The sequence below is a fragment of the Mobula hypostoma genome, chromosome 3 (genome assembly GCF_963921235.1).
Source record: "Mobula hypostoma chromosome 3, sMobHyp1.1, whole genome shotgun sequence".
NCBI lineage: Eukaryota > Metazoa > Chordata > Chondrichthyes > Myliobatiformes > Myliobatidae > Mobula > Mobula hypostoma.
In genome coordinates, this window is record NC_086099.1 from 19,143,731 (window position 1) to 19,287,909 (window position 144,179).

The 144,179-nt window shown below is 40.7% G+C and overlaps 2 protein-coding genes and 2 non-coding genes across 16 annotated transcripts in view; 3 read left to right on the forward strand and 1 right to left on the reverse strand.

The window, feature by feature from the left end:
* Nucleotides 1-1,256: 1,256 nt before the first annotated feature.
* ubap2a (ubiquitin associated protein 2a) lies at nt 1,257-91,605 on the forward strand. 10 transcript variants are annotated; one of them, XM_063042752.1, is made up of 28 exons: nt 1,257-1,372; nt 9,858-9,980; nt 13,976-14,053; nt 15,585-15,695; nt 24,949-25,099; nt 25,186-25,263; nt 28,573-28,630; nt 30,439-30,524; nt 30,625-30,677; nt 34,760-34,833; nt 36,081-36,264; nt 41,210-41,390; nt 41,680-41,927; nt 48,120-48,286; nt 48,670-48,826; nt 51,207-51,246; nt 54,138-54,207; nt 55,189-55,261; nt 60,251-60,437; nt 69,047-69,138; nt 69,299-69,346; nt 71,606-71,687; nt 72,094-72,308; nt 77,564-77,660; nt 81,319-81,429; nt 83,255-83,319; nt 87,750-87,938; nt 90,704-91,605. In XM_063042752.1, the coding sequence occupies exons 2-28, from the start codon at nt 9,891-9,893 to the stop codon at nt 90,797-90,799; spliced, it is 3,081 nt and encodes a 1,026-aa protein (XP_062898822.1). In that variant the 5' UTR covers nt 1,257-1,372; nt 9,858-9,890; the 3' UTR covers nt 90,800-91,605. The 10 variants fall into 10 exon arrangements, with proteins under 10 accessions (XP_062898822.1, XP_062898824.1, XP_062898818.1 ...); XM_063042754.1 differs by having other exon boundaries at nt 41,210-41,333; nt 55,186-55,261; XM_063042748.1 differs by having other exon boundaries at nt 55,186-55,261; nt 90,704-91,604.
* LOC134344642 (small nucleolar RNA SNORD121A) lies at nt 42,400-42,480 on the forward strand. Its single transcript, XR_010017488.1, has one exon. It is a non-coding gene; the product is annotated as a small nucleolar RNA SNORD121A (small nucleolar RNA).
* Nucleotides 53,826-53,906, forward strand: LOC134344643 (small nucleolar RNA SNORD121A). Its single transcript, XR_010017489.1, has one exon. It is a non-coding gene; the product is annotated as a small nucleolar RNA SNORD121A (small nucleolar RNA).
* Nucleotides 91,606-99,083: 7,478 nt separating the features above from the next.
* ube2r2 (ubiquitin-conjugating enzyme E2R 2) overlaps nt 99,084-144,179 on the reverse strand; it is a 107,432-nt gene continuing 62,336 nt past the window's right edge. Inside the window, exons 1-6 of one of the 4 annotated variants that reach the window (XM_063042763.1) lie at nt 141,479-141,688; nt 140,476-140,616; nt 121,985-122,071; nt 111,530-111,627; nt 106,217-106,351; nt 99,084-100,308 (exon numbers count right to left, since the gene is read on the reverse strand). In XM_063042763.1, the coding sequence (XP_062898833.1) occupies nt 100,092-100,308; nt 106,217-106,351; nt 111,530-111,627; nt 121,985-122,071; nt 140,476-140,565 (627 nt within the window). In that variant the 5' untranslated portion in view covers nt 140,566-140,616; nt 141,479-141,688 and the 3' untranslated portion in view covers nt 99,084-100,091. Of the gene's footprint in view, nt 100,309-106,216; nt 106,352-111,529; nt 111,628-121,984; nt 122,072-140,475; nt 140,617-141,478; nt 141,689-144,179 lie in introns of those variants that run through there. The other 3 variants (XM_063042762.1, XM_063042761.1, XM_063042760.1) reach the window with 3 other exon arrangements.

Below are 144,179 nucleotides of genomic sequence, written 5' to 3' on the forward strand. Positions count from 1 at the left end.
GCTTCTTCCCCTCTCCCATAGCATTCCTAAATGGATATTAAACCCATGAAAACTACCAAACCTTTTAATATTATTTCTATTTTGGACTTTTTAGTCTGAATCTTAATATACATATACTTACCGTAATTCATTTACTTTTCTTTCTATATTATCATGTAATGCATTGTACTGCTGCTTCTAACAAATTTCATATGTGCCAGTGATAATAAACGTGATTCTGATTCTTCCTGACCAACTGGGTACTTCCAGCATTTCCTATTTATTTCAGACTTCAGTAACTATATAAAATATGTATTTGTATATGCATATGTGCAAATACATATGTAGAGTATGTGTGTATGTTCATATAAACATGAGGAATTCTGCAGATGCTGGAAATCAAAGCAACACAAAATGTTGAAGAGCAGCATCTATGCAAAAGAGTGAACAATCAATGGTTTGGGCCGAGACCCTTTTTCAGTACTGGAAAGGAAGGGGAAAGATGCCAGAATAAAAAGGTGGGGAGAGAGGGGATAGCTAGAAAGTTACACACATCAAAGTTGCTGGTAAGAGATTTCTTACTAGCTCTTCCTGACGAAGGGTTTCGGCCTGAAACATCGACTGTACTTCTTCCTAGAGATGCTGCCTGGCCTGCTGCGTTCACCAGCAACTTTGATGTGTGTTGCTTGAATTTCCAGCATCTGCAGAATTCCTTGTGTTTGCATAGCTAGCAAGTTGATAGGTGAAGCTAGGTGGGTAGGAAGTGTGTGTGTGTCAGTCACACTAAGTAAATTGTTTTTGTTGATGGAACGTTTGAGATGTTCTCCACTTCAAATATCCAGTGGAAAAATACTTTTTCATATGCTGTTTCTTGAAGTGCCAAATTAATACAACCATGCAATAATTATAAATACAAGTAGCTACCTTTGTAACAATACACGGTATACAATTCACAACATCTCACCATTGTTTGTGCTAATTTTGAAATGTTTCCTTCAATTTGTCTGTTGTATCTGTGAACTGCGGTCATAAGCTGTCCGAACAACTCCCGCCGTTCACTGACCAATGCAAAATCACCATTGGCAACGCGCGCGAAAATGCCCGCGGTGACATTTAATATGGGGGAAGAGGGAAAAAAACATATTTTGTTTAGCTGCGGTTTCTTTGGAGGGGAAAGCCACACATGGAGTTATTGTTAATACTAATCACTGGAAAAAAAATGAATCGCCCGTTTATGCTAATGAGGCCTGTGACGTCAGGCGGGTTAAATGGCGGCCGGGGTCACGTGAGCCGCCGGGCTTTGTGAGCACATTGGCAGGTGCGCGAGCGGTGGCCGCCACTCGGCTCCTTCCCCTGCAGATCGTGTGTGCGCGGCTGCCCCTCCACAGCTCAGGTGAGCATTCCGCACCGTCGACCATAACCTTCGCTTTTAAACATATGTCTGTATACACGAGCAGGACGCCGGTGGTCGTGATTGAAGCTTTTAATGGCGAGCGAGTGGTCGCCGGTGGGATTGGGCGGGATCGGACACTTGGATTGACTCATCGAAGCGGCCTGTTCTCCGGCCCGGGCTCTGGCGCTTGGAGACTCGGCCGCTCTTTCGTTCACTCTGCCCTCGTTGTGCTTCTGTCACACGACTAAAACTCGCATGGCCTCATGTTGCTGGTATGAGAGGCCTCGGGGGGCGGTCAGCCAGGCCAGCAGCGGCTGCGATGCGGCGCCGCGATTATCCTCGCGTGGTTATTACCACATAACTTAATTCCTAGATCAAGTGTCGGTATGCCATCCCCTCCCCCACTGTCACAAAACAACAAATTTCCCAATGTATTCGAATGATGATAACCCCGATTCTGAACCCATCCAGTGTATGGAATAGATTAGACTTGCAGTAACTACAGAAACGCTCTGGAAATTGGAACAGAACACGCGTGAAATCAGCACGTTTATCTAGAAAGAAAGGTTAACGTCCGGGTGTATGACCTTTCACCCGAATATTATGGACCGTTCTGAAGTTAACGAAGGGGTGTTTTTTTTAAGCGATTACGGCGAGTTGGCAGAATTCTGTGACTTGAAGTAATGAAACCATTTGCCTGGAGGAATTTAGCGGGTCGTGCAACATTGGGGGCGGTGGGGGGTGGCAGAAATTATCGATTCTTCGGGTCTTAATCCGGCATCTGGACTCAGAAACCTTAACTGTTGCATCCACAAATACCACATAAGGTCCTGAACATTTCTAGTATTTCTATTTTTAAACCAATCTTACGTTGAAAGGTTTATTTACCAGTTTTATGTCTTTAATTTTAATATTTATCTAGTATAAAACTTGAAAGAAATCAGAGTAAAATTTGACAGCTGTTTGATATGGCTTTCATTGAAAATTTTCATCCTGACCAGAAAACCAGTTTTGAGGTAATGGTGAATTTGATACTGTTTGCAAAATATCAGGGCTGCTTCTTAAAAAAAACTAGCTTTTGGAATTATGTAGTTTTGAAGAAAAAATTGTAATGTGCTTTTAAAAAGTTCCAATTATATTTATTACATACATACACACACATGAGTTTAGTAGGAAGAAACTGAAAACTATTTGTGTAGCTTCTTGTTGGTGATTGTAGAGATACTCTATGTTTGGTCCCAGGTTAGATTGAGGAAGAAATAGATCAACTAGCAATCCTATTCCAATATACGATGATTGTAAAGTTCTTCATGAATTTGTGATTGTGAAAATCTGGAGGAATGCACTTTTCCAGGGCTGGGTGATTGCATAATCTCTTGCTTGAGACACTGGGGGTTTATAAATAGACATAGTACACAAATATCCAACTGGGTGTTGCAAATAACTTTCTAAATCTAGTAAACCTATCAAGCCCAGGTTTCCAAACTGGAAATGGGGCCTCCAGTTTGTGCTCAGTTCTGTGCCACACTATAGGGATGACGTGAACACGAGGAAATCTGCAGATACTGGAAATTCAAGCAACACACATCAAAGTTGCTGGTGAACACGGCAGGCCAGGCAGCATCTCTAGGAAGAGGTACAGACGACGTTTCGGGCCGAGACCCTTCGTCAGGACTAACTGAAAGAAGAGCTAGTAAGAGATTTGAAAGTGGGAGGGGGAGATGCAAAATGATAGGAGAAGACAGGAGGGGGAAAGGGATGGAGGCAAGAGCTGGACAGTTGATTGGCAAAAGGGATATGAGAGGATCATGGGGCAGGAGGCCCAGGGAGAAAGAAAAGGGGGAGGGGGGGAACCTAGAGGATGGGCAAGGGGTATAGTGAGAGGGACAGAGGGAGAAAAAGGGAGGGAGAGAAAGAGAGGAAGAATGTGTGTATATAAATAAATAATGGACGGGGTACGATTATTTCTATACACATTCTATATAGTCGGCCTGAAACGTCGACTGTACCTCTTGCTAGAGATGCTGCCTGGCCTGCTGCGTTCACCAGCAACTTTGTGTGTTGCTGGGGATGATGTGACTGCATTAGAAAGGTTACAAAAGAAATTCACCAGGATGCTGCCTGGATTGGAGAGCTTTACTTGAAAGAAGAGATTGGTTAGAGAGAGTCATACAACACAAAAACTGGTAGATGCTGACCAAGATGTCAGGTTAATTTCACTGCACACAGGAGAGGTTCAAAACTAATTTTATTATAAAAGTGTATATATATGTCACCATATACAACCTGAGATTCATTTTCTTGTGGGCATATTCAGTAAATCTATAGAATAATAACAATCTTCTGGAGATTCTGGTGACCTTCTGGAGGTGTTTAACATTGTGAAGGTCACAGGTTAGATAAACCTTTTTCCCTAGGATAGGAGTCTAGAAGTAGTGGGTGTGGGTTTAAAGTGAAAGGGGAGAAATTTAAAGATCTGTGGGATAAATTTTTTTTTTACATGGAGGGTGATAAATATGAGGAATAAGCTGCAAGAGGAAGTGGTAGAGATGTGTTTAAAAGGTGCAGGCAGGTACATGGCTAGGAAAGAAATAGAGCAATATTGTCCTAATGTGGGCAGGAGGGTTCAGCCTAGACGTGTATCAAGATTGTCATAGGCAAATTGGTCTGAGAGCCTATCGCGGTACTGTCAGCGATCAATTGGATAATGTTTGAACTCTTTACTCATAGAGCTCCCAACTGTACCTCTACTTTCCACCGTCCAATCTAATCAAGCCTCGCTCCGCCATAGCAGAGATAAAATACTTGTCTTTGCTTTCCACTCCATTAACATCTACATGTAATATAGTTTGCTCCATAATTTCACGATCTGATGCATCTTTCCTCTCATCGTCTGATAGGATTGTTTCTAGACAACTCTTTGATTTGGTATCCCATCTGCATCACCCACTCCCTTTGAGATGTTCCCATGCAAGAAAGGTAAACCTACCCTTCTGCCTCATCTCTTTTAACCATCCATGGACCCTAAGTGGTAATTCCATTGAACCTCTTCACGCCCACCATATTACCTTCCCTACTTTAGAGAAATGATTTGTAGATTGGGTGACCCTGAGCTTCAAGTTACTCTGTTCCACAGATTTTCTGTTTAAGCATGAGGTAACCTTGACAGCTCATGTTGAAATCACCAGGTTCAGGTTACCGGCCTTTTCTCTGTGTTACAAATGATCAGTTCCAAATTAAGGTCACCCACTTAACTCAGTTTTTCTCTCTCCACAGATGTTGTTTTATCTGGGTAACTTCAGCATTCTCTTTTGTTTTGAACTGTCAACAACTGATGTGTTCTGCCTTTCAATCATGTTGTTTTGTCCTAACCACCCTCATTATCTAGATGGCTCTGAAGTTACACAGAATGCTGGAGGAACTCAGCAGGTCAGGTAGCATCTATGGAAATGAATAAATAGTGGATGTTTTGGGCTAATGCCCTTCATCAGGAGTGGAAAGGAAGGAGAAACACCGGAATAAGAAGTTTGGATGACTTGGATAATTGGGGAATAGAATTCATTTGCCATTTAGTGCATTGTATTAGTAAGGTTAATGGTGTCATTGAGGGTATTTGCCACTCTGGCTTCCCCTTTTTTCAAAAGAAGATACATGTGCTTGAAAGTCAAAATGACGAGACTTAAGAATTTTCCCATTGCTGTCATATTTCAGAACAAATGGCCTCCTTACATCCCCTTCCCAGTATTACTGCTGCAATGTCTTGAACCTTTAATTCTACCTCTCGTGAGTTCATAGTCTATTACGCTGTGTTCATCACTACATTTATTGTTGTGCTTTATATTACCATGTTCATTCTGAGGTTCACGCAAGCATAGAATATCATTGCACTCTGGCAAGTTTAGGTCTGTAAAGTTTCAACAATATTGCTTTCAGGGGTCTGGAGAATATACCTGACAGTTAACTGCTGTATTTATACTTGTCACCAAAGACTTTGTAGGCTTGGAGCTGGAATATGGAAGTTATTGAGTCAGGATTCTTCACTCCCTAAACCTGGTATTTGATTTTGTACCCTGTAAATATTCTTGTACTTCTAAAATTGCTGGAAAGAATTTTGGTTCATCACTTGTATCAGTCACAAATGATACTTCTGCCAAAATGTTCTAATTCAACCCCGGATTGTCCTTATTTTTTTGTGTATCTTTTTATCCCATCTTTACTTTTTCCTTTGATCTACTATTCCCAAGTTAGGCGAATTTTTTTTGTTAATTTTGGTCCACTGAGCTCCAGCTCTTAGCAACAGAGAGAGCAGGACTAACTTCATTCTTTGTAAATTTATACTTTACTTGGGAAATATTTATCCAGTTCCTTTTTGAAATCAACTACACTCATCACACCTGGAATCCAAATCATAAATCATTTTTTAAACTAATAATGTTTTGCAAATCTTGGCTCTAATTTTGAGTTACATAAGTTATTGGTGAGATCACATTCGGAGCATACATTGTTTTGGTTGCTCCAAAGGCATTGTCAAGTTGGAGATGGTACAGAAGACTGGGATGCTGTCTGGACTAGAGGTCCTAAGTAAAAGCGTGAGGTTGGCCAAACCAAATCTTTGCTTTTGGGGGCTTAGGGGAATGAGGGGTGACCTCAAAAAAAGTTAATGAAGTCATGAGGGGAATGCATAAGGTGGCTCTTGGGAGTCCTTGTGCAGGATACCCTAAAGGCTAAGTCCAAAATGAAAGGGCACTGATACAAGATAAGAGGATAAGAGGGGAGAGATTTAAAGCTACCTGAGAGGTGACTTCTTTACACAGAGGGTGGTGAGTACCTAAAATGAGCTGTCAGAGGAACTGTACATTTGAAACATTTAAGAGGCATAATAATAATAGGCATCCATTAGTCTCGTGAGACCATGGATTTGCGCCTTGGAAGGTTTCCAGGGTGCAGGCCTGGGCAAGGTTGTATGGAAGACCGGCAGTTGCCCATGCTGCAAGTCTCCCATCTCCACGTCACCGATGTTGTCCAAGGGAAGGGCACTAGGGCCGATACAGCTTGGCACCAGTGTCGTCGCAGAGCAATGTGTGGATAAGTGCCTTGCTCAAGGACACAACATGCTGCCTCAGCTGAGGTTCGAGCTAGCGACCTTCAGATCACTAGACTGATGCCTTAACCACTTGGCCATGCGTCAATACATTTAAGAGGCATACGAGTAGGTAAATGGAAGGAAAGGGCTTGGAGGGCTGTGGGCTGAACGTGGGCAACTGGAACTAGTAGAGAAGATGCTGTAGTCAGCATGGACCTATTGGGCCAAAGATCCTGTTTCTGTACTGTATTACTCTATGACTCACTAGATAGGAACATTGAATGTCTTTAGCTGTTAATCATTCAACCAGTGGAAGCATTTCCCCCTCATTGATTTTATTTCTTTATATATCAAATTAGCTTAGTCTTTTCTCCAGTCATTCATGCAACCATAATCTCTCGTACTTGGAAGCGAACTTGGTCTGTGCTTCTAAGAAGTCTGCAGGGATTGTTCATATAACTACTTGCCTATAGCACCTTGTATAACCTTGGAACATCATGTACAAAGGTCTTAATTACCACCGAAATCCTTTTCAAACTACTATTTAGTTATAGCTTTAACTTCCTTTTAACAAAACAAATCTTTGTAATTTTCAAAACCAGCATTTAAAATTTATTTATTTGTTTCCATCTAAAGCTAAGGAATTTAATACATATAGTAGGGAGATTTAAAATGCAGTGTCTATGGATTGTCAGTTCTGAAATTCCTGATTTTTTTCTCTTAAGGATTATTACTAAACTTTTCATGGAAGCAATTTAGAAATTTCTAAGGTCGGATTTTAACACGGAAATAATGTGGATATATTATCTTTGTTTTGTTTTTCTTGTAGGCTAATGCTTAACTTAATTATATGGATGTTCATCTGTTCAGCAACAGAAGTAGGTTATTGAGCCCATTGAGTCTAAATTTGCACTAAATTAATATGTGTACATCTTTAGACAGTCTAGTTACCCTGATAGAATTCTTGGAGAAAAGTTTCAGATAGCCAGTAGCGTATGAATAGGGAAGGCGCCTCTTGGTTTCATTCCTGAATCCCCTAGCTCTAACTTCAACATTGTACTGTCTGTACACTATCATTTATCATTTGAGACCTCAGTTAGGTTCTGCTGTATAGTGAAATTCCAAAAATATACAGCTAAGCTTACATATGCTGTCATAATTTCCCCTTCCACATATGGGTGTCATGTTGATGATTCTCAAAACCAAACACGTTCCAAAACTGGTTCCTTCATTTTCAGCTGTTCTGTCAAAACTCTTGATGACCATAAGACAGGAGCAGAATTAGGCCCAACCAATCTGTTTTGCCAGTCCATCATGGCTGATTTTGTTAACCTTCTCAACCTCATTCTCCTGTTTCTATTACCATTTTATGATTATGAAGACACATAGTCCTCTTTTATTGTCATTTAGTAATGCATGCATTAAGAAATGATACATTATTTCCTCCGGTGTGATATCACAAAATACAGGACAAACCAAGACTGAAAAAACTGACAAAACCACATAATTATAACATATAGTTACAACGGTACAACAATACCATAACTTGATGAAGAAGTCCGTGAGCACAGTAAAGATCAAATGTCCCACATCTCACGCAGACGGGAGAAGGAAGCAAAACTCCCTGCCATGCTGACCACAATCCGACTCTGAGTCATCCGAAAACTTCGAGTTCTGATCAGCTCTCCGACACCGAGTACTGAGCGCCATCTGTCCAAATGATTCGACCTCCTTCTTGGTTGCCAAAGGCAGGCAAGGCCGGGGATTTTGAGGCCTACCCTCCAAAAGGTTCACGACCACACAGTAACGACAGCAGCGAACGGGCATTTCAGAAATCTTTCCAGATGTTCCTCTGTGCTTTCACGTCCATTCTCCATCAAATCAGAATTGTCTACGGCCCTTATTTAACAGATACGATATCATTTTCACCAGAGAGCTGCGCACGCGCGGTGCACCGCCATCTTCTCCTCCCGCCAAAGTTTGTATCCTGTTCTTTAGTACCTAAATCCTTAGTTCCTCTTACACAGATTGTGTTCTCTATAATTTGAAGCAGGTGTCATGGACAACTTATATACCCTTGGAACTTTGCTTCCCATTTTGTCAGCTAGCTGCTATTTTAAGTATGTAATTTATCATTAGATATTTTGTCAAGTGCAAATTCAGCACTTAGAAAAGTATCACTTAAAAAAAAATTCTCAATCTGCATTAATGGCATTGAGAACTGCATCTGATTCTGGTTTCTCCTTGTTCCTTAAGTCTTTTACCTTCAATTTTTTGCTTGCTGTAATACCCTAATCAGTCCAGTTGTAGTCTCTCTGTAATTCATCCAGATGGAGACTTTGTTACGTGAACCCACCAGAATCATCTTGTGTAGTTTCGCCTCTTTTGTGGTGACGTGTGAGAATCTCCTCTTAGCTGAGGAGGACACGCAACATTGGTTTTACACATTGATTGTTTTATTTGCAGTTGTGCAAAAATTTCTGAATATTTTGCTTAAGTCCTGCCTCTGACATTGTTCCTAGCTGCTATCACGGAATTACTGATGTATGTCTAAGTCAGGATAGTGTTCAATTTGTAATATTCTCATGTAATGGCTGTTCTTGTACTCTCTTTGCAATTCCCTTCTATTTTAGGGAAAACCAGCCCAACTTCTCCAGACTCTCCATATACGTAACTGAAGTCCTCCTTTTTTCTGTAGCCTCTCCAGAGATTTCATCTCTTTCCTCGAGTGTGGTACATAGAACAGGGTACTTAGCTCCAGATAACTTGGTCTGTAATGTAGATACTACATCTAGAGTTTCTGTGGATAACTCTATGTTCTTGCTATCTTTTGTGCTGTTTCATTATAATGTTCAGAAGGGTGAAGTACTGATCACTCTGCTGAAAGAAGGTAGGTTTTTAGCCATTGATTATTCTGATACATTTTCATGGGGCCATTATTTGTCCATTGACAACATTTATTTCTTTTGCATTTTCTATAAGAATGAATTTTATTCTATGTCTAATTTTTGGCTGGTGATATGTGTTCTGTAAGGGTGAATTTTTGTAACTGAAATAGCCATAATGCAGAGGTCACCCATAGTGCCTTTCGATAATGTGGTGGCATTCAAAATGCAATATGAACCTTTTTACTTCACATCACTGTTGCAACTAGCACAATGACACGTCCTTCCAAAAACTAGCAAAAATTCAGGTTTTAATATTAGCCACATGATTGGTGGCTATGTAGCTTGATGGGATTTGCATCCAACTTGGGAAAGCTTTGCTGAAGTAAGAACAGATGTATCTTAATCCATAGTTTGTTGTTTCTGGGTATCAGTCTTGTCTGTTGAAAGTACCCAGAAATTGAGATCTGTTGTGTTAAAATTTTATACGCTCTAAAATGGACAGTTTCTTTTTCAGATTTTCTATTTTGTACATTTGTATATACTGTATATGATGACTTCGGTGGGCAGTGACCGTTCTCGGGGAACTCGGGATAAGACACAAGCTCAAACACAAGCACAGATACAGAAACCAGTACAGGTGAGTGGTTGAAAACTCCAGTAGCTGCCAATGCAGATATTGTCTGGAATATTAAATGGGTTGCATGTCTTTGTATTTGCAGGTATTGTTTTTTAATAGCATGTACACTCAGTGGCCACTTTATTAGGTAAACTGGTACACCTGCTCATTAATGCACTTATTTAATCAGCCAATCGTGTGGCAGCAACTCAATACAAAATGCATGCAGATACGGTCAAGAGGTTCAGTTGTGTTTCAGACCAAATATCAGAATGGGGAAGAAATGTAATCTCAGTGATTTGATTAGAATGATTGGTGCAGATAGGATGGTTGGAGTATCTCAAAAACTGCTGATCTCCTGGGACTTACACACACACACCATTGTCTCTAGAGCAGGGGTTCCGAGCCTGAGGCCCATGGGCTCCTCGGTTAATGGTGGGGGGGGGGGGCGGTCCCTGCTCTAGAGATTAAAAGAATGGTGTAGAAAACAATAATACATTCAGTTCCATGAGTGAAAATATCTCGTTAATGGGAGAGGTTAGAGGAGAATGGCCAGACTAGTTCAAGCTGACAGGAAGGTGATAGTAACTCAAATAATCACCCTTTACAACAGTGGTGTGCAGAAGAGCATCTCTGAATACACAATATGTTGAACCTTGAAGTGGATGAGCCAGAGCAGCAGAGGGTCACACCAGGTTCTATTCCGGTGCCCAATAAAGAGGCCATTGACTGTATGCTTGCTTTTATTTTAAAATGCCCCACCCAAAGGAGGGGTTGGGGAAAAATAGGGGAAGTTATCAGCTTATTTGGTTGGATGTCTTGAAATGAGCATAATTGTGTCTTATTCAGCATAAAATAATTATAAGAAAATGCTTGTGTATTTTTCATAAACGAGCCCTACGGCCCACCTCATCCATGCCTTCCAAGATGCTTTCTTCCTAGGCTAGTCTGATTTGGCTCATATCCTTATGCTCCTTTCCTATCATGTACCTGTCTAAATTAATTGTCCCTGTTTCTACTACTGGCTGGCAGATTTTTCCTTATGACCACCATATGTGTGGAAAAGAGCACCCCTCAGACCCGAGAAAATCTGCAGATGCTGGAATTTCAAGCAACACACATAAAAGTTGCTGGTGAACGCAGCAGGCCAGGCAGCATCTGTAGGAAGAGGTACAGTCGACGTTTCGGGCTGAGACCCTTCATCAGAACTAACTGAAAGAAGAGCTAGTAAGAGATTTGAGAGGGGGAGGGGGAGATCCGAAATGATAGAAGAAGACAGGCGGGGGAGGGATGGAGCCAAGAGCTGGACAGTTCCGTCTGGGTCAACACCTTATATTCCGTCTGGGTAGCCTCCAACCTGATGGCATGAACATTGACTTCTCAAACTTCCGCTAATGCCCCACCTCCCCGTCGTACCCCATCCATTATTTATTTATATACAAACATCTTTTTCTCTCTCTGTCCTTGTTCTCCCTCTGTCCCCCTCACTATACCCCTTGCCCATCCTCTGGGCTTTCCCCCCCTCCCTTTTCTTTCTCCCTAGGCCTCCTGTCCCATGATCCTCTCATATCCCTTTTGCCAATCAACTTTCAAGCTCTTGGCTCCATCCCTCCCCTTCCTGTCTTCTCCTATTATTTTGGATCTCCCCCTACTTCCAAATCTCTTACTAGCTGTTCTTTCAGTTTGTCCTGACGAAAGGTCTCGGCCTGAAACGTCGACTGTACCTCTTCCTAGAGATACTGCCTGGCCTGCTGCATTCACCAGCAACTTTTACGTGTGTCACCCCTCAGACCTCCTTTAAATGTTCTCTAGGCATGTTAAACCTATGCTCTGGTTTTAAACTCCTGCAGAAAAGTCTAACATGGAAAAGATTGTGACTGGCTACCTTATCTATGCCCTCATAATTTTATAAGCCTCTCTAAGGTCACCGTGGCCTCTTTTTTCTCCTGACAGGAAGAACAGTTGGAGCCTATCCAGTCTCCTTGTAAGTAAAGCCCCCCCCCCGCCCAGAACAGCAACATTCCTGTGAATATTTTCTTCACCCTCTAGCTTTATCACAACCTTCCTCTAACATGGCAACCAGAATTCTAAGGCAGCCAAACAATTGATTTATAATATATCTCAACTCATGTTCTCACTGCTGTGGCTAATGAAGGCAAGTAGACTATATGTCTTCACAACTCTGCTTACCCTTTGTTGCCCAGGGAAGCTGTGTAATTATACCTGCAGATCTCTGTTCTACAACACTCTTCAGGGCTCTGTATATCGTCTGGTCTGATTTGACTTCCCAAAGTGCACCATCTTGCACTAGCCAGAGTCAAGTTTCATCTGTCATTCCCTGTCCGCTCTCCCAGTTAATTTACATACTGTTCTAAGGTTAGAAAATCTTCTTTAATGTCCACGATATCACCAGTTTTGTTGTCCACACTTAGTAATTATGCCACCTACATGCTCATCCAAATTATTAATATACAGGAAAACAATGAACCAAGCACAGAATTTATAACAGGTCACCACTGCCACCAGCTGCCTTCTACCACCAAGGCAATTTTATATCTTGCCCCGAATACCCATGAATACAGCCAAGTGAAACTGTGCTCTTTTGGGGACAAAGTACAAAACAGTATCGACAGTCTCATATAGCACATATAGATAGCAGTAGAAATACAATCACACAAAAAAATAATCATAATATAGCCCACGTCTATCCTGTAGATTGATGGTGCATGGCTGTTTTCAGCAAGAACAAGTCCACAGCAGTCCAATCATACACTAATGCAGCTGCAGAAGAATGCAATCCAGCATTTCTTTCTCTGAGCAAACTGGATGGCAGTCCCGAGGGGAGGGGGTACTCCCAACCTAGTGTGGAATCCAGTGCATCAGCTGCATCTCTGCTCTTTCCCATACCACCCCTAGCACCCCTCCCCTGGGCAGCTGCAACAGGCAACCCCACAACATGAAGCCCTGGTCCATGCTCCAGTTGAGGCCACCTGCATCCCCTGCCATTGATCTTTCCAGTGAAGCGGAATTGCAGTGTTTTACATTACCAATATCCAACAGGATCCGCGATCACAAGAAAAACATAGAGGACAATCACTCGCTTTGTTAGACTACACACCGCCTCCATGTACTGACTCTGACACCTTCCTTTAGCAGGTGGCAACACGGTCTCCACCAAGTCAGGCTCCTCCACTATCGAGCAACTCACTAGTGGGGTAGACCTGCTGTACTTGATGTTCTTGATAACTAGCGGTGTTCTGCAGTCGTAAAATTTATGTAAAGGATGAACGATTACGCTCTTGATTGGGCCCAGAGTGCCTGCTGGTGAGCATGCCTGCTGCCATCTTACTGTATTAATTGTTTCTTCTGGACCATCCTGTCATATGGGACCTTGTCATAGGATTTGATGAAATCCATGTAGACAACATCCACTGTCCTACCCTCATCAGTCCTCTTAGTCACCTCAAAATAAGCCCAATGAAATTTGTGAGGTGGAGATGAATACTTGAAAGATGGTGTTATGGAAAATAATAATGGCGACTGACTCCTGTTTTCTCGTGGGTAATAGACAGAGCTTCTCTAGCTGTGGGACTTCCACGATTTCTACACGTTTAACCCTAGAGTCCCATAAAATCACTCCTTGGTTTCTCCAATGTGTTGTATCTTGTCAAATTAATTCACTAAAGCAGGGATTTGATCATTGTTGCCCTTTTGTTCCTTTATTAACATACCTCTGAATCTCTAGAGTCAGAAGTTGTGTGATGTTTCATATTTCTATTAAACAAGCCAATTTTTCCCTACATTTTTATTTTTATTTTTATTTCTCGGTCTTATTCAGTTCTGTTTAAAAGCATCAGAATTTTCTCTTTGTGCACTTGTTATAATAGCACCTTCATATGTATTCTGTTTCTTCTGCTGAAATTCAGTTTTTGCTTTTATATTAAGTCAGTACTATAGAAATAAGTTTCAGTACAAGTTGTTCTTAAAAAGCTAACATCGAACATAATTACTTTTAGGCTACAGCAGAACAGATTCGACTTGCCCAAATGATCTACGATAAGAATGATGTAGATTTTGAAGAGAAAGTCAAACAAGTAAGAACCCAATCATCAGGAAATGTTTGGGTGTATTTTGTGACAAGCTAATGCTTTCTCCTTTTCTGTTTCTGCCCGATCGCTTCGTCAACCTGACTTTCAGTTGACGTATCAAATGCAAGCCATCCCTAGGTTATGAATTCCTGACTTTTGCATATTCAGCATACAACTGAGCTTCTATACATAATTAAATTCAAAACTCTTATGTGTATGTATAAATTTGTTCCTAAGAACAGAACTTGTTTCCTATGTCTGTTCACTTTGAGTAATTGTTCTCATCAGTCTTATTTTTATGTCATTCATTATAATACTCTGGAGGCATGGATACTTGTATTGAGTGATTTTTATTTGCCATGCTCACCCCATCTTCCTCTTGTCCTTGCCTACCATCCCATGAGCCTCTGCATCCAACACATCATTCTTCACAACTTCTGCCATCTCTAAAGGGAACTTGCCAAACATAGCTTCATCTTCTCCCTCCTCCCCCACCCTCTTTCCACAGGGATTGCACTCTCTGTGATTCCCTTGTCTATTTGTCCCTCTCCACTTATCTCCTTCCTGGTATTTATCCCTGCAAGCGGCCAAAGTGCTACACCTGCCCATTCACCTGCTCCCTCACCTCCCAAATAGTCCTTCCACGTGAGGCAACACTTCACCTGTAAATCTGCTGGGGTCGTCCATTGTGTCCCGTACTCCCGGTGCGGCCTCTGCATTGGTGAAACCCATCATAAATTGGGGGCTGCTTCATTGAGCACCCCTGCTCCGTTAGCCTTCCTTCCTAGCGTGTGGCGCCAGTCAGTCAGGCATTCTTGTCTGGCGCACAGTGTCAGGATTGGTCTCCTTTCGGATTAACTGGGTCACGATATGAATGTTCCTGACTCGACCCTTGTTTTTTTTCTGGTGCTGAAAGGATGGTTTGAGTATCTCAAAAATTGCTGATCTCCTGGGATTTACACACACCATTGTCTCTAGAGCAGGGGTTCCTTTCTCTGGAGCCTTTACCTTTCCTACCCACCTGACTTCTATCACCTTCTGGCTATCCTTCCCCTCTCCCCACCTTTTTATTCCCCTTTCTTTTCAAGCCCTGAAGAAGGTTCTTGGCTTGCACCGTTGACTGTTTAATTTCTATAGATGCTGCCTGAGTTCCTCCAACATTTTGTGTGTGTTGCTTGAGTGTTTTCTGCGCATTCTTCAACTTGTGAATAAAATTGACTAAAGGACTTTTTTGCAATTGGAACTTGTTCATTACCCGTGGATGGCCTGTAACTAAATCAGTTTGGGGGTGGTTTAACCTGTTGATCTTAGCGTGTGTGAGCTGTATTTTATGATTTGCATGTATTATGTGATAAGTGGATTGTATGTATGAGCTCTGAACTACTGTATGTAAAATCTTTCTTTAACTTGAGTTTGGAATAAATGGGTGATGTTGATTGGGAATGATTAGAAGCAGTGTGTCAGTCTTTATGAAAGTTTTGTATGCTTGTAATATTTTTATAAAATGTTAGCTTTATTTGATGGCATTTTATTTTAGTTGATGGAAGTCACTGGAAAGAACCCAGATGAGTGTATAGTTGCACTTCATGATTGCAATGGCGATGTAAACAGAGCTATCAACATACTACTAGAAGGAAATTCAGATACGGTATGATATGTTTGCTGTTCATTTGTGTTGATGTCATTATTCTCTTTTGGGGAAAGAATTACGTTTTAAAATTTTTAATGTTTAAAGGAATTTGAAAGCACCTAAATAAGTTAATGCAGTGTGTGCAAGTCATGTCGGAAAAAGGATAATGAGACAAATGTTAAAGTTATTTCCCCAAAGAACAAAACTAGTTGCTATTCCAGATTCATTTGTCTGTTTCATGAGCACTCTGGCAACTGTAGAACACTACGCAAAATCGTAGAACACTAGGTCACAGGAACAGAAACACCCATCCCTGTGGCACGCTGCTAGTCACAGACCTCCAGTCAGTGAGGCAACCATCTGCTGCCACTTCCTGACTTCTCCTGCGAAGTCAATGTCGAAACTTCTTTACTCCCACGCAGGACCTTGTCAAAGGCCTTGCTAAAGTCCATTTGGACTACATCCATTGCATTATCTTCATCAACTTCCTTGTAAAACTAAAAGACTGGTTGGACACTAAGGGCTAAAGACTTTTAAAATGTGTGTTAGGTACCGTGCAATTTGGATGACGTTCAATTGTGTGCGTTCGTCTGCGGACTGCCTAGAACTGAACCATCAATTTGTAGGACATGTCACTCAGGGCCTTGGGCTATACTGTGGTGCTAGAAAGTTTGTAAACCTGTAGAACTATCTCTATTTCTGCATAAATACGACCTAAACTGTGATCAGATCTTCACGCAAGTCCTAAAACTAGATAGAGAGAATCCAATTAAATATATGACACAAAAAACATACTTGTTCATTTATTTATTTATTGAGAAAAATGATTCAGTATTTGTTGGAAAGAGTATTGACCCTCTGGGGGTAATGACATAGACATAGAAAACCTACAGAACGATACAGACCCTTCGGCCCACAAAGCTGTGCCGAACACGTCCTTACTTATTCTTTACCCATAGCCCTCGATTTTCCTAAGCTCCATGTAGCCATCCAGGATTCTCTTAAAAGACCCTATCATTTCCGCTTCCACCGCCGCCGCCGGCAGCCAATTCCACACACTCACCACTCTCTGCGTTTTAAAAAAAAGTTATCCCTAGCATCTCCTCTGTACCTACTTCCAAGCACCTTAAAACTATGCCCTCTCATGCTAGCCAATTCATCCCTGGGGAAACGCCTCTGACTATCCACCCAAACATTGCCTCTCAATATCTTGTACACCTCTTATCAGGTCACCTCTCATCCTCAGTCGCTCCAAGGAGAAAAGGCCGAGTTCAGTCAACCTGTTCTCATAAGGCATGCTCCCCAGTCCAGGCAACATCCTTGTAAGTCTCCTCTGTACTCTTTCTGTGGTTTCCACGTCCTTCCTGTAGTGAGGCGACCAGAATTGAGCAGGGTACTCTAAGTGGGGTCTGACCAGGGTCCTGTATAGCTGCAACATTACTTCTCAATCCCATGATTGATGAAGGCCAATACATTGTATGCCTTCTTAACCACAGAGTCAATCTGTACAGCAGCTTTGAGTGTCCTATGGACTAAGACCCCCTGATCCTCCACACTGCCAAGAGTCTTACCATTAATGCTATATTCTGCAATCATATTTGACCTAGCAAAATGAACCACCTCACACTTATCTGGGTTGAACTCCATCTGCCACTTCTCAGCCCAGTTTTGCATCCTATCAATGTCCTGCTGTAATCTCTGACAGCCCTCCACACTATTCACAACACCCGCAACCTTTGTGTCATCAGCAAACTTAATAACCCATCCCTCCACTTCCTCATCCAGGCCATTTATAAAAATCACAAAGAGTAGGGGTCCCAGCACAGATCCCTGAAGCGCACCACTGATCACTGGCCTCCATGCAGAATATGACCCATCTACAATCACTCTTTGCCTTCTGTGAGCAAGCCAGTTCTGGATCCACAAAGCAATGTCCCCTTGGATCCCATGCCTCCTTACTTTTTCAATAAGCCTTGCATGGGGTACCTTATCAAATGCCTTGCTGAAATTCATATACACTACATCTACAGCTCTACCTTCATCAATGTGTTTAGTCACATCCTCAAAAAAAAATTCAATCAGCCTCGTAAGGCACGACCTGCCTTTGACAAAGCTATGCTGACTATTCCTAATCGTTTTATACCTCTCCAAATGTTCACAAATCCTGCCCCTCAGGATCTTCTCCATCAACTTACCAACCACTGAAGAAAGACCCACTGGCCTATAATTTCCTCGGCTATCCCTACTTCCTTTCTTGAATAAGGGAATAACATCTGCAACCCTCCAATCTTCCGGAACCTCTCCTGTTTTCATTGATGATGCAAAGATCATTGCCAGAGGCTCAGCCATCTCCTCCCTCACTTCCCACAGTAGCCTGGGGTACATCCCATCCGGTCCCAGTAACTTATCCAACTTGATGCTTTCCAAAACCTCCAGCACATCCTCTTCCTTAATATCTACATGCTCAAGTTTTTCAGTCCACTGCAAGTCATCCCTACAATCGCCAAGATCCTTTTCTGTAGTGAAAACTGAAGCAAAGTATTCATTAAGTACCTCCATTATTTCCTCCAGTTCCAAATACACTTTTCCACTGTCACACCTGATTGCTCCTATTCTCTCATGTTTTATCCTCTTGCTCTTCACATACTTGTGGAATGTCTTGGAGTTTTCCTTAATTCAGTCTGACAAGGCCTTCTCATGGCCCCTTCTGGCTCTCCTAGTTTCATTCTTAAGTTCCTTCCTCCTTACTGCCTTCTACAAAAGTTATTTGGTGTCAGATGTTCCAACCATGGTTGAGATTGGAGGTGTGGGTTGTAGAGGTTCTCAAACTTCTGCTAATACCCCACCTCCCCTGTTATTTATTTATATACACACATTCTTTCTCTCTCTCTCCTTTTTCTCCCTCTGTCCCTCTGACTATACCACTTGCCCATCCTCTTGGTTTTTCCCCCCCCTCCCCCTTTCCTTTCTCCCTGGGCCTCCTGTCCCATGATCCTCTCATATCCCTTTTGCCAATCAACTGTCCAGCTCTTGGCTCCATCCCTCCCCCTCCTGTCTTCTATCATTTTGGATCTCCCCCTCCCCCTCCCACTTTCGAATCTCTTACCAGCTCTTCTTTCAGTTAGTCCTGACGAAGAGTCTCGGCCCAAAACGTCAACTGTACCTCTTCCTAGAGATGCTGCCTGGCCTGCTGTGTTCATCAGCAACTTTGATGTGTGTGGCTTGAATTTCTAGTATCTGCAGAATTCCTCGTGTTTACATATCATATTGGATTATTTTCTCAATAAATAAATGAACAAGTATTTTTTTTGTGTTATTTATTTAATTGGGTTCTCTTTTTGTAGTTTTAGCACTTGCGTGAAGATCTGATCACATTTTAGGGTCACATTTATGCAGAAATAGAGAAAATTCTACAGGGTTCACAAACTTTCTAGCACCACTCTGTATTGCTTGCTTGCTATCTTCAGTGTGCTCTTTGTGCCTTGTGCTGTGTATGTTTCACACTTTGGCCCTGGAGGAATGCTGTTTTTGTTCGGCTGTATTCATGTGTGGTTGAATGATAATTAAGCTGAACTTGTGTAAGGCGCTGACAGTTTAAAATACCTTAACAGTTCACTTCTGGCCCCATTTTACTATCTGGTCCATCCCCCAAAAGATTGGAAGTGAGTGATTATCCATGACGAGAGCACTACTTCTGATTACAAGCAGATATTAAGTTACAGTATTGCTTTGGAATTCGACTTTAAAGATGTTCAATCCTTAAGTAGTAAGCAGCAAGCAAGTATGCACATGTGTAAGGCTGAATCACTATGACTAGAACATCGCAAGAGGAGATAGCTTTGAACTGTTAGCAGCTTTGCTTTCCCTTACACAATTTGATTTCTTGCACACAAGTCTTCAGAAGAAGAAAATGCTATCATAGTTGGGAAACTATTGTACATTAAAAAGATGTAATAACTTGGTAATTTAGACATTAAAAGAATGTTGGAAAAACTTAACGGCTCAAACAGCATTTATGGAGGCAAAGATGAGATTAGGTGCACATGTAGAGACAGGCTTATCATTTTGGATGAACAGATAATATTTCAATGCTTAATTTTATTTAGGTTTTGATATTCTTCTCTACTGAATGTTTCTTTTGGGTACTATAATAATTGAATTCTACAGTACGGGTGTTCCCCGCTTTTCGAATGTTTGCTTTACGAAACCTCACTGTTACGAAAGACCTACATTAGTACCCTGTTTTCGCTTTCAGAAGGTGTTTTCACTGTTATGAAGAAAGGCAGCGCGCGATAAAAAATCAGTGCGCGATAAAAGGCAGCGGGCACACTGAGCAGCCGCTCTCCCCCAGATTTGGAACGGCATTGCTTAACCACATTGCATTGAGCAGCCGTTAGCGAGATGAGTTCTAAGGTGTCGGAAAAGCCTGAAAGAGCTCGTAAGGGTGTTACACTTAGCGTAAAACTAGACATAATTAAGCGTTTCGATCGTGGTGAACGAAGCAAGGACAAAGTGAGTTTGGCTTGTGGAAGCTGACGAAGATGATGTTGAAGAGGGTTTGGCATCCCATGACTAAGTACTGATAGATGAAGAGCTGATGCAATTGGAAGAGGAAAGGATAACAATCGAAACCGAATGCAGTAGCGAAAGTGAAGTCATCCAGGAACTGAACGTGAAGCAACTGCGTGAGATTTTCGCTGCAGTGATAAAGTCCTACTAATTTTGAAAGGGTACGTAGGTTTAGGGGATACTTGCAAGATGGTTTGATTCCTACAAAGAACTGTGTGATATAAAAATGCTTGAGGCTCAGCAGTCAAGCAAGCCTTCCACATCAGCCACAGCAGACGACGAACCTCGACCTTCGACATCGAAGCAGGCAGTCATAGGAGAAGATGAGCTGCCTGCCCTGATCGATGATGAGATGACACCCCCGTGTCCCACCACCCCAACCCCCGGGCCCCGGACAGATACTGTACCGATTCGCGGAGAATGCAGTGGTAGCTGGGAGGCACACAACACATCTTTAAGAAACAAGCCGAAGTAAACATGCTAATTAATTAGGTGCCGCCTAGCACGTAATTGTCGGCCCAGATCAGTGCCTATGCAATCGGCAATCGCCTCTGATCTGCGCCGATGTTTATGTGCTAGGCGGCACCTATTTAATTAGCATGTTTATTTCAGCTTTTTTCTTAAAGATGTGCTGTGTGCCTCCTGGCTACCCCTACGTGCTTCGTGGCAATGTATCAGTTGGCGGCCTGGAGGGTGGGGGCCACTGCACCATCCCAACCTGCGACGACTCAGTCTAACACACCATCATCAGTGTGCTCGATGTCTTCCCAATTCCCGTAAGTGATACTACACTGTACGTACATTATTTCTACTTTATATAGGCTGTGTATTTTTACATGTTATTTGGTATGATTTGGCAGCTTCATAGTTTAAAGGTTACTGGAGAGCGAGTTTATGCCAACAGCGCTTGCGTGAGATTTTCGCTACGGTGATCTGTGCAGGCAATCGTTGTAGAGAAGTATTTCTACTTTATATAGGCTGTGTATTTATCATATCATTCCTGCTTTTACTGTATGTTACTGTTATTTTAGGTTTTATGTGTTATTTGGCATGATTTGGTAGGTTATTTTTGGGTCTGCGAACGCTCACAAAATTTTCCCATATAAATAAATGGTAATTGCTTCTTCGCTTTACGACATTTCGGCTTACGAACCGTTTCAAAGGAACGCTCTACCTTCAGATGGCGGGGGAAACATGTACTTTAGTATCAGGTAGTTTTAACAAGTACAGGGCCTATAAAAAGTATTCGCCCCGTTTGGAAGTTTTCATGTTTTACAACACTGAATCACAGTTTATTTACTTAGGTTTTTTTTTGACACTGATCAACAGAGAAGGACTCTTTCGTGTCAAAAGACAAATATCTACAAATTTGTCTGACACAAAGTAATTGATTGCATAATTGCTTATCCCCTTAAGGTCAGTATTTACTAGATGTACAATTGTTGGCAGCAATTACAGCCTTGAGTGTGTGGATAGCTTTCTATCAGCTGCACATCTGGACACTGCAGTTTTTCCCCATTCTTTACAAAACAGTTCAAGCTCTGTCAGGTTGCATGGGAAACGTGAATGAACAGCCCGTTTCAAGTCCAGCCACAAATTCTTATTGGATTGTGGTCTAGACTTGGCCAGTAACTTTGTTTTTAAGCCATTTCTGTGTAGCTTTGTCTTTATGCTTGGGGTCATTGTCTTGTTGAAAAACAAATCTTCTCCCAAGTTGCTGTTCTCTTGCAGATTGCATCAGGTTTTCCTCTAGGATTTCCTTGCCTTTTTCTGCATTCATTTTACACTTTATCTTCACAAGCCTTCCACGGCCTGCTGCGGTGAAGCATCCTCACAGCATGATGCAGCCAGCACCATGCTTCACGATAGGGATGGTGTGTTTCTGATACATAGTGTTTAGTCTGATGGCCAAAATGCTCAATTTTGGCTTCGTCAGACCATAGAAGCTTCTTCCATCTAACTTCAGAGTCTCCCACATGCCTTCTGGAAAACTCTAGCTGAGATTTCTTGTGAGTTTTTTCCACCAATGGCTTTCTCTTTGACATTCTCCCTTCAAGCTGCGATTAATGAAGCACCGGGGCTACAGTTGTTGTATGCGCAGTCTCTCCCATCTCAGCCACTGAAGCTTGTAACTCCTCCAGAGTCGTCATAAGTTTCTTGGCAGCCTCTCTCATTAGTCCCCTTCGTGCATGGTCACTCAGTTTTTGAGGATGGTCTGTCTGCTTTAGGCACATTTACAGCTGTGCCATATTCTTACAATTTCTTGATGTTTGACTTAACAGTACTCCAAGAAATATTCAGTGACTTGGAAATTTTCTTGTATCCATCTCTTGACTTGTGCTTTTCAACAACCTTTTCACGGAGTTCTTCATGGTGTAGTTTTTGCCAGGATACTGATTCACCAGCAGTTGGATCTTCCAGATACAGGTGTACTTTACTATGATCAATTGAAACACCTTGTCTACACACAAGTGATCTCCATTTAATTAATTATGTGACTTATAAAACCAATTGGCTGCACCAGTAATGATCTGGTGTGTCATATTAAAGAGGGTGAATATTTATGCAATCAATTATTTTGTGTTTTATATTTGTAATTTATTTAGATCACTTTGTAGAGATCTGTTTTTACTGACACAAGTCTTTCTGCTGATCAGTATCAAAAAAGCCAAATTAAATCCACTATGATTCAATGTTGTAAAACAATAAAACATGAAAACTTCCAAGAGGGGTGAATACTTCTCATAGGCACTGTGTATTCCACCAACAATTAGACAATGAATGTTAAGGTCCTGGATTATTGAGGATCAGAGGATGTGACCCACTGGACCTTAAATGTGGCGTCACGGGATCAAGAACAAAAGAGAACCTTGGTTTAGGACAAGGAATTTAGACAGGAGTAGTGTACCATCTTGAGGGTAGTTGGAGTTTGGATTGCCCTGAGAGGGTGGTGGAGGTAGAGACACTCCCCAGCACTTAAGGCATAGAAGAATAGTGTTAGGCAATGAGATTAGAGGTCAGCATGCTCATGGTGGGCTGAAGGACCTGTTTCTATGCCATGTGCCTCTCTCATTGTTTCTGTTTGGTTTAAAGTTTTGAGGTTGGGAGTGTTTAATTTGCATGTGATTCAACATAACTCGATAAAGTATGTTGTAGTACAAAGAGGATCTCTACTCCATCATGCAAGTCGAGCCTGACTTTTATAATGGGATAACAAAACTCAAATAAGCAACACACTCAGCTAGTTTATGTGGCAAAGGGGAACACTGGATCCAAATAACATTTTCAAAAAGTCAGCAAGACTGTTTCTATGGTAACCATCAACTTGAATTAAGGCAAGGATTTAACATGTGGTACATAATTACAATTACTTAGTAACTATATATTGAAGGTGATATCAGAAGTCCTCTGAAGGGCCATGTAATTGGAAATAATGGACATGGATCCCTGTATTACTGTCACCATGGTAACAATGGCCTTAACTGAGCAAAGATATTCTTGGAATGGGCATAAGCACAAGAGGATCCTTCAGGGAAAGTGATTTCAGAAGACACTAGTCTTCTTTGGTTTGGAGGTATCAGCTGAATATGTATGCATTGTTGAAACTGTTTTATCATTTCTTTATGCATTTAAAAAAAAAAGCCATCCTTGTACAATTGGCGTTAAGAGTGTATGGACCACACCAGTAATGTGATTGGCATTTCTCTCTTGCCTTCTACTGTTCTTAGATCAAACAAGTAAAGTACTTCATTTGATCTTGTAACAGTAATTCTCTTGCTCTGCAATCTGCCGACTGTAAATTAGTTTAGTTCTGTATTACGGACTGTTCAAATAATATATTGTGACAGGTACAATGGCACTTTTTTGAGAAATTTGAGTACCTTCCACTGCGCTCTTCACCACCAATCCCTGCACTGACACCAGCTCCTCTAAGTTGGTTCCCAAACTAATCGTGAAATAAAAGGATGGTTGTTGAAGTAGTAGAGTTATTTGAAGCAGTTTAAGTATTAAATGTTTATGACTGTTTGAACTGATATATTAGAAATATGATTTTGGGGCTTTGTTTGGCTGTATCTGATCAATTTTAAGAGATGCAACAATTATTTTTTCTGATTACTTTGGCTGCATTCTTGGAAAAATACATGGGATAACGTTGAGGGAATGGTAATCAGGTTTATTATCGCTGTCTTATATAATGGAAAACTTGTTGTTTTGGTGCAGCGGTTCAATACAAAGACATAAAATTACCATAAATTACAAAAATAAATGCAAGCAAACAGATAATGAGATATTGTTCTGGACAATTCAGAAGTCTGATAACAGAGGGTAAATAGCTGTTTCTGAATCATTCAGGCTCCTGTACCACCTTCCTGATGGTAGTAATGGGAAGAAAGCATGTCCCTGATGGTAATGGCTGCTGCTCTCTGGAGGCACATCCTCTTGAAGATGTATTTGAAAGCAGGGAAGGCTGTATCATGAAGGAGCTGGCTATGAATGATGAATGTTATTTGATTGACTAATTGACTCCTTGTAATGAAATAATGAATTCAAGTGGGCTGGTGAAAACTTCTGGGGCTTCGCATGCACTTGTATTTTGATACTAATAATATATCCACTCTAGTATTCTCTTCATGTAAATTCACTTTTTTAAAATCTAAAACGAATTGTTACACAAGTAACTTGCAGGTATGTTTTCATGCAGAACTCATGGGAGACTGTAGGTAAAAAGAAGAGTCTTGGAACTGTAAAGGATAATCTGGAAAATAAGGAAAAAAATAAGCGTGGAGATAAAGAAACCAGTCAGGTTCGTGGGAGCTCTACTAGACGGGGAAAAGCAAGTCGCGGGAGGGAATGTAAGTATAGCACAGAAGATGTAAAAGTAATCCAGTTGATAAATGTGTCTTTACTGTTGTTGAAATTTCTAATTTTCAAATTGCAGACAGGCTTGAAGAAAATGGTGTGGACATCAGCCCTGGTGATCGGCACTCAGAACGAAGTAGGCGTGCACGTGGCAGAGGTGAGAATACTTTAGAACTCCTGTTTAGTTATCTTTTATTTTGTAATGACATGCTGCCACAAGTGTCAATAAGGTATTAATATGTGCAAAAGAGCCATTGGCTCAAAGTCTCATAATAACTTGCGGAAATCACCGTGTGAACCTTCCCATCCAAAACTTGTACAATTTCTGGGGTAAAGCAAAATCAGTTGAGGAATTCACCTTGAGTAATCAAATGTGGAGCACAAAGTATCTGCTCCCTTTCTTAGCTGATCTGCCAAGCTAGTGTTAGAATCCATTTTGCCAGCTTGCTGTGGCTCCCGTTTGTCTCCCTTTGTCAAAAGCCTAACCAAAGTCCCTGTTGACTACATTATCCATGTCACTTGCATCAAATCAGTACACTTTGTTTGCACTTAAGAGATGTTCAGTTGATTAGATTAGGTCTTCCCCTACAAAAATCATGCTGATTATATTTTGATTAATCACTGATTTTGACTTTCCAACTGTAGATTTATCCTGTCTCTCAACTTTAGCCAACAGCTTCCTTTTAACTTATTAGATTCTCAGGCCTGTAATTACCTGGTTTGTCTGTGCTGCTTTCTGGAATAAAAGTAGCGCAGTTATTGATTATAAATCATCTAGTTCCTCACCTGTGGTTAACAAAGATTTAAAAATTTCTGCTGGAGCCCCAGCAATATCTTCCTGTAACTTATTGCAGCCTTAGAAATCTCATCAGGCCCTGGTGGGGTGGGGGGGGGGGGGGAAGAAAAGCCTGCTTTTAATGGTAACGTTTCAGAAGTTCTGCTGCTTCCTGTAAAATTTCCAGCCACAATGTCCTTGAGGAATATGAATAAAACGTATTTATTTAGCACCCATGTTCTACAGTCTCTGTCTCCAAGCGCAATTACTCCTTTAGTATCTAATGGTGTCTGCTCTTTCCCTGGTAATCCTTCATCCTATAATATACTTTAAAACATATGTTGAATGTAAGCTGTTTATTCAGATATTGGAAATCCAAGCAAAATACACAAAATGCTGGAGGAATTCAGCAGCCCAGTCAGCATCTATGGAAAAGAGTACAGTCGGAATTTCGGGCCGAGACTCTTCATCAAGACTGGAGAAAAAATATGAGGAATCAGGATAAGAAAGTTGGGGGAGGGGAGGAAGAAATGCAAGGTGATAGGTGAAATCGGAGGGGCGGGGGAGTAAAGAGCTAGGAAGTTGATTGGTAAAAGAGATACAGGGCTGGAGAAGGGATAATCTGATAGGAGAGAACAGAAGGCCATGGAAGAAAGAAAAGGGGGAGGAACACCAGAAGGAGGTGATGGGCAGATAAGGAGATATGGTGAGAGAGGGGAGTGGCGATGGTGGGAGTGTGTGTGGAGAGATAACCGGAAGTTCGAGAAATCTGTGTTCACACCATCAGGTTGGAGGCTACCCAGAGGGAATACAAGGTGTTGCTCCTCCAAACTGAGTGTGACCTCATCGTGACAGTAGAGGAGGCCATGGACTGACATATGGGAATGGGAAGTGGAATTAAAATGGTTGGCCACTGGGAGATTCTGCTTTTTCTGGCGGACAGAGAAGTGGTGCTCAGCAAAGTGGTCTTCCAATTTATGTCGGGTCTCAACGATATGCCAGAGGCCACGCTGGGAGTACCGGATACTGTAAGTGACCCCAACAGACTCATAGGTGAAGTGTCGCCTCACATGGAAGGACTGTTTGGGGCCCTGAATGGTAGTGAGGGAGGAGGTGTAGGGGCAGCTGTAGTACTTGTACCATTTGCAAGGATAAATGCCAGGAGGGAGGTCAGTGGGGAGGGACAAATGGGCAAGGGAGTTATGTAGGGAGTGATCCCTGTGGAAAGCTGAAAGTGGGGGTGAGACACAAAGATGTGCTTTGTGATGGGATCCGTTGGAGATGGCAGAAGTTATGAAGAATTATGGCTGGGGTGATTGATGAAGATAAGTTGAACCCTATCCCTAATGGGGTGGTGAGGGCGGATGTGCACAAAATGAAGGAGATTGCAGTTGAGGACAGCGTTAATGGTGGAGGAAGGGTAGCCCCTTTCTTTGAAGGAGGAGGACATCTCCTTAGTTCTGGAATGCTCCTTCCACCAGAAAAAGCAGGATCTTCCAGTGGCCGCCCATTTTAATTCCACTTCCCATTCTCATTCCAACGTGTCATCCCATGGCCGTCTCTGTTGTCGTGATGAGGCTGCACTTGGGTTGGAGGAGCAACAGTTATTATTGCATGATGGCATGAACATAAATTCCTTGAATGACCCCCCTCCCCTTTCACCATTCCCCATTCTCATTTCCTTATTTCACCATATCTTCTTACCTGCCCATCACCTCCCTTTGGTGTTCCTCGCCCTTTTCTTTCTTCTATGGCCTTCTGTCCTCTCTTACCAGATTCCTCCTTCTCCAGCTCTCTCTTTCTCAAATCAATCTCCCAGCTCTTCACCCCTTTCCACACCCCATCCCCGTCTGACCTATCATCCTGTGTTTCTACTTCCCCCCCCCCCACCTTTTTATTCTGACTCCTCATTGTTTTTTTTCCTCAGATCTGATGAAGGGACTTGGCCTGAAAAGTTGACTGTACTCTTTTTCCATAGATGCTGCCTAACCTGCTGAGCTCCTCCAGCATTTTCTGTGTGTTGCTTGTTTATTAATCCTTTTTAGAGATTAATTATCCATACAAATCGTTTTGGTTTCTTCTGTCCTTCCCAAAGCTTGAATTTGCAGTTTATTGTGAAATAGAATGGTCAACTTTCCTGTAAAGTTCTTGACTTTTGTGATATATTTGCATCACTTTGCCTTCAGCTACTACTGCACATTGAATTTGATTTTTAAATATTGACAACCATCTTCAGCATTTAAATTAAATGGTGACGTTGGTAGTTTAGCCACTGCTTGTGTAGTTATTTTTATTCTGATCAATTCTGAAATTTTTCTGATAAACCTGCCTGATCTTCATGAAGTCTTGTGAGGGGGTGCAAGGACAATGAGTCTTTTAATTAGGAATTCTGTGCACTGATACACTTAAATGGTTGGTGATGCACTCTGAAATGCAGACTGCTGTTCAAGCACTGATAGAATCCTGGCATCCTGGTGGTTTACATCCAAAAATGTTTTATCCTGTTAATAATGGTTATTTCTTAGGACCCTAACATCTCCCAATCAAGGATAAAGTTTGCCAGTTAGCTGCTGCCTCTTAATTCTGTGTTTTCCATCGAGTAAAGTCAGTGTTGATGTTGGATTACAGTTTGAGAACCTGGAGCCACAAGTTAATTTTGTACATTTAATTACCATTTTGTTAAATTTACAGGATATAGTGGGCGTAGTAGAGGTAGGGGAGCAGCAAGATTTTCAGCGCAAGGAATGGGGTAAGCATATCAAACTGAAGTCTGATTCTGAATTGTTTAAAACTTGGATTACTAAAATTGCTTATTCCATTAAATGTTAGATTTTCACAACAGAATTTACTTCATACTTTTCAAATTTTCTTGTCAAATTTAGTGTAATTCATTATAATTCACTCTTACTGATTATATTGAGAAAGGAATGGGTGCTTCATTGCACATTGGTGCAGAAAGATGTAAATGATGAAGACAATATAAAGGGACTCTGAGGGAAAAACTAGAAAATTGTATTCAGAGTTTTGTTTCTTTTTCCTAAAGCTCTTTGTCCTTTGGTGCTGTGATTCTCTTTCTGTTTACGTTATTAAATGCGAATTAAATTATGTTAGTTTTTGACTGGTTATTGTTGAGGAGGTGATGTATTGAACTGCATCAACTTTAATGTAGCATATGACTTGATTCATTTTTCATGCCATGATGTGCAAAGCAATATCTAATTTGTACTGAAATGCTAATCATTATGTGAAATTATATCTGGACCAAGCAGAGAACTCCTGTGCTAGCATCAGAGCAGTTATCTCCTGTTTAAAATGCTATTGAAATTATTAAGTTTGTTTTTGATGGCTGGAGAACTATGTCAATGGGTGTTTGAATCATTTTGTTTACAAAACGCGTGAGGAGAAGATGGCACCGCGCCGCAGCTCGCAGTGGCCACTCTGGTGGTGATGTCTGTTATTTGTCAAGTAGGGTGCCATGCACAGTAGTGATTTGATGGAGACGGACATGAGAGCACGGAGGAACATCTGGAGAAACTTCTGAAATGCCTGCTTCGTTGCTGCTGCTACTGTGTGGTCCAGAATCTCCGGAGGAGAAGGCCCGGAGTCCTCGGCTTTGCTTGTTGCTCGTCTGCCGGGGCGGGGTCGAAGCGCTCGGCAGAGGATGATGCTTGGAGAAGCTGTATTGGAGGGGCTGGTCAGAGGCTCAAAGTTTTCGGACGGACTCAGTCAGCTGCGGTTGGGTACTTCCAATGCATCGGCAAGTTGTCGGCGCTTGGAGGTTCATGGCAGGGAGAGTTTCTTCCTTCTGCTGCCTGTGTTCGATGATGAGTCGATCAGGAGTTTGAGGATTTTTTTTTACCATGCCCATGGTCTGCTCTTTATCAAATTACGGTATTGCTTTGTATTGTTGTAACTAAATGTTATAATTATGTGGTTTTGTCAGTTTTAGTCTTGGTTTGTCCTTTTATGATATCATTCTGGAGGAACATTGTATCATTTTTTAATGCATGCATTTCTAAATGACAGTAAATGAGGACTGAGTGTCCTCATAATCTAAAACAAGCAAATGGTATGGGGGAATAGAGTGAAAAAGATTTCACAATTGCATATTTTAAAACATGGTTGTATTTTCTCCTTGAAATATGCATTCAATTCCACAGAGAACATTCTGGTTCTGTATAAACCTGTACTTTATAAATAAATTTTATTAACTTTTACACTGTGTACTTTCAGGACAAGCACATTAATTTGAGCGATGGATATTCAGCTATGCTCACTGAACTGCTAAAATGGATATATTGATTAAAAGATGAGACTTTTACAATAATGACCAAGGAATAAATTCTACAACTTCAGTATAATTTTTGAGGCCATCAATTTATATTAGTTTGTCTATGTATTTAAATAGTAAAATATCTATCTGTATCTTCAGGTAAATGCTAATTTATTAAACAATTAAATGGTAACTAATAGTGAATAGCTTCTTTAAAAATGATTGGAGAATGTTTAAATTATCAAACAGTTGATTTCAATTAGTGGTTTTTTTCAAATGTACAGAACCTTCAACCCTGCAGACTACCCAGATTCTACAGCAACTGATGAGACAGCTGAAATTTGGGAATCAGGTCAAAACAATGGAACGGGTAGGAATATATTTGTTTAAAACATTTTTTTATTTTGAACGTTGCAAAATTTCAGTTTGTTTTGCTGAATTGTGTACATGTGTATATATTTGTTTTTCAGGTACCTGGCAAAATTCCATGGAGGACTGGGTCAGTGATGACTGGAATGAAGATGTAAGTATGAGTCATATTTATAAATAAAAATAATTTTAATCTACTTTTTTGCTACTTCAAGATTGTTGGAATGATACAGTTTGTTTATTGCATTTTGCACAGTCAGTAAAAGGGTTAGTTATACTAAGCAATGATTCATAGTTTTTGAGTGAATCATTTAGATTCAATTACATCACGGTTTAGTTTTTCTCATGTATCCAGGAAAATGCTTAAGTTCCACATGAATGCAATTCAATCTTTTAGCCAATTTAGTATACTGTAGTAAATTTAGTTAAGTTGAAAATTGTCTTTTGATTAATAACAGCTGTTGCAAATATCTTGTGATTTGACATTGACGCTAATATAATCCATACAGGGAGAGCAAAAGGAACACTATCTCTAATCTAGGTATTAAATAACTACATTACACATGCTATTCTGCTAGTGCATTAGTGATCTGTGACAGAGCTGTCGTTTCCAGGGGAATGGTAAAAGTAATTGCATATTTTGTGATCTTTTGAGTTCCTGCAGAGTCATAACTTGTTGAGTTTGTTTGATATTTTTACACAAAAGAATCCAATTTAACTCTAGACTTGCCAATAATTTTGCTGTGTTTTTTTTACTGCATGAATTTTTAAAGCACTCCCTCAGGTATATTCCCCATTAGATAGACACATCAATAGGGATGCTGTGAGGAATATGTGCCAAGCATGAGCAAGTGGTATTAGTTTAGGTGGTCACCTTTATCTGCATGGACGAGTTGGGCTGAAGTGCCTGTTTCCGCACTGGATTACCCTGTGACTCAATCAATACATTGTAGGTCCAGGTTAGATTGGCAGTTATGTGCACACAAGGAACTTTATGCTCTCCATGACAGAGCCATTGTGCAATGGAGAGTGGTTAGCCTGTGCCTTCCTGAAGTCCATAATCATGTTTTTGTCCACATTGATACTTGGGTTGTTCTCACAGCATTTGACAAGTATTTCTACCTCCTCTATGTGTTGACTCATCATTGTTGCTTATGAGGCCAACCACTGTTGTATCATCAGTGAACTTAATGATACCATTGTAGTTGGATCTGGCAATTTGGTCGTGTGTCAGTAGTATGAACAGCAGTGGGCTGAATACAGTCGTGGATGGGCACCAGTTGTCAGTGTGATAGAGGTTGAGATGTTGCTGCCAACTCAAACTCATTGGGGGCATTGTTAATCAGGAATAGTATCATGGCTACAGAAAAGAAGGAAGTCATGGAAGGATGGTCTACTGAGTCATTGTGGGTAAAAGTCAGAAACAGAAGCAGTATTTCTACTGGGTGTTTTTTAGAGACCCCCCCCCTCGGAATAGTAACAGACATCGAGGAACAGTTAGGGAGGCAGATTCTGGAACGATGCAATAATAATAGGGTTGTTGTGATGGCTGATTTTTAACTTTCCTGATATTAACTGACATCTCTTTAGAGCAAGGGGTTTAGATTGGGTGGAGTTTGTTAAGTGTGTTCAGGAAGGTTTCCTGATGCAATTATGTAGATAAGCCAACTAGAGGAGAGGCTGTACTTGATCTGGTATTGGGAAATGAACCTGGATGGGTGTCAGATCTTTCGGAAGGAGAGCATTTTGGAGGTAGTGATCACAGCTCTTATCTCCTTTACCATAGCACTGGAGAGGAATAGGAGCAGAAAATTTGGGAAAACAATTAATTGGGGAGGGGAAATGTGATGCTATTATGCAGGAACTTGGGAGCAGATGTTCTCAGGAAAGCGCACGGCAGGAATGTGGCAAATGTTCAGGGAACATTTGCAGGGCCTTCTGCGTAGGTATGTTTATTGAGGCAGGGAAAGGATGGTAGGGTAAAAGTGCCATGGTGTACAAAGGATGTAGAAAATCTAGTTAAGAAGGAAACAAAAGCTTATTAAAGGTTCAAGAAACTAGATACTATGAGAGCTCTAGAAAATTGCAAGGGTGTCAGAAGTGAGCTCTAGAATGAAAATTGGAGAGCTAGAAGGGGCCATGAGAAGGGCTTGGTGAGCAAGGTTCAGCAAAACCCCAAGGCATTCTACAAGTATGTGAAGAACAAGAGGTTGAGAATAAGACCATTCAGGAGTGCGAGTGGAAAAGTGCATGGAGCTGGAGGAGATAGTGCAGGTACTTAATGAATACTTTGCTTCAGTATTCACCAGTGAATAGGACTTTGGCAATTGAGGGGATGACTTACAGCGAACTGAAATGCCTGAGTGCATACACATTAAGAAAGAGGATGTGCTGGAGCTTTTAAAAGGTATTAAATTAGATAAATTGCCAGAACCAGATGAGATATACCCCTGGCTACTGTAGGGAGGAGATTGCTGAACCTCTGGCAATGATCTTTGAATCATCAGTAGGGACGGGAGAAGTACCAGAGGATTGGAAGGTTGCAAACGGTCCCTTGTTCAAGAAAGGGAGTAGAGATAACCCAGGAATTTATAGACCAGTGAGTCTTAATTCAGTGGTGGGCAAGTTGTTGGAAAAGATACTGAGAGGCAGAATTTATGAACATTTGGAGAGATAATCTGAATAGGGATAGTCAGCATGACTTTGTCAAGGGCAAGTCATGCCTTACGAACCTGATTGAATTCTTTGAGGATGTAACAAAAAACATTGAAGGTAGAGCAATGGATGTAGTGTACGGATTTCAGTAAGACATTTGATAAGGTTCCCTATGTGAGGCTCATTCAGAAAGTAATGAGGTATGGGATCCAAAGATACCTTGCTTTGTGGATCTAAAATTGGCTTGACCACAGAAGGCAAAGTGTGGTTGTTGATAGTTTGTATTCTGCATGGAGGACGTGACCAGTGGTGTTCTGCATTCATCTATTCTGGGACCCCTCCTCCTTATGATTTTTATAAATGACCTGGATGAGGAAGTAGAAGGGCAGGTTTGCGGATGACACTAAAGTTGAGGGTTGTTAGAGGTTACAGCGGGGCATCGATAGGATGCAGAACTGGGCTGAGAAGTGGCAGGTGGAGTTCAACCTACATAAGTGTGAAGTGGTTCATTTTGGTAGGTCAAATTTGAAGACAGAATGTAATATTAATGGTAAGATTATTGGCAGTGTGGAGGATCAGTGAGATTTTGGGATCCACGTCCATAGGACACTCAGAGCTGCTCTGCAGGCTGACAGTGTTAAGAAGGCGCATGGTGTGTTGGCCTTCATCAGCTGTGGGATTGAGCTCAAGAGCCGTGAGGTAATGTTAAGGCTACTTAAGACCTTGGTTAGATCCCACTTGGAGTACTGTGTTCAGTTCTGGTCACTTCATTTCAGGAAGGATGTGGATACAATAGAGAGAGTGCAGGGAAGATTTATAAGGATGTTGCCTGGATTGGAGAGCATGCCTTATGAGAACAGATTGAGTGAACTTGGCCTTTTCTGTTTGGAGCGATGGAGGATGAGAGGTGACCTGGTATAGGTGTATAAAATGATGAGAGGCATCGACTGTGTGGAAAGCCAAAGGCTTTTTCCCAGTGCTGAAATGGCTAACACAAGGGGGCATAGTTTTAAAGTGCTTGGAAGTAGGTACAGGGGGAATGTCAGAGGTAAGTTTTTCACACGGAGAGTGGTGGGTGCGTGGATGCACTGCTGGTGACGGTGGTACAGGCAGATGCAATAGATTCTTTCAAGAGACTATTAGATAGGTACATGGAGCTCAGAAAAATAGAGAGCTATGCGATAGGGAATTCTAGGCAGTTTTTGGAGTAGGTTACATGGTCGGCACAACATTGTGGGCTGAAAGGCCTGTAATGTGCTGTTGATTTTTCAAATGTTTTTTGACAACCAGAATAAAATCTACTTATGTCCATTTTTGACTACTTTTTGAAAACTTTTTGAAAGATCTTGAAAATAGTGATTTGCAGATAGATAGCTCTGCTTTCGCCCTTAGCAGATGGTAGTGAAATCAACTTATTCCAAATAAAGATCTGAATCATAGGCTTTCCCAACAAGTGATCAGTTAAGTGGTTAGTTCAGTTGTCCTTTAGGGGAACTTAATGGTGTGTGTTTAGAAGCTAGTACTGTCTTAAAAGTGGGTTTGTGGGCATGAATAATCCTTTTACATGTGAATTTTTTTAAGCAGCTTACAGAAACAAAAGTATTTACAGCCTCCACTGCTGCAGGAATGGACAGCCAAACCATACCTGGATCAAGGTATGAAATGTAGTCTTTCTTTTGCATTGATTAACCACTAAATATGCATATTATTCTGAAATGTCTGGATTGTGCAAGATACTGACATATATATTTTAAAACGACCATTAAAATTTGGAATGGCAGTATGATAATCAATTGTGAATTGATTATTGTGATTATATATTAATAGTTATTTTGAATGACCTTCTGAATATGATTTGAAACGCACTAGAAAGGCAATTAAATTCTGATTTTTTAGCTAACAATTTTCCTTTAACTTCATACATTTATTGCTTTTACTTGAAATAGCTTTTGAAATAATTTAAAATAAAACCAAGGTTCAAGTTAAAGATTTTCATTTTTCAGTTGCAGCAGTATTTTGCTGATGGCTAATTTGGGCTAAGTTGATTGCATTATGTCCAAGATGTAACCTTTTCACATAACTCACTGCATCTACTAAATTACTCTTTAATTTTTTTAAATGATACTTCAGAAATTATTTTTGTTTATTTTGTTTAAATAATCTGCATTTTGCAGGTTTAGTTAAAATACATCGTTAATGCTTGTTTGGCTGCAGCAGCTATGATCAAGAGCATTTATAGAAAATGATCTGCATTGTGCTCCTGAATGGGTTGATAAATATTAAATTAAAAAGCATCTTTAAGAAAATCGGACGAACACAATAGTAAATCAATAAAAACATTTGTATTCCAATTATTGCTTGCTTTTGGGATAGAATACTTTTTAGTCTTGTTTCTGTACCAATATAAAAGTAATCGCAGACAGCGTGTAGTTCTACATGTTAACCTCCCTCCACCGAATATTCTGTTTGTAAGGTTTCAACATACTTTACTTTAAAGACGATGACTTAATTTTGTGTGTCTGTGTGCCTTCGCTGCTTCTGTTTTACTCAACGGCTAATATTTTGACAACAGAATCAAACAACCTTGAAGAATGCCCACTATCCTCTAGCTTTTCCTTGCTTGGACTTTTATGTAATACCATGCTGATTAGCATGTGATTTAATAAGATATTACACTGAACTTGCTGGTTGCAAATCTTTTTCATTTATTAAAATTATTTCCCTAATTTAAAAAAAATGCACAGTTTTTCATTTTGGATAGCTATGTCAGGATTATAAGACCAGGCTTTTAAACAAAAAAAAATTATCTTGAACCTAAAATGTTACTAGTGCCTCCTGAATCCATTTGCAGTCCTTACAGAACCTGTTAAAAGGTCTGAAAATAAATTTATCTTTTTTTAAGCACTGATCTAGCAACATTGCTTCAAAAGCCTTCAACTGGTACTGTAACAGAAAACAACTCGAGTGAAGCACCCCAACAGGCAAACCTCTCTCAGTCACTGGTGTTCACTAATTCCCAACATGATGATCCAATTTCATCGGTGGAAGGAAACTCCAATGCTGTGAATTCCTACTCTCAGAATCTGGTAAACCAAAAGAAAAGGCAAAATTGCTATATTTTGATATTTATTTTCTGTATAAATTAGAACGACTTCTAAAATGGCATGATAGACTTTTCTATGTTCTGTTGGAGTTGTTTTCTCGTTCAGAACAGGTCTTCTGCAGCACTTGGGTTTGACCTTCTATTTTCTTCTAATCAGAAAATCAAGTTAAGCATATTCCCTCGTTTGGAATCTGCAAATTTCCCCCACCCCCTTACATCTGGAGCAAAATGCTGCTTTGCTTTTTTTTGTTTATCATTGTCTTCCTAATTGTAGGAAGCTTTGACCCCATTAGTTTTATGTTTTAAGGTTTGTATTTCTGTAGCAGAAACATTTCTTTGTTTTTATTTTGTGTGACTAAGAAGCTAAGGATGCAAGTGTCGGTGACACTGTGTTGCTAATTTTCCACTGACGGACTTACAGCAATGACTTTGTCCAGGATAAACTCAGAGCTTAATGAATAGAAGTGGGCCTTGGACCAAAGGAGAGTTTGTCCTTGAGGGACACTTCCTTACTATCAGCTGCTCCATTCTCAGTAAAGTAAACTCGAAGCTTCATCATTTTGTCCTTTCATTTAAGGATCTCCCAAAGCATTTGGGAAGGGGTGGTTGTTTTGACTCATTGAACATACATATGGACTAAGCTTCTGAGCAAAAAGATAATCGATTTATTATTCATGTGAGTACCATTCCAGGTGCTGTAAGCATGATTTTATTGCTTTTATTTTAGTTGCTGCTGTTAGTCAGTCAATTCCTTGATTAAATCTGCCTCAGAAAGAAATTGAGTTCAACCGTGTTCATAAATTTTGAAAGAAGACAATCTGAAGCTAAGCTGCATAACCAACGCTTGTTTTTAGTAGTTACATACTCAGTTTGGCTGTTTAGCATAAGCTCAGACTTCCAGTAAGTTGCTCTGAGTTTAATGAACTCTTTTAATAAATGTATTTGCATATTTCAAATAGCTATGCACAGTGGGTGAACAAAGTGGTGACTAGTTTTGTGCGCAACATAAATTTAATGAGCAAGTTTAAATATTAAAATTATATTGATTTTAAGAAAAATATTCTACTTGCCAATCAGATTGAAGCAATGGTGACAATGATAAAATTTTATTCTCTCTTCCAAACTACTCTGCTTTGAAATTTACTAAAATATTAAACTTGATTGTTAATATTGTATTTTATATTGATTATTTAGTTTTCTTTTCAGAAAAACAAATTCTAAGATGGCAGAAACTCAGTTTGAAAAGTTTTAAAAATTTAGTCATTATGAACCAGAAAGTTGCAACGCAGGCTGGATAAATAAAACGGAGGGTAGAAGTTGTTTCTGTCACTGAGAGGGCCAAACTACTGAATAGCTAATGGTTACATAGGCTGTGTGATAGCATATACATAAATTTAAAAGATTAGCTTTATTTTTGTCAGATGCAGATTGAAAATTGCAGTGAAATGTCATTTGCATCAATAACCAGCACAGGCCAAGTATTTGCTGGGGACAGTCCGCAAGTGTCACCATACTTCCAGTGCCAACATTCATACCCGCAACTTCCTTACCCTAACCCACATGTCTTTGGAATGTGGGAGGAAACTAGAGGACCAGGAGGAACCCATGTGGTCACAGGGAGAAATTACAATCTCCTCACAGAAGTCATGCTGCCTGTTACGTTGTTGCTATTATTATTATTTTATAGATATCCATAGAGTAATATAAGCAATAGAATAGAGTTAGTCTTAATTTTCTTTTGCTGAAAGGCTTACAATTTTGCCATGTATTCATTTCTAATTTGTTATTTAGTGCATATGTTAGGTTAGTAATTGATTGTGGTTATACCTATAACTTCTTACTCAGTGGGCAAGAATTAGTCTTTAGGTGTCTACACTAATCACTTCATATTCTTTTGTTAGTAAATTCTCTTGTAAAAGAGTGGTGCTTCATTTAGCAGAGAATGCTGATACATTATTGCAAGGGTCCATTCTGAAATGGAGAAGTTTCTCACGTTACCTTTTGTAGCTACGTTTTCTTGTTATTCTATAAAAATCAAAAAGTACTAAACTATGGTGATGATTTTAAGCTTTTTGGCACAATACAGTAGGGGGCGGTTTAATATTAATTAAACAGTTTATTTCTGCCACACTATGTAGTGTTTAGAAAATCTTCAGTCTGATCTAAATACAGAATATTTGTAGCTTTACTGAAACAAGTCTAACCAGCAGTTATATTTGACTTTTGAATAATAACTTGTATCTATGATAAGTTCTAGCCATCAAGATATAGACTTATTCTTTTGTAAATACACAATTATCCATAAGAATAGGTCTCCATATTTATAAGGCTTTCAGACTAGGAAGCCTAAGCCTAACTATGTAATGCAATAAATATGAGTATTTTGCTTGCTTTGAGTATATCTGCAATAATTGATGTAGTTAAAGTAAATATGTTCATAGTGACATATTGGCTTGCTATTAAAGCTGGCCTGTTACAAGTTTTCACACAAGCAATATTTGCAGTGCATGAGAATGGCAGAATTATATGCTTTTGATACTTTTATCACTGCAATTTCCCTAAAACATTAATGTTATTCTGTGGTATATATTTATTTGTGATAGCAATTAAATTGATGCATAACTAATTGGTCTTCTCGGGGTAGTCATTGCAGTATCTTTATAATTACAGAAACAAGTTTTAATTTAACTGTTCATCCTGTAACTTTGTCCCCTAAATGCACTTTAAGTTAAATTTTTTTCAGAAAGAAATGATTGTCCCTTTAGAAGGTTAGATCATTCGGATGTTTTTAACTATCTGAAATAGCAACAGAGTACATTGGTGCAGTTCATATTAATACAGAGAAAATAAAAATTGTTGGTATAATAAGCTATTAAAGTATTTGATGATAAAGCTAGTCATTACTACTTAAATTCATGGTGCTTATTTTATCAGGAACTCTTAATAGTACTTGGTCCTTATTTTTTTCAGGAGGGAATATTTTCTTTGCATGTGCAATTAAATTTTGGCTAACTTTGGGTGATTAGGCCTGGTATGATGTGCCATATCGTCTGCCAAATATATGAATGCTATATTGTAGGCTTCTGGATAGAACTACCTGTTACTTGATTATTCAGGGTGTCTAATAATTTCTTTTGAATACTTGTGACGTGAAGACTTTTGAAACTCCTTTTCCAATTTTTTTCAGGAAAGAAACTTTATTTCATTGCAGCAGATTACTAAAGATTAAAATAATTTGCAGTTGAGATAGAGTAGGACATTTCCCAATGAAATTGTGCATGTATGTTCTCTTTTTCTCTTTGCGCTTTCAATCTCATGGCTCAGTGTGTTGATACTCATAACTCACTGCTTTACTTTTATAATTTTAATGTAAGAGTGCTATTCTATGTACATTTTTTTTTAAAAATCTGGTCATTTGGCAGGTATGAAGAAGAAAAAATGATTAACCACTGGAGGCTCAGTAAATGAAGCTTAGTTGAACTGTAAGTCTTTTTAGTTGAACAGTAATTCCATAACAGACTCCATTGTAGTTCTGTTTCCTGAAAAATTCCATCCACCAGCTTGCCTGATGGTTCCTTATTTTGCTTTTACCCCTTTTTCTTTCTACCTCCCCAAATGGAAAATGATTTAAGGCCTTCCTATGACAGTGAAAATAAGCAACCCAGAGCAAACTAATTTACCTTTCAAAACAATGAACTTTCTTTCCTGAGCAGATCCTAATAATGGATTTCATTTACTGAGAGTACTAACTTAAATGAATAGGAAGTAGGCGCTTCAAATTTGTGCTATTATGAATTGTAGCTTCAACCTCAATGTGAAAGGAAAAGGAATTGCAATCTCTATTTTCTATCAACTTGTAAGTCTTGAGTAAGGTAAACAGTTGTTGTACTTAGTACGCATCTTGGGAATCAATTGTCTTAATACTTTCAGTGAGTCCATGGGAAATTTTTTTGTTACAATTTTAACTGCAAAATTCAAGTTTGGGGAAAAAAGAAAAATGAAAACGTGCTTAAATTTTGACTAGATCATTAGATTTGTGAATTGTTTTGTGGTTGATGCATTTTTAGAACTCATTTGCAAATTAAACTATTTTCTGGTGGTTAGGTTAAATTTGAATATTATTTGAATGCCATTTTTGGCTTATCAAATTTCTTGTTGATTTTTTTCAACTGAACATGCAGTTTTGGGCCCCAGCCAGTTTTTGTAATATATCAGTTAGAAATTCGTTCTACCTCTAAGAGTATTGATTGGATTTTCTGACATTTGAGGACTTTAGTACACCAGCACAATGTACCATTTAAACAGAGTTGAGTGCTATTTATTATGGGTAGCTAGTTTCTGGGCAACTCTGAAGGGATGAGAAATAATTTCTCTGTGAGGTCAAATCCAAGTGCATTTGAAGTACCTTTCTGGGAGTGGAAACATAATTCCTTTGAATTTTAGCATTGATGTGGGCTTATTTTTTTTGTGCGATGAAATTTGTATGGGATAAACTTTCTAATTAGATATTTATCCAGGCTTATGTGTTTTGTTGTTAAGCAGTAACTAAACTAGTCTGAGCCAATATTATTTCATGATTTGCATTTATCCTGACATTGTGGAGGCTTTTGTTTCATGGATACTTTGTGGAAATATCCATTATGAATTTGAATGCTTAACCTATTTAAGTGTTCAATTTTCTCTCCAGTGTAAAACATCTGCATATGACTACTGTATTTAAATAACTGAAAAAGTTTTTCTGTTAAATAAGAACAAAGTTGAATGAACTAAAAATAAAATTAATTGTTGCAAAAAAAATCTTTGGAATAGCTTGTAAAGAAAGTTCTTGTTGCCTTAAATATCCAGCAAAAATTGAAAATTGCATGCGCAGACTACTGATACTCTTTGTATTTTATGCTGCTTGAAAGGTTTCACATTTTTTTAAATAGACACCCAAGTTTGGCGAGCTTACTTCTACAAAGATTGGTAACTCTTCAGGATTGCAATTAGTCGATCAGTTGAAGCCCGCTGGTTTGGTGGAGGTGCCTCCACCGAGCACGGAACAAAATAACAGTAAGCATTCTTGGGAAGCAAAATCAGCATCGCAGTCAGCAGTCCTAAATAATTTCGGTCAGTATTCCTAATTATTATCAAATGATAGTTGTGTATTTTTAACATTTTAGTGAGTCCCTGTGTTTTAAATTTCTTTTAAATTCCAGACTACATTTGTAAGTAAAATTTAATTTCCTTGTGACCATACATACTAATACAACTTTAATACAACAGAAATTTTATCATTTTGAAGAAAGGATGATCTGAGAATTATGCGATTTTGCATTTGAAGAAGTTAGCAATTAAAGCAAAGCTAGCATCTTTATAAATTCCTGAAATTTACTTTGATATTTTGGACATCTTTCAGATTTCAAGATTCAACCTGATCCTTCACCTGTTTTGCGCCAGATAACCCAACAACAGCAGCAATCCTCTGTTCAGCCAGTATTGGATTCCTTCTCTTCCCAAATCAAGTTAAGAGAACCATTGGTTGATGGCTCTGCTACTAAAGTGATGCAGTTGTTACCAAGCTCCACAGACAATCAGATAGCCAATGTACAACAGACACAGCAAAAACAACTTAAGACACAAAAGCGGAAGATACCACCTTCTAAAGTAAGTTGAGAACCATGCCTACATTTAGCTGGATTGGCTCAGAAAAAATAATCGTCTAAATCATCTTATGCAAAAATAAAGATTTTGTGCGAAAGCAATGATGTAGCGTGCTTTCAGTAATAGTATAGGAGGATATTAATAACTATATTCTGTATTTCAATGTTCTATATCATTGTCTTGGAAAGAACACAAGGCTGTTTGCAACATATCTTCCTTTCTCTGGCCTGGTTATCTACCTTGAGATCTTTTAAGTAGCTCTAGCAAAAAAGAGAATAGTGTTTGCTTAGGCTGAAGGGTTTTTAAAAGAAGTGAGAGATACTGAATCTTTTGTCCCTGCACAGTTCTTGTATTAATTAGCTGCCTTGAGGGAACTGTATTTCTGTGCTGAGTGCTATCACCTGATCAGTCTCTCAGACACGGGAAACAAGAGTATCTGCAAATGCATATTTTGTAAACTTTGCACTAAATGAGGAACCAAGAAACAATGATGTTTAGTTCAAGCACATAGCTGAACATACTGATGTGAAGTACCATGTTTCTGAGTTTCTTGGTTACCTCAGGAGTCACTTAGCATTGTGTCAGCTGTGACTCAGCCTATAACACTAACTTTGACATCAGATAGTTGAAACTTTGAGTCATTTCTGATGAACTTGACACTTGTATTTATTTATGTGAATAGTCAGGAGTAATACCTGTTGATTAGTTAGAATTTGGCATGGTATAGAAGAGTACAGTCTCAATAAGGTCTACATTCTCCCCTGTGATCATGTGGATTTCCTCTGGGTGCTCCGGTTTTCTCCCACATTCTAAAGATGTACAGATTAGTTCTGATGCTGTGCTTTGTCTCTAAATACAAATAAATCAGAATCGGAATCAATAGATGAGACTAGTGTAGATCAGCCTTTCTCAACTTTTTTGCCCTGGAAGAAACCTTGAAATAATTTTCAGGTCTCGGGGAACCCCTGCGTAAAAATTGTATCTACAATTTACGAGACGTTAGCATTATCAGTGAAGTTTTAGATATAATTGTCAATGCTCTTTTGAGTAGAGAATGAATTTTTAGCCAACCTTTCTTGAAAAAAGAATAGTTAAGCTTAGCTTACCTTTTTAGAAATTAATCTTTCTTTCTCTTTCATAAATTTTTAAAAACTCATAAGGAAAAAATAAATTTCTGTTAAATAACTGGCTTACGCCAAAATGGGATTTAATTTTTCTAAAGGTGGGCTTGGTAGATTTAATTTAAAAGAAAGTTATAAATTGATTTTAGTTAAAAGCTTTACTGCTTTTTTTGAGATTCCAACAGCCGTTTAAAATAATCAGCACTTTTACATGTCATATGATTGATTTGTAGTTAAGTGTCTTCAATTTTGCTGGAGCTAATGCTGCATTTGTAAGTTGTTTGCCACAGACTAGGCGCAATGGAATAGGGGTTAATAAAATATAAAAGAGATTAGCATCATAAATAACTAAACGAGAAACCTGCTAAAAATACAAACACTTTACAATACAATTCACTTACCACCAACACAATCCACCTATTGCAACGTTTACAGAGCAAAGCAGCAGGCCAGCAGCTTAGTCACAGCGCGTAAAAATTCCTTCTTTAGAATGAAAATTTCTCCAATTTTCTACTACACCGGTAGAGTTTGTCACTCCCATAAGGCAGTTGACGATGCATAAGGGGAAGCTGGGAGAGATAATTTAGGAGGGAGAACCTGACGTCAAGACCCATTCAATGCTGGGAAAAATCATTGTGCTCATCATCAGTCTACCATCCTCCCCTCTGTGCAATATAGCACTTACCGTCAGACTACAGGTTTCCCCCGCCATCCGAAGGTAGAGCGTTCCTTTGAAACAGTTCGTAAGCCGGAATGTCATAAAGTGAAGAAGCAATTACCATTTATTTATATGGGAAAAATCTGTGAGCGTTCGCAGACCCAAAAAATAACCTACCAAATCATGCAAAATAACACATAAAACCTAAAATAACAGTAACATATAGTAAAAGCAGGAATGATATGATAAATACACAACCTATATAAAGTAGAAATTCTTTTCTGCGATCATTGCATTGTCCACCGTAGCAATAATCTCACGCAAGCGCTCTCGGCAGAAACACCCTCTCCAGTAACCTTTAAGCTATGAAGCTGCCAAATCATACCAAATAACACATGAAAATACACAGCCCACATAAAGTAGAAATAATGTATGTACAGTGTAGTATCACTTAACAGAATTGGGAAGATGGTGAGCACACTGATGATGGTGTGTTAGGCTGAGTCGTCGGAGGTTGGGGTGGTAGGACACTGGGGTGTCATCTCATCGTCGTCTGTTTCCATCAGGGCAGGCAGGTCATCTTCTATGTCTGCCTGCCTCGATGTCCAAGGTCGAGGTTTGTCTGCTGTGGCTGATGTGGAAGGCTTGAAAAACGACAGTATGCTTGACTGCTAGCCTCGCGCATTTTTCTATCATGCAGTTCTTTGTAAGCACTCAAACCATCCTGCAAATATGCCTTAAACCTACGTACCCTTTCAAAATTAAAGTCGTACTTTTCTGCAATCATTGCAGCGAAAATTTCACGCAGTTGCTTCATGTTCAGTTCCTGGATGACTTCACTTTCGGTCTGTTCGCTACTGCATTCAGTTTTGATTGTTATCCTTTCCTCTTGCAATTGCATCAGCTCTTCATCTATCAGTTCTTGGTCAAGGGATGCCAAAACCTCTTCAACATCATCTTTGTCAACTTCCAGAAGCCAAACTCACCAATTTGTCCAGCTGCAGAAAGGTAAAGATAGACAGATTAGTTCAGACTAGACTGTCTATTTGGTGCTGTCTCATTGGAAGAGAACAGAAAGAATAGGAAGAAAATGAGTTTTCGAAACAGGATTTAACTCCTTTTTGAACTCTGGGCCAGCATGAGAACCCAGGACTGACACTCAAAAGGAGGAACAACAAACCTAAGCTGCTTACTACAAGTCCCTTACTCACTCTTCCTTCAGTTAGTCCAGACGAAGGGTCTCGGCCTGAAACGTCGACTGCGCCTCTTCCTATAGATGCTGCTTGGCCTGCTGCGTTCACCAGCAACTTTGATGTATGTTGCTTGAATTTCCAGCATCTGCAGAATTCCTGTTGTTTGCTTACTACAAGTCCTTGATAGGTAGTACACTGTACAAGTCATGATTACTTTTGTTTTATTTTTGTGGCCAGGAGTTTGAATAAAGCAAAGTATGTTATTTTTGCCAGTTGGTAGTGCTGTGTCTCCAATAGGAGTGATGTTGGCACAACAGTAGGGCAGTCCATCCTTAACTACAAACTTCCAGCTCCAGCATAAATTGAATTGATGGACAACATTTTAGAAATGAGATATGTGTGGTTGGGGGAGTGCATGGCATGGTGGAGTGAATTGGGAGTTGCAAGCAGCAGTACTTTGGGTAGGGTGTTCGTTTGTATAGGAATGCTGCCGCCTGGAGATTCCCAGTAAGTCAACACACCATGACTTGGAAATGGATCTCTGTAACAAAAAATATATTAAAATTTGTGCAACACACACAAAATGTGGTGGAACACAGCAGGACAGGCAGCATCAATAGGAAGAAGTACAGTCCATGTTTCAGGTCGAGACCCTTCGTCAGGACTAACGGAAAAAAGAGGTAGTAAGAGATTTGAAAGGGGGAGGGGGAGACCCGAAATGATAGGAGAAGACAGGAGGGGGGAAGGATGAAGCCAAGAGCTGGGAAGTTGATTGGTAAAAGGGATACAAGGCCGGAGAAGGGGGAGTATCATAGGACGGAAGGCCTTGGAAGAAAGAAAGGGGGAGGGAACCACCAAAGGAAGATGGAGAACAGGCAAGGAGTTATTGTGAGAGGGAAAAAAAATAATAATCAGGGATGGGGTAAGAAGGGAAGGAGGGGCATTAACAGAAGTTAGAGAAATCAATGTTCATGCCATCAGGTTGGAGGCTACCCAGACGGAACATAAGGTGTTGTTCCTCCAACCTGAGTGTGGCTTCCTCTTGACAGTAGAGGAGGCCATGGATTGACATATCAGAATGGGAATGGGACGTGGAATTGAAATGTGTGGCCACTGGGAGATCCTGCTTCTTCTGGCGGACAGAGCGTAGGTGTTCAGCGAAGCGGTCTCCCAGTCTGCGTTGGGTTAAAATTTGTTCCGTGTTCTTTTGATTCAGCAAATGGCATTCACAAATGTATTTACAAAGGAGTCACTATACATATGTTAAACCACAAGAAATCACTTTATTAGAGTTAAATAAAACATGCAATACAGAGAGGAAAAGAAATGGTACAAAATAAACTAATACATCCATTAAATGAGCTGATCTACATAACGCCAGAGGGAATGGTAGATCCGAATCTTTTCACTCCACCCCCTCAATCTTTGTCTCACCCTCTCAACGTACTTGTACCTATCTTCACCAGCTCTTTACACTGTCACTAGTTGTGACCTAACCCAAGAGAAGATTCCTCCATTGCACAATGATAGTGTCCCTTTCAGTTCCCTTCAAGATCTCCTCAAAACTCTTAACATAATTCTTACCTCAGTACTTCCTCGTGATGAGGCACCATTTGATACCTATACCTGCACAATGATCTCTGCTTCCCCAAACAACCATGTATTTATCATTGTCTACTCTTAAGGCTTTAGATATGTACTCCTATAACTTTCTCAAAACAACCCCACTTTCAGGCTAATGTAATTTTGTTGTACAGATTTCCATTTTATTTTAGCATATACCAAAGAAGAATCACATTAACTGTTTCCTTACAATCATTCCATATCCATTCCTTTGGTTCGAATCCTGTAACTTCCAGAATCAATTGCTTTGCAAGAGTTCCTCCAGAAGGATTGCAGATATTCAAGGGAACCCTTCTTAAGGGAAATTTGGGATATGTCATAGATGCTGACCTCATCAGCTATGCCCAGATGGTATAAAAGAATGCAAATTGAATCACATCTCTCTATTTTCCAATAATCTAGAGAGAATTTTGTTCACGTGAGACCAGACTGTAGGGCTGATGTGTTTTGAAGGAAGGAGTTGATTTCTCCATTAGCATTTGACCAAATAAGAATTTCATGGAATCATACTGCATGGAAGCAGGCTACTTGGCCAAACTCATCCATGGTTCGGTCAAGTTACTGAGCTAGCGCACAAATTTGATCCTGAGGTACCAGTTTGAGCTCAGCCATGACACAAGGCAATCTAAATTTACTTTTTAAAAAAAAACTTGTATTTCAACAAATTTCATGATATATGCCAGTGATATTAAACCTGATTCTGATATTTTATATCTATCTGCTAGATTCCATAATAATGAACACTAAACTATTGGATTGTCATAAAAGCATTCATTCGTCAAGGAAATTTTGCCTTCCTTGACTTAAAGGCAACTCCTGGTCCACCAATGTTGGTGTTTTTGCTTTCTTAATTAGGAATGGGAAGTAATTTGTCAGAAGTATCAATATCCTGTGAATGAATACATCCTTTTAAAAAATTAAGCTGAAAGTAATTTGCATAAATTAGTTCGCTAGCTACATTTGAAAGTTAATTGTTATCATGTGTTATAAATTTTTTGGCCCATTTGGTAACTTGCTAATTAACTGATTACTATTTATCAATGACAGTGTAATAAAACCTTCCTTTGAATATATCTGATTTTTTTAGGACTGAACGAAGAACCTCTTACTGGTTATGTAGTGATGTTCAATGCTTTTGGCGAAGTTGCTGTTTTCTGTTCAAAGCAGTTTGAATACATTCAGTGTTCAAAGGAGTGGAGTATATCTTGGATTTTAAGTGGTCTTAACAGTGTTTATGTTCTTTGATAGCATGAAAGAATACCATTTAAGTGTTTAGATTCTCATTTACGACAGTTATGTGTGTCGGTCTTAAAATAGGCAACTTTCCTTTTTTGAAACGTGCTTAGATCTTGAATAATAACAATTTTAACATCTTCATTTGTTATGTTCTGATTTTTTTTTGAATGTGACTTAGTTATGAAGGTTTTTCATTAAAGCAAATAGTTTCAACAAACTGTGAGAGTAGGATGATTGAGGTACAATTATATATAGAATGTGAAGGAAAAATGCACCATGGGGTGACAAATCTTCACTTTATGTTGCATGTGCTCACCCAGGCATTTCCCATTTCTGGTTCAAAAATGCACTCTTGTTTGTTTAGATTCCTGCATCTGCTGTTGAAATGCCAGGATCCACTGATGTCTCTGGGTTGAATGTTCAGTTTGGAGCCTTGGAGTTTGGATCAGAACCATCTCTCACTGAATTTCAAACAGGAAGTACAGAGACCATCAGTCAAACACAAAACCACTTGTTTTCAAATTCTGTAAGGTAAACTCGCATCCTCTTCTTCACCAACTTCCACTCAGTTTTGCTGGTTTTGAAAGCATCACTTGTATGTTTCAGTGTAAAGAAAATTGGATTAAAGTCATCTTTCTGTTGTTTTCTATGCACTGAGAAACAATGTTCTTAATTAGCATTGTCTTAAGACTGGGGACGTCAGAGAAATTTCAATATGTGGAGGAAAAGCATTGTTGGAATAAGATAAAGGATAAAGTTCTAAAATTATAGTAGTTGCATATTCTGTATGTACACTGTTAGCACTGAATGGGAACAGTTCACTTTCTGAAACAGATATGTTTATAAAAATTAAAATTGCCATGTTATATTGTTGTTTGTAGTGATTCAGTGTCACAGTTTTTATTAATATCCAGTGCAGTTGAAGAATCATCAAATCCATCTGCCATCACCTCTTCCAGTTCAGCGGTTTCCCAGAACACAACGGTGACTTCAACGATGGATCAGAATTCTGTGCATGGAATGCCGTATCAAAACTCTGTGGATACATCTCCAAAAGAAGCTTCTTTGCAAGTGAGTATCAAAATAGTGTTGAAATACAAATTTGAATTAATCTTTTTAGGGCTGTGAAGTTTTTGCCGAAGAAAATTGTGTGTAAGCAAGATTTTGGACAAATGAGAGTGAAGGGAATTGAAAGCTGAGGCGGAAGTTAATTCAGGGAAGATAGGAGCTTGAGTGGAACTTTTAAACTCCAGTGTGGACTGATTGGGGTGAAAATATATCCAAAATTATAGTGGACTAGTGCATTATAGTAGGCTTCTGTTTGATGCCCCAAACCAACTGTTGAAGGCAAGGTTAACACAAGGTGCAATGCTCTATCAAGAGGTTACCTTAAGGGAGCTTAATTATAGAGGAAATAAAGCTTAGGTAAATGAGCATAACATATAATTTGGGTTCAAAACATTCACTTGGAGGAATAATGTTCCTGGAGATAATGCAAATAAATGTGTTTTACATTCGTAAGGCCAGTGATGTTGTGGGGTTGGAACTGGACTCTCTCACGGTGGTGTCTGAAAAGAGGATGCTGTCTAAGTTGCATGCTATCTTGGTCAATGTCTCCCATCCACTACATAATGTACTGGGTGGGCACAGGAGTACATTCAGCCAGAGACTCATTCCACCAAGATGCAGCACGGAGTGTCATAGGAAGTCATTCTTGCCTGTGGCCATCAAACTTTACAACTCCTCCCTTGGAGGGTCAGACATTCTGAGCCAATAGGCTGGTCCTGGACTTATTTCATAATTTAGTGGCATAATTTACATATTACTATTTAACTATTTATGGTTTTATTACTATTTATTATTTATGGAGCAACTGTAACGAAAACCAATTTCCCCCGGGATTAATAAAGTATGACTATGACTATTATGGATGACTTGCTATATGTCAGATGCCAAATATATTTAAGAATCAAGCAAAATTCGGAATGTGGCCTTAAATTGGAAAAAGTTCAAAGAATATGAGAAATTATTGGCTAACATAACAAGGGGAACCTGTTTTTTAGTGTGGGAGAATGTTGAATGTATAAATAGTTTTAAGGCATTCAAGATTGTTTATTGTCATCTTTGTCAACACAGTGTGCATAAAGAACTTTTTAAAAAAGCTATAAATATAAAAGCAATCCTATAAAACACAATGTACAAGTAACTGAGTGTGAATGATAGGCTGATTAAAGGCATTTAATCACTCATATCAGACTGAGGGACTTGCATCTCTATAAAGAAGATCAAATTAACACTGCATTTAAGGTGGTAAGATGTTTGATATGACAAAGGAAAATGGTGATGCTTGCCTATTCAGCATCTTATTTCAAGGTTAACTAATCATTTGATCAAAATGAGCAGTATCAACATTGAGGGAAGATGTGCTGCACCGTCAATCAGTTCTATGCCCTTGTGTGCACTTCTATCCAGAGTATCAGTGACTGAATTCCTAACAACGTGTGACTGGAAAATTTGTAGGATTTAAAATATACCTGAAAATTAGTGGTTTTGAAAATTTCATCTTTGAAATTTTAATCCCTAGATTAGGCATGAGGGGTACCTTTGTGTGAGCAGACTATTTGGACCTTACAGTTGCATTGCAAACATGTGTTTGTACTTGAGCACGACATCTTGCTTCCATTCCAGGTAAAAGGGGTGCAGAATAAACATTTAAACACTTCTTAATTCTTCGGTTATCTGTGATGTTAGGTGAGCAAATATTCAATTTTTCTGTAACCTTAAATTTGTTTCAATAAAATAGATTAGATAGCTATAACAGGAAAGGTGAATTAAAAATGCTGATTAAGTCAGATAGCCAGTGGCATCTGCATGAAAAATACTGATTGGATGGGATAAATGATATAGGGAGACCCCAGGGTAGTAACTTGGAACAGTTTGTAAGTCAGTAATATATGGAAGAGAAGTAGCTGTGGTGGAAGAGCAAGCAGGGGTGGGATGAGTGGTTGACACTCAGCCTCACTGACTGAGTGCGTGGCAGAGACTGTTTGGCTTGACCTAGCTCCAATTGTTGCAGGTCTGGGAGAGAAGGCACGGAGAAATGTACCTTCTTCCCTCATTACCTTTTCCCATCTGGCATCTCCCATGGCCACTAGCAAATTTATCCCTATCTGCTGTGCCTTTCTCCCAAACACTCATTCATTAAACATGAGATGTCCATTAGTCGGGCATTTATAACCTGGGAAGGACCTATATACGATGAACCAGGGTGGCAGCGGGACAGGTAAGAAACTGATTCTGCCCAAACCTGAGTGCATTCTACCTTCTGTTTTAATTTCAGAATGCCATCATCTGCAGCTCTTTGCTTTTGTTTTAGATGAACAGCAGATAGTTTATTCCATGACTAAGAGATCCTTAACAGCAGTCAGACATTTCTATCTTGCATTTACAGAACAGCCACAATGGTCTTGGGGCACAACAGGCACTTGAAGGTGAGTCATATATAACTGAACATTATTAGCTTATGTTTATGATGTGACTACAGTGTTAACATCGTTCTTTCGACTGAAGTGAGAGTTGGGTATATGGTATTTGATCAAGCAGTATGGATTTACAATCTGTATTAATGTTCAAAATTCTGTCCTGCATTCTTTTTTTTTCACTCAAGCTTGTTTCACTATCCTGGTTATGCTACTTGTTTTGCATATGTAAATTAAGGATTTAAATATGAGGCAGAAGTAATTTGGCTATTAGTGTATGCTTATGCAGATTATTGTTATAATAGATGTTGTAATGGTCTATTATAACAATAATCTACACAAGGATACACTGATAACTAGATATTGTACTTAATATTATTAACAGCAGCACTGCTCCAAAATACCATCTTTGTTTATCATCTTTGAGACCATTTCAGTTTCATTGCCGATGTCCGAGAGCATTTGCCCTAGAATTTGCGATGAAAATAATGACATGCTTTCAGCACTGGTTGTCACACTGCAGAAAGTCTTGACAACTAACTTCTGAAGTATGAAGTATATAAATTGTGAAACACTGTCAGTGATTCACCAAAGCATTTGATGTGAACTGCACCATATGACTTGGTCACTGCCTGAAAATACAGTAAATTTGATCTTGTTTCACAGCTTTAATGGTATACTAAGTTTTTTTTTCTAAATAACCTTTCTGTTCGTTAAGTTTATTCCAATTTATACCAGAATGATTATTTCTAAATTGCAATGATTATAATTTTTTTAAGCTTGATTTTGTGGCATCAATAATAAGCCTGACTGAGTCACTAATTTTGCACTTGATTAATGTTGTTAATTCTTCATGTAATTTGATCAGTATACTAGAATTCTGAGGCCTGTTCAATATTTTGTTTTATTTATGGCCCTCAACCATTGTGATCTAACATCACATTCCCTTTCTGTTTAACTACAACTGAATTTCATTTTCACAACCATATTTAATGTATACTTTTGTGATGATTGTACCAAGGAAAATAATTCTGCCACTACCTTTGCTTGGATAATCATGTCATGATCCTAAGTCTGTTGTATATCGAGACTTGCCTGATAAGATAGGCAATTCTTCAGTTTTACATTCTGAACAATGAAGCTCTTGAGTGAGGGTAAAACGGAATGTTAAAGAGTGTGTATATTGCTGCCGATTTTAATAAGCCTAATAATGAAGATTTCTGCAGTAAATCATATTCTTTAGAGTATGTCCTTTTGTATTTCAATAATTAAACATTTTTCAATCAGCATTGAAGGATATGAAGAATCTTCCACTTGCAAATCTAACTGCCTTGGAGTGGAAAGATTTGGGAGATTAAGAATGCGGCAGCATTAACACACCCCATCATTGTCACAGCTATTTGGGACTCCCATTCTAGATCCTACCCTGTGTGTCAGCATCTGTAAATATTGCTAGCAGTGTGATATATCTCTGTTACATCATACTAGATTAAGCCCAGTAAAGATATTGAGGGCATGAGCTCTACGCCATGCTGTATGTAGTGTACTTTATGAAATTCTTATTATGTGCTCTGTGAAGTAGAGTCAAGAATAGCTTAGTAACCAGTGTCTCTGCAGCATTTATTCTGCATGATGTGTCATGGTTAATCAAAACTTTTGATGTGTGATATTTAAAATGTCTTGATTGGTCTTGATATTTGCATGAATGGGGCTTTGCATTTTTATTGTGTTGTTCCTACTGGACCATTTGTAGCTGTGGAGTATTTGCATAATTTTGTCTTGCACATGTTTAAGACCAAAGTCTTTTATATTGCTTGACTTCCAGTGTCTCTGCCAGGAATTCTTTAACTATTACCTACATTGCATTACCTCCCAAGCAGCTAAAGGTGTTCAGTGTTGCCCTTACAATACTCCTTTTTTGACTTTTACTGATTTTGCTCTAACTGTTGTTCTTAGGTTCCAAGATTAAATCAACTTTTTTATGAAATTGCCTCAGTGGGATAAGCATCATCTTAAAACTTTTTGTTTAAATCTCCAGAGAGAGAGAGAGGAGTATGTATTGCTTGTTACCAATCTCCACAGACAATCATATAGCCAATGTGCAACAGACACACCTAAAACAGCATAAACACAAAAGTAGAAGATACCACTTTCTGAATTAAGTTGAGGACCATGCTATACTTATGAGTGCTCAATTAATTGGCTCGAAAATTTCATCTCAGTCATTTTATGCAAAAACAACGGTTTTTGTGTGGAAACAAGTTAATAACGTAGTGTGCTTTTAGTAATAGTACACAGGAACTATATTCCCCATGTTCTATATCATTGCCTTGGGAAGAGCAGAGCAGAAGGCAGGTTGTAGCAAATTTTCCTTTCTTTGTCTTGGTTATCTACCCAAAGATGCTTTTGAGTGGTCCAGCAAAATGGAAGGTTCAGCTGGTAAGGTTTTTAGAAGAAGCGGCAGGTACTAGAATCTTTTGTCCTACCGTGAGGGAACTGTATGATTTCTTTCTCTGTGCTGACTGCCTGATAGACTCTTAGACATGGGGAACAAAAAATGTATATTTTGTATACCCTTGTGCTAAATGAGGAACCGAGCAACAATGATGTCTAAGTTCAAGCACATAGCTGAACATACTGATGTGAAGTACCATTTTCTGAGTTCCTTGGTTACCTCCAGGGTCATGTGTTAGCAATTATTAGACTATACAGAATAGATTTGAAACTTGTTAAGTTTGCTCTCTAAGTTATCACTGATCAAAAGTTGTTGGTCCTAGTATCGCTAAAGTAAATCAAAATTACAAATGAAATTATTCTTATGAAGGCTTTATTCAGCAGAGTCGGTTTTTACCAAATTATTTTATCAACCATTGATGTCATCGATGTTTCATTTCTGCTTTCAGTGCCACAACATTCTTCTAACTTGAACCAGACCATTGAATTGCCCAGCAGTTCTCTATCACAACATAGCAGGTATGGACCTGTGTGTCACCTACTCATTCTTTCTTGAAAGGTACCAATTTAATATAAAATAATGAAAGGAGTGTAAGGAAACGGTTTTGAGGGTGGAAGGTAACAAGGTATTGAATTAAAAGGTGGTTGTGCTTGCAAGCTTGATTACAAGTGAATCTTAAGACAACTATTACAAATGAAAGACATATCATTTTAGTTTTGTGCTAGTTCTGGCATAGCATAGCGGTTAGCACAGCGCTCTACACTACCGGCAATCCGGGTTCAATTCTTTCCTCCATCTGTAAGGAGTTTGTACGTTTTCCCCGAGACTGCATGGGTTTCTTCTGGGTGCTCTGGTTTCCTCTCTCAGTCCAAAGAGGTACCGGTTGGTATGTTAATTGTCCCATGATTAGGCAAGGGTTAAATCGGGGATTGCTGAGTGGTGCAACTGGAAGGGCCTATTTTGCGCTGTATCTCAATAAAATAAATGAAAACTTTAATCTTTCCTATAATAAGTTCAGCAGAAATGAACACAGTACTCATAAATGCCACCTTGCCAGAGTTTTATAAGCTACAACATTATCTCGTGGCTCTTGAACTCAATCCCCTATTCTCATGAAAGGTCACAGACCTGCAGAGTTCCCTGTGTCTCTTTGTACAGGTGACACTTGGCTCGGCGTGTTTTTGCTCTTATCTCGATTTCCAACATTTGTAGTTTTATTTTTAGTACGTGTTTTTTTTGTAGTAAGCTCTATAAATTAAAATTTACAAGTTTTATATAGGGATAAGAGAAACCCCAGATAACATCTTGGTGAGTAGTCTCTCATTCCCATCAGCTCCAGAATTTCCATTAGTTCGTAAACTAGCAAACTGATTTAATAGGGTGGTGAGACTCTATTTTTTAATGACTTTTTCCACTATTTAGTTTTTTAAGATCCATATTTAAGTTCGCTGTCGTGTACTTAAGTTCAGTCAAATTTATCCTTTTAATTTTTTAAGCAGTTCCATGCCAAACCATCAAACCAGCAGCCTGGTTTCAACTGTCTCTTCACTGACCACGAGCTCATCGCATGCAGTAAGTATGCAAAATGTTTTGTTGCCTTTGAGCACAAGTCAAAAATCTTCTATTACTGGCATGCGAGATGTGGGGGTAGCTTAACCAAGCCCACAGTTCTGTCCTTCAGGATTTTCAGGAGTAATGTTGAGTGAGCTCGTTCTTGACTTTAGACTTAGAAATAATGAAAGATCAGGAGTGTGCTTCCAAGTCAGAGTGGAGACCATGCCCAGCCACAGATTGGGAATTTAATATCCAGCAATACAGGTAATACGGAAGGATAGGCAGGAAGCTAAGGGAGGTGGGGTGGCACTCTTAATTAAGGATGAGATCAGGGCTATCTAAGGAGCCGAATGTTGAATCCATCTGGGTAGAGATTAGGAATAGTAAAGGGAAAAAGTCACTGATGGGAGTGGTCTATAAATAAAATAAAGGCATCCATTAGTCTTGCGAGACCATGGATCTGCACCTGGAAAGTCTTCACTCTCCAGGGCACAGGCCTGGGCAAGGTTGTATGGAAGACTGGCAGTTGCCCATGCTGCACGTCTCCCCTCTCCACGACACCGATGTTGTCTAAGGGAAGGGCAAGGGCCGATACAGCTTGGCACCAGTGTCGTTGCACTGTGTGGTTAAGTGCCTTGCTCAAGGACACAACGCGCTGCCTCGGCTGGGGCTCAAACTCATGACCTTCAGATCACTAGTCAAATGCCTTAACCACTTGGCCACGTGCCCATATGGAGTGGTCTATAGGCCACTGAATAATAACATTACAGTAGCACAGGCAATAAACGGAAATATTTGAGGCATGTAAGAATGGAACAGTATTTATCGTGGGGGGCTTTAACTTGCACGTAGATTGGGTGAATCAGGTTGGTCAAAGTAGTCTTGAGGAGAACTTCATAGAGTGCATATGTGATAGCTTTCTTGAACAGCATGTTACTGAACCTACAACAGAACATGCTTTCTTGGATCTGGGCCTGTGCAATGAGACAGGTAAAATTAGCAATCTTGTAGTTAGGGATCCTCTTGGAAAGACTGATCACAGTGTGATTGAGTTTCTTATACAAATGGAGGGTGCAGTAGTTCAATTTCAAACCATTGTATTATGCCTAAACAAGGGAGACGACAATGGGATGAGCCCTCTCGTTTTTATTCAGATTTTTCTCCGTACTGTAATAGGTGTAATGTCGAAGAGGCCTCTCTAATTCGTATGTTTTGGTCCTGCCCGCGGCTTGATAAATTTTGGAAAGAAGTATTTCAAACTTTTTCGGAGCTTTTTAAAGTAAACTTTAAACCCAACCCTCTGACTGCCTTGTTTGGCATTGTTGGAGGAATGATTTGCATATTTTGGCTTTTATTTCTCTTTTAGCCAGAAGAGTTTTGTTGCTTAAATGGAAAAATGCCGCTCCACCTACTCATGCCCATTGGTTGATTGATCTTACATTATATTTAAATCTAGAGAAGATTAGGTGTTCTATTCCTATACCTAGACAAGGTTTTTCCACATGGGGACGTTTTTGGAATTACTCTCACAATTTTCGATTTGGTCAGCAATGATGATGGCTATTATATGTTTGAATTTATGATTATATGTCAGATTTTTTTTTCTTTTCACCAAATGGCTTTTTTTCTGTTTTGTTGTGGGGTTTTGATTTTGCTTTAGATTGGAATAAAATACACCTTTTCAATATTATGGTTAATTTACAATACATAGTTATGGGGAAATTCAATTTTTCTTTCTTTATTAATCTTTTTATTGATTTTTTTAAAAAAGCATACAGTCAAGAGGAGAATTAGTTCAAATATATATATCAGTAACAATATAAACCAAGATTAAGACAAACGTCAAAATCATAAGATATTGTTAAACTAGTATAAAATATATAATAATAAAAAAAATGAAAATAGCAACTCTCCTCTTACCAGTTTATGAAGAGAAAGGAAAAGAAAAAACCACTACACTAAATAAAACAAAAAAAAAGGGACTGGGCAGTCCATTTTGAAGATACGACCAAAAAAAGAAAGAAAGACTTTCTGATCAAATCTAAAACTTCCGAAAAAAAAAGATTGAAAGAGTAATAAATCAAATTAAATGAAAATATTGTTTGAAAGGTTGCCATATTTGCTCAAATTTAAAGGATGTATCAAATGTCCGACTTCTTATTTTTTCTAAACTTAAACAGGACATAATGGAGGAGAGCGAGTAAAAGACCGTAGGTGGATTAGAATCCTTCCACTTCAATAAAATAGCTGTCCTAGCCAGTAAGGTCGAAAAGGCTATCATACGTTGAGTGGAAACAGGAATATTTCCTGCTTCTGATGAGATAATCCCAAAAATTGCCATAAGCAAGTGAGGTTGTATATCCAGATCCAAAACTCTTGATAGTGTTTTAAAAATATCTCTCCAAAAGTTATCTAGCTTTATACAAGACCAATACATATGAGTTAAAGTGGCCAACTCAGTATTACATCTGTCACAAATAGGATTAATATTGGGGAAAATACGCGCTAGTTTATCCTTTGACATGTGGGCCCAATACCTTGAACTGTATCAAGGAATGACGGGCACAAATAGATGAGTTGTTAACCAAATGAAAAATTTTACTCCATTGATTATCTGAAAATGACTCTTGAAGTTCCAATTCCTAAGCGCGTTTAATTTGATCGTTAGATATCATTCGTAAACTCAATAACTGTTTATAGATTATAGCTATCAACCCTTTTTGAAATGGTTTAAACTGAAGGAGAACATCCATCATATTAGGTGGATAAGCAGAAGGGTAATTTGGTAACAAACCACATAAAAAGTTCCTAATTTGTAAATACCTAAAAAAGTGTACATTAGATAAATCATATTTATCTGCTAACTGAGAAAAAGACATTAAATAGTCCCCTAAAAATAAATCTGAAAAAGTTATTATTCCCTTGGTTTTCCAAATTAAAAAGGCCTTATCCAAAGTTGATGGTTTAAAAAAGTAATTGAGATAAATATTACTAGAAGGAATAAAATTATTAAACTCAAAAAATTTGTGAAACTGGAACCAAATTCTTAATGTATGTTTAATAATGGGATTAAATTCTTGCCTGCTAATCTTAGAAAGCAAAAAATTCAATCTTGTTTCTGTTTCCATAATACCATAATGTATTTTGTATTCGTCTATGCAAGTAATTAATAAAAATATTGAAAAAGCCAATGGGATGAGGGAGGAGTTAGATAGGGTAGACTGGGAACACAGGCTATATGGTGGGATGGTTGAGGAACAGTGGAAAACTTGCAATGAAATTTTTCACCGTGCTCAACTAAAGTATATTCCAGTTAAAAGCAAGAACAGTAAGGGTGGGGAGAACCAGGCTTGGATAACTAAGAAAACAAAGAAAGGTATCAAACTTTGTACTCTTGTGTACAAAGTTGCCAAGAGTAGTGGAAAACTTTAAAAAGCAACAAAGAACCACTAAGCGAGCGATAAAGAAAGGGAAGATAGATTATGAAAATAAACTAGTGTAAAATATAAAAACAGATAGTAAAAGTTTTTATAATTATATAAAGCTTAAAAGGGTGGCTGAAGTGAAAGTAGGTCCCTTGGAGGACAGGAGGGGGAATTGATATTAGGTAATGAAGAAATGGGAGAGGTTATAGTTGAGACTTTGGTGATAGTTTACCAAAATTTTCTGGACTCTGGGCCGGTCCTGACAGATTGGAAGAAAGTGAATGCCACGCCACTGTTCAAAATGGATATAGGCAAAAGGCAGGTAACTATAGACTGGTTAGTTTAACATTTATAGTTGGGGAAAATGCTTGAAGCTATCACTAAAGAAGAAATAGCGAGGCATCTGGAAAGAAGTGAATCCATCAGATAGACGCAGCATGGATTCAGCAAAGGCGGGTCCTGTTTGACAAACTTACTGGAGTTCTTTGAGGATATAATAAGCACAGTGGATAGAGTGGAACAAATGGGCGTTATTTACTTGGATTTCCAGAAGGTGTTTAATAAGGTGCCACATAAAAGACTTGGTTTGATAGATTTTTGCATATTAGGGGAATTAAGGGTAACGGGGAAAAGGCAGTAGGTGGAGATGTGTCTGTGGTCAGATCAGCCATGATCTTATTGAATGGCGGAGCTGGCTCGATGGGCCAAATGGCCTACACCTGCTGCTATTTCTTATGTTCTTATGATTCAAATATCCTCAACACCCACAAATTTGCAATGTAGTGCTAGGTTTTCTGGCCTTAATTAAAATTCTATAGGTTTGAAGTTTGAGAGAGAGCAGAATATGGTAATTTAGCAGTTCACTGATTTGATTCAATAATAATATTACCCAATGTCAAGAGGCAAAAACTCATACTTAACACCACATTTACAAAGTGTGTTAGCTTTTGACGACAGGTTTGTTGACAAAGTTTCATTTCCTTAACAGAAGGGAACGATACACTCAATGGCCACTTTATTAGGTACACCTGTATTTGTTCATTAATGCAAATATCTAATCAGCCAATCATGTGGCAGCAATTCAATGCCTAAAGCATGCAGATATGGTAAAGAGGTTCCCAGTGTCCCTTATGAGAAGTCTCTATATGTCCCTATACGTCCTCTCTATGTAACATAGGTTTCCTCCAGGTCGTCTGGTTTCCTCCCACGGTCCAAAGACATATAGGGTTGGTCATTGTAAATTGTCCTGTGATTAGATTAGATTATGCGGACACTCAGTCCTCATTTATTGTCATTAGAAATGCATGCATTAAGAAATGATACAATGTTCCTCCAGAGTGATATCCCAAAAAAAAGGACAAACCAAAGTCTTAACACTGACAAGACCACATAATTATAACATATGGGTACAGCAGTGCAAAGCAATACCGTAATTTGATAAAGAGCAGATCATGGGCACGGGATTAGGAAGGTTAAATCAGGATTGTTGGGGTTTGCTGGGCAGTGCGGCTGAAAGGGCCTATTCTGCGCAGTATTGCTAAATGAATAATGATGTGCCACTTATACTCTTTATTCTCTTCAGCATACAAATGTTGACAGCAGTTTGCAGACTTCTACAACCTTCCCCACCTCTTTGACGTTTGCAACAATTACTACATCATCAGTTAATGTCTCCAGCAGCTTAAGTGCAACCACCAGTCTTGGACTGAATGTCAGTAGTCCATCTATGGCAGCTGCTGTCACAAGAGCAGTTCCTTCTGTATCTTCAGGTAGAAAGCTTTTTTGTTTATAAATATCTACTCGAGATTAAAATACTGAAACAATTAATTAAAATGTTATTGTTGTACTATAGCAAATGGATTAGTTAATGTGCAGTTTTTAGAAATTTGTGGTAATGGTTAGAATTGTTTTTTATGTTTATTGGATTAGTATTGGAAAGGACACTAAAGGGCCCACCGTTAGCACCTTTTAATGCCCTCTCAGGAACTCTGATCAACATCTCATCTGAAACACTACCCTTACAACAATGAGGCACTCCCTCACTTGTCACTGTCTTTCACGTTGTTTATTGTAGATGTACACCAGCTCCCCATGACTCCTTGCAACTTTTATCTTCATCCACAGGAGCTGAAGAAGATTGTCCCTTCAGAAATTGAAATACATTCCTTGGAATGTGGTAAATGAGCGGACCTTGATCATAAAGGCAGACATTAAATGGGTCTAATTATAAGATATGTCAAATTTATCTCATCCCTGGTGGTCACAGAGAAGAAATGTGATAAAGACCATAAGATATAGGAGGTCAATTAGGCCATTGAGTATTGCTGCTGTTCCATCCTGGCTGATTATTATCCCTTTCCACCCCATTCCTCCTGCCTTTTCCCCATGACCTTTGACACCCTTGCTAATCATGAACCTGTCAATCTCTGCTTTAAATATACCCACTGACTTGGCCTCCGCAGCCGCCTGTGGAAATGAATTACACAGATTAATCACCCTATGGCTAAATAAATTCCTTCCCTTCTCTGCTGTAAAGGTACATCCCTCTATCCTAAGACTATGCCCTCTGAACCTAGATTACCCTACAAAAAGATGACAAGCTTCTGATTGAGCAAATTAGGTAAGGTAAGACCGTGAGATGTAGGAGCAGAATTAAGCTATTTGAGTCTACTTAGTCATTTCATCATGGCTACTCCATTATTTCTCGGCCCTAAACTCCTGCCTCCACAACCCCCCCGACCCCACCCTGACCAAACAAGAATCTATCAATCTCTGTCTCAAATGTTCGTAAAGGCTTGGCCTCCACAGCTGCCTCTGGCAACGAATTCCACAGATTTACTGCTCTCTGGCTGAAGAAATTCTTCCTCATCTATGTTCTAAAAGGACGCCCTTCCATTCTGAGGCTGTGTCCTCTGGTCTTAGGCACTCTCACCAGAGGAAGCATCCTCTCTACATCCACTCCATCAAGGCCTTTTACCATTTGATAGGTTTCAATGAGGTCACTCCTCATTCTTCTGAATTCCAGTGAATTCAGGCCCAGAACCATCAAACACTCGTGACTAGCTGTTTTAAACTAGAATCATTTTTGTGAACCTCCTTAAACCTTCTCCAGTTTTGGCACATCCTTTCTAAGCTGGGACCCAAAAGTACTCACAACTACTCCAAGTGAGGCCTCACCAGTGCTTTACAAAGTCTCAACATTGCATCCTTGCTTTTATATTCTAGGCCTCTTGAAATGAATGCTAACATTGCATTTGCCTTTCTCACCACAGACTGAACTTGTAAGTTAGCATTTAGAGAATCCTGCACAAGGACCAAATCCCTTTGCACCTCAGATTTTTGTATTTTCTCTCTATTTAGAACATATTCAACCCTTTCATTTCTTCTACTAAAGTGTATGACTATATACTTCCGACACTGTATGCCATCTGCCACTTCTTTGACCATTCGCATAATCTAAGTCCTTCCGCAGTCTCTACTTCCTCAAAACTACCTGCTCCTCCACCTGTCTTTATATCGTCTGCAAACTTTTACAACAATGCTATCAATTCCATCATCCAAATCATTAACATATAATGTAAAAAGTATCGTCCCCACACAGACCCCTGTGAAACTCCACTAGTCACTGGGAGCCAGCCAGAAAAGGCTCCCTTTATTCCCACTCTTTGTCTCCTGCCAATCAACCACTGCTTTATCCATGCTCGAATCTTTCCTGTAAAACGCATGGGCTTATAACTTGTTAAGTAGCTTTATGTATGGCACCTTGTCAAAGGCCTTCTGAAAATCCAAGTACACAGCTTCAGCTGCTTCCCCTTTCCCCTATCCTGCTTGTTATTTCTTCAAAGAATTCCAACGGATTTGTTCAAAGGTCCAATTTAATGTCAAAGAAATGTATACAATATACATTCTGAAATGCTTTTTCTTTGCAAACATCCATGAAAACAGAGAAGTGCCCCAAGGAATGAACGACAGATAAATGTGAGAACCTCAAAGTACCCCGTGCGGAAGCGACAGCGAGCATCAACCCCCCCTCCCCCCACCGACAAAAAAAAAAGCAGTCATCAGCACCATCACCAAGCACTCAAGCGTGGGCAGAACAATAGCAAAGACACAGACTTGCAGTTACCCCAAAGACTTTGTGTGACACACAGCATTTGATATACTGTAGATTCTCTCCTAATAAGGGAGGAAAGGGGTGTCAACGTTTTCCCAGCGAGTGGGGAGACAGAACAAACAGCTCGCTGGTTTACGATGTTAAAAAGTCCGTTACGTTGTTTTTTTTTCAAGCTCTGTGCCTGAAGATCACGAAGATCCCAGGTCTTCAGGCCCACAGCAGATATCCTGACTCCCCCGATGACACACGGGTCTCCTGTCGTGACAGTGACCCTCAAATCGCCCATCTCCAGAGCCCCGAGATCTTAGGCTTCCGAATTTGAGCTGGGCTCTCAGGCCTAACCCTTGGCGTGCCAAACAACGGCCAGTCCTGAAACCCCAAGAACAAGTCCCATTCCTGGAAAGATTTGTAGTGTGTAACTCCAGGTTAGGGTCTTGAAAAGAACCCTGAAAGGGGAAAAGTAAAGATATTAAAGATGGAAATAGAGCTGTTTTCGAAGATGCAAGCAAAGGAGTCGTCGTTTAGCCCCATCTTCTCCGCCTCCATCTCCTCATGCAAGATTTTCCCTTGAGGAAACCATGCTGACTATAGCCTATTTTATCAAGTGCCTCCCAAGTACCCCAAAACTTCCACCATATTGCTAGTGTCTTCCACAGTGAAGACTGATGCAAAATACCTAGTCAGTTCGTCTACCATTGCTTTGTCCCCCATTACTACTTCTCTAGCATCATTTTTCAGTGCTCTTGATATCCACTCTCACCTCTCTTTTATACTTTATGTATCTGAAGAAACTTTTGATATCCTCTTTAATATTATTGGACAGTTTACTTCTGTATTCCATCTTTTCCTTAATGACATTTTCAATTGCTTTCTGTTGGTTTTTTAAAAGCTTCCCAATCCTCCAACTTCTCACTAATCTTTCCTCTATTATATGTCCTCTCTTTGTCTTTTCTGTTAGCTTTGACTTCTCTTGTCAGCCATGGTAGTGTCATCATGCCTTTAGAATACTACTTCCTCTTTGGGATGTTTGTATCCTCTGTCTTCTGAATTATTTCCAGAAATTCCAGCCATTGCTGCTCAGCCATCGGCACTGCCAATGTTCTTTTCCAATCAATTCCAGTCAACTCCTCTCTCTTGCCTCTGTAATCTCCTTTACTCCACTGTAATACTGATACATCTGACTTCTCCTCAAATTTCAAGGCGAATTCGATCATGTTGTAATCATTTGCCCATAAGTGTTCTTTTACCTGAAGGTCTCAAATCAGTTCCACTTCTTTGCATAACGCCCAATTCAGAAAAGCTGATCCCCTAGTGAGCTCAACCATGAGCTGCTCTAAAAAGCCATTTCAAAGGCATTCTAGAAATTCTCTCTTGGATTCCCAGTCTACTTGCATATTGAAATCCCCCATGACTATTCTAACATTGCCCTTTTGACATGCATTTCTATCTCCTGTTGTAATTTGTAGATCACATCCTTGGTATTTGCATATAACTCCCATTAGGGAGTTGTGTCATGCCTACATCAATCTTGCCAATGTGTAACTTTGCTACAAGTTCATCGACCTTATTCCATGTACTGCGTTCATTCTAATATAACACAAAGAAACATAGAAAACCTACGGCACAATACAGGCCCTTTGGCCCACAAAGCTGTGCCAAACATGTCCTTACCTTAGAAATTACATAGGGTTATCCATAGCCCTCTATTTTTCTAAGCTCCATGTACCTATTCAGGAGTCTCTTAAAACACCCTATCTTATCTGCCTCCACCACCGTCGCTGGCAGCCCATTCCACGCACTCGCCACTCTCTGCGTAAAAAAAAAAAAAATTGCCCCTGCTATCTCATCTGTACCTACTTCCAAGCACCTTAAAACTTAAGCCCTCTCGTGCTAGCCATTTCAGCCCTGAGAAAAAACCTCTGACTATCCACATGATCAATGCCTCTCATTATGTTATACACCTCTATCAGGTCACCTCTCATCCTCCGTTACCCCAAGGAGAAAAGGTCAAGTTCACTCAACCTATTCTCAAAAGGCATGGTCCCCAATCCAGGCAACATCCTTGTAAATCTCCTCTGCACCCTTTCTGTGGTTTCCACATCCTTCCTGAAATGAGGTGACCAGAACTGAGCACAGTACTCCAAGTAGAGTCTGACCAGGGTCCTTTATAGCTGCAACATTACCTCTCGGCTCCTAAACTCAATCCCATGGTTGGTGAAGGCCAATGCACCGTATGCCTTCTTAATCACAGAGTCAACCTGTGCAGCAGCTTTGAGTGTCCTATGGACTTGGACCCCAAGATCCCTCTGATCCTCCACACTGCCAAGAGTCTTATCATTAATACTATATTCTGCCATCATATTTGACCTACCAAAATGAACCACTTCATACTTATCTGAGGTGAACTCCATCTGCCACTTCTTAGCCCAGTTTTATATCCTATCAATGTCCCGCTGTAACCTCTGACAGCCCTCCACACTATCCACAACACCCTCAACCTTTGTGTCATCAGCAAATTTACTAAACTAACCCATCCCTCCACTTCCTCATCCAGGTCATTTATAAAAATCATGAAGAGAAGGGGTCCTAGAATGATCCCCAAGGCACATCACTGGCCACCGATCTCCATGCAGAATATGACCCGTCTATAACCACTTCTGTGGGCAAGCCAATTCTGGATCCAAAAAGCAATGTCCCCTTGGATCCCATGCCTCCTTCCTTTTTCAATAAGCTTTGCATTGGGTACCTTGTCCAAATGCCTTGCTGAAATCCATATACACTACGTCTACTGCTCTACCTTCAACAATGTGTCTAGTCACATCCTCAAAAAATTCAATCAGGCTTGTAAGACACGACCTGTCTTTGACAAAGCCATGTTGACTATTCCTAATCTTATTATGCCTCTCATAAGTCCTGCCTCTCAGGATCTTCATCATCAACTTACGAACCACTGAGGTAAGACTGACTGGTCTATAATTTTCTTGGCTATCTGTACTCCCTTTCTTGAATAAGGGAACAACTTCCCGTCTGCATTGATGATGCAAAGGTCATCGCCAGAGGCTCAGCAATCTCCCAGAGTAGCCTGGGGTACATCTCGTCCGGTCCTGGTGACTTATCCAACTTGATGCTTTCCAAAAGCTCCAGCACATCCTCTTTCTTAATTTCTACATGCTCAAGCTTTTCAGTCCGCTGAAAGTCATCCATACAATGGCCAAGATCCTTTTCTGTAGTGTATACTGAAGCAAAGTATGTCTTCTCCGGTTCCATACAGTTTTCCACTGTCACAGTTGATTGGTCCTATTCTTTCATATCTTATCCTCTTGCTCTTCACATACATGTAGAATGCCTTGGGGTTTTCCTTAATCCTGGTTAATTAATTAATTTTCCTTAATCAAGGCCTTCTCATGGCCCCTTCTGACTCTCCTAATTTCATTCTTAAGCTCCTTCCTGTTAGCTTTATAATCTTCTAGATCTCTATTATTACCTAGTTTTTTGAACCTTTTGAACATTTTTGTTTTTTAAACGCTTTCCTAACTTGTCTGTTCCTATTCCTCTCCAATGCAATGGTAAAGGAGATAGAATGCTGTCCCACTGTCTGACCAGGTTAATTTCCCCATACCAGATCAAGTACAGCTTCTCCTTTTGTAGGCTTTTCTACATATTGTGTCAAGAAACCTTCCTGAACACACCTAACAAACTCTACCCCATCTAAATCCCTTGCTCTAGGGAGATGCCAATCAATATTTGGGAAAAGAAAATCTCCCACCATGACAACCCTGTTGTTATTACACCTATCCAGAATCTGTCTCCCTATCTGCTCCTCGATGTCCCTGTTGCTATTGAGTGGTCTATAAAAAAATCACCCAGTAGAGTTATTGACCCCTCCCTGTTCCTGACTTCCACCCACAGAGACACAGTGGACAATCCCTCCATGACCACCTCCTTTTCTGCAGCTGTGACACTATCTCTGAGTAACAGTGCCACGCCCCCACTTCTTTTTGCCTCCTTCCCTGTTCTTTTTGAAACATCTAAAGCCTGGCACTCGGAAGTAACCACTCCTGCCCCTGAGCCATCCAAGTCTGTGTAATGACCACCACATCATAGCTGGAAGTACTGATCTACACTCTTAAACTCATCCGCTTTGTTGATAATACTCCTTGCATTAAAATAGACACACCTCAAACCATCGGTCTGAGCGCATCACTTCTCTATCACCTGCCTATCCTCCCTCTCGCACTGTCTCCAAGCTTTCTCTATTTATGAACCAACTGCCTGTTCCTCCGTCTCTTCAGTTCGGTTCCCGCCCCCCAGCAATTCTAGTTTAAACTCTCCCCGATAGCCTTAGCAAACCTCCCCGCCAGGACATTGGTCCCCCTGGGATTCAAGTGCAACCTGTCCTTTTTGTACAAGTCACACCTGCCCCAAAAGAGGTCCCAATGATCCAGAAATCTGAATCCCTGCCCCTTGCTCTAATCCCTCAGCCATACATTTATCCTCCACCTCATTCTATTCCTATACTCATTCTCACGTGGCACAGGCAGTAATCCCAAGATTACTACCTTTGTGGTCCTGCTTCTCAACTTCCTTCCTGACTCCCTGTAGTCTGTTTTCAGGGCCTCCTTCCTTTTCCTATCTATGTCGTTGGTACCGATATATACCGTGACCTCTGGCTGTTCTTCTTCCCACTTCAGGATATCGTGGATGTGATCAGAAACATCCCAGACCCTGGCACCTGGGAGGCAAAGTACCATCCATGTTTCTTTCCTGCGTCCACAGAATCGCCTGTCTGACCCCCTAACTATAGAGTCCCCTATCACTGCTGCCATCCTTTTCCTTTGCCTACCCTTCTGAGCCACAGGGCCAGACTCTGTACCAGAGGAATGGCCACTGTTGTTTCCCTTAGGTAGCCCCCCCCCCACCAACAGTACTCAAGCAGGAGTACTTATTGTTAAGGTGGACAGCCACGAGGGTACTCTCCAGTATCTGACCCTTGCCCTTCCCTCTTCTGACTTACCCACTTATCTGTCTCCCTAGGCCGTGGTGTGACTACCTGTCTACAGCTCCTATGACTGTGGCTCCCTGACCAGATGAAGGTCATCGAGCTGCATCTCCAGTTCTTTAACACGGTCCCTAAGGAGCTGCGGCTCGATGCACCTAGCGCAGATTCTACACAGGCAACCTACCTCGCCTCAACCCATTATCGCCCAAGTCCCGTTGAACCAAAGCCCTCCTGCTTTGTCTCCCTCTACTCCGTTGACCGCTCCTCTAACTCCCGCTCTATAAAGCTGTCTCCTTTTAAACTCTTCTCGCTGTTCTAACTGGCTGATGTCCATGCACTTGCGCAGTCGTGCCTGAATCAAACCGCTGAAGAAATAACATTTTTAGTCCTGTATTCTCCTTTTTCGATTTTATCCGCCTTTTAAGTTGCAACTCATCCTGTTGACTGCAATTTTACCCTATCATTAGCCTCTCCTTGCTGGGAGTCTCTCTACACATTGCCTCTGTTTGCAAATCTCATCCACAACTCTATGACTCCGGTTCTCACCGCCCGCCATATTATTTTAAACCCACCTGGTTAACTTTAGCCAACCTGCCCACAAGGATATGGGAAACTTTTTTGGAGTTCAGGTGTAACCCGTCCCTTTTGTACAGATCATGCCTTCCCCAGAGGAGATCCCAATAATCCATAAATCCAAACTGCTGCCCCCTGGAATAGTTCCTCAGCCACATATTCGCCTGCCAGATCATCCTACTCTTACTCTCACTGGCATGCAGCATAGGCAACAGTCCCAGAGATTACTACCCTGGAGGTCATCTTTTTCAGCTTTCTACATAGCTCCCTAACATCTCTCTTCAGGACCTCCTCGCCTTCCTATGCCATTAGTGCTAATTTTTACCAAGACTTCTGGCTGCTCACCCTGGCACCAGGGAGACACCTTACCATCCGGGTATCTCCCATCGCGCCTACAAACCTCATCTATCAACACTACAGTCCTCTTCTGAGCCATAGCACCAGACAATGTGCCAGAGACCCGGTCGCTATGGCTCCCTCGCTAGTTCGTCCCTCTCAATAGTATCTAAGGTTATATACATTGTTGAGGGAACAGCCATCTAAGGGTAGCTACCTCCCTGTAGCTCCTGCCTAATAGAGTGATAATGAGTTTAAGCACATTTGTATGTTGTATAGAATGAGTTTTAAAAGAACTAAATACGCCATGACATTTTCTTCATAATTTACACATTTTTAACATTTTTTCATTGCAGGGAAGGCTCCACCAAATCTTCCTCAAGGTGTGCCTCCTATTTTACACAATCAGTACATTGTTGGACCGGGTGGACTGCTGCCTGCGTATCCAGTAAGACTGAATGAACTTTATTAGTTGAATGTTGCATTAATTTTCAGGAATTCTCAGTGTTTTTGATAAGTATTCTACAGTTAAGGAAAAAAATTACTTGTTAACAAATTGAAATATTTCTTCAGGGATTTTGATGTTTGTTTTTCTTTTTGTGAAATAGATTTATGGCTATGATGACCTCCAAGTACTTCAGTCAAGACTACCAATGGTTAGTTTGATCTATTGCAGATTGTTTGTTGGTTGAATTGTATCTTGATTACTGCTTTTAAAAGTTCTTAGAAGGGTCAGTGGCACTTTTGCTGTGCACAAGCCAAATCTGTGCTATTTTCATGTAAAAGTAGTCTGGGGTTCAGAAGGATTAGATTAGATTATGAGGACAGTCAGTCCTCGTTTATTGTCATTTAGAAATGCATGCATTAAGAAATGATACAATGTTCTTCCAGAGTCATATCACAAAAAAAAACAGGACAAACCAAAGACTAACACTGACAAGACCACATAATTATAACATATATTTACAGCAGTAACATATGATACAGCAGTTTCAGACATGCTGATGACATCGTACTAATAGCTGACTCAGAAACAAAACTTGAAGAACTACTCACTACAGTGGCAGCAGAAAGTAACCGCAGAGGCCTCTCAATCAACACCAAGAAGATAGAAAGCATGGTCATCTTCAGAAAGACAAAACATCACATAATGTGTGATCAAGATCGGAAATACAAACATCAAACAAGTCAACAAATTCAAATATTTTGGCAGCCTAATAACAAGTAATGGCAGGTGCGACACAGATATCAAATACAGAATAGCAATGGCGAAAGAAGCTTTCCAAAAAATGAAGACCATATTAACAGACAGAAAGATGAGCACGTACACTAAAAACAGAATACTGCAGTGCTACATTTATTCTATCCTGACTCATGGAAGTGAATGCTGGATCAATTCTCCAGCAATGGAAAAGAGACTAGAAGCAACTGAATTATGGTTCTACAGGAGAATGTTAAAAATATCATGGACCACACACACATCAAATGAAGAAGTTCTCAGAAGAGCCCAAGCAGTTTGATCACTCATACCAACAATGAGAGAAAGACAACTCAGATTGCTAGGACACATCATGCGGAAAGATGAACTAGAAAAACTCATACTCTCTGGAAAGATTGAGGGGAGTAAACCTAGAGGAAGACCTCGGCTTATGTACATAAAAAGCCTAGCCAGGTGGCTACATATCAAGGAAATGAAGTCATCCAAAAAACGAAGGATAGATCTATATGGAAAACCATGGTTACCAAAGTCCGCCTTGGATATGGTACCTAGACAGACAGACAGTTACAGCAGTGCAAAGCAATACCATAATTTGATAAACAGCAGACCATGGGCACGGTTAAAAAAAAGGTCTCAAAGTTCCGATCGACTCCCGATAGCAGGCGGCAAAAGGGAGAAACTCCCTGCCATAAACCTCCAGGCGCCGACAACTGCCGATGCATTGGAAGCACCCAACCACAGCCGACTCTGAGTCCGTCTGAAAACTTCGAGCCTCCGACCAGCCCCTCCGATACAGCCTCCCGAGCACCATCCTCTGCCGAGTGCTTCGACCCCGCCCCTGCCGCCGAGCAACAAGCAAAGCCGAGGACTCGGGGCCTTCTCCAGAGATTCTGGATCACACAGTATCAGTGGCAGCGAAGAAGGCATTTCAGAAGTTTCTGCAGATATTCCTCTGTGCTGTCACATCTGTCTCCATCAAATCAGGATTGTGCACGGCACCCTACTTGACAAATAACAGATAATCATTCACCGGAGTGGCTGCTGCGTGCTGCCTCACGTTGCCATCTTCTCCTCCTCATTGATGGAAACATCCAAATATTCATTTGTAAATTGTTCCATAAACATATTTGCCTCCTTTGTTTTGAGTGGACTGCCAGAAGCAAAATGGACTTAAATTCCCAGAACTTCACACTGCCTGCTGTTATCCCAAAAAGTTTTAACAACTTGAAATGTGGTTGCCAGTTTTAGAAAATTGAGTATTGTGCACGGAAGAACACTGCACATTACTCACCTGCATTTCTTTTCCAAAATAGTACTTTGGCAACCATGAGACAGCTAAGAGTTCTTCAATTATGTTGCAATTCAGGTCCAATTTAAATCTTTCCCCTCTTATGTCAAAAGATAAATTTATAAAACTTTAGGATTATTTATTCCGGAGGCATGTAGTTGTTGAGTATATTGGGGGTAAAAGCAGATCAATGGATTCTGTTTGTCAAGGATAGAGATATCAGATGGGACCGTGGACCAGGTAGACAATTAGCTATTTTTTAAAAAAATTAAGTGGTAGAGGAAACATAAATAACCAGAGACCTACTATTTCTTCTTGTATTACTGCTAATCCAGCATGTATTTTTCTTACTTTTTCCTTCACCTTTCCTCCTACCCTCCCCACCCTAAACAATTCCCACTATGGTAGGATTATTATGGAATGGCATTCCCTGCTCCAGCCACGGCACTTGCAAGCAGAGATGGAAATCTTGCAAGTAATCCATACTCAGGTGTGTTTTTTTTTTAACCAGATCCTTTTGAATTGTGTTCTCTTGCCTTTTTGTCTTTTGAGAATTTTTTATTCAGCAAGGTAGTTGAATTTGTTCCATAAATATTAATAGGCTACTAATAGTCTCTCCCTCAATTGTGCAAGAGTAATTATAGTTTATATTTCTAATTTTAACAATTATGGTCATTTTTCAACATTTAATACATATCGAGTAATGTTGCTCTTGATTTTTTTTTGAAATAGGTCTCTATTCTCAGTCTGTTGCGTTCAGTTAATACTTCAGACATTGATACCAAATGAATTACTTTTTAATATATTTTAACAAATTAGAAATTCATTTATAACAATAGAAGTTACTTGTCTTTTTTACTGATCCACATTATATCAAGTCCTCTCATACGTTTTAGGTGACTTGACGAAGTTTGGCAGGGGTGACTCTGCTTCACCTGCTCCAGCAACAACTTTAACCCAGCCTCAGCAAAATCAGACGCAAAGTCATCACACCACTCAACAGGCCTTCTTAAACCCAGCCTTGCCTCCAGGTTACAGTTACACAGGGTTGCCATATTATGCTGGTATGCCTGGAGTACCCAGCACATTCCAGTATGGACCTGCCATGTTTGTAAGTAATTTGTACCTTTAGTATTGTACTGTTGAATATGACATACATCATCCTGAAATGTTAGAGTTAAATATATTTGGAATTTCACGACACATGCGGCGAGAATAAACCTGATTCTGATTCTGAAATTGCAAGTAATAAATTACCATTGAAATACACAATGTCTCTACATAAGGTAACTGACAGCAAATAAAATAATGGCGGTGAGAGTGTGGTGGGGAGGGGTGGGTTATTGGGTAGAGGATCAGCCTTACTACTTGGGGAAAGTAACAGTTTTTGAGTCTGGTGGTCCTGAGTGGATGCTGCATAGCCTCCTTCCTGATGGGAGTATGATTAAAATCAGTTACTCATTTCTGTCCTGAAATAGAAAGGGTACAAGAAGAATATGTCATTCTCTTTAGGACCTAATTTTAACGATTTATATGCATCATCTAAAATAATTGTATTTAGTCAAGTATCATTTACATCTCCATATGCTTTTGTAAACATTGTGTTTCATTGACAAATTTCTGAAATCTAAATTTGTAAAATCTCAGCTTAGAATGGATGTGGCTTTAGGAGTAAATTTGGAGGGAGTTTAGAGAAGGAATGTACTTCTCCAAATATGGTGGAAAACTTGAAGAGAATTAACTTCACTGTGTACTATTCAAAAGAGCTTTTAGCCAATTATAATGTCTATGTGACGATTTTATAATTTGCAATTTTGGCCTTAAAGAAGATTAGATTGTTGGATCTGAGCTTGGTGACAGAGGATGAAACTGTTCTTCAGTGAATTGATTATCTCCATCTGTAGTTTGCCTCCTAAGTGCAGAGAGAAGACATCTGACCCAGTCATTGGTGATGTCTGCAAAATGTTGTTCTGTGAGAAATGTGCTGACAAAAACTGAACCATTAATAAATGTGACCCGCAGCAGAATCAAGCAGAAAATATAAATTCCTGAAGTAGGATTCAGTATCAAGTCCAGAAGGCAGTAACATCTGAGATGGAATTTCAGGTTTATTATCATCTGCCTGTACATATATACAACCAAATGAAATAATGTTCCTCTGGATCACAATACACTCACAAAATATATATCACACAGAGCACATAAAACAAAATACTGCCACAAATAAGTTAAAGTATTATTCAAAGTTCACATAGTGCGCAGCACAGGTAAACAGTAAATGGCTTGCTGTCCTAGTGACAACATCTCAGTGGTGTCAGGGTATTCATTAATCTCACAACCTGAGGGAAGAAGCTGTTACCCAGTCTGACAATCCTTGTCCTAATGCTTTGGGACCTTTATATACAACACTCCTGGTAAATGTCACTACTAGTGGGGATGAAATCACCAGTGATCCTCTTGGTTGTTTTTACTCTCCTCTGTAGGGTATTGCAGTTTGATGCCTTGCACACACAGTGATGCAGCCAGATAGGGCATTCTCAATTTGGGGCCAGGTTGGCTTGTGCATTATGTGCACACCAGGGAACTTTGTGCTCTTCACTCTCTCCACGGTAGAGCTATTGATGTGCAATGAAGAGTTTTCGACATGCACTTTCCTGGGGTCCACAGTCATCTCTTTTGACTGCGTTGAGACTCAGGTGGTGGTTCTACCATTTAACAAGCCTCTCTACTGCCTCTCTATGTGCTGACTCATCATTGTCGTTGATGATGTCAACTGCTGTTGTATCATCAGCGGATATGATGCAGTTTGAACTGGATCTGCTAGTGCTATTGTGAGACAGCAGCAGGCTGAGCATAGCCCTGGGGGCACCATTGCTCAGCATGATGGAGCATGAGTAATTGCTGCCAACTTGGACACTGGGGTCTTTCTGTCAAGAAGTCTAAGATCCAGTTATAGACAGGGTGTTGTGTCCCAATGAGGACAGTTTACCTACTAGCCTCTGGGGAATGATGGTGTTAAATGCTGAGCTGAAGTAGTTGAATGACATCCTGGCTGTATGAGACATCGTTTTCTTGCTGGGACAAGACAGTGGAGGGCCAAGGCTGTGGTATCGTCATTGGACTGGTCTGAGAGGTAGGCAAACTATAAAGGGATTTTATATGATCCATTTCCAGCTAATTGAAGATCTTAGTGGTTGTTAAGGTTAGCACAACTGGCCAGTAATTGTATAGGCCAGTTGCTGTTGCTCTCTTGGACACTGGAATGATGGTGGCTGCCTTGAACCCTGCAGGAACAGTGGACTGTTACAAAGAGATGTTAAAGTTGTTAGCTGGGCCGCACAATCCCTCAGCACCCAATCAGATATGTTGCCCGGCCCTGCAGCTTTGCATGGTTTTACCCTGGTTAGGATCCTCCTCACTTCTTCTGTAGCCAGACAGTATGCCTGTTCCTCAGGGGGAGAGGGGCTTTCCTCGATGTCACATTATTTATTTCATCAAATCATGTACAAGTAGGCTTTCAGGGTGGATTCAAAATCTGTAATGGTTTGTATACCTTGCCACGTGCGTCGCGTGTCCCTGGTGTCACAAAGGTATCTCAATTTTTTTTATCAGTATGTCTTCCTGATGGCACATGAAAGCGCAGATCTTGCTGACTTTAGAGTTCTCCTATTCCCCTGATCCCTAAGCATTGCAGAAACTTCTGCCATCAACCATGGTTTCTAGTTTGCCTTGGTGCTGTAGTGAAGAACACGTCAGAAGCTGTTGTGGTCTTAAGAACATAAGAAATAGGAGCAGAATTAGGCTATCTGGCCCATCGAGTCTGCTCTGCCATTCAATCATGGCTGATTCTTTTTTTCTGTCTCCTGCTCAACCTCAGTTCCCAACCTTCTCCCCGTAACCTTTGATGCCATGTCCAATCAAGAACCTATCAAGCTCTGCCTTAAATACACCCAACAACCTGGCCTTCACAGCTGCCTGTGGCAACAAATTCCACAAGTTCACCACCCTTTGACTAAAGAAATTTCTCCACATCTCTGTTTTGAAAGCGCGCCCCTCTATCCTGAGGCTGTGCCCTCTTGTCCTAGATTCTCCCACCACGGGAAACATTCTTTCCACATCTACACTGTGTAGGCCTCTCAACATTTGAAAAGGTTTCAATGAGATCCCCCTCATCCTTCTAAATTCCGGCGAGTACAGATCCAGAGCCATCAAACGTTCCAGGTATGATAACTCTCATTCCCGGAATCATCATTGTGAACCGCTTCTGGACCCTCTGTAATGCTAGCACATCTTTTCTAAGATGAAGGGCCCAAAACTGTTCACAATACTCAAGGTGAGGCCTCACCAGTGCCTTATAAAGCCTCAGCATCACATCCTTGCTCTTGTATTCTAGACCTCTTGAAATGAATGCTAACATGGCATTTACCTTCCTCACCACTGACTCAACCTTCAGGGTGTTCTGCACAAAGACTCCCAAGTCCCTCTGTATCTCAGATTCCTGGATTTTCTCCCCATTTAGAAAATAGTCTGCACATTTATTTCTACTACCAAAGTGCATGACCATGCATTTTCCAACATTGTATCGAGAGATCGTTGGATGTGGAGAGCCATGTTCACCCAAGATTGTAATGCGCAAGATCACTTTGATAAATTGAAAGCAGGGGCTAGAGATTTTGGTGGTGAAACTTTGTTGATGTTGGTGAATATCGATCAAATGTCGAGGATGGTAAGTTAGAAGGTAATGTCCAAAGGAACTTACCTTGCTCTGCCCACAAGGGACGTGTATGAGAGCAAAGGTGTGGGATGCCATTAATGCTAATGGTACCACTATTGATAGCAGAATCTTATTGTGACCAGGTGGTGTACAGGAATAAGGTGGTTGAGTGGTGGAATAGCAACCTTGTGCTCAACATCAGCAACCAAATAACTGATTGTGGACTTCTAAAAAGGAATGGTGGGAGAACACACACCATTCCTCATTTAGGGGTAAGCAGAGAAAAGGTTGAGCAACTCCAAGTTCCTGGGCATCAATATCTTAGATGATCTATCCTGCGCAAAACATTGATGCAGTCGTGAAGGAATGCACCAGTGGCTCTTCAGCATTAGGGGTTTAAGGAGATTTGGCATGTTACCAAATACTCTAGCGTATTTCTACAGACGTACCGTGGAAAGTATTCACACTGGTTGCATCACCGCCTGGCCGTGATATGCAGGATCACAAGAGCTGTAGACAGTTGTAGATTCAGCCAGCTCCTTCATGGGCATAAGCCTCACTAACATCAAGTGCATCTTCAGAAGGTGGTTGCTCAAGAAGACGATATCCATCATTTAGAACCTTCACTATCTGGGACATGCCCTCTTCTCCTTACTACCATCAGGAATGAGGTTCAGATGACTGAAGATGCACACTCAACATGTTAAGAATAGCTTCCTCTCTGTCATCAGATTTCTGAATTGATGAACTATACCTCATTAATCTTCTTTTGCATTATTTATTGATTTTTAAGTTGTAACTTGTGCTGCCACAAGACAATGAATTTCACGACATACGTGAATAAAATAATCCTGTTTCTGATTCAGAGCTCTGACAGTGATGACAGAATGGAATTCACCATGACTAGTTACTCTGTCTGAGAACTGACTGTTTCTATTATATGTCATACACTTGTAGTATTGGCTGAGTTTCTTTTTCTCTCTCTCCCCCCACTAATATGACCTGTGATGTTGGGCATTAACTTCCAGCTCTGCATTTTGTATCTCTCTTTCTGGTGCGTCATTCTGCGCCCCCCCACCCCTCCCCCAGCTCTTTGCCCTATCCTGGATCTTTATTGTCCCCTTAGTGACACGAACATTCAATCTTCCCAAAATGAAACTAATCTTTATGTCAATAGAGCCAGAAACAATATTTTTTGTTTACTGAAGGGTACATGCTGCTTGCAGGAAAGATAATTAAAATAATCTGCCATGGGATGAAATAGGAAAGGGTCATGTTAATTTTGGTGCGTAAGGTTTATTGAGATCATCTTGCTGTATTTAGGTTGGAGTTCTAACAATAATCTGTAAAGTACTTTTGAGAATCTTCAAGTTGTTTCTCAGATACAAGAAAGCATGTGTTTCAAAAAGTTCTGCCTAACTTACTATGGTACTCCCAAGTTGAATTAGTGTTTCTGTAAAAGATAGGTGAGTAAAATAACTTCAGTAGACTTGTAATTTGACAAAGGGACTGAGATTATGGTAGTGTAATTTGAGCTATTCTCTTAGGACTTGAAGTGAACAAAAATAACCATATTTTGTTCCCACAACTATGTTTTTTTAAAATTTTGCTTTCTAAATAAAGGTAATGAAGTATCTTAACTGCATTTATAGGTTCCTCCAGCATCTGCTAAACATGGTATGAATATGAATACAGCTTCAACGCCTTTTCAACAGGCATCCAACTATGGCCAGCATGGATATGGAGCAGGTAATTCAAGGTGTTTAGAATAATAGAAAATGTTACTTAATCGGCATGATATTATGGGTCAATTGGCCTGTGCAGTGATGTACTGTTCTATGCTGCTCCCGTAGCTGGAGCACTAGGCTTATTTCCTCCTGTGTTTTTGTTTTCATTTCCCAAGCTTCTCTCTCAACCAGGGACATTAAAGCCTATTCTAGCAGCTGCCTACTCCTACCAGTGGCAATTAGATACATAATCTGATATTCAGTGATCTCAGGATAAATATTAGAAAGTATTCCAGTCGAAACATTCTCCTCTTCATAAAGTATTACCTTTTGTTCCCACCAGAGAAAGTGCCACCTTAATGTTTCATCCAACAGAGGATGCTTCTATTCGCAGAATATTGCATGTTTATGATCTTTCAATTGAGTACTTAATGTTTATCATGAGGCTAAAGTTTTTCGTCTGTATCTTTAAAGAAACTTTTGATCCTTTTGCTGTAAGGATACAGAAGTTGCTTAGAGCATTTCTTCATAATTGAAATGGCATTCTGTCTCACTGTCTTTTCTCTTGAAAATGGCCATTTGGACTTGACACTAGGGCAGTGGTCCCCAGCCACGGGCCGCAAAACATGTGCTACCGGGCCACGAGGAAACGATACGAGTCAACTGCACTTTCCTCATTCCCTGTCACGCACTGTTGAACTTCAACGCACGCGAGGTCGTTACCCACGTGAGGACATCAGTTGGTCATTAGCCTACAACTACTCGATGAGTTAAAAACAAACTTTGCTTGAGAGTTTCTTTGGATGAGATGGTAGGGGATATAAAAGGTCTAATGATGATGATAACGCAGAGACAGCCAAGGCCGAGACTGCAAAAAAGGAGAAAGCTTCCTTCAACAGAAAATACGACGAGTCGTACATAAAATATGGCTTTATTGCAACCGGTGACTCTTAAGCTTCAAGCCCTGTGTGTGGTATGTGGAGACAAGCTGTCTAATGAGGCAATGAAGCCCTCAAATCTGCTTCGGCATCTTGATTCCAAGCACCCTGCACAAAAGACAAACCGTTGAGTTTTTTGAGCGGAAAAAACATGAGCAAGCGAGATGGAAGCAAGTGCTGAGAACCACCACCTCCACAAATGCTGCTGCTCTGAGAGCGTCGTACTTAGTGGCTAGCCGTATTGCTAAGGCTAAGAAGCCTTTCACTGTTGGTGAAGAATTGATTCTGCCTGCCACCAAGGACATGTGCCATGAACGGCTAGAAGAAGCTGCAGCTAACAAGATGGCACAGGTTTCTCTTTCAGCTACCACAGTTTCAAGGAGAATTGATGACATAGCGGAGGACATCGAAGCACAGCTTTTGGAACGGCTTAACGAGTCTGGTTTCACTACCCGAGTCAAAGAGGTTGCTCCTGAATGCCAGTCTACACACTGTGTCACACACAGGGAAATGCTGGCTAGCCGAAAAATGTCACCTGATCTTAGCAGTGTATTGAGTGACGTTGTTGAAGTTATCAATCACATCAAAGCAAAAGCCCTTAACTCACATCTGTTTGAGCAGCTTTGCGAGTGAATGGATGCAGAGCACAAAACACCTTCTCTTACACACTGAAGTCAGGTGGCTATCAAGGGGGAGAGCCCTGGCCAGGGTTTTTGAGTTAAGAGAGCAGCTACAGAGATTTCTTTCAGGAAAAAAGTCACCACTGGCAGCACACTTCAATGACGAGGAGTGGATAGCAAAACTCGCTTATCTGTGTGACATCTTCAACCTGCTCAATGAACTCAATTTGTCACTTCAGGGGAGAATGACAACTGTCTTCAAGTTGGCAGATAAAGTGTCTGCTTTCACTCTTCCTTCAGTTAGTCCTGACGAAGGGTCTCGGCCTGAAACGTCGACTGCGCCTCTTCCTATAGATGCTGCTTGGCCTGCTGCGTTCACCAGCAACTTTGATGTGTGTTGCTTGAATTTCCAGCATCTGCAGAATTCCTGTTGTCTGCTTTCAAAGCCAAACTGGAACTGTGGGGATGGCGAGTGGACAGGGGCATATTTGACATGTTCCCAATATTAGCTGGGAATTTGGGAGAGACTGAGGCTCACAGCTGGTGTGCGAACACCTATCTTCGCTGTCCACAGAATTCGAGCGTTACTTCCCAAGCGCAAATGTCCCAAGACATGCAAAGGAATGGGTCCGTGATCCATTTGTGAATGTCCCCGGTGAATCATCCATGTCAGCGCGGGAAGAAGATCAACTCCTTGAGCTTGCAAATGACAGTGGGCTGAAAAGTATGTTTGACATAACATCTCTGCCGGCATTCTGGATCAAAGTCAAGGCTGAATATCCTGAGTAGCCAGGAAAGTACTGAAAACATTGCTTCCATTTCCAACATCATATCTCTGCAAAGCGGAGTTTTCTGCAATGAATGCAACGAAAACTAAATTGCGGAATAGACTGGACAAAAGGAACCCCCTTATGACTTATAATTGACTTATCACTATATTCATGCGAGGAAAATATGCGCTGTGTGTTTAATATTAAATTCGTTAGATAAACTCTTTTAGAAACAAAATTAAATGTATTAGCTACTGATAAGTCTGATAAGTGACTTATAGTTGATTTATCACCTATATTCCGGTCATGATTAACCCCCCGCCCCCGGTTGGCCGGTCTGCAAGAATATTGTCATCAATATTAAACCGGTCTGTGGCGCAAAAAAGGTTGGGGACTCCTGCACTAGAGTATTGTTTGTGTTTGGTCGAACCATATCCAGACATGTGCCTGATCTACAGGAGGAGGGAGAAATGTGAGGAAATTTATTAAATCTGGCTGTGCAGTGAACTATGAGAATAGTTATAGATGGTGTTATGGTGATGTGGACAGACTGAGGAATGGGCAGATAAGTGGCATGTGAAATTTAATGCTGTGAAATGCAAAATGCTACATTTTGCTAGGAAGAGTGATTTATTATAAACCAGAGAACATAATGCTGTAAGGAGTACAGGAACAGATCTGGGAGAAGGGGTATCTTTGTCCAGTTTATTTAAGTTTACAAATGGGGCCATAATATAATCTTTTGTAAGTGTCAATTTTGGCCACTGCTTGAGTTCTGGATTCCACACAGGAAAAGATGTGTGAGGAGGTAGAGGTAAAATTTATTAAAATGTTGAGGTACTTCAGTTGTGTGTAAGTTGTAAACCTGGGGTTGACACCCTTGAAATAGAGGAGGTGTTCTCGAGAATGGTAACTGTTTAAGCAATAATTCTAATGCTGCTACTAAAACGTGAACCTAGAATTTTAGTTAGCCACCACAGACCTGTTAGTTATCATTTAAAATGCTCATGGGAGCTTTCTATGTATGGAGAATGCAGTTTGTCGTCTTCTCAGTATCTCTATTCTTTGAACGAATACTGCAATACCGTTTATAATCATGAGAAATTGCAGATGTCCACACTTTCTATTTGGGAATTGGAATTACATATAGTTTAACTCATGGATATGAATAAATTTCAATATAGTCCTATTTCAAAAAGGGCACAACTGGTATTAGAGGGCAGTCGATGACCATAGGAACATGTGTCTGCAGTAGTATCACTTAAAGTGGAAGAACAAAACAAAATTGTAGCAAAGCAGAAGAAACCAAGGTTTTGACTGCAGGGATTCTACAGTCTATCGTTCTTGGTTAGCAGGTTATGATGAAATAAACCAAGGGACGGGAGCCGGAGATTATAGCAAAGGTGCCTACAGTGGGTCTTCTCAAGCACAAACCAAATCATCCACAGCTGGACCAGGGAAAGGTAAGATCTCTGGGTCAATCCTAATGATTGTAGAAAGGCTTATGCAAGTTCACGTAATGTGGAAGCTATACAGCATGGAAATTGGGCCACTTGGCCCATAGCCTTCTGTGCCGAGGCAATCTGCAGATATGGTAATTAGAGAACTGCTTGATCATTGGTTATGCACTACATCCTTAGATAATAGGTAATATTGAGGTATTTTGCTGTTTTGGTTGGGATGTTGTTTAGCAAAGCTAGCGTTCTTTTATTATGTGGAGTTCTGAGAGCCAAATTTTACTTGGAACATGGGAGCATTAGAGGTATTTAAGAAACTCTTAGATAAAATAATGGAGGGCTCTGTGGGAGGGTAGGGTTAGATTGATCTTGGAGTAGGTTAAAAGGTTGGCACAACATTGTGAGGTGAAAAGCCTTTACAGTTCTAAGCATTTGCCACTGCCAAGGTTATTGATGTATGTAAACTGCTCAGCTTTACTAAAAACCAGTTTATGCAGCCGTGAGAAAGGAAAGGGTAGAAGCTACATCTGTTGACTGAGGAAAGGGGAAATAAACCAGAGCTCCTAATTGGTGACCAGATGACATCCTTATAAAGTGCATATGTAAACATTGGTTGAAGGTCATATCAAAACAGAGAATGTTCACTCTGCCTTTATAATGTTCTGAGGTAAGAGATGTTTTCAGTAGGAATATCTGAAGAAAAGGATCAGTTTATTGTTGAATCAATTATTCCTTCTACCAAGTATTGGAAGTTGTTCAGAGCTCTGATCTTCAAGGAATATGTCAATTTGGTACATAGCAGGAACAAGTGGTGTCTGTTTATTAAATTGAAATCAATAGTACCCTTAATGGTTTTTAAGTAAGGTTACTTTCCATATTGTCACATTTTGTTTGTCTGCTGTCTTATATTGACATTAAGTTGTATTGTGCTTGACCCAACCCATGCAGTCCCATTCATAAGCAAACAACTACAACCCGTAACTTTTCCCCCAGTAATCTCATTGCAAGGTAGGGGAGAGCTGCAAATGACAAACAGGCATCGGATGGTGAAACTTGTGCATTTGGCCCACCCTGTAGTTCTTTGGCAGCTCATCGGTGTCATGGATATTTTCACTTTTTACAGTAAAACTATCAAACAATTTGGAAATCCCAATGTTCTGGCTTCTGACTCACGGTTATCAATTTCCACTCAAATGAGTTTCTGCTTTTCTACTCATTCGGACCCAGTCTCCGCACTCACAAAGCACTTACTGAGAGAAAACATAATAACATAACTATGCCAAATAATGCAGGTCATCAAGTTTCATTTACTACTTGGACTGTTGAGAAGCCAGATATAAAGTACATCCGACGACAATATAATGCTCCACAGCCACCAAACTTGAGTCCAGTAATGGAGCAGGTGGTACAAAATACCAGCATCTGATCTTTAAAGCAAATCATAAAGCACTCTGTTCTTATTTATACCTCTGGATTTCACGGGTTATCCCTGATATAGAAAACTATTGCCCATCCTCCCAACTTGAGGTCAGAAATGCTTTAAATATGACTAAACTGAAGCAAATGTTCTATCTGGTTTATTTTTGTGTTGATGTCAAGTTGGTTGTTGACAAAGGTACACTTTAAAAGGAAATTCCTCTTCTCAGTCTGCAAGTACACCATCAAATCGTAAAGCACTCTGATCTTATTTACACCTCTGGATTTCACAGGTTATCCCCGATATAGAAAACTATTTCCCATCCTCCCAACTTGCTTCAGTTTAGTCATGACTTGGGGATTCCTGTGAAGAATACAGCTTTCAATTATCATAATGGTGCATTTTATGTTCTAGGTATTTCAGTGAACTCCACTAACATTGGTGTGCCTGACATGACTGGCTCAGTATACAAGACTCAGGTGAATATATATTTTTTTGTTTTAATGCATGGTATTTCTCTGCCTTTTTGCTGAGTTTTCCTTAGGAGGTGGGAAGGACATGCTTTCTATCTGTGTGGGAGTGACACAAATTGGGTGGTGGTGTATTGGCCGATGATTTTTCAGTGACGTATGGACTTGCACCCTGAGATCCATCTACATCAGTACTGCAGAGGGTTCTGCCATTTACTGCCTTGCATTTGATCTCAGAAAATGCTTCCCCGCACACTCACCTGGATTAAACGCTATCTGCCATTTCTCAGCCTAAATGTCCAACTAACCTATATCTTGTTGCATCCTTTGACAACCTTCCTCACTATCCACAACCCCACCAAGTTTTGTATCAACAACGAACTTGCTTATCAGACATGTTCAGCAGGGATCAGTGCGGGGTCCATTGGTTTTGTAATATAAATTGAAGGAGAGCAAGGAACTTTCATTGTTGGTAAATAGTGCTGGAGTGATGAGTGCTCTTAGAGAACTAGTCCATATAGTATGTATATAGTTGTCATAGCTTGGAGTTGAGGATGATAGATTAGCATGGATAGGAGATTGGCTGAAAAAAGCAGTCAGAAAGAATAAGCAGGTTATTTTTCAATTTCTCTAACTTCTAGTAATTTTCCCCCTCCCCCTTCCCTTCCATTCCATTCCTCACTCTGGCTCCCCTCTTACCATTCTCTTATTCTCTTCATCTCACCTCCCCGGTCCCCCTGCTCCTTTTTTCATCCCCCCCCTCCCCTCCCCATTCTGGCTTCTGCCTTTCCAGTCTTGGTGAAGGGCCTCGGCCTGAAACATTGGCTGTTTCCAGAGATGCTACCTGACATGCTGAGTTCCTCCATCATTTTCTGTGTGTTATTTTTGTGTTGGCAGATTATTGTTGGGACACCATACGAATCAGTATTTGGTTCTTGCTTTTGCAATCTATTTTAATAACATGAATGAAAGATGATATAGTCGTCAACTGACAACATAGTTATGTGTAGAAATGAGTTGTGAGGAGTCTACAAAGTGTTGATCAATAATATGGCTATGCATTTAAAACAAATATGAATGATAAAACCAATGAATGTGAATCTTACTTCAAGTAGGGAGGATTGTGTTTTACTTTCTGTTGGGAATGTTGGAACATTGACCGTCTCAGTGCTTTGTGAAATGCACCATTCCCTTTCCAAGCATCAGTTGAATGCAGCAGGATTATTACCAGTCATTGGATATCAGTTATGTTAAAGACATGAGCAATTCTGCAGATGTTGGAAATCTTGAGCAACACACAAATTGCTAGAGGAACTCGAGCCTGGTAGTACGGTATCCATGTAGGGGAGTAAACAGTCCCCTCCATGGGGACTAGATGGGAGGGGGGCAGAAGCCAGAATAAGAGGCAGGGTGAAGGAATACAAGCTGGCAGGTGATTGGTGAGTGCAGATAAGGTAGGTAGGTGGGAGAAAGGATTAAAGTGAATGATGTGAGAAGCTAGGAGACTGGATGAGGTTAAGGGGAGGAGACAGGACAGTAGACTATGAAATAAAGGGAAGAAAGTGGGGAACTAAAGGGAAGTGATGGGCAGATTATGAGGGGGGGAAGAGAAGGTGTGAGAGGGCCACCAGAATGAGGCGGGGGGGGGAGGTAGTGGGGGAGAGAACAGAAAGGGAGTGTTTTATCAGAAGTTAGTGAAATCAATGTTTATGCTGTTAGGTTGGGCGCTACCTAAACGGAATATGAGACTGTTTCTTAACCTGCGTTTGGTCTCATTGTGACCTTAGGGGAGGCCGTGGATAGGCATGTCAGCGTGGGATTGGGAATTGGAATTGAAATGGGGAGCCACTGGGAGATCCTGGTTCTCAGTGAAGTGGACCCCAATCTATGTTGAGGCACAACAGATGCAATAAATGATCCCGACAGACTTGTTGCCTCACTTGGAAGGACTGTTTGGTGCTCTGAATCATGATGAGGGAGGAGATGTAGAGGCTTGAGTAGCACTCAGCATGGTTACAGAGGGAGGGAGAACGGCGGGGAGGGTCGAGTGGACAAAGGAGTCGCGGAGAGAGTGATCCCTGCAGAAAGCGAAGAGTGAGGGGAGGGGGAGAAGTGCTTGCTGGTGGAATTCCATCGGAAATGCAGAGGTTGTGGAGGAAGATGTGTTGAATGTGGAAGCTCATGAGGTGATAGATAAGAGGAACCCTATCCTTAGAAGGTTGAGGGGGTGTGTGGTGAGGGCCGCCTTAGCGTCTAATTGCATCAGGTACTCTTGATCAGCCTCTTCGCAGCTTTGAGGCTCACACAGATTGGGGGGGGGGAAGGGGTCACTTCATTGAGATCCCAGCTGCAACAGCAAGGATCTCCTGGTGGCTACCCATTTCAATTCCACCGCACCCCACATCAACATGTCTGTCCACAGCTTCCTCTGTTGCCAAAATGAAGCTAAGCTCAGGTTGGAGGAGCAACACCTCAGATTCTTTTTCAGTAGTTTCCAGTCTGTTATCATGAACATCAATTTGTCTTAACTCCTGGTAATCAAGGTTCAAAGTAAATTTATTGTCAAAGTACATAAATTACCATATACAACCCTGAGATTAGTTTTCTTGCAGACATACACAGTAAATCCTAGAAACATAGAATCAATGAAAGACTGCACCCAACGGGACAGACAACCCACCCATGTGCAAAAGACAAACTGCAAATACAAAAGGAAAAAAAGGAAATAATAAATAAATAAGGAATAAATATCGAGAACATGAACTGAAGAGTCCTTGATAGTGGATTCATAGATTGTGGGAACAGTTCAGTGACGGGCGAGTGAAGTTATCCCTACTATTGAAGAGCCTGATGATTGAAGGGTAATAACAGTTCCTGAACCTGGTGGTATGGGTCCCGAGGCTGTTGTAGTACCTTCCTGATAGCAGCAACAAGAATAGAGCATGGCCTTGATGATGGGGGTCCTTATTGAGAAGATGCTGGTTTCTTGCGACGGTGCTGCATGTAGATGTGCTCAGTGGTGGGGGGGTGTTGTCTATGATGGATTGGGCTGTATCCACTACTTTTTGTGGATTTCACTTCCTTCTGACCCACCTCTCTTCCCAAGCTTTGTTTCCCCTCATTTTTGTCACCCTTGCCTCTTCTGCCCATCACCTCCCCCTCTTCCTTCCCTTTACTCTATGGTCTACTGTCCTTAACTATCAGATTCCTACTCCTTCCACTTATCACCTCCTGGCTTCTCACATTATTTCCTTTAATCTCCCCTGACCTCATTTCACCTACCACCTACCTGCTTGTATCCCTTCCCCTCTCCCTACCTTTTTATTCTGGCTTCTGCCCCTTCCTTTCTAGTTCTGGTGAAGGATCTTGTCCCAAAACTGCTCATTTCTCCTTCATAGATGCTCCCTGACTTGCTGAGTTCCTCCAACATTTTGTTTGTGTTGCACAGTTATGACAAAGCAAACTTAGGATCGTGATAGAATGCTTGCTACTTGATCAAAGCCTGTAGGTGTTGCTTAATGATAAACTGGAAATCAATTTTCCACAATTCTTGCAGCTCATTTCTTTATGAATTCAGGGAATCCTACTGACTGCAATCTAAATACAGAGATGCATAGTAATTAATTACTACACACTGGAACTGGATTTCCACTTCTAGAAAACAATGAGAATTCAGCAATACATGCTTAAAATTTCTGAAAGAAATAATACATGTTGTACACTTTACACTTTAATAAGGTTAAATTCAATTCCTTTGAACACAGCTGTTGCTTTTCAGTAAGTGAGTTATTTTCTATCTGCCTGTGTCATCACCATAAATTAAAAATACTCTCGGCTCTTATACCTGCTGGCTTAAGCTTCCAGAATATGAATAATTTCTGATTTGAAAAGTCAAATAACACTATTTTTATTCATGGACATCTTTGGCATGGATAGGATTCGTTGCCCAGCTGCTGTTGAATCTCATCGTTCAGCCATTTGTAGGCTGATAAGTAGTATTTCCTCTGTCCTGGTTAGTAATTGAACACATGCATTATACTGAAGTCATTCTGCTTGGAGAGAGAAAGCAAAGCAATGGCCTTGAGACCATCTGAAGCGATGCAGAAAGGTAGCATTTTGAATTTGAGTGCCATGGTAGCATAGCGATTAGCACGACACAATTATTCTTGTGCTAGTTTACAACGCCATCTTTCAGGGGGAGAACGTAAGGAGTTGGTACGTCCTGCCCCTGAACGGGTGAACTTCCTCCCACATTCCAAAGGTCTACTGCTCAATAGGTCATTGTAAATTGTCCTGTGACTAGGCTCGGATGAAATAGGAGCATGCTGGATGGTGCAGCTTGTTGGGCCGGAAGGGCCTGTTCTATGCTGTACCTCTAAATAAATAAATATGCCATAATTAGGTTTTATTAAGACTTGTTCTTTTTCCTTTCCCTGTAGTCTTTTGACAAGCAGGGATTTCATGCTGGTACACCCCCTCCATTCAATTTGCCGTCAGCTCTTGGAGGAACAGGAACGCTAAATCATAGTGCTGCTACAGGGTACGCACCCCCTTTCCTGCACATTGTGTCAGCTCACCAGCAGGCTCACTCCCAAATGCTGCACCATCATTTGCAGCAGGATAATCAGGTAACAAGTATTTAAGAAAATATTCTTTTAAAATGCCAACTTCACATCTTTCAAAAAAAACGTTCAAAACAATGCAAGAAATTGAGTTCTGTGTTTTTAACAGTGCCTTGAAAAAGTACTCAGCCCACATAATTATTTTCACATTTTACTGTCTCGTTTTCTAAATTTAAAGTATATTAAAGTAGGATTTTTTAAGCTAACCTACGAAACATTATGTATCATGTCAAGTCAAAAGAAAAATTCCAAGATCTGTCCACAATTTACTAAAAATTAAAGACCAAAGTTGTGAGGCTGAAAATGTATTCATTCCCTTTGTATTTACTACATTACCTTTCCTCAGGTGCAATATACAGGTATTATGTTACCAACTCACCTAACTTGTTGATGTAGAAAATTGGAGGATCACTTGTTTTCAATGACTTCATAAAATACCTCTTCTAAATACCCCTTCCTTTTGTAAGGTCCAACAGTGTGGTAGATTTTCAACAGACCAAAGCAAAATGAAGACAAAAGAGCATTCAAGACAAGTTAGGGATAATAGGGAAGTACAAAAATGGGGAAGGGTACAGGACCATCTCAAAGGCACTGAACATATGCCGAGCCTCTGTGCAGTTCACTGGGGGCGGTGGGGGGGATGAAACCACAACCACATTACCTTGGTCAGGCCGCCCCCTAAACCTAGGTCGCTGGAGAAGAATGGTACTTGTAAGGGAGGCTACTATGATGCCAACAGCCACTCTTAGTGAGCTGTAGAAGGCAGTGGCTACAACTGGAGAAGTTGTTCATGGCTTCACAATTTCTTAAGGCCTTGTACAAAAAGGGTATTGATGGAAGAGTGGCAAGGAAGAAGCCCTAGCTGAAAAAAAGCATATCCTTGCCCGTAATTACTTTGTAAAATATTACTTGGAAAGTATTGTAAAGATGTGGAAGAAGGTCTTGTGATTGAATGAGACTATGGTGGAACATTTTGCCTCAACACTAAGCTGTACATGTGGCATACTGCACATCAGCCGGGTAACACCAAGCCTCCTGTAAAGTATGGTGGAGACAGCATCATGCCATGGGGATACTTTTCAGTAGCAGGGACTGGGAATCTGGTCAGGATTGATGGGCAATGCTGCTAAATAGAGACATATCCTGGATAAAAACCTGCTAGCCTCTCCAGGAAGCTTAAACTGGGAAGGATGTTAGTCTCTTAGTGGGACAATGACCCACACATACTGTCAGATTAACTATAGAGTGGTTTCAAGTGAACAAAATTGATGCCCTTGAGTGACCCAGTCCTAACCTTAACCTGATCAAATATCTCTGGCAAGACGTCAAAACTGCTGTCCACTGCTGCTCCCCAACTAACCTGGCACAGCTTGAGCACTTCGCCAAGAGAAGTAAGCAAATCTTGCTCCATCATGTTGTGCAAAACTAATAGACACTTGTCCTGAAAGACTGTTGCTGTAATAGCTGCAAGAGGTGGTTCAACTAGTTACTGAGCAAAGGGGAATAAATACTTTTGAACTGCTGACATTCCTGTTTTTGAATTTTTAGTTTTTCATGCTTTACAATTTTCTGTTTTTGGGCTCTACTGTGAAAAAAGGAGCGTGTGACTCAAGTAAAATTCAGTTAAATTGTTCAAAATCCCTGGTTATAATAATCCTGTGAACAAAGGGCTGGGGGTTGGATACTTTTGTAAGGCACTGTAGAGGCTTCATAGTGACGGGGTTTTAAGTTTTTAAACAATGTGGATAGTTATTAAAATATAGATTTCAGTCAGACCACCACTGTAATGAGAAACAACTGGATCAAGAAAGGGGCTAGTTAACCAAGCTTCTAACTCGTGATTGCTTTTTATTGGCTTCTGTTGAATTGCATGGGTGTGTGGACAAATAATCCTTTGATTTTATTCTACATCTCATGTTTGCATGCAAAGCGTCTGCTCATGCATCACAAATCACCTATTGAGTACCAGAGAACCAGTGATGTCATGGACTAGGCAGGAACCAATACCTTGTGAAGGAGAGGGGTTGGTGAAACAAGAGTTCTTTTTCCATTAGTTTAATGAGCAGAAAACTTTGTAGCTTGCTTTTGAAAAATTAACTTTTCAAAAGAATTTTCACTTTCGTGCTCACTTCCATTTACATTCTGGACTCCTTCATACAACAACAGACAACAGTTAATGAAACTTGGCAAAAACTAGCCAAATTGTCACAGTTTAATGATGTTTGAAAGACATTTGAAATTGAAGCCTTAAAATTTTTAGTTTTAGTCTGAATTGTTCATCTAATTCTTTATAAATGTAATTGCACTATGTGCATTGAAATTTATTCCTTCATCCAAATATTAGTTTCCTAGATTATGCTACAATAGATGGAGCAGTTTGAGCTTTACAGATACTCCAGGCTGAGCGCAAACTTTTGCTGGGGTTGTTTCTGGTTGTTTCTGCATGCTAATTAATTACTTGCAAGTTAGCATTTGAGAGTGAGGTTGAGTTAAGCTCTGCTTCTTCTGTGAACCAAAAATAGTTCCTTGGACCCCATTATCGACTCTCTCCATGCCCAAAGGGTGGCCAGTTTATGAAGATGTAGTGAATCTCAGGTTTGTATATGGTGATATACATGTACTTTGATAATTACCTTTGCTTCTCATAAAATGATTGCTCAGCAGAATTTAGTACCTTTTGGATGGGGGGAATTTGAAAAGTTGAGACAAGCAATAAAATTAATATATAATCTTACATTGAAATATTTTTCCAATTGTGTTGTGACTTGCAGGGTGGTTCAGGGCAGCGGAATCAACAGAATGGCATACCACAGAAGTCTCAGGTTAACAAACCCAACTATGGTACATCCCCATACTGGGGGAATTAAGTTGAAAGCTGTTGCCCACTCTTTATAAAACAAGGAAGAAAACTGGCCAAATGTCTGTTGGGGAGAAAGAAATCTTAACATACTGTAAATGTGACAGTTGCTGGCTTTTGATTTGCTGTTGTATGTAATATATTTATGTATGTATTTGTATATGTAATAGTAGAGGTTGGATGTGGTTTCTGCATTTGAAGCCGATCTTCACAGGGAAGATTTAATGAACACTCCATCAGCAACAGTGCATATTGGTTTAAGCTCCATGGACTGTACTGTTTTGCATTTTGAAAATAAAGTTCTCTTCATTGAGTTTCAGCTGAACTTTATAGAAAATCCCAAGGCGGCAGCAAAACCATTGTAGAAATCCAGATTCTGTGCATAACATTATTATGTGACTATCTCATCAATTTTGTATTTGTATCAATCTTGTACACTGTTAATTTGCCTTCCATCAGACTCTGGATGATTTTCAAAAACCTGTTCATAAGTAGAAACATTTTTAAAAATTTTAGTGTCCTGATAACTTGTATATTTATCCTTGGCGCTATTTATTTAATATTTCAATGTGCCCCTGCCACAGTTTACTGAGCCATGAATGTTTATTGGGTATCTCTCCCTTTTTAACCAGAACTAGTAATTTCAAAGATCTTCACCTGAAAAATGAAAAATGATATCCAGTGCAGCAGCTCACTCTTAACACTCTGAGCAAGTTGGGTGAATATTTTAATTCCATTTACATTTCTCTCCAACTCAACCTAATAAAAGCTCTGAGCAATAAGTTTGTGAAACCTTTATTCGTGTGATTTTTTAAAAACTGTTAAGAGGTAATTTATTGACTTTTAATAGAAACTGATTCTGAGTGATGAAGTAATTTAACAGCCTGAGCAATAGCAGCAAAAATGTTGAATCATTTGAAGTCCTGTGCTATAGTTATGACTACCTTGAGCTTGAGTGGGGTAAATGTGTATACACTTACATCCAGCATAGATAGATGTTCTATTGCAAACTGGAGAAACAACACCTTGTATTCTGCCTGGTTTGTCTACAGCCTGGCAGCATGGACATTGAAGTCTCCAATTTTAGATCATGTGCTTTCCTCTTCCTGTCTAGTCTCCTCTTATCTACCTAGTTCCTCCATTGCCCAACCACCCACCCCTCACACACTTTCCCCCCTTCTCCACGCACAGACTGGTTCTCTGCCCAGGTACAAATACCTGGGGATACGAATTGATAATAAACTGGACTGGTCAAAGAACACCGAGGCTGTCTACAAGAAGGGTCAGAGCCGTCTCTATTTCCTGAGGAGACCGAGGTCCTTTAACATCTGCCGGACGATGCTGAGGATGTTCTACGAGTCTGTGGTGGCCAGTGCTATCATGTTTGCTGTTGTGTGCTGGGGCAGCAGACACCAACAGAATCAACAAACTCATTCGTAAGGCCAGTGATGTTGTGGGGATGGAACTGGACTCTCTGACAGTGGTGTCTGAAAAGAGGATGCTGTCCAAGTTGCATGCCATCTTGGACAATATCTCCCATCCACTACATAATGTACTGGTTGGGCACAGGAGTACATTCAGCCAGAGACTCATTCCACCGAGATGCAACACAGAGCGTCATAGGAAGTCATTCCTGCCTGTGGCCATCAAACTTTACAACTCCTCCCTTGGAGGGTCAGACACCCTGAGCCAATAGGCTGGTCCTGGACTTAGTTCCTGGCATAATTTATTTACATATTACTATTTAACTATTTATGGTTTTATTACTATTATTTATGGTACAACTGTAACGAAAACCAATTTCCCCCGGGATCAATGAAGTATGACTATGACTACTATCTCCAACTATCAGATTCCATTAAATGCAGTTCTTCGACTCTACCTGGCACTTCGTATTTCTGGTGTGCCATTTCCACTCTCCTCAACTGGATTTACCTATTGCTTGCAAACTTTCTCCATCCCTTCTGCTCACTCCCCCTCACCTCTTTGACGTGGTTCACTATCTTTTAGTCCAGATGAGGATCTTGACCTGAAATGTTAACTATCTATTTTATTCTATAGATACACCCAGGCATAAGCGTCCCCAGCAGTTTTTGTTTTGCTCCAGATTCCAGCATCTATAATCTATTGTTTCATTGATTTTCAAATGCCTGTTACTGATTTGTACAAAATGTTTTGTTTGAATATCAATTCAGAAATGCGTGAGGCGTGATTTAAAATATATGGGGTTGAGACAGTAATCTTAAGTTACTGTCAAGCAATGGTCTGGTGTCCATTTGAGATTTCAATCGGAAACACTTGGCTTAGCTAGATCAAAGAATTGACATCCAACAGTGAAGTGAAAGTAAATACTCTCAAAATAAAGGCATTGGAGATTAAGGATGGAATAATCTCAAATAAAGGAAGAGGACAGTGCTAGTAGGTAGTCAATCCTCGTAGCCACAGGCCATCACTACCCAAGTTCCTCAGAATTGGGTATAATTGTTGATGACTAAACAACTTAGATTTTCTTCTCAGCAAAAAGAACCCAGATGACATTCTGGCGTGGGCTACAAAGCAGCAACATTCATTCATATGGCAAAGCATATGTAACTTAAAATTGTCCATCTGTGCATCTACCTTAGAAATTCAGTACTAATGCACTCCCAACAGCAAACAGGTGAGAAACTGGGTTTCCAACAAAAAGCATTTCATTGTCTAATATCCCAGATTTTCTGTAATCTACAACACACTGGGGTTGAAGTGGAATAATTCTATTTACCTGGATCAATCCATCTTCAGCATACAAGGCTCCACCTTCCCAGCACAAAGCAACCAGTTTCATTGCTATGCCCCTCACCACCAGTGTACACTGTTCAGCATGTATTGCAACTATATTATATTATGACTACTTTTCTAGGTGACTTTGGCCAAGTTGTAACTGCAATGATATCCTGAATACAGAAAAGGATAATTAAAATGAACATGGTCTTGGCCTAAATAAGTGGCAATGACCTCCTAACAAAATTCAAACAAATACTCCTCAGAGCAACTCTGGCTTACAAGGTAGCAAACCAACCCATGGACAAGAACAATTGAAAGATCAATGGGAATTAATTTTTATCCCCAAAGTTGGATTTTATATTTGAAAGTGGGGATGTAGAGAAATGGAACCTCAGGCTCAAAAATTTTTGTTTTCACTTTTGCAGCTGAAGTAGAACTTAACATTTAAAAACTAACCATTCTTGTGAAATAGATTCACAGCCGAAGAATAATAATGGTGTGTGCTACAATGCCCCCTAGTGCCTAGAGGACCAATTGCAGGATCATACAGAACTAGATTTTTATGTTATTGAGATGCAGTGTGGAACACACTCTTCTAGCTGCACCACCCACCAACCCCCACCTTCGATTTAACCCTAGCCTAATCATGGGAAATTTACAATGACCAATTAACCTACCAATTAGTATGTATTTAGACTGCGAGAGGAAACCTCAGCACACAGAAAATCCATGAGACCATTGGAAGGACATACATACCCCTTACCAGAATTGAGTTAATAGGTGTAATAGCATGGTTACCCTATTGTGGTATTCCAGTGTCAATACATTGCTAAATTTACAATATTGTTCAGAGTTAAATCATGGACAGTACAAGGCTTATATAACAGTAGGTAATGGCTCCATGCTTTTGTTTATAATTTGCATTTCCTTCTAATGGCCACTTTAAAATGTCCAGATCACTAGATCCATGAATTTTAGTGTTATGAGTAATTCAAGAGCCTCTGTATTCTTTTATAGCATCAACTTAAATTTGTAACATTATCACTGGATAAGCCATATCTTACCATCTTTCCTCCTTTAACTTAGCAAAATCCAATCATCCAATCCAAACTCAAATGGTTTAAGAATTTAACTTAAGTAAATTGTTGTGTATCAATTAGCTCTGACAAAAGAAAACCTTTAATTATCCAAAATGTTCAGTACTTTGTGATGTTTAAGGTAGAGATATTTTAAAAACAATCTGCTGAGCTTTTTTAACTTCATACTGTTCATTATGTACATCTACCCAATTCATTTTCTAACACTGAACAACAAAAAATTTACTTCCTGAGTACTTTTGGGCTTATTTTATGGATTTTGGCTGCTGATCATGAAAATCACCTTGAAATTTCCCTAACTCATACCTTTTTTGAAATTGTCTATATTTGTTCTTTCAATTCATAATTCAATTCAGAATAACTGATGCCAAGATTAAAGAAGGCATTTTTGCTGATCTGCAATGACAGACAATTCAAAGAACTTCCAATGAAACCAGAGAAAATCACATAGATGGTATTAAAGGATGTTGAAAATTTTCTTGGCGACTACAGAGTAGCAAACTACATGCAGCTGGTTGACAACATGCTTTAACCATACAAAATCATGAAGTGCAACATGTCACTAAAGATTCGTTTTCTGCATTCCCATTCAGATAACTTTATAGCAAGTCCTAGCGCTGTCAATGCATGGTGTAAGGTTTCACCAGGAAATTGCGGTCATGGAGAAACGGTATCAGGGCAACCGGAATCCATCAATGCTAGCCACATCCCATTCCCATTCTGATATGTCTATCCACGGCCTCCTCTACTGTAAAGATGAAGCCACACTCAGGTTGGAGGAACAACACCTAATATTCCATCTGGGTAGCCTCCAACCTGATGGCATGAACATTGACTTCTCTAACTTCTGTTAATGTCCCACCTCCCCTTTGTACCCCATCCATTATTTATTATTATTTTTTCTCTCTCTCTTTCTCCCTCTGTCCCTCTCACTATACTCCTTGCCCATCCTCTGGGATTCCCCCCTCCCCCTTTCTTTCTCCCTAGGCCTCCTGTCCCATGATCCTCTCATATCCCTTTTGCCAATCAACTGTCCAGCTCTCAGCTTCATCCCTCCCCCTCCTGTCTTCTCCTATCATTTCGGATCTCCTCCTCCCACTTTAAAATATCTTACTACCTCTTCTTTCAGTTAGTCCTGACGAAGGGTCTCAGCCCGAAACGTCGACTGTACCTCTTCCTATAGATGCTGCCTGGTCTGCTGCGTTCACCAGCAATTTTTATGTGTGTTGCTTGAAATTCCAGCATCTGCAGATTTCCTCGTGAATGCTAGCTAATTATTTTTGGACACTAACGTGAGAAGCCTCAGACACAGAGTACAAAAGAAAATCATCAATAAAACATTTTTAGCTTAGCCGAACTATTGCAAAGCTTCAGCACTGTTATGCAATTGAATGCATTATATTCAATAAAAAAATCCTGTTTCTCCAGATTCCTACATTATACAAGAAGTCCAAAATTATATTTGTGTTCAGCTTCAAGTGGTCTATCATAAAGAAAATTTGAGGAAGAAACACCTGAAAAAAATTGTCCAGTGCAATTATCAAAATTATTTTCACTGATTTATGTATTTGATAGTCTTATAGTCTGGAACTATAAGACATAGGAGTAGAATAGGTCACTTAGCCCATCTCTGCCATTCCAACAAGGCTAATTTATTATTCCTCTCAACCCCTTCCTCCTGCCTTCTCCCCGTAACCTTTGACACCCTGGCTAATCAAAAACCTATCAATCTCTGCCTTAAATATACAAATATCTTGGCCTGCACAGTCTGCTATGGCAATGAATTCACCACCCTCTGGCTGAAACATTCCTCACCTCTGTTCTGAAGGGACATCCTCAACCTTTACTCTGAGGATGTGCTCTCTGGTCCATCCACTATAGGAAACATCCTTTCCAGATCCATTTTCTCTGGGTCCTTGAATATTTGATAAGCTTCAGTGATAACCCCCTCATTCTAAACTCCAGCGAGTACAGGTCCAAAGCCAAACATTCCTTATGTTAACTCTTAAATTTCTGTGATCATTCTTGTGAACCTCCTCTGGACTCTATAATGCCAGTATGTCTTTTTCTTAGATATGGGGCCCAAAACTACTCACAATACTCCAAATGTGGTCTGACCAGTGCCTCAACATTACATCCTTGCTTTTTATTCTAGTCCTCTAGAAATTAATGCTAACAATGCATTTGCTTTCCTTACCATCAACTTCTCCCTTAGGGATTCCTGCACGAGGTCTCCCAAAGTGCCTTTGCACCTCTGATTGTTGAATTTTCTCCTTTTATAAAATAGTCCACACTTATTCCTAAACACAAAATAATCTGCAGATGCTGGGGGTTAAAGCAACACTCACAACATGCTGGAGGAACTCAGCAGGTCGGGCAGCATCCATGGAAAAGACTGGTCGACTTTTCGGGCTGGAACCCCGTCCTAACGAAGGGTTCCGGCCCGAAACATCGACCGATCTTTTCCATGGATGCTGCCCGACCTGCTGAGTTCCTGCAGCGCGTTGTGAGTGCCACACTTATTCCTTCTGCCAAAGTGCATGACTGTGTATTTCCTTATACTATATTCCATCTGCCACCTGGCCCATTCTCCCTATCCGTCCAAGTCATTCTGCGGACACCCTGCTTCCTCAACACTCTCTGCCCTTCCAAATATTTTCATATCATCCATAAACTTGGCCTCAAAGCCATCAATTCCCTCATCCAAATCATTGATATATAACATGAAAAGAAACAGTCAGCACGGACCCCTGTGGCACAGCACTAGTAACCAGCAGCTAACAAGGCCCCCTTTATTCCTTCTCTTTGCCTCCTGCCAGTCAGCTAATTTTCTATCCAAGTTAGTATCTTCCCTGTAATATCAAGATCTTCTTAAGCAGCCTCACGTGTGGCACCATATCAAAGTTCTACTGAAAATCCAAATAAACAACATCCACTGATCTTTATCTTGCTTGTTATTTTCTCAAAGAATTCCAACAGATTTGTCAGGCAAGATTTTATTATGTAACTCCAAGTACCCCGAGATCTCATCCTAAACAATCATTTCCAATGTCTTCCCAACCATTGAGCTCAGACTAACTGGCCTATAATTTCCTTTCTTCTGCATCCCTCCCTTGAAGAATAGAACGACATTGCAATTTTCCTCCGCCAGAACTTGGTGCTTCTTGAAAATCATTACTAATCCCTCCACTCTCTTTTCAGCTACCTCTTTCAGAAGCCTGGAGTGTAATCCATCAGGTCCCAGTGACAACTACCTTCAGACTTCTCAGCTTCGCAAGCACCTTCTCTTTACGTAATAGCAACAACACTCACTTCTAAACCCCCCCCAACACTCATGCATTTCTAGCATCCTGCTAGTGTCTTCCAATGAAGACTGATACAAAATGTGTTTTATGCTTGTCATTTCTTTGACCCCATTACTATCTCTCCTGCATCAATTTTCCAGCAGTCCAATATCCACTCTCTTCTACTCTTTATATATCTGACAAGACCTCTTGCATTTTCTTTTATATTATTGGCTATCTCACCTTCATATTTCATCTTTTCTCTCTTTATGGTTTTTTTTAAGTTGCTTGCCTTCTGTTGCGCTTTTTTTTTTAAAGCTTCCCAATTTTCTACCTTCCCACTAATTTTTGCTAAATGTCTTCTCTTTTGCTTTTATGCAGGTTTTGAATTCCCTTGTCAGCTGCTGTTGACTCATTCTCCCTTTAGAATATTTAGTCATCTTTGGGATGCATCTTTCCTGTACCTTCCGAATCGCTCTCTGAAACTCTTGCCACTGCTGTTCTGTCATCACCCGTGCTAGACCCCTTCCAATCAACTTTGGCCAGCTCCTCTCTCATCCCCCTGTAATTCCTTTTACTGATTTTACATTTATTTATTTTGATCAAAAAGGGCAGGTTGTTCAATGTTGTCTACATTTTCTAAAAAAAAATTGAGATAAAAAGGAAAAACTGAATTATCAGCTGAAGTTCAATTACACTCCATTGTTCCATAATACTTTCATCTCTGGTTCAAATTGCTGCTTTTCTCAATGAACCACCTTCTGGCCATAAAATCACTATTCACAGTTAATGGTAGTGAATTGGAACTATTTTCTGTCATTGAGTTATAGTAATTCTCCAATTTCAAGTGGACTGAATGCAACCCAAGTTGTTTTATTCATCAAATGGATTTTTTGAGAGCTTGCATTAAAATATTCTTTCATCTCCCTGCATCTTTGAAAGCATTTTGTTTGTTTTTTTTAGGGCTTCTTCATTAAGCCAGATGAAAACGTCAGGAGACCTATCAGTAAAGCCTTCTCCAAATGTTGGCACCCCAAAGCTAGGCTGAAAGCATTATTTTGTTGGATGTTTTTAACTGATCAATGGACCAATGTTAATTTCTGATGCCATTTTATTGAACTGGCGTGAAATTTAATTGGCAACCTTAAGTAAATTGGAGTAATAAGAAACCTGCATATTTCATAACAAAACCAGCATTTTTATTCACATTTTATTAGTAGATGCAAAGACTAAACTATAGCAAAGGAGACAACACAAAATGCTTTAGATACCTAACAAGGAAGAAAATGAATTATAGAGAATAAAAAAAAACAAGGTCTTGCAGCTGGAATTTAGAGCAATATTATTTAGTGCATGGTATTGGTTTTCATTTCTCTATTTAATATAATTCTCTGATCTATTACCATCACCTTTCATCATGTAAACGTGTTTGTCAAGTGAAAAATCCAGCGAATGCAATAAAAATAAATATACTAAGTTCCAGCAAACATCGCACTAATATTGGTTGTTTTAAAGCAAAATTAAGGAACTCTTTGACCACAATTTATTTTAAATACAAAAGTTGAGAAAACTTGATCAAACTCAGCATATAATAGACCTTCTACAACTACAATTAAAAAAAAACTCAATGCAAACTCTTGGATGTCAAGGCTTGTAAAATCTGACAAAGAAATAACTAAGGACTAACATATTTAAGAATCAAAAGCAGTAGATTACACACTTCCCCCCACCCCATCTCCCCTCACCAACCCCAGAAAAAGAATTCATCACATAATTAAGAAAAAAAATATCAAGAGTTGCACACTATTGTGACAGGAGCAGCTTAACCTTGGCAGTCCATTTTACTACTGAGTGCTACATCTCCATATCGCCCTATTCACCCACGTCCCGAAACATAATCAAATTACTGGGCTTACATAAGCTTCCATGACACGAAGGGCTTAAGAGTCAGATGTGGACAACTTTTGTTTGAAGAGACAGAGCAGATCCAGTTATCATATAGTGGGATTATAGTATGGAGGTTTCAGACAGATCTGTTGAGTTCAGAGGTCCATCCAAAAGGAGCATTTCACAACCCACACAGCAGGGTGCAGCAGGTGTCAAGTTCTGTGCTGGTCTGTTGCTGGGGTGGCGTTGCTCTTTCCCTGGCCTGTGTACGTCACGACTCTTCATTTCCAGAGTCCTCATCATCATAGCAGTCAGCATCGTCTTCTTCTTCTTCCTCATCTATATCATCATCATACAAGTCATCGTAAAGCAAGTCTGAACTGTTGTCGTTAGAAGGCACTTTGGTCTTAATGCAATATTCGGCCAGTGTGGTTGGAACTTTCACCCCATCCTTCTCAGCTTCGGCCTTAGTTGACAGCACTTGTTTCCTAATATGAGAAAATAATATGACAATAAAAAAATGAACTTATGGATGTGTCTGTGCTGAATTTTTATTTCAGTGCTTGAAATAAGGCATCTTACAAAATACCTTCAAATCTCTTCCGAACTACTGGCTCACTATCACTCAGCTTAGGTACCAACAGGTAGATCAATGTCAATGTCATGCCAAAATGGCCTGACTCTAACCTTCAAATTGTGCATCTTGTATTGGATTCCCTCACTAACCATATAACCATATATAACAATTACAGCACGGAAACAGGCCGTGTCGGCCCTTCTAGTCCGTGCCAAACTCTTACTCTCACCAAGTCCCCGCTGACCTGCACTCAGCCCATAACCCTCCATTCCTTTCCCGTCCATATAGCTATCCAATTTAACTTTAAGTGACAACATCAAACCTGCCTCACCACTTCTGCTGGAAGCTCATTCCACATAGCTACCACTCTCTGAGTAAAGAAGTTCCTCCTCATGTTACCCCTAAACTTTTGCCCTTTAACTCTCAACTCATGTCCTCTTGTTTGAATCTCCCCCACTCTCAATGGAAAAAGCCTATCCCCGTTAACTCTATCAATCCCCCTCATAATTTTAAATACCTCTATCAAGTACCCCCTCAATCTTCTACGCTCCAAAGAATAAAGACCCAATTTGTTCAACCTTTCTAACTTAGGAGATGAAACCCAGGTAACATTCTAGTAAATCTTCTCTGTACTCTCTCTATTTTGTTGACATCTTTCCTATAATTTGGTGACCAGAACTGTACACAATACTCCAAATTTGGCCTCACCAATGCCTTGTACAATTTCAACATTACATCCCAACTCCTATACTCAATGCTCTGATTTATAAAGGCCAGCATACCAAAAGCTTTCTTCACCACCCTATCCACATGAGATTCCACCTTCAGGGAACTATGCACCATTATTCCTAGAACCCTCTGTTCTACTGCATTCTTCAATGCCCTACCATTTACCATGTATGTCCTATTTTGATTAGTCCTACCAAAATGTAGCACCTCATATTTCTCAACATTAAACGCCATCTGCCATCTTTCAGCCCACTCTTCTAACTGGCCTAAATCTCTCTGCAAGCTTTGAAAACCTACTTCATTATCCACAACTCCACCTATCTTAGTATCATCTGCATACTTACTAATCCAATTTACCACCCCATCATCCAGATCATTAATATATATGACAAACAACACTAGACCCAGTACAGATCCTTGAGGCACACCACTACACACCGGCCTCCAATCTGATGAACAGTTACCTACCACTACTCTATGGCGTCTCCCATCCAGTCACTGCTGAATCTATTTTACTACTTCAATATTAATACCTAACGATTGAACCTTCCTAACTAACCTTCCGTGTGGAACCTTGTCAAAGGCCTTACTGGAGTCCATATGGACAACATCCACCGCTTTACCCTCGTCAACTTTCCTAGTAACCTCTTCAAAAAATTCAATAAGATTTGTCAAACATGACTTTCCACACACAAATCCATGTTGACTGTTCCTAATCAGACCCTGTCAATTCAGATAATTATATATACCATCTCTAAGAATACTTTCCATCAATTTACCCACCACTGGCGTCAAACTCACAGGCCGATAATTGCTAGGTTTACGCTTTGAACCCCTTTTAAACAATGGAACATGAGCAATACGCCAATCCTCCGGCACCATCCCCGTTTCTAATGACATTTGAAATATTTCTGTCAGAGCCCCTGCTATTTCCACACTAACTTCCCTCAAGGTCCTAGGGAATATCCTGTCAGGACCTGGAGACTTATCCACTTTAATATTCATTAAAAGCGCCAGTACCTCCTCTTCGTTAATCGTCATGGTTTCCATAACTATCCTACTTGTTTCCCTTACCTTACACAATTCAATATCCTTCTCCTTAGTGAATACCGAAGAAAAGAAATTGTTCAAAATCTCCCCCATCTCTTTTGGCTCCGCACATAGCCGTCCACTCTGATTCTCTAAGGGACCAATTTTAACCCTCACTATTGCTATTAATATAACTGTAGAAACCCTTTGGATTTATTTTCACCTTACTTGCCAAAGCAACCTCATAATTTCTTTTAGCTTTTCTAATTTCTTTCTTAAGATTCTTTTTACATTATTTAAATTCCTCGAGCACCTCATTTACTCCAAGCTGCCTATATTTATTGTAGATATCTCTCTTTCTCCGAACCAAGTTTCCAACATCCCTTGAAAACCATGGCTCTCTCAAACTCTTAACCTTTCCTTTTAACCTAACAGGAACATAAAGATTCTGTACCCTCAAAATTTCACCTTTAAATGACCTCCATTTCTCTATTACATCCTTCCCAGAAAACAAATTGTCCCAATCCACTCCTAATCCAATCCACTAACGGAAGCAGTTTTTCTTTACATAGTTATAAATAAAGTTTTATATAGTTTTGGGGGCCCTATATCCAAACAAGGATGTTCTGGCAATGGTCCAGAGAAGGTTTAAAAGAATAATCCCAGGAAATGAAAGGGTTAACACATGAGAAGCCTTTGATGGCTTTGGGCCTGTACTCTTTGAGTTTAGAAGAATGAGGGAGGATCTTATTAAAACCTGCTGAATACTTAAAGGAGGAGAGAGAACAGACGGTTAAAGGATAAGCCCAATACTGGGAGAGTCTAGGGCCAGAGGGCACAGCCTTAGAATACAAAGATATTCTTTCAGAACAGAGATGAGAAGGAATTTCTTCAGCCACAGGTGATGAATCTGTGGAATTCATTGCCACAGACAGCTGTGAAAGAAAAGTCGTTGGACAAGTTTAAAATCGAGGTTGGTAAAGTTTGATCAATAAGGGTGACAAAGGTTACAACAAGGAAGGAAGGAAAATGAGGCTGAGGGGAGAAATAAACAATCGTGTTTGAATGGTGGATTGGACTTGATGGGCTGAATGGCCTAATTGTGCTCCTCTGCCTTAGGATCTTAGGGTAACCCTGTTGAACTAACATTTTAAAAACTGGTCAGATTCCTTGTCAACCTTATGAATTGAACAGGATACAAATCAGATTAATGCAACATACACTTGGTGGCCACTTCGTTACGCACACCTATATGTTAATACAACATCTAATCAGCCAATCATGTGCCAGCAACTCAATGCATAAAAGCATGCATATACGGTCAAGAGGTTCAGTTGATGTTCAGACCAAACATCAGAATGGGGAAGAAAAATGATCTAAGTAACTTTGACCACAAAATGATTGTTGGTGCTAGATGGGGTGATTTGAATATGTCATAAACTGCTGATCTCCTGGGGTTTTCATGCACAGCAGTTTGCACAGAATGGTGCAAAAACGAAAAACATCCAGTGATTGGTAGTTCTGTGAGTGAAAATGCCTTGTTAATGAGAGGGGTCAGAAAAGATTGGCCAGACTGGTTCAAGGTGACAGGAAGGTGACAGTAACTCAAATACTACGCTCTGAACACGCAACACTAGAACCTTGAAGAGAATGGGCTACAGCAGGAGACCACGAACGTAACTCCCGGACCTAATTAAAGTGGCCATTGAGTGTATTTTTTAAATTCTATTAAATCCTGGCATGCTTGGAAATCAGCTTTGCACTCTCTTCAAGACTGATGCATTCTTCTCATGGGTCAGTGCACTGTCTTTGACCAAATTCCACAGAGGGCCAGAATAAGATTCTTGGCACAAAAAAATAACTTTATATTCTAGTCCACTCAAGACGAAAACAGGATTCTACTAGACCCTCTGATTTATGGAAATTACAAGGAGGGAACCCAAGAAGCGATAGTGGTTCTAGGTAGCAAAGTACATACCTGTCAATAACACACAAACCCATTTAATAGGAGGAGGAGGTCAGGCCAGTGGAAAAAGAATATTCAAAATACTCCCACACTTACTACCATTGTTACTACCATGGGGAAGGTGGGTACAGGAGCCTGAAGACCACACACTCAATGAGTTCGGAACAGCTTGTTCCCCACTGCCAGATTTCTGGAGACCATGAACAATACTTCATTATCCTTTTTTGCAGTACAATAATTTTTGTTCTTACATCGTATTGTGACCACAAAAATTCCACGATATAAAAGTTAGTGATAATAAATCTAATCCCACCATTTGATGCTAAAGATGCATAATAAATAGGATTTTGATTAGATAATATGCGCTTTCTTACCTGTGTAAATTCTCTTAAGTTTTCAGTGATACCAAAAGATGCTATTAACAACAGTAATAGTCATTATCAACCAAAAAGAAAGCTGAATCAAGGTTAATTGACCATAAGAAATGGGAGCAGAATTCAGCCCACTGTGTCTGGTCCCAGATCCCACTCAACCGCATACACCAGCTTTCTGACCATGCTCTTTGATGCTCTGACTTGGCCTCCACTGCAGTCTGTGGCAGAGCCTTCCACAGATTCACTACTCCCTGGCTAAAAAATGCTTCCTTACTTGTGTTCCAAAAGGTCACCCGTCAATTTTGAGGCTGTGCCATCTAGTTCTGGATACCCCTACCAGAGGAAACATCCTCTCCACAACCACCCTATCTAGTCCTTTCAACATTCAGTAGGTTTCAATAAGATCCCCCAGCATTCTCCTAAATTCCTGTGCGTACAGGCCCAAAGCTGCCAAACGCTCCTCATATGTTAACCCCTTCATTCCCAAAATCATCCTCGTGAACATCCTCAGGACTCCCAATGACAACACATCCTTTCTGAGATAAGGGGCCCAAAACTGTTGACAATACTCCAAGTGTCTTATGAAGCCTCAGCATTATCTCCTTGCTTTTATATTCAATTCCCCTTGAAATAAATGCCAACATTGCATTTGCCTTCTTTACCACTGACTCAACCTATAAATTAACCTTCTGGGAGTCTACATGATGACTCCTAAGTCACTTCTCCCCATTTAGATAATAGTCCACATTATTGTTTCTTTTACCAAAATGCATCATCATACATTTCCCAACACTGTATATTCCATCTGCCACATTTTTGCCCATTCTTCCAATTAGTCAAAGTTCTGCTGCAATTGCATTGCTTTGTCAGCATTAATACCCCTCCACCTATCTTCGTATCATCTGCAGACTTTGCCACAAAGCATTCAATTCCATTATCCAAATCACGGACAAACAATATGAAAAGTAGCAGTCCCAATATTGACCCCTGAGGAACAATAGTCACTGGCAGCCAACCAGAAAAAGCCCCCTTTATTCCCACTCGCTTCCTCCTGCCTGTCAGCCATTCCTCTATCCATGCCAGTATCTTCCCTGATTTTATCTTGTTAAGCAGCTTCATGTGTGGCACCTTATCAAATGCCTTCTGAAAATCCAAGTAAACAACATTCCACTGCCTCTCCTTTGTCCACCTGCTTGCTACTTCCTCAAAGAACTAACAGATTTGTCAGGCAAGATTTCCCTTCACAGAAATCATACTGACTTTAACTTATTTTATTATTAGTCACCAAGTACTCCGAAACCTCATCCTTAATAATAGACTCCAAAACTTTCCCAACACTGAGGTTAGGCTAAGTAGCCTATAATTTCCTTTCTTTTGCATTCCTCCCTTCTTAAAGAGTGGAGTGACATTTGCAAATTTTCTAGTCCTGCAGGACCATGCCAAAATCAAATAATTCTTGAAAAATCATGACACATGCCACCGTCATCTCTTCAGCAACTTCTCCCAGGACTCGGGGATGTAGCCCATCTGGTCCAGGTGACTTATTCACCTCAAGACCTTTTCAGTATGCCTAGCACTTAACACTGATTCTGTACCTGGACAAGATCAGTCCTTCAACAAAATATCACTAGGTTAAGATTCAGTTACTGAGGTACAAACCCTGGGGACAGAGGTTAAGCTTTAAGTCATGTTGAACAAGAACATGCATCTCAATTTCATACCTGATAATTTCAGCATATTCTTTATCTTTCCCTTTGCTGTCCCTCCATTTTCTGAACATCACTGAAGCGTCCACATTTGCTGGTGAGAATGTGTTTGGTTCATTCAATAAAGAGATGACACTTAAAAGTATTGTCCTGGAAAATTTGGTTAAAACAAAACAACCTGAGTTATTTTGTATAAAATTTACAGCACATTTTGTATTTACAACCTAATCATTTATGAATGAGCGCTGTCCTTCGCTAGCATCATCATGACAACGAGTTAAAATTGGCAGAAAGGCCCACGAAGAAAGCATACCTGGAGTACTGTGTGCAGTTCTAGTCTTCCTACTTGAGGATACTGTTACATTTCCCTATATGGCAACTCCGATTCATCAGAATAACTCTTAAGATGGCAGGACTGTGACTTCAAGAGAGATTGGATCAACTGGACCTGTTTGCTTGAGTTAGGAAGACTCTCATTAAACAGAAGAGATCTGACAGAACTTGCTATGCTGGATACAGGGAGGATATTTACATTGGCTGGGGAGGTCCAGAGTCATGGGGCCACTGTCTCAGAATATATTTAGGAATAAGGAGAAACTGCCTCACACAGAAAGTGCACAGTTTGTGAGAGTGACACCAATTAGAGACGTGGCCTTGCAGTACTGGAGACTTGGGCACAATCCTGATCTTTACTGCTGTGTGGAATCTGTAAGTTCACTGTGACTGTGTGAGCTTCCTCTCCACATGCCAAAGGTGTGGGCTGGTAAGTTTATTTGCCACTGTAATTTTCCCCGAGTAAGTAGGTAAGGGCTAGAATCTGAGGGAGCTATTGAGAATGTGGAGATCATTTTTTTAAAAGGGGTGTTAATGTAGGGTTAAACTAATATGGCAGGGCAATGGGAATTGGAGTGATAGGGATGAGGATGGGGCACTTGGTATAGAACTAGATGCAGTGTGTAGTGAGACTGTGAGGAAGGATAGGCAGATGATCGGACAAAATGGCAGTCAGTGGGATGAGTTGCAGTGTAACATGGGGACAAACTCAAAAAGAGTGACGAATAGAGGACTGAAGGTTTCTTACTTGAATGTGCGCAGTATACAGAATAAGGTAGATGATCTTGTGGTGCAGTTAAGATTGGCAGGTATGATGTGACCATCACTGAGTTGTGGTTGAAAGAATCATAGTTAGGAGCTTAACATCCAAGGACACACATTGTATCAAAAGGACGAACATGCAGGTAGAGGGGGCGGTGTGGCTCTGTTGGTTTAAAAAAATGAAATCAAATCCTCAGAAAGAGGTGACAAGGGACTGGAAGATGTAGACTCCTTATGGGTAGAGTTAAGAAACTGCAAGGGTAAAAAGATGCTAATGGGAGTTACCTACAGGCCTCTGAACATAGCCAGGTTGTGGGCTACAAATTACAAGATAGAAAAGGCATGTCAAAAGGGCAACGTTAAAATAGTCATGGAGGTTTCCAATATGCAGGGAGACTGGCAAAATCAGGTTGATGCTGGATCCCGAGAGAGAGAATTTGCAGAATGCTTATGAGACGGGGCTTTTTAGAGCAGCTTGTAGTTGAGCCCACTAGGAGAATGGCAATTCTGGATTGAGTGTTACATAACAACCCAAATTTGATTAGGGAGCTTAAGGTACAGGAACTCTTAGTGGTCATATTAAGATAAAATTTAACCTGCAGTTTGAAAAGGAGAAACTAAAGCCAGATATATCAGTATTACAATGGAGTAAAGGGAATTACAGAAGCATGAGAGAGGAGCTGGCCAAAGTTGATTAAAAGGGGACACTAGTGTTCTAAAGGCAGGATGACACAACTATGGCTGCAAGGGAAGCCGACAACAATATTAAAGCAAAAAAGAAGACAAAAATAAGCAAAAATTAGTGGGAAGTTAGAGGATTGAGAAGCTTTTAAAAACCAACGGAAGGCAACTAAAAAAGTCATATGGAGAGAGAAGATAAAATATGAAGGCAAGCTAGCCAAAGAGGATACCAGAAGATTTTTTAGATACATAAAGTGTATAAGAGAGGTGATAGTAGATATAAGACTGCTGGAAAACGATGCAGGAGAGGTAGTAATGAGGGACAAGGAAAGGGGAGACAAACTAAATAAGTATTTTGCATCATCCTTCACTGTGGAAGACACTAGCAGTATGCTAGAGGTTCGAGAGTGTCAGGGGGTAGAAGTGAGTGCAGTTGCCATTACTAGGGAGAAGTTTCTTGGGAAGCAGAGAAGTCTGAAGGTAGATAAATCACCTGGACCAGATGGTGTATATCCCAGAATTCTGAAAGAGGTAGCTGTAGAGATTGTGGAGACATTAGTAATGATCTTTCAAGAATCACTAGATTCTGGAATGGTTCTGGAGGACTGGAAAATTCAAATGTCACTCCACTCTTTCAGAAGAGAGGGAAGCACAAGAAAGGAAATTATTGTCTAGTTAGCTTGACTTCAGTGGTTGGAAGATGTTAGAGTCCAGTATTAAGTATATAGTTTTGGGGTACTTGGAGATGCATGATAAATTAGGCCAATGTTGGCATGGTTTCCTTGTGGGGAAATCTTGCCTGACAAATCTGCTGGAATTCTTTGAGGAAGTAACAGGCAAGATAGACAAAGTGGATGTTGTTTACTTAAATTTCAGAAGGCCTTTAACAAGGTGGTGCACGAGGCTTTTTAACAAGGGCCTATGGTTTACGGTAAAGATGCTAGCATGGATAGCAGATTGGCAGAAGGCAAAAAGCTGGAATAAAGGGGGCTTATTCTGGTTTGCTGCTGGTGGCAGGTGGTGTTCTACAGGGCTCAGGATTGGGACTGCTTCTTTTTACATATGTATCAATGAATTGGATGACGGAATTGATAGCTTTGAGGCAAAGTTTGCAGATGATATGAAGACAGGTGGAGCAGCAGGTAGCGTTGAGGAAGCAGGGAGGCTGCAGAGGGAGCTAGACAGATCAGGAAATTGTCAAAGGAGTGGCAGATGGAATAGTGTCGGGAAGTGTACAGTCATGCACTCCAGTAGAAGAAATAAAAATGTAGGCTATATTTTGAATAGGGAGAAAATTCAAAAGTCCGAGAAGCAAGGGGACTTGGGAGTTTTGAACAAGAAAAAATTTGCAGATGCTGGAAATCCAAGCAGCGCATACACAAAATGCTGGAGGAACTCAGCAGGCCAGGCAGCATCTACGGAAAAAAGTATAGTCGACGTTTAGGGCAGAGACCCTTCAGCAGGGTTGGAGGAAAAACTCCTTATGCAGGATTCCCCAAAGGTTAATTTGCAGGTGGCAAGAAAGGCAAATGCAAAACAGCATTCATTTCGAGGACTAGAATATAAAAGCAAGGATTTAATGTTGAGGCTTTATAAGGCACTGGTGAGGCCTCACTTGTAATATTGAGAGTCAGAGAAGTACAGCACAGAAACAGGCCCTTTGGCCCATCTAGTTCATGGCAAACCATTTAAACTGCCTATTCACATTGACCTGCATTGGGACCATAGCTCTCCATAAACCCTACCATCTATGTACCTATCCAAACTTCTCTTAATCATTGAAATTAAGCTCTTAACAACCACTTGTGCAGGCATTCGTTCCACACTATCATGACCTCTGAGTGAAGATGTTTCCCCTCATGTTTCCCTTAAAAAAGTGCCTGTTATCAAAGAAAAGATGTGCTGACATTGGAGAGGGTCCAGAGGAGATTTACAAGTATGATTCCGGGAATGAAATGGTTATCATATGAAGAGCATTTGATAGCTCTGGGCCTGGACTCGCTAGAATTCAGAAGGATGGAGTGGGGGGGTGGGGTGGAATCTCACTGAAACCTATCGAATGTTGAGAGGCCTTGATAGAGTGGGTGTGGAGAGGATGTTTCCTATAGCGGGGGAGTCTAGGAGTAGAGAACACAGCCTTATAATATGGGGATGTTCATTTAGCCAGAGGGTGGTGAATCTGTGGAATTCATTGCCACAGGTGTCTGTGGAGACCAGGTCACTGGTGTATTTAAGGCACAGGTTGATAGGTTCTTGATTAGTCAGGGCATGAAACATTACGGTAAGAATGGGGTTGACAGGGAAAGTGGATCAGCCAGAATGAAATGGCAGAGCAGACAATGGGCTGAATGGCCTAATTCTGCTCCTATGTTTTATGATCTTATTAGTGGGGGATGGGTGATGATCAGTGCCAACCTGAAGGGCTGAAGTGCTGTTTCTGTCATCTATCTCCATGATTCTATGATTCGAAAGGCAATGGATATATTTGAGGAAAGGATGTCTGGACCCCAGACACAAGACATACCAAGGACTACAGGAAAAATGCCAGAACAAAGAGGATCAGCTATGATCACATTGAATGGGGAGCAGACTCGAGGGCATACTTGTACTCCTGCTTCAGTTTTCCTGTTTCGAACTGCTGGTGTCTCAGAGCGTGCAGTGAAACACAGATGTTACGTCATTGCTCCACCCCAGGCTGAACTGATGGAAGATGCACACAGATCACTGGTATCACATGAACTTGATCTAATAATCCAATACTAAACATGAAGGGAAAGATTAGGGCTAGTGCAATCAAGATTTGACTATTTAATAAAGGTTATTTACTGAATATCTGCTCTAGCCCCGAGAAGACAACTTTACAAGTGTCAAGTCATATTTCTTAAGGAAATCCATATTCTGCATTTAATTATGTTTTCATACTTTATCATGTCCCAGTTTTTATTTTGCTTTGTACACAATGGTTGCTGCAAACGGTATCACCATTTTTAAAACACTTTTACTGCCCATGTTCTTCAGTAGGATTCTTCAATCCAATCAGCTGAAGAGACTATAGTGCTGTTTCTCAGCCCAGAATCTTTTGTCAAAGTTGATATGCTGAATTAGATACCCAATTACAAACTTCCACTGACATGTCCTCTGTTTTTAAAGCTCTCAATGGTTTGGGACCAGATTCCATCACAGAATCGTTCTTGTTTTAAAATACTGCTCGACTCTCAGGTCTTCTTCCACCAGTCTCTTAAGTTGAAACAATCTCCCGCAAAAGATCATTGGCAGGTCAGCTTTTTTGAACTATGCTTCAAAATTTGAACTTAACACCTAAAACTACAAGGAAAGCAGATTCTGTTGGCAGTTTTAAACACCAGCTCAAAACTATTTATTTAATCTTGCATTTTGACTAACATTTTTGTCTTTTATTTTCATGATTACACTTCATTCCATTGGAAAACACTGAACTACATTGTGTGTATGAAACACTAACACTAACCTAACCTAAGTTTTGTAACACTGACCTAATCAACGTTAAGTTCCTAGCAATCGAGTGAAACATACCTCACATTTTGAGTTGGATTCCACCTTTCAGAAGGGAGTTCACCACTCTGGGGATCATCTATGGGTGGGTGGAGGATTGAAATGCAAACATCTCCATTCTAAAAGCAGAAGAATCTCTGGTCACAGTAGTACTTCAAACAACAATACAAGACAATAATACAAATCTGATCATTGCAGCTTAGGAGTGGATGTGTTACTTTTATCATTTCCATTTATTAACTCAATGACTTGTTAGAATTTTGGCACCTTTTACTTCCTTCAAAATTCAATTTCAAGATCAAAACATTTAAACAAATTCAGGTATCTTAAATTCAGTTTCTGCTCAGACTGGACAGATAATAACCTCTAAATCACAGAGTGGTTACAGCACAGGAAGTCATTATTCAGCCCCTCACAGCTTACCAGAACATTGAACAGTACAGCAAAGCAACAGGCTATTCGGCCCACAATGTTGTGATGAATCAAATAAACTAGAAATCTAATGACTAGCTAAACTAATTCCTCATGCCAGCATAATGTCCATATCCTTTCATTTTCCTCACATTCATTTGCCTATCTAAATGGCTCTAAAGTATCCTTACTGTGCCTGCCTCTGCCACTACCCCAGGCAGCGCATTGCAGACACCCAGCACTCTGTGTAAAAACTTGCCTCCCACATCTCCATGAAAATTACCATGCTCACATTTAGAGGAAGGCGGAGCTTAGGAAGATGGGCCTCACGAGGAATCCTTTGCTTGCATCTTCAGAAACAGCTCTATTTCTATCTTTAATATCTCTTCTTGATCTTCTCAGGGTTCTTTTGAAGACCCTGTCCGGGAGTTACACGCTGACTTCGGTCCTTTGCAGGAATGGGACCCTCTCTCAGGACCGGCCACTTTTCGATGTGCCAAGCACACGGCCTGAAAGACAAGTGCCTTCAGGCTGGCAGATTTTTGTGGCTCTGGAGGCGGGCGGATTTGAGGTCGGTGCAGCCGCAGAAAACTGGTGTGTCGTGGGAGTACACGGAAGATCGAAAGCAGCGTGCTGGCTGCTGGCTGTGTGCCCAGAGACCCGAGATCTTTGGGCAGAGAGCTCGGAAAAAGCAACACAACAGACTTTTAATACTATAAATCGGCAAGTTGTTTTGTTATGTCTTCCCTCTCACTGTGAAACCGGGTGAATAAGTAGTCTATGGGGCACTGCACGTCAGTGTCTTTATTGAAACTTTGCTGCACATTTGAGTGCTCAGTGGAGGGTGCCAATGCTTTTTTGCTGGTGGGTGGGTCATCACTTTGCTCTTATGTGTGGGAGAGGGAAGCTTTGCAATTCTAACATCTGACTGTCGTTCATTCTTTGGTGCACTCCTCTGTTTTCATGGAAGATTGCAAAGAAAAAGAATTTCAGGTTGTATATTGTACACATTTCTCTGACATTAAATGTACCTATTGAAACCTAAAGCACACCCTCTGGTATTAGGCATTTCAACCCTGAGAAAAAGATACTGTCGACTTCATCAACTGTATGTCTCTGATAAACCTCAAACACATCTCCCCTCAGCCTCCACAGCTCCTGAAAAAACAACAGTAACTCTAACAAACCGTCCTCCCTGGCCCTTCCCAAAGACTTGCAAATTCTACCTTGCCATTTATTTAACTCCTTCTTGAAGCCACATGGAATTTAGCTTTGACACATCTGCAGGCAGTTCTGAACACGTGCTGCATCAAAAAAAAACTTTTCCTCATGTCACTTTTAGTTTCCTTTTTCCATTAAATTTTATGGAGACGCCACAGCAGCAAGGCGGTTAGTGTGATGCTATTACAGCTCGGGGTGTTGGAGCTCAGAGTCAAATCAGGGCTGAATTCTGGCACTGTCTGTAAGGAGCTCTCCCCACGACCACATCAGCTTCTCCTGGAGCTCTAGTTTTCTCCCACAGCCTGAAGGCATACTGGTTTGTAGGTTAATGATTGTAAATGTTCCTGTGATTAGACTAGGAGTTAAATAGGTGGCTTTTTGAGTGACACAGCTTGTCAGGCCGGAAGGGCCTGTTCTGCGCTGTATCTCTAAATAAACACGCCTGTGACTCCACCTAAGGCAGGGGCGGCCAACCTTTTGCATTCCATGCGTCAATTTTTTCACTCGAGTTCAGATGCGCCGTACAACTCTTGTACCCCCATTCAATTCTTGTAAAAATATGTTAATACAGAACTCGTGCGTGAAAAAATTGACGCATGGAATGTAAAAGGTTGGCCACCCCTGACCTAAGGGAATTATCTCCCGATTTTACACACTTTAAATCTCCCCTCAGCTTTTTCATCCCCTTCCCTGGTGCAATCTTTCCTCCAGATCCTAAGGTCCTGATGATCAGTCTTTCGCTCACTTGCTGCAGTATAAATAAGTTAAATCTTCAAGTCCTGAATGCTACAGTCTGCCTGGAAGGACGATGAGGTGCTGTTGCTCAAACTATAAAGCACAGCAAGTGACCGACCTGTGTGAGCGCACTGGAGAATGAAACTGGCAGGGAACAAGCAGTTCGAGGTCAGCCGCCCCAATCTGCATTTGGTTTCTCTAATGCAGTGGTGATCATACTGTGAACACTGCATGCAGTACACAGGATCAGAAGTACAATGAATGTACATTTTTTTGTGTGCTGTTCTGCTGGGCATCGTTGGTGTGCTATGTTGACCCTAGAATGTGTGGCTACACTTGTGGGCTGCCCCCAGCACATCCTTGAGTTCTGCTGGTTGGTTGTTAAAGCAAATGATGCATTTCATCTGTTCTCGATGTACGTATGATAAATAAATGAATCTGAACCTGCTTCACCCGGAAGGACTGTCTGGGCTCCGAGCTGCTTGGGAAGATGCGTGTTAAAAGGACGGGTTTAGCACCTCCTTCCCACCTGAATGGGAAAGTGGCAGGAAAATGGGAATGGCTGATGTGTCTATCCATCTTATTCCCACCCACTCAGGTATTTAAAATTTGTTGCTCTCTTGCCCAGTTCTGAAAAAGTATCTTTGACTTGAAATGTGGGGAAGATGGGGATTCAAGAGCAGACCAGGTAGTGAAGGGGAGGGGAACATCCGAATCAGATTCAAATTTATTTACCCCCACATGTACCTGAAAGCATACTGTGAAATGTGTCACTGGTGTTACCAACCAGCACATCCAAGGATGTGCTGGGGGCAGCCGCAGGTGTCAACCCACATTCCGGCACCAACATTGTACGCTCACGGTGCTCGATAGGACAGCACAGAACACAGCAAGCAACAAAACAAGCTCCTTTCCTCCCTCCCACCCAAGGAGGATCTGCATTTAAACTTACTCCTCAATGTGAATCCTCAGTGCTTACGCAGTGGGTGGTGGAATCTCAGTGAAGTTTCAGAGGTTACAGGCACATCCTCCCTGCCCTTCTCAACATTCTGAAGGGATTGCTCCCTTTGCCACTCCTTAGACTGTCTTCCATCTCCAACAAACATCACTCTCCTCACCCATTTTGATAATATGTTCTTCTCTACATTGGAAAAACCTACAACAATATGTGATTGCATTGTGGAACACACGACTGAGCCCATGTGGCAATTGGCTTTTTTGGTGTGTTGGAACAGGCCAGCACTGCTGTAGGCCGTTCATCTACATTGACCCAGTTTTTACTCATAAGACCATAAGATATAGAACAAGTAGGCCATTCGGCCCATTAAGTCTGCTCTATCATTCAATCATGGTTATTCCAATTCTTCCAGTCATCCCAACTCCCCTGCCTTCTCCCCATACTCTTTGATGCCCTGGCTAATCAAGAACCTATTTCTCTCTGCTTCAGTGTACCCAGTGGCTTGGTCTCCACAGTCACTCATGGCAACAAATTCCACATATTTACCACTCTCTCGACTAAAGTAATTTCGCTGCTTCTCTGTTCTAAGTGGATGTCCTTCAATCCTGAAGTTGTGCCCTCTTATCCTAGACTCCCCTACCATGGGAAATAATTTTGCCATATCTAATATGTTCAGGTATTTTAACATTCAGAATGCTTCTATGAGATCCCCCCTCATTCTCCTGAACTCCAGGGAATACAGCCCAAGAGCCGCCAGACGTTCCTCATACGGTAAACCTTTCATTCCTAGAATCTTCTCTCAACCCTCTCCAATGTCAGTATATCCTTTCTAAGGAGAGCAAAACTGCACATAATACTCCAAGTGCGGTCTCACGAGTGCCTTATAGAGCCTCAACATCACACCCTTGCTCCTATATTCTATATTTCTAGAAATGAATGCCAACATTACATTCGCCTTCTTCACCACCGACTCAACATGGAGGTTAACTTTTAGGATATCCTGCACAAGGACTCCCAAGACCCTTTGCATCTCTGCGTTTTGAATTCTCTCTCCATCTAAATAATAGTCTGCCCATTTATTTCTTCCACCAAAATGCACGACCATACACTTTCCAACATTTTATTTCATTGCCACTTCTTTGCCCATTCTCCTAAACTATCTAAGTCTCTCTGCAGGCTCTCTATTTCCTCAAAACTACCCGCTCCTCCATCTATCTTTGTTTCATCAGCAAATTTAGCCACAAATCCATTAATCCCATAGTCCAAATCATTGACATACATTGTAAAAAGCAGTGGTCCCAACAGTGACTCCTGTGGAACTCCACTGGTAACCAGCAGCCAGCCAGAATAGGATCCCTTTATTCCCATTCTCTGTTTTCTGCCGACCAACCAATGCTCCACCCATGCTAGTAACTTCCCTGTAATTCCATAGGCTCTTATCTTGCTAAGCAGCCTCATGTGCAGCGCCTTGTCAAAGGCCTTCTGAACATCCAAGTACACCACATCCACAGAATCTCCCTTTGTCTACCCTGCTTGTAATTTCCTCAAAAAATTGCAGTAGGCTAGTCAGGCAGGATTTTCCTTTCAGGAAACCATGCTGGCTTTGGCCTATCTTGTCATGTGCCTCCAGGTACTCCGTAATCTCATCCCTAACTATCGATTCCAGCAACTTCCCAACCACTGTTGGCAGGCTAACAGGTCTATAGTTTCCTTTCTGCTGCCTCCCACCCTTCTTAAATAGCGGAGTAACATTTGCAATTTTCCAGTCACCTGGTGCAATGCCAGAATCTATCGGTTCTTGAAAGATCATTGTTAATGCCTCCGCAATCTCTCCAGCTACTTCCTTCAGAACCTGCGGGTGCATTCCATCAGGTCCAGGAGATTTATCCACCCTCAGACCACTAAGCTTCCTGAGCACCTTCTCGGTCGTTACTTTCAGTGCATATTCTTCACTTCCCTGACACTCTTGAATGTCCGGTATACTGCAGATGTCTTCCACTGTGAAGACTGATGCAAAATACGCATTCAGTTCCTCTGCCATCTCTGCAACTCTCATTACAATATCTCCAGCGATATTTTCTATTGGTCCTATATATACCCTAACTCTCTTTTACCCTTTATATACTTAAAGCTTTTAGTATCTTCTTTGATATTAGTTGCCAGCTTCCTTTCATAATCCATCGTTTCCTTCTGCAAGTCTTTAAAAGCTTCCCAATCCTCTATCTTCCCACTAGCTTTGGCTTCATTTTGCTTTTACTTTGGCTCTGACTTCACTTGTCAGCTACGGTAATATCCTTCTTCTATTCAAAAATTTCTTATTTGGAATATATCAATCTTGCACTTCCCTCATTTTTCGCAGAAACTCCAGCCATTTCTGCTCTGCTGTCCTTCCTGCTAGCGTCTCTTTCCAATCAACCTTGGCCAGTTCCCCTCTCATGCTATGGTAATTTCCTTTATTCCACTGAAATACTGACACATTGGAATTTAGTTTCTCCTTCTCAAATTTCAAAGTGAACTCGATCATATTGTGATCACTGTTTCCTAAGGGTTCCTTAACCTTAAGCTCTCTTATCCCCTCTGGATCATAGCACAACACCCAATCCAGCACAGCTAATCCCCTAGTGGGCTCAACAACAAGCTGTTCTAAAAAGCCATCCCTTAGACATTCTACAAATTCTCTCTCTTGAGGTCCAGTACTGGCCTACATTTCCCAATCCACTTTCATGTTAAAATTCCCAACGATGATCATGACATTGCCCTTCTGACATGCCTTTTCTATCTCCTGCTGTAATTCGTAATCCACATCCCAGCTGCTGTTTGAAGGCCTGTATACAACTGCCATTAGGGTCCTTTTACCCTTGCTATTTCTTAACTCAACCCTTAGAGACCCTACACCTTCTGATCCTATGTCATCTCTTTCTAATGATTTAATATTATTTCTTATACAAAGGGCCACACCAACCCCTCTGCCTACTAGCCTATCTTCCCAATACACTGTACATCCTTGGACGTTCAGCTCCCAATGGCAGCTATCCTTTAGCCAAGTTTCAGAGATGGCCACAACCTCATACTTACTCAGAGAAGAACATAGAATATTACAGCACAATACAGGCTCTTCAGCCTACAATGTTGTGCCAGCCTTTTAACTTGCTCCAAGGTCAATTTAATCCTTTCCTCCTACAGAGATCTCCATTTTTCTACCATCCATGTGCCTAACTAAAAGTTCCTTAAGTGCCCCTAATGTATCTGCTTCTACCACCATCCCTGGGAGGGCATTTCATGCAACCGCCATTCTGTAGAAGACAAAACGTACCTCTGACAAGCCCACCCCCCCCACTCACATTTTCCTCCAGTCGCTTAAAATTATGCCCTCTCATACAAGCCATTTCCGCTCTGGGAAAAAGTCTCTGTCTAACAACTTGATCTATGCCTCTTATCTTGTACACCACTATCAGGTCACTTCTCCTCCTTCGCTCAACAGAGAAGAGCCTCAGGTATCTCACCCGATCCTCATAAGACATGCTCTCTAACCCAGTCAGCATCTTGGTAAATCTCCTCTGCGCCCTCTCTAAAGCTTCCATATCCTTCCTCCAATGAGACACCAGAACTGAACAAATATTCCAAATATGGTCCAATCATGGTTTTATAAAGCTGCAACATTACCTTGTGACTCTTGAACTCAATCCTCTGACTAATGAAGGCCAGCAGACTATCTACCTTAACAACACTATCAACCTATGCTACAACTGAGAGATCTGTGGATGTGAGATCCAAGATCCCCGTTCCTCCACACTGTTAAGAATCCTCTCTCCAACTCTGCATTCTCAGAATCCTTCACTCATGTATCAAGCAGCTTATCCCAAGCTTCACCTATCAGAGACATTCATTTCCTTCGTCCTGTCCACCTTTTGCTCACCTGCTCTGCAACTTAAAATTCATTTCGCTCTTCTCCAGTTCTGAAAAAGTGTCTTTGTTCTGAAATGATAACTGTTTCCCTTTCCATTCCCTTTCCTCCTATGCTGCTTGACCTGTTGAGAGATTCTGTTTTGAAATTCAGATGTCCTGCGTTTGGAGTTTATTTTGGTTTACTATAATGAAGAAGGTGAAACTACCCTGAAGGACATGGCAGGCCGGTGGCAGACAGAACTGAAAATGGAGAGATGTGATGCCACTGATGAACTATGAGGCTACATTAGAAGAGTTGTGGGAGAAGACACTCTGGCTTTCAGACTGACCAAAAGAGGTGACAGTTTGATTATCAGCTATAGACCTTTGGGCTCAGGTCACGTTCTAGATATTCTAACTAAAAATTCTAAATAGACACAATCAATGTAGAACTGCTGAGAAGCTGCACTGTGGGAGATGCTTTTTGAATAACCAACACAATTGAAAAGGGTGAATACAGGGCTAAATGCGTTATATTTGAATGTGTGCAGTATACAGAAGAAGGTCGATGAACTTGTAGCAGTTACAGATTGGCAAGTATGATGTTGAAGGTATCACAGAATCATGGCTGATGAAAGATTACAGCTGGGAGCAAATGTCCAAGGATGCATGTTGTATTGGAAGGACAGGCAGGAAGGCAGAGGGGGTGGTATTGCTCTGTTGTTAAAAAATTAAATGAAATCATTAGGAAGAGGTGACATGGGGTTGGAAGGTGTTAAATCATTGTGGATAGAACGAAGGAATGGCAATGGGTTAAAAAGACCCTGATGGGAGTCAGGGTCTACTTGGATTTTCAGAAGGCCTTTGACAAGGTGCCACACATGAAGCTGCTTAACAAGCTATGAGCCCATGGTATTGCAGGAAAGATTCTAGCATGGATAAAGCAGTGGCTGATTGGCAGGAGACAAAGCGTGAGAATAAAGGGAGCCTATTCTGTTTGATTGCTGGTGACAAGTGGTGTTTCACAGGGGTCGGTGTTGGGACTGATCCTTTTTACACTATAGTCAATGATTTGGATGATGGAATTGATGGCTTTGTTGCAAAGTTTGCAGATGATGTGAAGATAGGTGGAGGAGTTTTGAGGAAATAGAGAGGCTATAGAAGAACTTGGACAGGTTAGGAGAATGGACAAAGAAGTGGCAGATGGAATACCGTGCCAGGAAGTGTATGGTCATGCACTTTGGTTTTAGAAATGGAAGGGTTAACTTTTTCCTAAATGAGAGAGGGAATGCAAAAATCTAAAGCGCAAAGGGACTTGGGAGTGCTTGTGCAGGATTCCCTAAAGGTCAATTTGCAGGTTGAGTTGGTGGTGAGGAAGGCAAAGGTGATGTTAGCATTCATTTCAAGAGGACTAGGATATAAAAACAAGGATGTAATGTTGAGGCTTTATAAAGCACTGGCGAGGCCTCACTTGGAGTATTATGAGCAGGTTTTGGTTCCTTATCTTAGAAAGGATGTGCTGAAACCAGAAAGGGTTCGAAGGAGGTTCATGAAAATGGTTCTGGGATTGAATCGCTTGTCATTTGAGGAAAGTCTGCTGATTCTGGGCCTCTGCTCACTGGAGCTTAGAAGAATGAGGGGTGACCTCAGTGAAACCCACTGAATGTCAAAGGCCTCAAGAGAGTGGATGTAGAGAAGATGTTTCCTATGCTGGGGGAGTCCAAGACCGGAGGACACAGCCTCAGAACAGAGGGTATCCTTTTAGAATGCAGTTGAGGAGGAATTTCTTTAGCCAGAGTGGTGAATCTGTGGAATCCTTTGCCACAGACAGTTGTGGAGGCCAGGTCTGTATCTATATTTAAGGTGGAGGTTGATAGATTCTTGAATGGTCAGGGCATGAAGGGATACAGGGAGAAGACAGGAGATTGGGGCTGAGGGGGAAAATGGATCATCCATGATTAAGTAGCAGAGCAGACTCGATTGGCCAAGTAGCCTAATTCTGCTCTTATAACTTATGGTCTTATAGCTTTATTTGTTACATGTACATTGAAACATACAGCGCAATGTACTGAATGACCACAGTCAGAGGATGTGCTGGGGACAAGCAAGTGTTGCCACGCTAAAGCCTGACTACAATTTACTAACCCAAACTTGTACGTCTCTGTAATGTGGGAGGAAAGTGGAGCACCCAGAGAGAAACCATACAGTCACGAGCAGAACATACAAACTCCTTACAGACAGTGGTGGGAGATGAACCAGGGTCACTGGCACTGTAAAGCGATACGTTAACCACTATGCTACTGTACCACACTATCTATGCTCATAAATGGATGTCATTATTTCAAAGAGCTACTTCTATTTGCAAGTTAGTTGATCAGCAAATCAATGTTTTAAAGAACTTGCACTGACTGCCTCTCTGCCAAATAGGATGTCCTCTTTGATAACAGACTAACATTTCACTTAATGTAAATAATTCTTTAGGATTTCCATGATATACATAGAACATAGAATAGTACAGCACAGTACAGGCCCTTCGGCCCACAATGTTGTACCGACCCTCAAACCCTGCCTCCCATATAACCCCCCACCTTAAATTCCTCCATATACCTGTCTAGTAGTCTCTTAAACTTCACTAGTGTATCTGCCTCCACCACTGACTCAGGCAGTGCATTCCACACACCAACCACTCTCTGAGTAAAAAACCTTCCTCTAATATCCCCCTTGAACTTCCCACCCCTTACCTTAAAGTCATGTCCTCTTGTATTGAGCAGTGGTGCCCTGGGGAAGAGGCGCTGGCTATCCACTCTATCTGTTCCTCTTATTATCTTGTACACCTCTATCATGTCTCCTCTCATCCTCTTTCTCTCCAAAGAGTAAAGCCCTAGCTCCCTTAATCTCTGATCATAATGCATACTTTCTAAACCAGGCAGCATCCTGGCAAATCTCCTCTGTACCCTTTCCAAAGCTTCCACATCCTTCCTATAGTGAGGCGACCAGAACTGGACACAGTACTCCAAGTGTGGCCTAACCAGAATTTTATAGAGCTGCATCATTACATCACGACTCTTAAACTCTATCCCTCGACTTATGAAAGCTAACACCCCATAAGCTTTCTTAACTACCCTATCCACCTGTGAGGCAACTTTCGGGGATCTGTGGACATGTACCCATGAAATATGAAAAGTGTCATCTAAATACAAATATTTCCTGTTATAACATCTTAAAATGTTTCCAAAAAGGCAGATTATAAATTTATGGAAACTTACCTCATAAATATTTGGGTGCCACATCTTCGTCAGAAATCTGAAGGTTGGAGGAGAGTATGGATAATCTATTGGGAATTTCAGATGAGCCTAGAGGGGGAAAAAATCAAACACGTTAAAACTTTCTGTTAAAGCAATTTTACTGCATAGAATAGCTACAGTTGAATAACTGTGCATACAACCAAGATATAACATAAAAATCATTTCAAAAGAGGAAAATAAATTGAAGATTATAAATCTTGGAAGACTGATACCAAAAGCTTCTTAAAACGTGTGCATATGAGGTGGCATATTATATAGGGAGAATATTATATAGTAGTTATGTTGCTGCATTGGTAACTCAGAGATCTAAACAAGTGATCTGTAGACATGTACAACTTCTACCACAAGAACAGGGGAATTTAAATACAGTCAATTAAACTGCTAGTGTGAAACTAATAGATTAATAGGATGTGGAAACTACAGAAAGGGTGCAGAGGAGATTTACAAGGATGTTGCCTGGATTGGGGAGCATGCCCTATGAGAATAGGTTGAGTGAACTCGGCCTTTTCTCCTTGGAGCGGCGGAGGATGAGAGGTGACCTGATAGAGGTGTATCAGATGATGGGAGGCATTGATCGCGTAGATAGTCAAAAGGTTTTTTCCCAGGGCTGAAATGGCTAACACGAGAGGGCACAGTTTTAAGGTGCTTGGAAGTAGGTACTGAAAACGCAGAGGGTGGTGAGTGCGTGGAACGGGCTGCTGGCGACGGTGGTGGAGGCGGATATGCTGGAGTGTTTTAAGAGACTCCTGGATAGGTACATGGAGTTTAGAAATATACAGGGCTATGGGTAACCCTAGGTAATTTCTAAAGTATCATGGGCCAAAGGGCCTGTAGTGTTGCTGTGGGTTTTCTATGTTTCACTTTAGGAATGGATAACTGACACTCCTGCCTGGTGCAGTCTATCTAGCCTCCAGATTTCAGCAATATGGTTGACCTTTAATTGGCTCTGTAGAGGATCTGTTACAATGAAGCCGCATGGAACTTGGATCATCATGCAAACTCGTCAAGTTCAAAGCATTTGAAAAAGAACATTTTTGACTGAAAGGAACTTCTGGATGAACAATAATGGTGACCAGTAAAACTCACATTATCTAAATGGTTAAGCTGAGCAATGGTATATTCTACAATTAAACTGGAAACGGTCACAAAATTTCTAATAGCAGGAATTGTTTACTGAATAAGCCATACCTAAACATACCCAAATCAGATTCAGGTTTAATATCACTGGCATACAGTACTGTGCAAATGTCTTTGGCACATATATATAGCTAGGGTGCCTTAGACTTTGGCACAGCACTGCAGTAATTTTACATATCACACCGTACTGCTGCTAATAAAACAAATTTCATGACATATGTAAGTAATGATAAATCTATTCTAATATGGGTCTCTATTGTGGACGGAGAGTGGGGAAGGGGGACAGAAAGGGGCATCCTGGTTGGGAAAAGGGGCAAGGAGAGGGGAGGGAGTGGGAAGTACCAGAGAGACAAATGACCTTGCCTGGTGTCTCCCTGGCACTCCTTCTCTGCCACCTGTCCTGCGCTCGGCCCTCACTATTTCCAACATCCTATGCTCCTGCCAGATAGACAAAGTCACTCGCAGCTTCACATTGACAGATACTGTGCAAGTCTTAGGCACCAGAGGTATTTTTGTATGTGGCTGACACTTTTGCGCAGTATTGTATGTCGTGAAATTTGTTGCTTTGCGGGAACAGTACATTGCAATACAGTAACAATATAACAAAATTATAAATTACAATATGAAATATATTAAAGTAGTGTAAATAGAGGGGGAAAAAAAGAGGTATTGTTCGTGGATCGGTTCATTGTCATTGTAATGGAAAGGTCCAAGTATTCCAAACGAATATTTCCTTTATACTAACATATAATTATTTTGTTATTATGTCAAACTTAAAATACCCAATGGATTTTCCTGAACATTAAACTCCTCAACACGAACAAGAAAATATGAACTTCTCACACCAGGAGGCATTTGTAATTAGGCTTTGAAATGATAAGGGAAACAAATATCAGATAACATTAGTGCAGACAAATGGGAGCACCAGCCTTCTCCTGTGTCACCCTCCAGTGCTACACCAACTTACAATGATTTGTTTAGACACATGGTGTCTAGCAGAACAGGCTTCAGAGCAGAATAGCTTATTCTAGCTCTGTTCCTTGACTGCTGAATATTCAAAGATCATTCAATACTCTGTCCCTGTCTTCAATATAATCCACTTTTCTTATCTGTACTGATTTTCTACACTTCATTCATTACTGTGTGAAGGCAATGCTTTTCATCTAGGTCTTGAATGGCCAATCTCTTATTTTGAGACCATTAGTACCGGTTCTAGACACCTTAGTCGGGGGTGGGAAGAGATCATCATCTCCACACTTACTTTTCATGTCTCAAAGTTTTGTCACAAATTGATAGGATGCTTAAGAAGGCACGTGGTGTGTTGGCAGAGTGATTAAGAAAGCACGTGGTGTGTTGGCCTATAATTAGTCAGGGATTGAGTTCAAGAGCCACGAGGTAATGTTGCAACTCTAAAATTCTGGTCAGTTCTGGTCGCTCATTACACTAAGGTTGAGGAAGTTTTATAGTCATAGTCATACTTTATTGATCCCGGGGGAAATTGGTTTTCGTTACAGTTGCACCATAAATAATAAATAGTAATAAAACCATAAATAGTTAAATAGTAATATGTAAATTATGCCAGGAAATAAGTCCAGGACCAGCCTATTGGTTCAGGGTGTCTGACCCTCCAAGGGAGGAGTTGTGAAGTTTGATGGCCACAGGCAGGAATGACTTCCTATGACGCTCTGTGTTGCATCTCGGTGGAATGAGTCTCTGGCTGAATGTACTCCTGTGCCCATCCAGTACATTAGGTAGTGGATGGGAGACATTGCCCAAGATGGCATGCAACTTAGACAGCATCCTCTTTTCAGACACCACCGTCAGAGAGTTATGGAGGGTGAAGAGGAGATTTACGAGGATTTAGACAGCATTTCTAATGAGGAAGAGTTGAGTGAGCTAGTGAGAGAAAATGAGAGGTGATTTGATAAAGCTGTACAAGATAATAAATTATACCTATCAAGTGGATAGCCAGAGATTTTTTTCTCCAAGGTGTTAATGGCTAATACAAGGAGGCATAACTTCAAGGTGACTGGAGAAAAGCACAGGGGGAGATGTCAGAACTGGGCTTTCATACAGAGAGTGGTGGGTGCATGGAATGCCCTGTCAGGGTGGTGGTAGAGGCAGATACATTCAAGACATTTAAGAGACTCTTAGGCAGATGAATAAAGGAAAAATGGAGGGCTATGGGAGATGGAGGGATTAGATTGACTTTGCAGTAGGTTAAAAGGTTGGCACAACTTTGTGGTATGAAGGACCTGTTCTGTATTGTCCTGTTCTGTACTATTCTATGTTTCATTTTCAAATGTTGCATATTTCAATGAGATCACTGCTCATTTTATATTTAAGAATATAAATCCTAGGAGTACAGATTCACCCTGCAATTTGAGAAGGAGAAGCTAAAGTCAGATATATCAGTATTACAGCAGAGTACAAGGAATTATAGAGCCATGAGAAGGGAGCTGGCCAAAATTGATTGGAAGGGAACACTATCAGGGATGATGGCAGAGCAATAATGGCTGAAGTTTCTTGAGCATCTTGGAAGGTGTAGGATAGATACATCCCAAAGAAAAAGTAGGATAATGCAACTGGGTCAAAGCCAACAAAGAAGCCCAAGAGGGGGCATATAATAGAGCAAAAATTTGTGGAAGGTAACTAAAAATGTCATAAAGAAGGAATCAGAATCAGGTTTAACATCGCTGGGATATGTCGAGAAATATGCTGTCTTTGCGCCAGCAGCACAATGCAATACATAACAATAGAGAACAAATGTGAATTACAGTAAGTATATATATTAAATAGTTAAATTAAATAAATACATTCAATTAATTTTTTTCTGCAGGCATACTTAGTAAATCTATAGAACAGTACTTAGCAAATTTATGTAAATAGTGCAAATGCAGATATAAATAGCAACAAATAATGAGCATGAAATAACAATGTAACAGAATTGAGTGTAGCTATCCTCTTTTGTTCAAGAGCCTAATAGTTGAGGGGTAGTAACTGTTCCTGGACCTGGTGGAGCGAGTCCTGAGGCACCTGTACCTTCTACCTGATGGCAGCAGTGAGAAAAGAGCATTGTCTGGGTGGTGAGGATCTTTGATGATGGATGCTGCTTTTCTACGGCAATGTTTCATGTAGATGTACTCAATGGTTGGGAGAGTTGGTTCCCGCTCCAGGCCGTAACACAACCAGTCAGCACTTTCCAACACACATCTATAGAATTTTGCCAAGGCTTTCAATGACATGCTGAACCTCTGCAGACTCCTGGGGAAGTAGAGGCGCTGCTGTGCTTTCTTCGCAATAATTTTTAATATGATAGGTCCAGGACAAGTCCATTGAGATAGTGAGACCCAGGAATTTAAAGTCTATTCAGAAATTGGATGGCAGAAGGGAAGAAGCTGTTCCTGAATCGCTGAGTGTGTGCCTTCAGGCTCCTGTATCTCCTTCCTGATGGAAGCAATGGGAAGAGGGCATGTCCTGGCTGATGGGTTCTTAATGATGAATGCAGCCTTTTCGAGGCATATCGCTCGTTGAAGATGTTCTGGATACTACAGAGGCTAGTGCCCATAATGGAGCTGACTAAGTTCATAATTTTCTGCAGCTTCTTTCGATCCTGTGCTGTAGCCCCAACCACATCTCTCCAACCCCCATACCAGATGGTGATGCAACCAGTTAGAATCTCTCCATGGTTGATCTCTAGAAATTTGAGAGCATCTTTGGTGACATATCAAACCTCCTCAAATTCCTAATGAAATATAGCCACTGTCATGCCTTCTTTTCAGCAGCATCAGTATGTTGCAGCTAAGATGGAATAAGAAGCCAACAACATTAAAAAGGACACCAAAAATTTCTTCAGATGTATAAAGTGTAAGAGAAGAGAGAGTAGATAAACGATGCTGGAGAGGAAATAATGGGGGACAGTGAATGGTGGACAAACTGAATAAGTATTTTGCATCAGACTGGCGCATCTCAAGATGCGTGCTTAGCCCACTGCTCTACTCTCTCTATATCCATGACCGCAGCTGTTTACAATATATATTAATGATTTAGGTGAGGGAATTAAAAGTAACATTAGCAAATTTGCCAATGACACAAAGCTGGGAGGCAGTGTGAAATATGAGGAGGATGTTATGAGAATGCAAGGTGACTTGGACAGGCTGGGTGAGTGGGCAGATGCATGGCAGATGCAGTTTAATGTGGATAAATGTGAGGCCACTTTGGTGGTAAGAATGGGAAGGCAGATTATTATCTAAATGGAGTCAAGTTAGGAAAAGGGGAAGCACAACGAGATCTAGGTGTTCTTGTACATCAGTCACTGAAAGCAAGCATGCAAGTACAGCAGGCTGTCAAGAAAGCTAATGGCATGCTGGCCTTCATAACAAGGGGAATTGAATATAAGAGCAAAGAGGTCTGTACAGGGCCCTGGTGAGACCACACCTGGAGTACTGTGCGCAGTTTTGGTCTCCAAATTTGAGGAAGGACATTCTTGCTATTGAGGGAGTGCAGCGTAGGTTCACAAGATTAATTTCCGGGATGGTGGGACTGTCATATGTCGAAAGATTGGAGCGACTGGGTTTGTATACTCTGGAATTTAGAAGGCTGAGAGGGGATCTTATTGAAACATAAGATTATTAAGGGATTGGACACGCTGCAGGCAGGAAGCATGTTCCCGTTGATGGGTGAGTCCAGAACCAGAGACCACAGTTTAAGAATTAGGTGTAGGCCATTTAGAACGGAGTTGAGGAAAAACTTTTTCACTCAGAGAGTGGTGGATATATGGAATGCTCTGCCCCAGAAGGCTGTGGAGGCCAAGTCTCTGGATGCTTTCAAAAAAGAGATGGATAGAGCTCTTAAAGATAGTGGAATCGAAGGTTATGGGGATAAGGCAGGACCTGGATACTGATAGTGGATGATCAGCCATGATCACAGTGGAATGGCGGTGCTAGCTCAAAGGGCCGAATAGCCTACTCCTGCACCTATTGTCTGTTGACTGTGGGGCTAGGTATAGCTCAAATGGCATCTATAAATTTGCTGCTGATACAACCATTGCTGGGAGAATCTCAGATGGAGACGAGAGCGTGTACAGGAGCGAGATATACCAGCTAGTTGAGAGGTGTTGCAGTAACAACTTTGTACCTAACTTCAGTAAAACCAAAGAACTGACTGTGGACTTCAGAAAGGGTAGGACGAGGGCACAGAAACCAATACTCAGAGGGATCAGAAGTGGAGAGAATGAACAATTTCAAGTCTCTAGATGCCAATATCTCTGAGGATCTAACCAGGTCCCAACATATTGATGCAGCTATAAAGAAGCCAAGACAGTGGCTATATTTCATTAGGAGTGTGAGGAGATTTGGTTTTTCACCTGAAGCACTCAAAAGCTTCTACAAATGTACTGTGAAGCGCATTTTGACAGTCTGCATCACTGTCTGCTTTTGGGGGGGGTGGGTAGGACTACTGCACAGGATCAAAAAGAAGCTACAGACAGTTGTAAAATTAGTTAGCTCCATCTTGGGTACTATCCTCTGTAGTAGCCAAGACATCTTTAAGGAGCAGTGTCTCAGAAAAGCAGCGTCCATTATGAAGGACCCCCATTACCCAGGAGACATGCCTTCTTCTCATTGTTACCGTCAGGAAGGAGGTACAGAAGCCTGGAGGCACACATTGAAGCAATTCAGGAACAGCTTCTTCCCCTCTGTCATCCGATTCCTAAATGGACATTGAACCCTTGAACACTACCTCACTCTTATTATTTCTGATATTGGACTTGTGATATTTCATATACATATATACTTACTGTAATTGATTAACTTATTTTTTTCTATATAATCATGTATTGCACTGTACTGCTGCCACTAAGTTAACAAATTTCACAACATATGCCAGTGATATTACATCTGATTCTGATTCTTCACTGTGGAAGACACTAGCTGTATGCCAGAAGCTCGAGAGCATCAGAGGGCAGATGCGAGTGAAGTTGCCATTACTAGGGAGGAGGTGATTGGGAAACTGAAATGTCTGAAAGTAGATAAGTTCTCTGGACCAGATGGTCTACACCCCTGGATTCTGAAAGAAGTGGCTGTAGAGACTTTGGAGTCAATAGACTGTGGCATGGCTCTGGAGGACTGGAAAACTGCAAATGTCACTCCACTCTTTACGAAGGGAGAGAGACAAAAGAAAGGAAATTATAAGTTAGTTAGTCTGACCTCAGTAATTGGAAAGATGTTGGAGACGATTGCTAAAGATGTGGTTTTAATGTACCTAGAAGCACATAATAAAATAGCCAAAGTCAGCATACTTTCCTTAAGGGAAAATCTTGCCTAACAATTTTCTTGGAATCCTTTGAGGCAATAACACCCAGGATAGACAAAGGAGGATCAGTGGATGCTAAGTATTTGGATTTTCAGAAGGCCTTTGACAAGGTGCCACACATGAAGCTGCTTAACAAGTTAACAGCCCATGGTATTATAGGAAAGATATTAGTATGGGTAGCACATTGACTGATTGGCAGGAGGCATAGAGTGAGAATTCTGCTTGGCTTTGGGTGATTAGTTGTATTCCACAGGGGTCTGCGTTGGGACTGCTTCTTTTTATGTTATATGTCAATGATTTGGATGATGGAATTGATAGCTTTGTGGCCAAGTTTGTGGATAATATAAACAGAAGGGTGCGTAGTGTTGAGGAAGTAAAGAGGCTACAGAAGAATTTAGATTAGGAGAATAGGCGAAGAAGTGGCAGATGGAATACAATGAAGAGGAGTATATGGTCATGCATTTTGGTAGAAGGAACAAAAACGGGCTATTTTCTAAATGGAGAGAAAACTCAAAAATCTGAGGTGGAAAGGGACTTGGGAGTCCTCATGCAGGATTTCCTAAAGGTTAATTTACAGGTTGAGTCGGTGGTAGGAAGGCAAAGGCAATGTTAGCAATCTTATGGTCTTATATTTCTGCTATTTCTTCTATCGACCTTTCACACCAATTGCAGCCCACTTTCATAACGTAGAGGAGAGAAAGATTTGCAGTTCCCTTCCAGAGCTTCAACCCAAGAACAACAACACGTTTTGCCAATGGTCTTCTCAAGTTTTTGGTCCAAATATGGTTCTGGTACCTCTATGCTACATTCCCTTCCAGGCCAACGTGATGTCATGCCAAGAACTGATCACAGCTCTCCACTTGTGGAACCTTTATGCCCTTTTATTCCATGTTTCTATAACTAACAATCTATTACTATTTTTGACTCCTCTTTATACCCGTCTTAACATATTAAATACTTGTAGAACTCTGTTTCCAACTTGCCTTGCTTCTGCTCTTAACCTCAACTGGCTTTCCACCATTCTGAAAGGGTTCCATTCTAACTCTTCTGAAGTCCTCATTACAACCAAGCTCAGACTTGTCTACATTGACATCTATTTGCTCAGTGGAAAAGAATTAAAAGCTTTTGGCATGTTTGTAGCTTGTTGGCAAGCATTGTTCTGGGGCTCCCCATATGTTTGCAAAGAAAAAGCATTTCAGGATGTATATCGTATACATTTCTCTGACATTAAATGCACCTATTGAACCATTGATGGGCATAAAGATCTAGTACTGTGCAAGTACACACCATTGAAAATTGGCCAGCCAGCACTTTTGACATTGAGGATTCATGAAAGTACATTTCCACAGGTAGCTTTTCTTTTTTTTTCTTCCTTTCCAATAACTTACTACAGTAGGAAATTCTAATCCATTGAAATGGATATTCCAGAAAGGCTAATATCAAAACTCAGCTTTATACTATGACTTTGGCAGCAGATATCATTATTTTGTGAAATTAAAAAAACTTCGTAAGCAATTTCTTGGAGCACAAAGATTATCTATAGAAAAAGAATTTGGGGAAAATGGTGCTGAAGTGAATTACACAATAGTTGATTCAAGGCAGAACTAGTGTGTTTTTCTGCATTTACTAAAAAAAAACACAGAAATTGTTCTTTATTGTCTAGAGAGAATGGTAGGAGAAAGAGGAAGCTAAAAAACAAAATGGCTTAACTTTGACAGAAAATTCCAACATCTCCAGGATTTGTAATGTACGTCACTACAAATTATATTCATGTATACTTGCAAACCTATTGAGAACATAGAAAAAAAGAGGCAGCCAAACATATCTTCAAGTGAGCTTCACTAGTCAAATAGATCATAGCTATCTGTAACAGATTGAACCGGATATCTCTCATACATTTTAACAAAAATATCAAAATGGTGAAATAGTGGGATGTCCTAATATGATTTGCAACATGACCACCTAGCTCTGACTCAGGGAGTGTGGCTGTCTGTCCTTGGGTTGGCGTCCAGTCTGTGTGTGAGTGATTGGAAGAGGAAAAGGGCTTGATTTGCTCAAAGATGAGAAAATCTGCAGATGCTGAAAATCCAAGCCACACACACAAAATGCTGGAGGAACTCAGCAGGCCAGGCAGCATCTTTGGAAAAGAATGAACAGTCCCCGTTTCAGGCCAAGATCCTTCATCAGGACAAGAAAGCAACGTCCATCAAATAACCCCCAGCAGGCCACACCCTCTTCTCACTACTACTACACTGGGAAGGAGGTACAGATCCACACCACCTTGTTTATGAACAGTTATTACCCTTATCAGGCTCTCGAACCTGCATAAATAACTTCATTTACTACGACTCTGAACTTATTCTATGAACTACGGACTTATTTTCATAGACTCTTTACAACATATTCTCAGAATTATTTGTATTTGCACAGTTTGTCATTTCTTGTACATTGGTGTTTGTCACTGTCTGATTATGTATAGATTTTTTTCCTGCAATTCTATTGTACTTCTATTTTTCCTGGAAATGCTTGCAAGAAAATGAACTTCAATGTAGTATATGGTAACATATGTGTATTTTGATAATAAATGTATTTGAACTTCGAAACATTGACATCAGCTCAGAGACGATTCCTGGTATTAGGGAGTGGATTAAAGATTCCCAGGGAATTAAACTGGTGTTGGCTCCTATCCATCCATCTGGTATAATACTTTCAATATTGTTTCACTCATCAGTCTGCTTGCCTTACTCATTATCGGGACTGCAGTTAAAGAGTGCACAGGGAAAGGAGGGATGAATGAACGAGGGTGTCACTGACAGCGAGGACCCTCTGCAAAGCAGATAGCTTTAGGGAGAAGAAGTGACTCAGGGTGGGATACAAAACAACATCAACAATGAAACAAACATTTCCAAAACTGGGTGAATAACTGATTTTATCAACAGGGCAACAGATCAATTCATCAGTCTAAATATTCTCTTAGGGCATAGCTTCCTCACTGACTTGCTTTTTTGCAAACCAAATATAGAAATGCCCATCAACACTGATTCTATAATTCCAGCCTGTGCATGAGTATGCACATTTAGTCAGAGCTAAATAAGTACATGCCCTCTGCTGCAATCGGCAGAAAGCTGTGACATTCATATTAAGTACACCATAGTTTCAAAAATACATACCAATTTTCTAATTTGCATTTTACTAATGGTTTTTGATTAATTTAAATATGAGTCCATACACTAATGATTAGTAACTTAAGTTATAAACAGTGAAAATCAATGACCTTCCTTGTATTCAGAAAAAATGGATAAGACTTTATTCAGTTATTGGTTTTTGGATCAATGCAAAATACCTCCTCCCGGAATCCAGGTTATGTTGACATTAATTAACAATGATGTAAAAGGAAACTACTGAAAATTATTGCTGCAGAGACAAGTCAGGTGAATTCTCATACAAAATGCAATGTTCAATTTTAGAAAAATCATTTGAAGCGAGGGTTTAAGAAAGATGAGCAAGTCTTACAAGTTGTTTTTACTATTATTACTAGAAATAGTAATAGTATAGAAATAGAAGGTGGAGAGTCAGCAGCTTTAAACTTCTTGGCTTCAACATTTCAGACGATCTGTCCCGGGAGTAGTACATCAACGTCATCAGCACAAAGGCGGCATAGAAGCATCTCTACTTTCCTAGAAGTTCGCAAAGATCCCGCACGTAACTGAAAACTTTTATAGATGCACAGTGGTGAATGTCCTATCTGGTTGCATCACAGCCTTGTATGGAAACATCAATGCCCAGGAAGAGAAAATACAGAAATTGGTGGATACAGCCCAGTCCATCATAGACGAACTATGAGTATATTTACATGGAGTGCAGCCATGAGAAAGCAGTGTCCAAAGACACCCGCCCAGGCAACCCTCTTCTCACCACTAGCATTGGGTAGGAGATATGGACCCACACCACCTGGCTTACGAACAGTTATTACCCTTATTAGGCTCCCAGACCTGCATAAATAACTTCATTTATGACTACTCTGAACTTGTTCTACAATCTACAGATTTATTTTCATAGACTCTTTACAACATATTCTCAGAATTATTTGTATTTGCAGTTTGTCATTTTCTGCACATTGGTGTTTGTCATAATTATGTATAGATATTTTCCTACAATTCTACTGTACTTCTATTTTTCTTGTAAACGCTTGCACGAAAATGAACTTCTATGTAGTATATGGTAACATATTTATGCATTTTGATAATAAATTTACTTAGAACTTTGAAATACCAACATCAGCTCAGAGGCCATTCCTAGTATTAGGGAGTGGATTAAAGATTCCCAGGGAATTAAACTGGTGTTGGCTCCTATCCATCCATCTGGTATAATACTTTCAATATTGTTTCACAATCAGTCTCCTTGCTTTACTCATTATTCAAAGATCTTTTCACATCAAATAATTCACATCTCCTGGTATCACAAACCTCTCCATAATTGGGGAGTGAAGGCTGGCTCCACTATGATGGCTTCAATTCATGTTTTGTTTTAAATGCACCATGGGCGTTACAGACTTTGACCAACTCAGCCACTCGTGCACATACAACTATTTTCTTGCTTTAAGACTTGGCTTGCCCAGACTTTCCTGCTCAACTGACTACGCTGGAAATGCTTTCCTACTACCTCATTATTTGAAACAAAGAGGTCATGCATATCTGACTATATTTAGGCTTAGTCTTCAGTTCAACCTTTAATTCTTACTTAGCTCTTCAGCTTATGATTTACTCTGATGATGCATACCCAAGTGATCTAACAAATAGCTTCCTGGCTTGCTTGCCACTCCTTACTAATGTATGAAGAGCAGACCTCAGTTCAAATTACAACTCCTCTCCTTCCTCTGACAGAAAATTATGGATTAAAAATAGTAAACTGGTGAAGGACACAATAGAAGTGTTCAAAATAACATCTTGATTGGTGGGAATTTGCCTCTTTAAAATGACAGCACTTAGATAGTACTATGTAAAAGTATTAGGCAATACACATAGCTAAAACTTTTGCACAGTGCTGTTTGTCTTTCTAGTTACCAAACAACACTTAATACTACTGAGCCAATACAAAGCTAAGTATTCTTATTTCAGTTTCCCAACTACCTTCCTAGTTTAACCAATATACAACATTGCACAAAAGTCTTAGGCACCAAGTTCAAGATATTTAAGCTATTCCTTGGAAACATTAATTTTGTTCCTTGTCAAATTTTATTATATCTAAGCAGTGACTGTTCAGCTCGAGCAGCATTGGTTTCGAATCCACATCAATTTTATATGACCAAAGTTTGTTTGTGGCAGCAGTACAGTGCAAAGACAAAATTACTACAAATTGAGAAATTGATTTTGCAAATACAAAGGAATAATGAGATAGTATGCTTGGGCTCATGAAGCTTTTAGATATCTGATGGAGGGGAAGAAGCTGTTCCTGAATTGTTGAGTGTTGGTCCTCAGGCTCCTCTGCCACCTCTCTAACTGGAGGAATGAGCAGAGTGCAAGTCCCCTGATGGTGAGGGTCCTTAATGATGGATACCTGAAGAGGTCCTCCGTGGTGGGAAAGGCTATGCCACTGATGGAACTGGCTGAGTATGGAACCCTCTGCAACCCACCTCATGCATCCTCTGTCAGGCACCAGGTTCAATCAATCTACAGTAAATTCTTTAATTTTCATATATTGATCTACAACAGATTATCTTGCTAGATGAACAAAATGCATGGAATTGTGAACTAAAGCCACGGCATCTCTATGGTAGTGCATTCAACCACCAACCCTGCAATACCTTGGAATTTGTTTTGCTCATTTTTGCTTTTTGTTTTTGAAGCCAAACTTCAAAGTTCATTTCAATGACATATTTGCAAAAGCAAACAATGGACTAGGTCAGGTGATCAGATAAATTTAATCTTGCCACAATGTTTTAGCCATAATAATTAAATTCTTTTTTTCCTTCCTTTTCAATGGCACAACTCTGCCTGGGTACCAGCCGTATTGAGTGACACAATCTCCTGTGTGAATTAGATTTGAATGGGTTGGTTTACCCTCCATAGCTGACCCTACTGATCATTAGGTAGCTTGAACCTTCCACAGCCATTCCAGGAAAGCCATTCTAATGGAGGCCTAGACTGAGGCACTTCCGCAAAGTGGAGTGTTGTGGCAGGCCAAACAAGTTGGTGAGAACCTTTCTGAAAACCAGACTGGAAGTGGAACACTTACCAAAGACTGAGCTAGTCTAATTTCACAACATCTACCTGTTGGCTCACATTATTGTCATCAGCATATATACCCTGAACTTGGGAACTATGATGAGGAAAATGAGTTTTATGTAGCCTTGATGCTTAGATACATCCTAGGATGTGCTAGGACACATCATCCGTGATGCAACCTGGGTCATCAGGTGTCTTGGGTCTTTCAACATCATTTACCCTGGCCCAGGTGACCCAGCCAGGGTTAATCACACCCCGGTTTGCGCCCCAGCAGCACTGGTCCACCCACGAGTCACAACTCTTGAGCTAAAGCCATTTAGAGGCTCACACAGCAGCCCCTGTGACAGCCCCCAAGATGCCAAAGAGAGAATAGATTCTTCAGAGCGAGCAGCCAGCAAAACCTCTACACCCCACCTCTATAGGCTCACATCATGCCCTCTACCCACCTCTGGTACTGCTCTACCAGCTCCTGGTATTTGGCCTTCTTACACTCAAACACCTGCTCAATCTGATCTTCCCAAGGAACTGTCTGTTCTACCATGACCACCGGCTTCAAGGTTTCTGACAGAATGAGCATGTGATGATGATGTGATGAAGTCAAGGAACTTCAAATGCTTGCCAAGATAGACTTTCAATTGCCAGTCAGATCCTGGTGAGCAAGCCTGCTGGTGATCTGGGCTGAGGCTGTGATTGGTCTCCAGCTACGGGCTTTCTGGGCTAGTTGAGGTGCTTACTGTTGTTAAAGGCCAAGGAGGTATTTTCTGCCACTGTCTTCAGCACCTGGTCATGACACTAGCAATAGCAGCCTTCTCCTAGAACTTTTGGGCAGCTGCTGAGGATGTGTTCTAGGATCCCTCTGCCAAACCAGTGAGGGCATGATGGTGCAATGCTTTGGCTCAAGCAAAAAGGTCCATTGGACTAGACCAGGATCATGAACGATGTGCTGGTGTTCTGCCTGCCAGATGTTGGACCAAGAGACCCTCCACTTCAGCGCACCCTCCCAGCTTCCTGTTGCATTATTCCTGCCATTCTGGTGGTACACACTTCCTCAACAGCTGCTCACACCTCTTTCTGGACCAGTTTGTACCTGTCCCTGCCCTGGGCCCTGTCTAAGTGGGTTGAAGGAAAGCTGCCCAGCTCCACCTGACCAGATGCCACTGTCCCTACCTCAGACGTGACTCAACCATCTCTACTGCCCTCTGGACCTTCCACTTCTTGCCTGTCTGGACCTCAATCCCTGCTGACGAGACTTCGGGGTCACTAGAATCTCTACACAGCAGCAATTCTCTTGTATGGGAAACCATAAACTTCTCATTAGGCTGCTGAAAGGAAGCTACTGTTTATTCATCTTCCTGTACAGAGCAATACTACTCAGGATAGACAGGAGGCCCAGCCATCTTTGAAGGTATCCATTGATCTTTCTTTCAAGAGCTTCAACTGTTGACATTGGTACCTCATATACCAGCATGATCGAGAGGATTTGAGGGAGGATGCAATGCTGGTAGAACCTATCCTTGAACATGCCAGTAGGCCTGATTTATCTACACTGGTGAGCCAGACTTCCAACTCCTTGGTGGTCTTCAGGATGGCAGCTGCATCTCTTAGGCTGCAGTCGAAGACCTTCCCCAGGCTCTTGACTGGTTTCTCAGTGATTGATGGGATAGTAGTTCCATCCAAGGACAAACAGAACTTGTCCATTAGTCTGACTTTCTTTAACACCAAAGACCTGGATTTCTCTGGCTTAAAGCTCATCCTTGCCTATGCAATGAGCCTGTCTAGCCCCTGGAGAATCTATCTATTGCCAGGGACTAATGTAGTTGTCACAATGAGGTCATCATGAAGGCTCCGTCTGGGGGCTGCCACATGCCTGCCTTAGTCAGAGACAGGCATCTGGCACTTTGACTGTTCTAACTGGTATGTTCATGATCAGGGAGAGGAGGATCACTGAGATTGCACATCCAATTATAATATCCTTCTCGAGCTGATGCCAGCCTGACGTGGTCATACCCGAGGAGACTCTCAATCTGAAGGTCCCAGGTTCCTCCTCAGATTCAGTGCAATCTCCACCAGATTATGTGATAACGACCCACATCATTGGTGAAGTTTAGCCAGAGAATGACTATGACTCCCTTTCCTTTGTGCACTTCCCTGATCAGCTGGGAAACCACATGCATGTGGGCCAGGCACCTTGGCACTCTGATACATCTGTCCAGAAGGGAAGGATTCCCAGTGTAGCTAATTTTGAGGAGAAACTGTCAGACAACGACAAACGATACTGAAAAAAATCTTGCCTTCTACAATGAGCAGTGAGATGGATTTAAACTTCTCAATACCCTTGGGAGTTCTCCTCTTTGGGGAACAGATCTTGCCGTTCTCTGCTAAACCTAAATACCTAGTCTCATAGTTCTAATTATACTCAGCTGGCTCCTACGGCTGGGCTACATCCACCATGAGAGGAAACTGGAGCAGCGGAAGAAACCCACGTGTTCACAGGAAGAATGTACAAATTCCTTAAAGATGGTGCAGGAATTGAATTACAAACTCTGACACCGCGAGCTGTAATAGCGTCGTACTAAGCACTATGCGCCCCACAATATTTAGTGGGCCCTCTGTTGATCAGGGTTAACTATGGATGTTATGTCCTAGCTGTCTATGCAAGCCAGTGAAGTGCAATATGGAAAGCAAGCTGCTGCCCATGCAGCTGATGATTTCAAAATAACAGCAGCAAGAGTTGCCAGTCAGCGTTGAACTCAACGTAGGTCTGCCTTAGGGACTCCAGCTCTGGATTTTTCTTCTGGGTTTACATCCAAAGCCTTCCTCATGAGTGGGTCTAGCCACAAGGCAGCAGAGGTTTGAAATCAGAATTTTCCTTCTCTTAGATGAGCTGCTAACCACACCAGACAAGTTCAACTGCCCAAAGCGACTGGTTTTAAGCCACCAGTAACCCACTTTTGACCCTTCTCCTATCAGTAGGAACAGTTCCTTAGTAGCTAAGTCACACTTGAAGGCCAGGAGCTAGACTTGGTTGTCTGAGGCTATTTGAAGCACATGTCATTGTGCACATTTAACAGGTAGTGGGAGCTTATTCCCAACTACTCTCCACGGTATTTATTTTATAAATAAACCAAAATTATTTCAAAACTTCAATTATTTCATCTACTTTAGAAACAAATTAAAAATAATTTCTGCAAATGGTTCGAATGATTCCATTTATTATCAGAGAATGTATACAGTATACAACCTGAAATATTTGTCTTTGCAGACATCCACAAAAAACAGAACCCCAAAAGAATGAATGACAGAAAAACATTAGAACTCTAAAGCCCCCCCTCCCCTCCCCCAGTACAAACAGCAGCAAACATCAATGCATTAACCCACCACATACATGTGACAAAATGGCTTTCAATGGCTAGGAAACAATCCTACTAGCAATTTAACCATACTAAATGCCAATCCAATAGGCTTGTAGTTTTCTTAGCTGGAATACCACACTTCTTAAATATATACAGTATAACCTCACATAGGTTGGAGTGAGGCCTGTAACAGGCCCCACTGAGCTACTAAGTGTTTAAACAAATGATAAGCAGGACATGCTGAAAATATTCACTAGATCAGGCAGGATCTGTAAAGAAAAGCAGACTTTCACTTCAATAACTGATCAGTTCTGATGAAAGGTATTTAGCTTGTTACGTTAATTGGTTGTCTGATCTAGGTTGAGCATTTCCAGCATTTTTTTTTCTTTACTTTATTTCAAATTTATAGCTTTGGGCCTTTTGCTCATTCTTCAGTGAATATTGTCAACATTTATTTGGTCCATTACTGACACTTCTTTTTTCCTTTCCCTTGCCCACTAATCCCCTCTTGCCACTTATCCCTGCAAGTGGTCTAAGTGTTACACCAGCCCACTTACCTCCTCCCTCACCTCCATTAAGGGCCCCAAATAGTCCTTCCAGGTGAGACAACACTTCACCTGTGAATCTACTGGGGTCGTCTATTGTGTCCACTGCTCCAGAAGTGGCCTCCTCTACATGGATGAGATCCATCATAAATTGGGAGGCCACTCTGCTTCATCCGCCCTAAGCGGAACTTCCCGGTGGCCAATCATTTTTATTCAGATTCCCGTTCCCGTTCTGATATGTCATTCCATGGCCCCCTCTTGTGTCAAGATTAAGTCACCCTCAGGGTGGGGGAGCAACACCTTATATTCTGTCTGGGTAGCCTCCAACCTGATGGCATGAGTATCAATTTCTCCTTTGGGTAAAAAAAATCTGTCCACTGCCTCTTTTCTACTCCCCCACTCTGGCCTCTTAGCTCTTTTCACCTGCCTATCACCTCCCCCAGTCCACTCTCCTCTCCCATTAGATTCCTTCTCCAGCCCTTGACCTTTCTCACCCACCTGGCTTCAACCATGACCTATCCTCCTTCCCCTCCCCACACCTTTTTATTCTGGTGTCTTCCCCTTCCTTTTCAGTCCTGAAGAAAGGTCTCAACCTGAAATGTTAACTGTTTATTCATTTTCATAGATGTTGCCTGACCTGCTGAGTTCTTCCAGCATTTTGTGTGTTGTTTAAGATTTACAGTTTGGAGAGCACCAATTATATTCTGAATTACATCTATCACTTCTTTCAAAATTTATTTATAACATACAGTCCATGTTTTTTTTTATACCATCTACTTTGTTAAATAAAAAGACAAAGCAAAGCAGCTATTTAAAACCTCTGCAACATCCTGCAAGTTCACTCAAATCACTTCAGGCGTTTTTCAATATGCATTCCTTACTTGTCCTCTGTCTACTAACGTAACTGAAAAAGACCTATCCACTATCCTCTTCTCCACTTTTGGCTGTGCTGACAGTAGTTTTTGCTGCATTTAGCCGAGTTCGAAATCTATCCCTGTTCTCCTGAGTTATTTTCCTCAAACCTGTAAAAAGAAAATTTTGTTTTAGACTTATTTGGCCATTTTCTATCTTGAATTGTCCTACCATATTTTCCATTTTAATTATAGTAATACATAGCTTCCATTTATATACCTGTGGCTTCTATTTATATAACAATGGCTTTGCAGCCATTCCATTTCCCTTTCAGATGGGCAGTAACTGTCCATTCACTCTGGCTTGCGTACCTCTGTTTGAATTAGGATCAAGAGACTATAAATATCATTAACCAACCTCTATGTGTGGATGTTGAAGCATAATACGTAATTTGCAATGGGTTCGTTTATAACATTGTTTTGAGATGGTGTGAACTCATGAAAAATAAACTTTTTTTTCATAAAACCTTGTAGGTCATTGTAAAGTATTTCTAAACAAAAATGGGAGGATAAAATAAAAGCATTTTTTATTACTTTAACTGGTTTTGTGAGAGGGGATTACCCATTACTATTAATAATACACACACAAAATGCTGGTGGAACTCAGCAGGCCAGACAGCATCAAAAGAAAAGAGTAAACAGTCAACATTTCGGGCCAAGACCCTTCATCAGGGGTCTCCGCCCAAAATGTCGACTATTTACTCTTTTCCATAAATGCTAGCTAGCCTGCTGAGCTCCTCCAGTATTTTGTGTGTGTAATTATGGATTTCCGGCATCTGCAGATTTTCTTGTGTTTGAGATCTTACAGTACGATGCTATCCTTGACAGAAAAATCTGTATTTTCAAAAACATGACCAGTTACAATTTCATTTTAGAACTGATTACCACTTATAAAAAATAGCTTCAGTTTTCACTTTTTTTTCCAATGACTCTTTCTTGGTTTGAATTTCCAACAATGCAAGTGCCTCCATACCTTTGAACCAAGAGGTTTGAGGGGTGTTGGGAGCTGGGGTACAGATGCAGCAGAAGTGGTTGGTGGTGCTAGTAGGGCAACTCAGCAGTCAGTGCTGATGTCTCACAGCTCCACAGGTTTGATCTTCATCTTGGATGTTGTACAAAGGATCACACTCTCTTTCTGTGACCGCATGGGTTTTGTCTGCATGGTCCGGTTTCCTCCCACATGGCAAGATATGGTTGTTGTGTATTTTGTCTCCTCAGAATCGAGCGTGCTTTGTCTACTTGGACAGATTTGAATAGAAAAGTGTATTGATTAGAAATCAACTCACTTTTCTTAAGATACACTGCTTTTAATTGCAGCTGTTGAAATAGATGTTAAAAAATACTGTACCAATGAGTAACGATTTTAAGATGTCAAATGAATAACTATCAGAAAGATAAAGATTTAAAGATGAGCTTCATTTGTCACATGCACCTTGTAACAAAGTGAAATACATCATTTGTGTCAAATCAGTGGGGATTGTGCTGGGCAGCATGCAAGTCTCACGATGGTTCTGGGGTCAACATCGCATGCACTACTCACTAACCCTAACCATATATCTTCGCAATGCGGGTAGTAACTGGAGCATCCAGAGAAAACACATGCAGTCACTGCGAGAATGTACAAACTTCGTACAGGCAGTGGTGAGAACTGCGCCATGACTCCATAGTTAGTTACAGACAAGTTCATTGATGTAATAATTTTAATCATGTAACTAAATGGTATCAATAGTATAAATTTTCTATTACAAATTCAGTTTAATACTGTATCTCCCAACAAATTCTGCAACTTCAAGCAATTCAATATACTTCAATAGTGAGTTAGTTATTGCCTGTTAAGCTGATAGCATTCAGGATAGCAATGAAGGTCTTCCATCTCTGTCAATCCTTGGCCATCTTCTCTATTGTGCCCCAATTGTGGCTCAGGGTCCTCATTTCTGCCTATACAGTATGGTGCCAGGTTGTCTTTGGTCTCCTGCATTTCCTCTGCCTTTCAGGGGTCTGATGAAGCACTGTCTTGATGATGGAATTGGCCTCTCTTCTCATCATGTGCCCAATCCATCTCCAATGTTTTCTCGTGTTGATTATGGCCAAGTCCTCTTGATGACACTGAGTGAGTCGGTGTGGTTGAAAATCTTTCTTCACCAGAAAATACAGAGGATCTGCTGGAGGCTCATGGTATGGAATGATGACAGCTTGGCAAGGTGGTTCCCTGCCATGACCCAGCATTCTGGCCCATACAAGAGTTTGGACAGAACACTGCTCTAATACAGTTTCACCTTGGTGACGCTTAAATGGTGAGCCAGACAGCAAAATTCTCTTTTGTCAAACCAGTGAAGGAGTAGCACAACTCAGATCACAAATTTTGGAACATCAACATCTATCTACCAAGTCCTCCCCTGATGTTGCTTTATCATCTTAAGTAATGAGCACCACCACCACCACAGATTAACCACATTACAACACAATACAGGCTCTTCAGCCCATGATGTTGTGTGAACCTTTTATCCTATTCTAAGATCAATCTAACACCAACACTACTGTGTAACAGTCTAGAAACATTAATCTAAGCTGCGGTAGCACAAATGGAAAATTCCAGAACACAAACAGGATATGAAGTGGAAGGGGATCCATGTTGACTCACTGGCCTCCCTATCAATACACTAAAGTAAAGCAAAGCAGTAGGTCCCATTCCTCTGACCTGTCCCCATCAACATCTTGCCAAGCTGTCGTCATTCCAAACCATGAGCTTCCGGAAGAGCCTTGCAAAAGTTATTCTTCCAGTTCCTTTTCAGTCACAAGTAATTCAGCTTTCAATCCACATTGACTATACACACAGCTGAAATCTAAAATGGGGAACTAGTCTGTGTAGCCTCCAACCTGATAGCATGAACATTGATTTCTCTAACGTGCAGTAATTTCTCTCCTTGCCTTCACTTTCTCTTTTCCCATTCTCACTCCCCCCCTCATTCCCTCACTTCATCAACCCTTTCTGGTGCATCTCCTCCTTCCCTTTCTCCCCAAGGCCCACTCTCCTCTATCAGATTCCTCCTTCAGCCCTTTACCTCTGTCACCTGGCTTCTCACTTCATCACCCTCCTCCCACACCCACTCAGTTTCACCAATCGCCCGCCACCTTGTAATCCTTCATATTCTGGCTTCTTCCTTTCTTTGCAGTCCTGATAAAGGGTCTCAGCTAGAAACATTGACTGTTTATTCCTCTCCACAGATACTGCCTGGTCTGCAGAGTTCCTTAAGTTTTTAAAATTTTGATTTAGCGATACAGCGTGGTGTGGGCCCTTCCAGCTACACTGCCCCAGCAACCCCACAACCCAATTAACCCTATCCTCATCACAGGACAATTTACAATGACCAATTAACCTACCTTGTAGGTTTTTACACTGTGGGAGGAAACTGAAGCACCCAGAGAAACCCCACGCATTCCACAGGGAGGAGGACGCACAGGGTCTCCTTACAGATTGGTAGCAAAGTGGGACCCATTCTCAGGGTTCCACAACTGACCGCTATTCGGCATGCCAAGGGTTTGGCCTGAGAACCTTGATCGTATATGGAAGCCTAAGATCATGGGGCTCTGGAGACAGGCGGATTGAGGGTCAGTGTCACGGCAGGAGACTTGTGTGTCATCGAGGAAGGAAAATCTTTTGCTGTGGGCCCGAA

Coding starts and splice junctions, on each gene's coding strand:
- ubap2a (XM_063042748.1), top strand. CDS start 9,891: ATGATGACTTCGGTGGGCAGTGACCGTTCTCGGGGAACTCGGGATAAG. Junction 30,678..34,759: donor GTGATGACTGGAATGAAGAT/GTAAGTATGAGT, acceptor AATTTTTTTAAG/CAGCTTACAGAAACAAAAGT. Junction 60,438..69,046: donor AGTTCCTTCTGTATCTTCAG/GTAGAAAGCTTT, acceptor TTTTCATTGCAG/GGAAGGCTCCACCAAATCTT.